The 144,128-nt window shown below is 45.6% G+C and overlaps 3 protein-coding genes and 1 long non-coding RNA gene across 9 annotated transcripts; 3 read left to right on the forward strand and 1 right to left on the reverse strand.

The window, feature by feature from the left end:
* Positions 1–25,924: 25,924 nt before the first annotated feature.
* LOC146175605 (uncharacterized) lies at positions 25,925–111,279 on the reverse strand. 2 transcript variants are annotated; one of them, XR_014701435.1, is made up of 3 exons: positions 111,213–111,279; positions 108,576–108,726; positions 25,925–26,089 (listed from the first exon to the last, which is right to left on the reverse strand). It is a non-coding gene; the product is annotated as an uncharacterized LOC146175605 (long non-coding RNA). The 2 variants fall into 2 exon arrangements; XR_014701434.1 differs by lacking the exon at positions 25,925–26,089 and adding an exon at positions 98,627–98,879.
* Positions 43,122–70,955, forward strand: LOC146175606 (uncharacterized). 3 transcript variants are annotated; one of them, XM_084582000.1, is made up of 4 exons: positions 62,813–63,128; positions 66,641–66,683; positions 69,482–69,509; positions 69,602–70,955. In XM_084582000.1, exons 1-4 carry the CDS (start codon positions 63,087–63,089, stop codon positions 69,660–69,662), a joined length of 174 nt encoding a protein of 57 aa, XP_084438126.1. In that variant the 5' UTR covers positions 62,813–63,086; the 3' UTR covers positions 69,663–70,955. The 3 variants fall into 3 exon arrangements, with proteins under 3 accessions (XP_084438125.1, XP_084438126.1, XP_084438124.1); XM_084581999.1 differs by lacking the exons at positions 62,813–63,128; positions 69,482–69,509 and adding an exon at positions 43,122–43,185; XM_084581998.1 differs by lacking the exon at positions 69,482–69,509 and having other exon boundaries at positions 62,826–63,128.
* LOC146175607 (uncharacterized) lies at positions 87,414–101,197 on the forward strand. Its single transcript, XM_084582001.1, has 3 exons — positions 87,414–87,830; positions 90,316–90,358; positions 99,875–101,197. Exons 1-3 carry the CDS (start codon positions 87,775–87,777, stop codon positions 100,520–100,522), a joined length of 747 nt encoding a protein of 248 aa, XP_084438127.1. The 5' UTR covers positions 87,414–87,774; the 3' UTR covers positions 100,523–101,197.
* LOC146175608 (uncharacterized) lies at positions 110,003–121,595 on the forward strand. Of its 3 annotated transcripts, none has more exons than XR_014701432.1 (3): positions 110,003–110,142; positions 119,532–119,574; positions 120,577–121,595. XR_014701432.1 is itself a non-coding variant. In XM_084582002.1 (3 exons), exons 1-3 carry the CDS (start codon positions 110,087–110,089, stop codon positions 120,969–120,971), a joined length of 438 nt encoding a protein of 145 aa, XP_084438128.1. In that variant the 5' UTR covers positions 110,003–110,086; the 3' UTR covers positions 120,972–121,595. The 3 variants fall into 3 exon arrangements, 1 of the variants encoding a protein (XP_084438128.1); XM_084582002.1 differs by having other exon boundaries at positions 120,633–121,595; XR_014701433.1 differs by lacking the exon at positions 110,003–110,142 and adding an exon at positions 110,220–110,705.
* The last annotated feature ends 22,533 nt before the right edge of the window (positions 121,596–144,128 follow it).

Below are 144,128 nucleotides of genomic sequence, written 5' to 3' on the forward strand. Positions count from 1 at the left end.
AGGACATAGCTTTGAGGAACTCCGTACAGTGTGGTATAATAATTAAAGTACGAGTATACATACAAGCCATACTTACATATTGAAGCAGCGAAAGACACAGAAACACAAGAAGAGAAGTATGCACGGAGGAGCGCTTGTCTCACTTACCTATAGTACTTAGACTTTAACACCTTGCAAATCAGCTTCCAATGACCTGTAGAAGGCGCAATGAACCCAACGGACGCGACGATCTCCCATGAGCACAAACCGTTGTTGCTGCAGTAAGAGAGGTAACGGGCTCAGTAAGTCGTGAGCGCGATGAGGCAGACACACAAACATTTAGCCATCTGTAGACCGAACCCAAAGAAAATTGCCCACTAAAGAAGGAATGAACTTTAGCATAGTGACCGTTTGGGCTATTTGGTGCAAATCTAGCATTTTGAAACAGCGAAAAACACAGCAACACAAGAAGAGAAGTATACGCTACAGCGCTGTCCCGTGCACTTCGCTTCTTGTGATTCTGTATGTTTCTCTGAATCAATAGGTTAGATTTGAGCGTACTAGCCCAAATAGTCACCTTGTTAAAGCCATACATTACCGACGCTATATTGCGAATGTTACGGTAACGCCATTGGTTGGCAGCTAATACTCTAATATTTATGTGGGCTGATCCGGTTACTTTAGAAGAGGTGCTGTTTTTCTCTCTTCCTGTGCCGTCTTATTTGTCAGGATTGATTGCCAACAGCACTCAAGCAGCAGGATTCAAGCACAATTAAATGATCAAGGTTAACGAGCGCTGAAAGGCCCGCTTCAAACAGACGGCATCAAAAATACGGCAGGGTGCATCCAGAAAACTGTCACTTTATAATTTGCGACAATATTGTACATAGGCCTGACGTTATTCAAGGTCACAAAATTTAGTTGACCCCCCAGATTTCACAGGGCGCTGGAGTGCCCATGAGCCGCCATGTTTATAACGCATGGCGGCTCATGCGCAGCAACGTGTACTTTTAAGGCAACTTTCCACATATCGTAATGATGCTCAAGCAAACTCTCATTTAAACAACTTCCAGTTTGTTCGATAGATTTCTTGTTGCAAGATAGTGGAATACTCTAAACCCCTCCCACTTCACACGGCACAAAACGTTCACGGTCTTTTATGCGGCAGCACTTCGGCGACACCTTCCCAGAATTTACCTTTGCGCATAGCCGACCAAGCTTTACAGGTGCTGAGAACACAACTCTGACGCCAATCCTGCTTGCAATCTTCAGGTTATGGCTAGCATTATTCACGTACGGAACAACGATGGTCGTTTTGTTCTCTCGTTGATCGGTTCCACTACTGTGACGCTTCTCTATCATACTGACGGCCAGAGAGGCCGGCAACGTTCTTTCGTAACCAGCAGCTAGAAGGCGCTAGACTTGAATATCAAAACTGTGGGTTTCAAAGTGATAGCATGAGTCCTGAATTGCATTCCGAAAGCACAGGCTGATGATACCCTTTTTACTACTTCATAATTTAGAGAGCCAGGAGGGGCTTATTATCCCTGGGCACAAAGCACCAGCAGGCATGATGCGATGAGAAACGGAGGGTGAGGTCAAGAAACCATATGCTGTCATTTTCAGGAGCCTCAAATGTCAAAACTAGAGATTGGAGGCACTTCCTAAACGCAGAAAAAAACAGTGGCAGTGGAAGCAGAACAGTCAATATGAGAATCAAGAAATAGCCGATAATCGTCAACATATCTAAACATTCTAGCGACGGCAGTTCCTGCTAGGCTGATAAGAAGCCTCCGGTTGCAAAAAGACAGAAAGATGTTGTTCAAAACTGGTGCTGCGCATGCGCCCATGCACACCTCACGTTTTGTAAATAAACGGAGCAACTCCACTCTGTGTAAGTAGACGACAGGTAAAGCACTAACAATTAAAAAAAAATAACAATGATGCCAGTTTCTTTCTGAAACCCTGTGATATCGTAGTTGTCAATGACATCCTCTACACAGGTCAGTAGTTCTTTGTGCTGGAGAAAGAATTTAAGGTCTTTAATGTCCAATGAGAAGCCATGAAAACCTCTATTATAGGTAGTTGTCAGTAAAAAAAGTGATCGGTTGCTTAGAGCTGCTAGTCTTGTAAAAATCGTCAATGGGTAAAACCTTCACTTTTGACTATAGGACCGAAGCGCCCAGGTTTTGCCAGGAACCGTTTCCTGAAACAATGATACTGAAGAGACATCCTGATTACGCGTTTTTTTTTTTCGAAAAAAAAAAAAACATGTTCAAGCTGAGCTTTCTACAGATGTCAGTACTGCGGTATAGGGCGTTCAACTCCAGATTTTCGCACAAGTTCATGGCATTCTTTTTAACCTGAGGTAGGGAAACAGGCTTCCTTGAGAAGGTTGGTTTATGGCATCCAGTAGTTTGGTATTATATTCTCCTTGTGACATAACACAGAAGCCCCCTTCTTTATCTGACGGGACTAATGACAGCGAGTTATTTTGGAGGTACATAACAGTGTCAATCCAAGCTTTCTGAATAGCGCGAGATGAGGTTGGTTTCAGCACTTTCACACCTGCTGACACGCACCTGACACCTTCGCTGCCTTGGCTGTTCTGGGCATTCCTTCTCCCGAAGGCAAGTAGTTAAGGCCAGGCACCGACTTGTTAGGTGCAAGTGCGAACTTTGCTCCCTGGCTTAGGACCTTCCTTATGCGTTCAGGTAGGTGCACGTTTCCCACTCACGTAACTACGTCCTGGGAGATGGAGGTAGCAGGTTTCTTCGAAAGGCACTCGTGTAGCCTTCGGCGAGCTACCTCCCACAACGACTCACACACGTTATCCAGGAGACGTACGTACATGGCTTATTCACCGTGAGCTCGGCTAGGGCTCATCTCCTCTGGAACCTGAACTTACAGGCACTGCTGTATAGTCGAGCTTCTCTTTGGATTTAATTTGATTTAAATTCATCCTTAAGGATGCTGCATACCCTTCTTCTGTGGCTAGCAGAAGTAAAGTGGCCACAAAAACAGAAGTAGCACATCAGGTTGAAGATACTTGTGGCGAAGATGGAGGAAAATGGACCGACAGCGTCATACGGTCACGGCTGCTGAGGTCACTAGAGTAGCAATACTAGCAGAAGTACACACATTTAGGCCCTATATTCACAATAGTGGAACTGATCAACGAGAGAACTAAACGACTGTCGTCGTTCCTTACATGCAAAGCACTATAGCCATAACCTGAAAAAGATTGCAAGCAGGTTCGGCATCAGAGTTGTGTTCTCAGCCACTGTAAAGCGTGGTAGGCTGCGAGCAAAGGTAAATTCTGGAAAGGTGCTGCACAAACATCGGGAGGCTTTTGTACCATGTGAGGTGGGAGTGGTTTACAGTATTCCACTATCTTGCGGCAAGGTATATGCCGGACAATCTGGAAGTTATTTTAATGAGAGGTTGCTTGAGCATCATAGCGATATTGAGAAAGTTGAGGGTGCAAAGAATATTTTCCCACCTTTTCAGACGCACTTGTCATCATTAAGTACAAATAAAAAGAGACGAGAGAGTTCATTGAATCATGTGTAATCCAAAAAGCAGGCGAAGATTGTGCCAGCACGCGTTCCGTTTTTCTAACTTACGTTCATCACCGAGCGTACGCAATGATTGCACAAGCTTGTCACCACATAGTCATGTCAACTGTTTTGTTTGTGCTCTTTTGAGCTCGCACCTTGCTATAAGAGCCGAGTTCGCACAATAAATTTCAGTTCCAGTAGCCCCCTGTCAGTGTACAGCCGAGCGCGATTTGAAGGTTATCACGCGAGCATCGAGCGGGAGCATGAACAGCGCCATGGCCCAGAATTCTCTGCCGAGGCGAGGGAGGTGTAAAGCCAGCTTCCCTCACTCTTTTTGCTTTTCCTTCAGCAGCCGTCACTCCCTGTTTGGACATCACTTCCTTTTTTTTTTTTCTTTTGGTTCTGCGAAGAGGCAGTGATCGTTGTGCACATGACGTATTTTTCGGTATTATCTGAAATCGGACAATTTATCGCAACAAATGGAAAGCTTAGAACAGAGAGAAAGGGTGGTGAGTTTGTCGCGGGGGTGATGGCTGTTGTATGGAACAGCGAACGAGGGAGAGAAGATTACGAAATCATGATTTTTTCTATTCCAAACCTGGCCGCCAGGTGCCTGGAGTGCTAGGCTGGTCGACGCTCGCGCGATAACCTTCAAATCGCGCTCGACTGTACTTCTATGCTTCGTCCTATTCATTTTGTGCCATGTGTCCACTCTTATGATGTACCAACTAGGGCAACAGTCGAGGGCGGAAGGCTTTCTGTCATGGGAAAAGATTAGGGGGTTTTCGATATGATCATTGCAAAGGAAATCAACCGAACTCTGATTATGCTTTATTTCACGCACCAATCTATTCTAATTCTGATTATATAATAATGCTAATGCTACTCCGACTTGATTCTGTTTTTATTCCATTTCTAATCGTATATTAGCTTGTAATTCGTTTCTTCTGTGTTATTGTAAATCCGGCCTCTGCCTCCTGTTGCTTGCAAGAGGAGGAGCTGCTTTCCCTCTCTTCACCCACCAGCTTATACCATTGACAGGTGGAGGCTTCGCACAGACGTCTATGCAGGATACTTTAACCTTTCATGGCGCAACTGCAAGATAGAATAATGTCTCCGCTGGGGTTAGATTGCTATACGGCGGTCTATGACAGTCATACTGTGGAAAGACCCTGGACTGCACAGCGGAATAATCAAAGAATGTAGACAAACATAATATTGGCACTTATTTCAAAAAACATTTACATATACCGTATTTCTCCTGAGTTCGCGGTTTGCACAACAAGCGCTGCCACTCCCACTCGATTTTTTGCTTGCTTGTGCTGTTCTTTCAGCAGCAGCGGAAATGCCTACATAGTGTTTCTAGAACACCTGCTCATGCATATGAATCCGCTGGACAGCGAAGAACTTGCAGTGTTTCTTTATTCGAGCGTTGTATGAGCAGAATACTGCCTGCATAAGGCGATAGCCAATTGTCGGTGCCGATGGTGGCAACAATTCTCTGCGACACTTACCTCATCCTTTCACTGCCTCTTTTTATGTGCCGTATCCTTTCGTAGCTTGAAGTAATCGCCAAACGTCCATAGAAAATGCCTGAATTTATTACAAGCAAACAACCTTTACAGCACACAATTTACAATACGTGGTGCACTGTCATTTAGAAGCCTACTTTCTAAGCTACTAAACCATAATCGCAAAGATATATTTAAAAAATGTCACAACGCATATGCTCACAAATAAAACATATCACTCTCGTCACCTGGAATATCTAAACTTGTCGAGAACTTATGCCGTGTTTGTTATTTTATACTCTCAAACCTTCTTCCGTCACAGTGGTTCAGTGGTAGTGGTGCTCGATTCCTGGACCCAATAACGCGGGCTCGGTCCCGGATGACGCATAGGTGAAAAGCAAAGCGTTCGTACGAAATAGATACCTGCGTATGTTAATAAGTTTAGGCAAACGACTAGTATTTCTATTCCCTATTGGCGTAACTACTGTTTCGCCATTACAACTATGTGCAGATAACTCCTATTGTAATGCCATTTTGGTTAGATATTTATTTGTATCGCTCTGGTTTATCTGCTTCATTTCTAAGCAGGACTTCCTCATACATAGGTAGCAGTCGATATGGATATTATGAAATTATGGAAATACATAAAATAGATGCGCCTTCGCCATTTAAAAAGCGAGAGGCAAGCATGTCATTGAGAAGACACCAGTAGCGCAACTACTTCAGAAACGATAACTTGAGGGAGAGGGGAAATAAACCGACATAAGAGGGCGACATAAATCGTAATGAACGATCAGGGGCGGTGACCCGAGCAAAGCATTGTAAAATGGCTGATTTGAGTGTGGCCTCTCGGTGTGGTTTTGCTCTGTCTCAGCACAGACCAGTTTAGGCGCGTATTAAAACATACCCCGTGGTTGCTATTCGCTGAGCTGGCCATTCGTTCCGCATTCAACGAACAGATTGTAAGTATGGCAATAATAAGTATTCAGATAGAAATATCAGCCTGTAAAGCATTTTCAGTGCTTATAGCAATATATCGTGATGTTCTAGCACGCACACACACACACACACACACACACACACACACACACACACACACACACACACACACACACACACACACACACACACACACACACACACACACACACACACACACACACACACACACACACACACACACACACACACACACACACACACACACACACACACACACACACACACACACACACGCACACGCACACGCGCGCGCACACACACGCGCGCACACACACGCGCGCACACACACGCGCGCGCACACACACACACACACACACACACACACACACACACACACACACACACACGCACACACACGCGCGCACACGCGCACGCACACACACACACACACACACACACACACACACACACACACACACACACACACGCACACGCACACACACACACACACACACACACACACACACGCACACACACGCGCGCACACGCGCACGCACGCACACGCACACACACGCACACACACACGCACACACGCACACGCACACACACACACACACACACACACACACACACACACACACACACACACACACACACACACACACACACACACACACACACACACACACACACACACACACACACACACACACACACACACACACACGCCAAAAAACATGCTAACCAAATTTCACAATGTAAACATTGCACGTTAAAGATCCCCAGGTGGTCGAAATTTCCGGAGTCCTTCACTACGGCGTCTCTCATAGCCTAAGTCGCTTTGGGACGTTAAACCTCACAAACCAACCAACCAACTAACAATGTAAACATGTGAACTGCCAGATCAGCACGCCCGTAAAAGCTTACCAAGCTCCGATTCCAATTACTCCAGCGCGTACAGCTTTAACGCGAAATAAAGTGTCCATTTTGCTGTTTTCCGCTGCCACACTGGAAAAGAAAGGAGAAGAATCTTCCTTGCCAGCACTGAGGGAGCGGCTAGCTCATTTAACTTCCTTATTCGCTCGGACACCTCGTATTTCATTTTCGTCTTGATGATATTAACCTTGCTCTTTCTGCTCATGCAACTATCGGGAGCTTAAGAACGAAGGAAAACGTGGGAACTGTAATGGGACCGGGTGTAATGCAACAGTTGTTCGCTTCCAGGAAGGGTCGTATTTATGCAAGCAAGCGAGAAGTGCGCCGCGACGAGTGCGCAGCGTAACGTTTTTAATCAAGTTTCTGCTCCGTCGGCAGGCAGGGGTGAATTGAAGAAGTCGGAATAATTAATGACACCGTACACTTCTCTTCTCATTGGGTAATGCGAATTAATAGTGTCTCATTACTCACGCGAAAGAAAAACTTCCCAGAATTATGCATAATTAGCTGGCCCAATGAAAACAAACTCTGGTTTTTACGTTTCTGAAAAATAAGTTGGGCACCGGCATGAAATTTCTTTCGCATCACGCGATCCAAGGGTTCGTAACATATTTAATATCCATCGAACCTCCTGTCATTTGTTTTTAGCTCTTCCTGGAAAAGCTGGTGCTTCGACAACGGAAAAAATGCCGGATCACTGAACTGTAACTAAGAGTGCGATGTAAGTTGGACGGACAGATATATGTAAAAACATTGCTACACCGTCCCACTTATTAGTAATGCAGAATCATTCGCGCCCTCCGCAGGAAGCATGCATGTCCAATGTAAAACCACAAAAAGCACGGTGTGCACAAAACTGCAACCGAATCCGAGCGGTGTCACTGTGGAACCTACGGCTGCGCTCCGCTTTTGATCGGCTTAGAGGGCAGTCTTATAGAATGTACTGGCCGCAGCGAAACCTCATTTCTAGTTTCAATGGAGAATATAGGGCACCGGTAGCAGTTGACAGAACATTCAAAGCACGCTGTTTAATTTTGTGTAACAAACTTTGTAACTTCCTGTCCTTGCAGAAGCTCTCTCAGATTGTAGACTGCAAAAGTATACTGCAGGTCACTGTGCACCAACGTTACTAGATATAGACCGTTGGAAAACTGTGCTGGCGCGCAGCACTGCGAAGTGGGCCAAAAAAATCGAAAATAAAATTGCGTTTGCTCTTTTAGCACACTTTCGTACCCATATAAAAGCCATGACATCTACTGAGGCGTCAGAAGCAAGGAGATGGCAGACGCGGCTCAAGAGTGTCGTCTGCTACCTGCCTGCTCGAAATACGTCTGCAAACGAGGTGGCGTTTCATTCGTACAAACATGTGTTTAAAAAACGCAAGCACAATTTTATTTTCTGTTGCATTGCTGAAAGAAGACGATTAGCAGTATTTTAAAATTTCTTCCTGTATACTAGCTCAATGGCCTCACATATCTACCACAGCCGGAGAGAGGGGCGCTGCGGTCTCTTTGCGATCACCTAACGCCAGATCGGTGTTATTTTTGGCCCACTTCGCACCGCGCAGTTTTCCAATTGTCTCTAAGAACGTTGCTGTGCAGATGTAAAATTTTGCTGATGCTGTACACCATGGCTTGCTTTTCGCTTCTGTTTTCTGTGCTCCACCAGTGAACTTAGAGCCTGACAGAAGAGACCACGAAGCCGAACCTAAAGAAGTTTTTAGAAAAAAGACTAAGAGCCAATAAGCCTTTTCCATTGACAACAACAAATGACCGTAACACGTGGGCGCAACCCCTCGACTCCGCTGAAGCGAAAGAAAGTTTCGACACGATTCGCGAATTACTCCGTGCGTCGCTTTTGACTCCGTAAAGGGTAAAAAGAAAGCGTGGGACTTACACTCCGTCGACTGCGCGAATTCACCTTCAGGCGCCCTAAGCATTAACACAAGAAGGAAAAAGGTTCTCATGGAAGAGCAAGCAATCGGAGTCGACACTTCATACATCACAGACGCACAGAGGAATAAAGGAAGAGGGCTTACATGGGGCCTATGAAATCTTAGCTTTGAGCTTTCACCCACGCCAGTACATGCACGAGCGTAAATGTTCCCTAACTTGTACGTGCCGAATATATTAAATGTTTTTGATATATTAGTGCAGTTATCCAAAGTTACTCTGTTGAAAGACAGTCGACAGTCGTCGGCTCGGGCTGCTCGAAAAATGCCTCCATACCATCACGTTGGAATTGAGTACAGCAGGGTCTCATTATACTTCTAAATTGAGGCAGGAGAGGAAGAGCGAAGCTAGGTTTCGAAGAAAACATGGCGTGTTGAAATATACTTCATTTCTGCATTAGGGTGTGCCTGCAAGTGAGTTTCTCCTCGGAGACCGAGCCAAATCTGTACAGAAGGCTACTGCTTCAGCCGGGGTGCATTGAGCGCACGTGGGGAAAACATTAATCGCCTCCTCCTAAGCACATGATGCAAGCTCAGCGAACCGGTTGTCGCCTATGCTAATCTTTAAAAGCTAAGCTCCAACTCGCCCCAAGATACGATCGTGGAACGTACAGAACAGATTTCCAAATTCCATGTTTTGAGAAAAGAGGTTGTTTGGTGTTCATTGCCTGTAAAAACTTTCATCCTCAACTAGACTTAACTCTACCAAATGATTTCGTTTGCATTCCCCTCTGTGTTGAAATGTTTGCTCTGCCGCTGGCTAAATGAAAGACGAAACATCTTAGTTTTCAGTGACCTTCAAATAGAATTTTTAATGTGTATGAACTGCTTGCACAAATATGGCTTCCTCAGCATCGGTGCTAATTAAGAACATAAATGTTTGAAGCAACAAAATTTCAGCTGAAATATGATATACACTCAGCGTTATTGCAGGGTGATTTCTTTATTTTTTTTTCTTAACCTCTTCCTTCATGATATAAGGAGTTATGATGTTCTAGATTCATATTAAAACCCATTCGCCGCACGAATAAAACAATGACAAGGATTTAATATGGATCTTTACCAACTGGCCCAAACATCGGTGTTATTGCACAGTATGTTCTAGATGTCGCAACACTGATCCTTTTTGCAAGTTCTGCTTGATATCTCAAATGCGTTGAAATTTCCTTGCATTAACATTTTTCTTCGTTTAAAAGCATAATCCTGACAGTGTCAATGACCACAGCCTTCAGTTATTACCATAATAGTGCCATTAATCTGGAAGCTGACGGTACAGATAGGCATTTCGTACCCTAGGTTTCATTGATTGTGCGCGTGCGCGTGTGTGTGTGCGTGCGCGTGTGCGTGCGCGTGTGCGCGCGCGTGCGTGTGTGTGCGTGTGTGTGTGCGTGTGTGTGTGTGTGTGTGTGTGTGTGTGTGTGTGTGTGTGTGTGTGTGTGTGTGTGTGTGTGTGTGTGTGTGTGTGTGTGTGTGTGTGTGTGTGTGTGTGTGTGTGTGTGTGTGTGTGTGTGTGTGTGTGTGTGTGTGTGTGTGTGTGTGTGTGTGTGTGTGTGTGTGTGTGTGTGTGTGTGTGTGTGTGTGTGTGTGTGTGTGTGTGTGTGTGTGTGTGTGTGCGTGCGTGTGTGTGTGTGTGTGTGTATGTGTGTGTGTTGTCACCTCTCTCCTTTTATTTTGAGGGCCTTTCTCGCCTTTTGTTCACAAAACCGATGCTCGTGACATAGAGACATATGCCACTAAAGGTACTCGACTAGCCTCGAAAGGAAGAACACAGGAATATCATTTGGCTCGCAATAAACCAGGATTCTCGTAATTTTCACGACACACATATTCACCCTCGCTTTTGCTGTCTTAAATTGAAGAGAATGCTTTTTTTTTTTACTTGAACATAAGCTCCTCGATTGGACATCTTCGTGACCTGTAATATCCTCTTCGCAATATTCATTGCACATCATTTACTGTCATTTTATGCGCCACAAGAACACGATGGCGATTGTTAGCACCAAGGTACCAAAACAAGAACCTCTCCACGCTCCGGAGGAGCCACAGTTCGTGTCAGTGCTCGCCATACAGAAGCAGTTCCTGCGTATCCTCTTCAACTCTGTGGTGCACGTCACTCCCGTTAGGTGCCCTTCACATGCACAGTCCAGGAGTCTGTCAGTCTTCTCATCCTCAAAAGGATGCGGACACTGTTCGGGCGCCAGCTTGAGCAGTTCTCCACGACACTGTAGAGCACCTCGTAACAGAAGTGTCCGTCATAGCCCAAGCCACCGAGCACACCGGGTCCAAGACAGTCTTCAGCAAGTCATGAGCCCTGAGGACGCAAGGAGGATATGGATGTCGAGAAAGAAGTATACGACGAGGCCGACGGGATCAACGTCATGCCGCCTCCGGGAAGGAAACCCAAGCTGGCGTTGCTGGCAGCGTTGGCGGTAGTAGCGCAAGATTTCCTCCACCAGCTGAGCGCGAGCCGCTGTCTCGGTGCTTGGCAAAACTCATCAGAGATGTGCTAATAATCGATTTACGCGTAATAGCGGCAATGAACCGAACAGAGGTCCGACGAGTGACCTGCCAGCTCTCGCCTGCAGTCCAGATGACTGTGGAAGGCCATGCCGCAGGCAAGCCAGCCGATGCAGTCCTACATGGCGTCCTTGCACGTCAGGTGACGTCATGAAGATGTCGGGAGAGCACTAACGATGCTCCCAGCGCCGCCGTTTCCGTGCACCGTGCACCGTGATGAGAAGGTTCGCGAGCAGAACCAGCATCCGGTTGTACTAAAGGCGGCCTGACTTAAAGGCCAGACACGAGGAAACACCCATCGATGGTGACTTAGGGATGAAATGAATGTAGGAATGACAGAAGAAAAAGAGAGAGAGAGGTGTCGTAGTGGAAAGCTACGGACCACCGCGCTTAAAGGCTTTCGCCTCATCGCGCTTTAGTGGTCCAAAGTGCCCCCTAGAATTTTTCTTTACATCACACTTGACGAGGGTATAATGCTGTGTTTTGGCGACTTGAATAAAGAAATATGTTTATACGGTCAACTCCTAAGTGTTTTTCTCCTGGAAAGAAATTAACAATCTCGTTGACTGGAAGTGCATGTATACACGATTCTGCTTCGCATACCCACAGATTTTTCATGATCGTTTTGAGGCAAAGCCTGTGACTGTATGAGCCATCGCTATTTCCTGCAAAAGCACTGTAGAGACTGTTCTCTGCTTTTCAAACACTCTGGAACAGGTCCAGGACTAGAAGCACAGTTGTTTGCGACCATGATCTTGAGACTCGGCTTGTGTTCTAAAAAAGTGCTTTTTCACATAAAGCCTCACAGTAGAGAAAACACTTCCGGGTGAACCACAGGCACACTGATAGACATGTATGCTTACGCGCCCACCCTTTCGCGGCTAACCGACGGACTGGACGTCAATACTGGCGGTCCATGTGGTGTTTCAATGGGAGCGTTACCCAACATAGAGGAAGCTTGCAGCGCTTTTTAACAAGAAATGGCGGCGTTGTGTTTTCAAGACATCAGTCAACGTCGATCAGCCCTGAGAACCGTTCCACCCAGACACAATCGGTATTGTTCACTTTTTTTTTTGCGCAATAATTAGCGCCTGAAGCGTCCTCCTTGAACCTACAATAAAACAAGAATTTATGCCTTACTGCCTGTCGTGACTTTACGTTTTCGACTTCTGTAGATAACATGTGCTTGGTGACATCCAACCAACGAATGTATTCGATATAGAAAGATTTACACCAGTTCCTTTCCAACTATAACTTTGCTTTTGTTCTTCAGATGCCATTTGCTGAAGACGGACCATTCCTTAAAGATGACACCTTGCGTAATCCACGCCTGTGCGAATATTCCCATTTCCTTGTTCTCGTCTTGGCAATATGCACAAACCTCGGCGTGTCACCAGTATATGTGAGCCACCTGCACCATCGAAAGTTCCTTGTTGATCCTTTCATGGACACTGCCCACGGGCTGCTAGTCAAGCTCTGAGTTTGGGCCAACCAAAGCCTAATTTATAAGCTGATATCAAGAAACGACCTCATTCCTATAATATGCTCCTCGTCACAGATACTATTAGCAACCGAGAGCTTCACTGCTTCCAAAACTTGGGCAGCTTGTTAAGTAAAGGTGTCCAATTTGAAACGAGCACTTCTGGCGCATACAAGCTATTTATACTTTTTTCTGTGGAAGGGGGAGGGGGGTTGCGGGGGGTATAGATTTAAGATAACAATGCGATGCTCTTAATCGCCAATTGTCTGCTCTAGGGATTACTACTGAATGAACAGATGTCGAATCCATATCGTGTCCTTAGCGACACATGTAAATATCACGACACTTACTAATGTTATCAGAGTCATTTATTTTAAAAAAAAAAGGTAAAAACGTCTGGATGAAAAATTGAGGAGTTCCGAAGGCAACACTAACAGGTTGAACTTAGCTTGAAGTACAAAACATATCCTTCGGTATGACGCTGTCGGCTTAATGCATTAATCCTCTGAGTTGCCTTTTCTACTAAACAGTTTGTTGATAATCGCTATCAAATGAGCACTGTCCAGTATTTTTACTTTTTCGCTTGGTTGTCTGACCACACAACACAGTTAGCTGGCTGACGTCCGTACCCCAACCTGGCTCCTGTGCCTCCCGAGATACTGGCGCGAGTAGCCTCTGACCTATCGCGCAAAAATCTAACTTCACGATCATCTGGCCTGTTCGTATTCCCAGACGTTCATGTAGTCAGTGCATCATAAGTAAGTCTCACGCGAAGTAGTGACGCTGTCGACGGCTGGGGTTAAATTTATAGCAACTACCCGCTTCACTTTCGTTCATGCTTTGTTGGTGAAGTCCTTTTTTTTCGCCAATGATCTATGGTCTTTTTCCAATAATTATCTGCGCTGTTTTTTCGCTGCATACGTTCGCATATGCCTCTTACACGTAACTTTGTTTTGCAAGTACAAGAAGAGCCCTGTTCCAGCGAGAAAAGTCTCACCGCAATAGGGCTGATAATCCCTTTTCTTTCCCCCTCATTTTTTTTTTTTTTAAGTAGCCTGCTTCACACTCTGCCTCCATCTCTTTAGCGCGACACCCATAGCAACAACTACAAAACAAAGTTCCACGAAATGCAATCAGTAGCTCAGAATTTTATTCTTAGTGCGTCTTCACATCATCCTGCGCAGCAGCCGAGCTGTCCTCAGCAGTAAATTTGTGGCACCACCTGCGTAGCTTGCGAGTACAGCCGGGCTAGCATCCACTGAAAACACCGATAAGAAGCACGCGCGGTGACGCAATCTTTCGGAACCGTCGTTCCAGAGCTCCGCGCTCTGCGGAAGCCGATGCGACCGACGGCGCGGCGAATGTTCCCCTTATTCCGGAGCATTCTCACTTCCGCTAGGAAAGCTGAGAGCGCCGCGGTGAGTAAAAGAATGAGAAGGGGAGAAAGCAGATATAGGACAGAGAACTACAGAAGCAGAGGAAGGATGCGGCGAGGGTCAGCGAGCGGAAAAGAAGAAAGTAGAATCTGGAGAGAACGTTCAGGCGAAGGGAGGATGGAGACAAATGACCGAGCTTGACAAAGGTAGGTGGGGAGTGTCCTCAATATTGCGAGAGCTTTGAAAGTGTTCAAAACAGGCCAAAAACTGCAAGAGGGAAGCCGCTTCAGCCTATATGTCAACTTTATGAGCACTAAGGCAGGACACATGGAAGAGGAACCGGCTAAAACATTGCTTTCTTATTTATATGACGGCGCGCAAGATAGAGAACAACGCATTTCTTGTTGGCCGCCTCCCCGTGTAATATAAACGGTGATATAGGGTTTAGTGTTGACTTACTTTTATTTTGCATTGTCTTCTGTTTAGGTCATACAGATAAGGCCTTTCTGTCTGTCTCTCTGTCTCTCTCTCTCACTCTGTGTGTGTTTGTCTCTTTGTCGAGCTCACATTACTGCAGTATAATGAATGTGGTTTACGGTGTCTGCAGCAGTGTGAATAATAAATTGTCATCAGAGTCGATCGAAGGTGGCTTGGCGAGTGTCGCTGAGAAGGACAACAGCGGGACTAAGCGACAAAGTGGCTGGAGCACCGCCGACAATGCCGTTAAGACGGAAGAGTGATTGTCCCCGGTTGGGAGAAAAAATACGAAGCAGAAAGCCTCTGAGCGGTCGGCAGACGTTAAAACGAGGGGGACTGAACGCTTCACTCTCGCGTCCTGTTTTCATGTCACAATTGCTGTCCTACCTTCTTCCCGTTCTTTCCGCCTCCTCTGTCACTGTTTGGGCAGAATCTCGAAAGGCCCGCGGAAGTGCGGGGATAAATTCGCGATTACGTGCTTCAAGGCGACGCCTGTTTATCTTTGGTTTTTTGAAAGCGACTTTTTCTTTTTTTTTGCTGAATTTTTTCTTAATTGATTAGATTTTTGGGAGACTTCATTTCTTGTTTTTCTCCTTTACATTAAGAAGGTAAGAAAAACTAAACAGACCATACACTAGAGCAAAAATAAAGTACATCGGGTAATGTTGCACAGTATCGGAAACGGTGTTTTCGGCCTCTTTTCCAAGCTGACCAACCATCGCCACCGAGATTTGCCGGCCATCTGTTTCGAAATGCTGCATACACTTCCTCCTTCAGCCCTATTTCAGTGATATGTCCCTCAACTGTCTCTGTGTAGAAGTTGTTTCACCACTCATGTAGTCAACGTACGACATATGCAGAGGACAGCGGTGGCAAATTATAGCATGTCAGAAACCCCCGTCTTTACGGTCAAAAGAGGCGCGGGATCCCCTTTACGGTTACCCGTCGTCCCTCTAAGATGTTTGAGAAAACATTTAAAAGTTAGGCCGGTCAACCCGTGAAGTACGTGTGTCGGTGTGCGATTGAGGAATAAGTTCAAAAAAGGTCACTTTTTTACAAACTATTAAATGTTTATAAATAGTAGTCCAAATTACACTGCATATTAATAGAGTATAATGAAAAAAAAATAAAACGCCACGTCGAGATAGAGACAAAAGGGGACTAGTTAAACAACAAATGGAAAACCCCGACAATGAACAAAACACTGCAATGAAAAGGCTATAAAGATAACAAAGCAAGTATTCTAGATATAATAAGTATGGTCAAAAGTCACAGAAAACACAGCGTAAAATATAACTAAGTCAGGTAATGGCTAACAAAAGCGAAAATAATGTTCGAATAAACAGTCTGTGGCAAAAGAAATTCTCACGTATTTCTTGTTAGTTGAGGCGTCGAAGGATGAGTTCATCGGTGGCGGCGGCCGTATAGGTGAGGAGAACGATGCGTCGATCGCGAGCACGAGGAGACACAATACGCTTTCCCGGAGCGTCCGCGAGAGCGGCCCGGAAGGCTGAATCTTCCCAGAGCACACTGGCGCGGGAGTTCTGAGGTCTGTCATTTTATACACTCGGCTTCTGCGCAGAGCCCGCGTCAAGGACGTGCGGTCGCTGCCCCTCGGCTTGTCGAATCTTGCTCAGAGGAGCAGCGGAATCCCGTGATTTTCGCGCTATTTCTGAGGTAGAAGGTCCTGCAACTTCCGCTGTATAATAGGTGAGGCAGCTTGTGACATAATAGTTCAGCAATCATTGAATCAAGTTTGACAAACCATCGGGCGCAGCCTCAGTCGCTCTTGTTACGTTCATATTGGCTCGCTTTTGCGCTTGGTGAGCTTCTCGGAAGCAGGCTAATGTGGCTTCTCTTTAGTCGATGGTCTCGGTAGTCTGTCTGGTGCAGCTTCGGTCTCTGCCTTAAGCGCGAAAGCATATATGTGTGGCGAATTTACCTACCCTTAATGAAGGAGCGGAGCGGAAGACGACGATGTTCAATGCATAGCGCGAGTGTCTTACATTTCGAACTTGCTGAAGATCATAATTAACTTTCTATCTCCTGCATCCCATTCCCCCTTTCTCAACTTATGCCTTGTGGCAAATTCTTCGAAAAAAAGACTTGCTGAAGATGGCAATGTTACGTGCCCAGCACGAAAGCGGGCTTTAGTTTTACGAAAGGCGTGATCTGCTGCGGCGGTAGTATAGTGCTCGTGTGCCTGGGAATGACGATGATGATGACGATGTTTGGTGCGCAGCGCACGAGTAGGTGGCGCCTTCTGCGGAACGAATGAGGTACAAGGTCCACGAATAATGCTAAACCCGCCCGCAAATGAATGAAGTAGAGCTAACGGTATAAAATACCACGCGGGATGCAGTATGACTGGTCATATCCTTAATTTTTAAAACTTGGCAGTCAGCACTCTAAAGCAGCACAATAACAATTTGCATACCATCATTTCCAAGGGAAAGAAATTCGTGTAATGAAATACAGTTACGCCGATAGAAGAAGGAGGGCAGGCACCAGGACGCCTCGGACTATTTTTAATTCCCGGCTGCCATCAAGCTTGCCAATGTGCCAGCATAGCGCTCAGTCTCTAACGCGCGCTCCGTGCAAACCTCTTCTTCCTCCTTCTGATTGAAGATTCCCGTGCGAATCTGCAACACACTCCGCGCCCTGAGGTGAGACGTAGATCGAAGACCACCGACAGTGCAGAACAAGATGGATCCGCAGGGGCGTGGCAGCACAGACTCGAACCACATGCTGTAGTCCACACTCTGTCCAAGTTCATTTTAGCATTCTTCTGCTATACTCCCTGTAACAGACTGCTCAGATTCATCGGCTGAATGACCGCACTGAGCAAGCCAACATTAGTCTTTTGGTTAGTGTAGGAGTCCAGTATGTATTATGCCACCACCTGGGGTAGTTTTCCTGCAGCTGTGGCATCCCTTATGATGACAGCCCGCGACTGATCAATGGCGTCGAAATGCCGTCATAGAGTTGTACATCGGTGTCAGCGCACGTTAAAGATCCCCAGGTGGTCGAAATTACTCCGCAGCCCTCCACTGCGGCTCCTCTTTCTCTCTATCCACTTTCACTCCCACCTTCCTCCCTTCCCTTACGGCGCGGTTCAGGTGTCCACAGCTGCAAGTGTGACAGATACTGCGCCTTTCCCTTCCTATGAACCCCTTATTATTATTATTATTATTATTATTATTATTATTATTATTATTATTATTATTATTATTATTATTATTATTATTATTATTATTATTATTATTATTATTATTATTATTATTATTATTGTACATCGGAAGCTGCTGGCACTCGTCTAGCATCTACTTCAGATTCGCGTCGTGGTCCACCTGGTGGTTGCAACTGTTCACCTGAACACATCTCCAGGTATCGGCTGTGACACTGCTTGCTCTGCTTCCAAGTGACATGCGCGCTGAGAGAAAGGGTTCACTCAGCTGCTTGAATGACATCGCTCGTTGGAGCCCGGCTCCTTGGCACGAAGGTGTTGTTGTGGCTTCGTATCACTTCACTGTCAACATAATCGACGTTGATCTTGTTCATCTGCATAAACTGGTGAGTTGAACGCTGGAACGCATGGTTTGGTTTGGTCTGGTTGGCGGGGTTTAACGTCCCAATAAAATTCACGCTAGAAGAGGCGCCGTAGTGGAGGACTGGGTAAATTTCTGCCACCTGGGGTTCTTTCACGTACACTGACAGCGCACAGCCACGGCCGCTCGATGGAAGCGCACTAGGTGCGGCCTGCTACGTCGCCCGAAGCCGGCGGGAGGCGCCTACTTCCAGTCGCCACCGCTGCGGCGCCACCGTTCGGGGACAGTCGCGCGCGGAGAGCTGCTCCTGGCTGCGCTTTGAGGAAGGCGTCGGCGTGAAAGCCTTTTATTTTAAGGATATAAGAGCTCCGCTGCACACAATTTGGCCACAAGAATTAGTATATACTGTCATGTCCAGTGTGACCATGTCAGCACTTAGAGCTTGCTCGGCAATGGTGTATATACTGGAATGTACCCCGAAAAACTTATAGGGACGGTGGTTCAAGGCCACGCGATTGGAGAGCTCGCATTACCGTGATGTTGCATTCGGATTCAGTTTGTCACATGAAAATGTGACCCGGCTGTGAACAATTCGATGCTGTTCAGCTGCCATGGTAGCCTAATGCATAACCACTTAATTAACTATATCGCGAATTCCGTGTCATTTTCATACCATTTACACATTCCTGCATATAACTTTTATACACAAATTGATGTCAACCTGTTCTAAGCTGCCAGCGCTATCCAATAAAAAAGATGTGCTATTATGAGCAACCTCTGCGAAAATGCGACATGCAACACCCCTTTCTATCTCATTGTGACAAATTTTACGGTGGAAATATGAAGACGTTTATCAGGTTAAATCTAGATGATAACCTGGGATCTTCGACTCAGTTGGAGACCTTAAACTTTGTACGCCAGAACGCTATCCGTCATGGCTTCCCGCATTTTCAATGACCGGACAAAGTAAGCGCGCTTAATAGAGCCGGTCTGCCTCAAGGGGCCACGTATATGCGCCGAGAGTTTTTATTACTATTTTTATTGGCTGCTCGCAAACCCATACAATTTTTCTGGTTTGTAATTTTCAATGGAAGAACGCGCATCGAGTGTTGCTGTTGTGAAACTCTTAGCTTTGATCACAAGAAAGTTCACGCGTCAGAGTGCAACTGCAGCCGAGATTCAGCGAGCAGCCGAGTACGCTTATTTAATGGCCACACAAAAAAAGGAAGTACTAATTGCATACGGAAAACCTTTCTTGAGAGAAGTTTATCCCATAGCCATAAACATCGCTCCACTGTTGACATTTCCAGCCCAGCTCGCTATCAGTGGGGGCAGCAACTTAACGATATCTTGCATAGGGCCTCAGCATGGGCACAATCATTGTTTTTATAGATTAGCTGCAGGTACTGTGTACAGTGAGAAAACAATGATGAAACCAAAAGTTTACACAGCTTGCTACTTCGCCGGACCTCTTCAGACTTCATCATCCTGTTAATGAAGGTGCTCGTAAGCTAACAAAGCTTGATTACTTCCTTTGCGGGGTACATCAAGCCTCCATTGACATTGATTTTCATTAACCTGTAACTGATCCAGTTGACTCATATTTCCTGCAACAGGCTCTTGCTCGACTCACATGTCGCCTCAAAACCATTACTAAATATCGCATAAATTAAGCAACAACCTGGTAGTGATAAACAAAACTTGGGGTTCTTAAGTCTCCTTAAGGAGCATCGTTAGAGTGCCCGCACTTTGCTACCTGCTTATTCACCGTATCCCGTAATTACTGCCTCTGTCGCATATCATTAGAATGCAGCCTTAAGCCACCGCATTATATGAAATAGCACCCTACACATAGCTATATAAAACCCCTGTTTACCGAAGCCGTACGAACGTACCCCATAGGAGTATAGTGTACCTGACTTGGGATCTAAGGGTCCTGCTTTCAATAATTCCTATTTCACCCTTACATCTTATTGACTCTGTCTGGTTTGGCAGCTTCTGCCACATTGAACATGTGTTCTCATTGCGCCAAAGGTTTCTGGCTATATCACCAATTAACGTTCCTCTTACCAGAGAGAAACGAAGAGGCGTCCGTGTGCTGTGCGATGTCAGCGCACGTTAAAGATCCCCAGGTGGTCCAAATTACTCCGTAGCCCTCCACTACGGCTCCTCTTTCTCTCTATCCACTTTTTCTCCCACCTTCCTCCCTTCCCTTACGGCGCGGTTCAGGTGTCCAGAGCTACAAGTGTGACAGATACTGCGCCTTTCCCTTCCTATGAACCAATCAATCAATCAATCAACCAGAGAGGTGTTTTCCGACTTGCCGCCCACAGAGCGGGCGCCGGATTTTCTGTGGAACATGGCTTTTCATTTTATCGCATCGGCTCAAATAGTCTCAAGAGTATAAACAAATGTTGTATGCACAGGCTCCTTTACTTGCAAGGCCACGCAGACTAGCGCGGCAAAATTTAGAACAAATTGCATGTTTATATAAAAAAAAAACCTTCGTAGCTTTTTCTTATATGTTCTCACAACATAACCTGCGAGAAAAGCTTCTGGTGCTACCTCATCGTGTTCATCTGCTTCACAACACATCGTTAAAAATCCTAGTTCACTGGCCAGCTCCCTGATAACTAAATAGGTTAAACAACGTGACGGGAACACAGGAAAAGAGGACGACACAACTAGCGCGGTTGTGCCGTCTTCTTCTACTGTGTTCCCGTCACGATGTTGGCACGGTTAACCTATAATTAATCCCCAACAAGTCCAATCTGCTGTCCCTTGTAGCAACCCGCGATACATTAGTGATGCGGGAGAGATCCCACTTAGGATCTCAATCTACTCTGTCCCTTGTAGCAAATTCAATGGCAGCTGATAGGGCATTATGCTTCAGCATCTGGACTTTTTAACCTCAGCGCCGCTTTCATTTCAGAGGAAGCGAGTGCATTTCCACTCCTCGCTGCTGTCTTTGCCTGAAGCGAGCTCAGCAGATAAAATTAGAGGGTCTCTTAGATGTCTGTTAAGCGGAGGACGGCGAAAGCCTACTGTTCTCCTATCTTTTGCCTCTCATCGTTTGCCACAGTTCGTCATTTCAAGTCGTTTGATATATTGGTCGTTTCTCAGTCATCATGAGTCTACCTGCGTAGTCATTGTAGTCCTTATTACACATAACTAAGCAGGTTACTCATTTAGAAACAGCAGTGGTCAATACATGTCGTCGTTTCATATATTGGTCATTTCGTAGTCATTAACAGTAATAATGAGTCATGCCTAGCTATTAGTCATTACCATACATCGCTAAGCACTTTCTCATTTCTAATCAGTTGCGGTCATTACATGTCGTAGTTTGATATACTGGTCATTACAAATCATTTTAGTCATTATTAACCATTATTAGTCATTAGCATTAGTCATTACCTCTATCAATGTCGATTTATAACTTTTATTGATTACCTATCACTATCAATCATTTTCATTCTTAACCTCCCTCCTTGCACGTCCGCTTTTGCGGCTGGCACACCAGTGCACAGATGCGACGCACAGATAACAGGCACAGCTTCTGCGTATAGATTTTCGCTCCAAGAGCCTAGAACGACGTTCGCCTTAGAAAACAAACGCATCCCGTCTCAACGTTAACGTGGTTGCACACGCGCACACACAAAAAAAAGTTTACCACGCAGACGCGAGGCGAACGCGCCCAGAAAGGAAGGAAACCGCGCGCTCAGAGCCGGCGACCCCGGCGGCGACGTGCCCCCGAACAGTGGCGCCCTCAGCAGAAATAGCGGGCGCAACTGTAAACTCTCCAAGGACGCGCTTGCCCATTGACAGCGGCGCGACGCAGCAGGCCGCACCGAGTGCGCTTCCATCGAGCGGCCGTGGCACAGCACGCGAGTCTCTCCATGGATTATGCGCATGCCGGTCCGAGTGCGTCAGTGTTTCTGCGCAGGCCTCACACTGAGTCTGATCATCCAGCCGATGTAGCCCGCTGAGATGCAGCACTGAAGGAAACGCGTGATAGATTCGAGGTATAGGTCGACAAGAACTAAAAGCTCGAAGTGCATTTATGGAGGACAAATGTACACGAAACTTCAGTAAATTTCTATGCATCAACAATCTTCTCGCGCCCTTGTCTATGGACCCTCGGCGGTTGGAGCTCGAAGCCTTCGCAGATCCGACGCTAAAATGTTGGTTAAACAATACAGCGAAAGCTTCCCTACTTTGAGTGCATTGGAGGAAGTGCGTGGTTCCGCGAATTTCGTTCTCAAGGCACGCCCTGTGGACGCCGTCTGGTTCCAAGACAGCTGTGCATATGCAAATCGCGGCAAAATAGGCTATAGCTGTTCGCTGGCACACGTGTTTTGTATACACAATGTGGGCGCTGTTGAGAAAACACGGAACAATAGTCCTTCAAACTTTTTTTTCCTTTAGAGTGTTGCACTCGACAAATTCAGAAGCAGATATGAATCAGAAAAATTAAAGCAAAAATACGATTCCAGTCACTGTATGCCTAAAAAGTAGACATTATCGCACTGTTACAGGCATTTTGAGTGTGTAAACTAGCCAGAAAAAGAGTCAGTTTCTAAAACGTATTCTGACTATCCTATGCTGATTATGTAAAGGTTGGTGTACCTTTTGGTCTTTCAATAGGGTATACCCACGGCCCACTCATGCTGCTGCTGCCAGAAATTGTGTTACATTTCGGTGTCTTCATTGATTCCTTGGATGGTTTGGTTGCATGGTATTGTGCTGTAGCAGCTGTACTGTAACATGAATGAAAAGAATAGCTTGGCGCCTTTGCAGAAACTATTGCAGAGAAGCGGTCCAACAGCACAAAAGAAGTTGTTAAATTACTTGGGCCTTGTCACGTGGCTTGATGTGCTTGCGAAAGAAATGAAGTGTGAGGTTACAATTTTGACGAGCTCGGATGTCGAGATACGGAAATAACTTGTTGACGCCTCTCAGTCGATGAACCACACCAATGAAACCTTTCATGATTTCAAAGAGAATGTAGAAGGCTTCCGCCGAGAGCTAGATGAAGTGAAGCATCAGAGCGCCGATGACAGAATAGAAATTGAATGGCTCAACCATGAGCTTAGAGAAATCAGGAAGGAGATCGTGGAGCTAAATCAGTATAGCAGCAGTATGAGCGGTGAAATGTGGGGGCTTCCGGTGGTTCAAGCGAAGACCAGCGGAAGATGGTCGACTCCATTGCGCTCAACCTCGGTGTTTCTGTTTCAGAGGAGAACATTGACGTGGTGCATCGCGTGCGGTCGAAGGACAAGGGTAAACCTGAAGTTATTGTGATGTTTTGTACAAAGTCTGCCCGATAGAAGTTGGTTGCTGCGGCTAGGAAGACAATTCTCAGTACGGAGGAACTTGGTTTTGAAGGAGAGGAGCCAGTGTATATAAATGAACACTTCTGTGTAGTAAAGCCTGTCAGCTCAAGGAACACAAAGGCTGGAAATTCATCTGGGTGGATAAATGGAAAATCTTGATAAAAAAAAGTTGAGAAGTCATCTGTCCTTCAAATCACCTCGAAAAACATCTATAGAAAGTGGAATAAGTAAATGACTAGTATCTTACTCTCGAAAACAAAATGACACACTACTTCTCTAATAGACCAAATAATAGCAAATGGGAAAGCATTTTCGATTATACATTGTAATAATGTTAGAAGCCTATGTAAAAAACACCATGAGTTTACTGAGTATATCTCGCGCCATAGCTGCACGCGTGACTTAATTTCTGTTAGCGAAACATGGTTTAGAGAAAACGAGATTATCTCCATTCCAGGGTATAAATTTTTCTCACTTCTACGTGATTCAAGTGCAAGGGGAGGTGGTGTAGTAATATTTGTCATATATAACATTACATTTCAGGTTTTATCTACAGCATCTGTCAGTGATCATGCAATAAAAGCACTCCTTATCTAACTTGCATTTGACCTAAACTTTGGAGTAGTGTACTGTCCTTTCCCCAGTTCGCAATTAACGTGCTTCACAGATAAGTTTGAAATATCGCTAGCCCTATTGTCCTATGGGAAAAAGAATAGAATTGTTATTGTTGAAGACTTTGTATTTAAATATTGAAATGACATGAAGCACGCAAAATGATTACGCATCCCTTTCTAATCCTTCCACTTACATGACTTTTCTGCTATATATGACAGTAATGTTGACACAGAATTCAACAATTTCATCAATGTTCTTCAGAGTGTAATAGAGAAAAGTACTGAAAGTACTGAATGTATATGTGTAAAAAAGACGTAAGAAATATTTTTCCCCGTAGATGACGAGATCTATTGTTGATGACTTAATGAAATAAGAGTTTTGGTATAAGAAATGCAAACAATAAAAGTAACGACTATTACCTAGCCCACTTTGAACGTATTAGGAATAGCGCAGTCTCCATATTGAGAAAAAAAAAAAAAAAGAAACATTACTCTTTTCTTATCCGGCAAGCAAACGGTGTTTGAGCAATAATGTGTAATGCCGTAAATGATGCTGTCAGCCTTCGCTCAAAACAGAATGTACAGCCTGATCTGATGGATCAAAATATTGTGGACATGTTTAACAACTACTTTGTAAATATCGGGCATTCCTTAGCGCAGCAGCTCACGTCCACATCAGAAACTAGCAGTTCTATAGCCCAATTATAAAAAGTTTTGTTATGAATAATTTTGACTTAAACGAAAATATAAAAGTAGTTAGTGCACTGCAAGTCAGCAAAGCCTCAGGTCGTGACCTGATTCCTGAAAAAATAATCAAATGCAAGACTGACCTATTAGTCAGCCGTCTATTACATATTTTCATGCACTCTATAAAGAGCACAATATATCCTGCGAACCTAATGGTAGCTAAAGTCGTACCAATCTATAAAGAAGCAGACCAGTCGGAATCAAGCAGTTATACGCCAATTTCAGTCCTCAGTATTATCAATAGTTTAAAAACAATATGTGTACACACAAAACAATGTATAGCAAGTACAATATAATATATGTCCTAGTCAGCATGGTCTTATACAGCATAGATAAACAGGATCCGCTGCTCTTGTCCTAAAGGAGACTATAAATAGAGCCCTCCACGATAACGAGATCGCCATAGTTGTGTACCTAGATATTAACAAGGCACTAGTTTCGGTTAACCATAGAATCCTTGTAGATAAACTCTCGATGTAGGGGTTTCGAGGGAAAATATCAGAGTTTTTAAATGGTTACCTTTCAAACCGCATACAGCATGTCGTTATGAATAACGTGATCTCTAAGGCACAGGTCGTGCTAACCGGTGTCCCAAAGTGATCAGTTCTAGAACCAGTTTTGTTCTCGTTAAATGACTTTAAGTTAATAATAAACTACTCTTAAGCGTTAATGTACGCCGATGAAACAGCTTTATTATTTATAGGGGAGATATTAAACGAGCTTCACAATAAAATAAACGAAGGATTAAAAATTATACTTAACTGGTTTGCTAACCCCAATCTCTCCATTAACATTAAGAAAAATAAATACACTGCGTTCAGCCCCAGGGAAAAAAATTTAACTACGAACATGTTTCTTTGTATTTAAATAAGGAGCCAATATAAAGAGTAAACAATTTCAGATATCTTGGGGTTTGTATCGTCGAGAAACGCAGACAGGCCGTGAGCAAGGAGAACAACCAGACGATGGTTTATTCATCAATCGCTTATACCGCACCTGGTAGAGGGTGTGATTCCTGTGCGTTGAACGCACCTTGTTGACGTCACGCGCTTTATCGACGCGTAGCTTGTGCCACGTTCGATACGATACAGTGTGTACTTCGACTCTGACATGCGCTGGAAAAATCAAGCAAAACCAGTTTGCACAAGGTTAGCGTATGGTTGCCATATTTTATTGTCAGCGCGAGAAAGTCTCGATTTATTTATCCTCCGCATGCTTTAAATTGCTTTTATACAGAGCCAATTAATATATTGCGCAGAATCATGGGGTAACACATATCCAATATATCTCAAACTGGTTATCCGTCTGCAGAAGAGAGTGGTTAAAATTATCACTAACTCAAAAATGTCTGGCTTTAGTAAACCACTCTTTAAGTCAACCTGCATTCTTCCTTTTCACTTCATGTACACTTTTAGGGTGACGCAGACAATCCACAAAATCCTGTAATTTAATGAACCACTTCCTCATAGTCTATTTGTACGACCGAAAACAGAGACAAGAGAAGCTAGTGGCAAGTACATTAATTTGCCAGTATGTGGCAATAGTTATAGGCAACGATTGATAGAGTCCAACGGAATATTGATTTAGAATGGCATTGCTAATGACATTAAAATGAGACAAATTGTTTTTGCAGTCTCTGAAAACGTTCCTGGTCAACATGTGAAGCTATGGCGTGATTTTTGTTTTGCGAAGAAACGTTTATCGTGTTCGCTTTCCTTGTTTTCTCTTTAGTGCATATTTTACTGTAATAATTTTTTTATGAAAAAAAAAAAGCAGAAACAGGCTTTAAAGCCATGGATCGAATGAAGTAGCATAAAAAAGCGCCTTGCGATTTCCTTTGCTCTGCCGTAGCAAAGTGTATCACAATGCTTAACACGTCGCTCCCACAGCGCGAACGTCTCTTGAGGTAACGAAAAAATAGCGCGGCAAGCTACATGGCGACACAGAGACTGGATGAAAAAGAAATAATTTCTTTGTTTTTTTTTTTTTTTTTTTTTTTCTGTGCGCATATAGACGAAGTGATGCGGTTCGGTTTCAAATTTGTGAACTGAAAGGACAGTGACGATGGTTTTAAAACGAAGTTGAAGGATTCCCTTTTAACTTTTTTTTTTTCATCGCGGCGGCCTTGCAGTTTTTGGTGGCTTAGTGTTTCCCACTGAAACGGCGGCTCTGATTGTTGGCACGTAAAAATTGACAAAATACAGACGTCCACTTTCTGCGACGTCCTCTGAAGTCGTCAGTGAACTGAACCATCGACAAAAGAAGCGGCACTTGTTTCTGAGATGACCACTTCACTCAAATCGAGTAAAACGAAACAGGGGCTTGAACGGTTCTTGTAGACAGCGAATGAGCTGAATTCAGATTTGCTTCTGTCTTCGCGTTGAGACCTCGGTCTCGTTGCAGTCTTGCGTCTTGTCTCTCTTTGCACGCGCTTTGTTTTTATTTCCTTCTAGCACATTCGCGCAGATGTTTGCAAACTGGCTTTTGTTTTCTTTTTTTTTTTTTTAAGCGAAAGCCTTAAAGGTCGCATGAGGCGCCGAATCTAAAGCCGGAAGCTGTTCGCAAAATGTTACCCCCGGAAGGGATTCTGGTCATGCGACCACAACAGCCAGAAACTCAATTGGTGTTAATGAGCTGTAAAGTTTATGTGTTAATAAAAACATAAAAGTAATAAACTGTAAAAAATAGAAATAAAAAGTATTAAAAATAATACATAAAAATAAAAAGTAAGTAATAAAAAGTAACAGCTAAATAAAATAAAAAAATAATAAAATAGTAAATACCACTAAATGCAAATAAAAAAAATAAAAATAGAGAGAAATAAAATTAAAACGAACTTTTTGGACTTCAGAAAATCAATGAAACGCAGAACGAGCTTATATTTCTCCTCTGTCTGCACGAGGCAGCAGAGGTGTCTCAGCTACAGAGCCAATAACAGGCCGGTGCATTTTCTTTTCCTTTTCCTACAGTCGCAACAACAACGTAACGAAACTGGCCACTGTAAGGAGATAGCGCCACACGGCGTCTGCAACTCTCAGCACGAGGGTCAACGGGAGGAGGGCAGATGCAACACGACGGCATGTGGAAGGGAGAGCGGCGGAGGAGCATCGCTGGAGGACAGATGGCCACGGAACTCCTGCTGATCACGACCCGCCTGGTCCACGAGCCAGGTGACCAGACCCGGGAGTGGCCGATTTCTTTATTGCTCCTGGACAGGAGCACATAGCCCGCTGATCGCGTCTCGCCAGGCTTACGACCCGGGTGACCATGCCTGGCAGTGGCCGCCTCCTGCTGGGCTCTTGGACTGGAGCACGTAGCCGGCACATGGGTTCGGCGTCGTGCTCGGTGTGCTGGACGGTAACCTGAGGCCTCTTGCCTAAGCCGAGCTTCCTCCAGTCACTTAGCTGCCTGCTGTCTTAACTCGAGCGCCTGCTGGCCTGGCTTTATGCGCCTTGCAGTCTGAGCCAACAGGCCGGCAATGTCCGCATCGACTTCACTCCCATGGCCCGGTGACTTCTAATAGTTTGCGTTCTTCATCTTATTTGTTAAGCTCGTTATTTAGGTTATTCGCCCAGTCTAATGTTTAAGTATAAAAGGCCGGTTTGGTAGTTTTTTTTTTGTGTGATCCCACCTAATCAGCCTTTCGATTGCTGGGTTTTAAAGAACCTCCTCACAGCCACGAAGCTCACAATACTTTCGTATTTCCGCTTGTAAGAAGGCTTAAGTCCACCCAATGTACTTTTTGATAAGACACTTGCCTTAAAAGGAACTTTCCTAGTTTTTTTAGAAAACTTTTTACGAGTGTTTGCGTCCAGATGAAGAGAAATCGTGAATCCCTTCTGTTTTATTTATTTATTTATTTATTTATTTATTTATTTATTTATTTATTTATTTATTTATTTATTTATTTATTTATTTATTTATTTATTTATTTATTTATTTATTTATTCAGAAAATTGTACAACTGTCCGATGCGTCCAAGTTTAAACAGGTCTCTCAAAAATGGCCGAGGATGTTCAAATCAAACTCGTGAAAGCGGGCCCGGCTCTTCGCCAACGGGACCTGGATATATCTTCAGCGGGACTGATGAGCATGATGTGGAAGATTGGATCACACCTTACGAATGGCCGGCTGAGCAGTGAAGAAGTGGGATGATGTGACAAAGCTCTAACGCATTTTTTTGTCATGCCGGCGTCTCTAACTGATATAGGAACAACGAAGGGGAATATTCGCGCTTGGGCTGCGTTCAAGAGACGTTTCTCAGAAGTGTCTTCTCGCCCGCCAGTTAGGAATCCCCGCGCCAAACAGTGCTTTCGCGAATGGCCGCATCCGGTAGATGAAAGCTTCACAAACTACATAGAAAAGATGTGGTAGACTTAAGCAAACGTGTGAACGTCAACATGACAGAAGCTTACAAGATCAAATACGTCCTGAAGAGTACTAAAGAGAACGCCATCCAGATGCTGTTAGTGCGGGAAATGCGCATCGTTTTCAATGTTCTTACTCTTCCAGAACTTCAAAGAACTGAGCAAGCAGAAGGTTTTGGTTCGTCTGCAGCAACCTCAGCATCAAGCTGAGGTTGAGTCGCTTTCTGAGCTGACGCCAGCAGTCAACAACTCCTCTTAGCGGCAACGAATCATAGACTGTTCGCGAAGACGGGGTGCGTCAGCTTTCACGAGGCATGTCGCCGTTTTCCTGAAGTATGTCGGCGTCGTCCCGAGACGCATCGGTGGAAACGTGACGTGGGCCGGAATCTGTCGCACGACTTCTACCGCCTGCTTATACCCTTCGGTGTCAGTGACCATACAAGCACCGACACTTCATCTTCGATCGGATCCAAACAAGTAATCCCTGGCGCTAACATGATAAGAGTCCTATTTGACACACTTGCTGATTGCCTGGTCATGATATCAGCCGTTGTCATCGCCTTCTCCCAGCGTTACAATTACTTGGCCAATTAGGCCGCAACTTTTTTTTCTCTGCCAGTTTCATATCGGATTTCCGATTCGAAATATTTTCACGTGGCCCACAAGGACGAACAAAAAAGAAATTGAAAGAAATTGTTAACAAATGATCGGCTGCTTGAACTTCACGCCAACTCCATCAACGAAAAATGCACATGGAAAGTTCACAAATATTTTTTTTTCTTATGCTGTGGCTTTCATCTGGATTGAAACGATGACACGTGGAAATGAAAGTTCTCAACGTCCTCATTCTAAGGCCCGTTGTGGTATAGTCCACCACCAGGCGGCGATGCAGACTGTCCGACTCCGTTGAACAATTCTTCATCGAAAATCGATTGCAGTTGTTCAGCAATACACTGCATTTATGAAATAATCACTAAAGGCAAAGCCCGCCGTGGTGCCGCAGTGGTTATGGCCCCCGACTGCTGGACCCAAGGACGCGGAATCGAGTCCCGGCTGCGGCGGCCGCTTTTTTTATTGACGAGAAAACACAGGCGCTCATGTGGTGTGCGATGTCAGTGCGTGTAAAAGAACTCCACGCGGCCGACATTTCTGGAGTCCTCCACAACGGAATCCCTGATAGGCGGAGTCACTTTCAGACCCCTGTAAACCAAGCTAAACACAAAGCGCGCACATGCCCACATTTTCAAAGTGTCATATATATTGTTACGAAGCGGCAAGCCGATGAAAACAGGAGAACAGAAGGCAGAGAGAAGATGCTTGATAACGATGAAATGACGTTTAATGAATTGATGCCGGGCCTAACGCGAGCGCTCCTGTCCGCGCCACTGCCCGCTTCTTTGTCCTCGCTCGTCCGTAACATGACCCTGGGCCACCGAGCGATCGTCCCGATCGTGGACGAGGACGTTTGCCGATGCTGATGATTTCATAGCATGATGATGGGCATGTCTGGATGCTTGAAGAAGGAGAGGAAGAAGGACGATTAGAACGGCTTGCCGGCACGATGATTCCCGATGAACCTTGGCCCAGGACACTCTCGAGCCACGCGTTGCCACGACTCGATGACGGAGGCCAAGGCACGCACCACATGACATAAGCAGGGGAGGATGTACTGAAGTGTAGCGGTGTCTTGGGTCGTGGGGTCTTTGGTCGGCACAGTGGGGTCACATATGGTCGTTCGGGTCTCTTCTTGTGTCTTGCGGTCATGTATGGCGTCTCGCGCCAGTCTCTCCTATGTCGTGTCTTGTGGTCGGGGCGGGGGGACGAGGCGGAGGAACGGCAAGGTCATGCTGGGTCCGGAAGGATGGGGAACAGCCATGCGATGCCTCCGAACCTTTCGCCTAAGGCGCAAGCAGTTGCAGGGCGCCGAAGCTCCAGACCAGGATTAGGGGGTGGTGTTGAAGAATCCAGTACTTCGACCAAATGTTATAAAGCGGCAAGCCGATCAAAAAAAGGAGAACAGAAGGCAGAGAGCAGATGCTTGATGACCGTGAGATGACGTTTAATGAATTGATGCCGGGCCTAGCACGAGCGCTCCTGTCCGCGCCACTACCTGCTTCTTTGTCCTCGCTCGTCCGTAACAATATTTTCAAGTTTATTTTTTTTCTACGTGGACGTACTTGTCAGCCTTTTAGATTTTTTTTGCAGAAATCGCCAGAAGAGCGATTGAAGCAAGAAGCAAGATTCGTGCTGTATGTGGGTAGGGAGGCAAAAACCACCCTCATTCTTCTGTGACACGTTGCATAGAGAAAGAAGGTGCACAAAAAAAGAGGAGGAAAGGAATCGGCCAAAACGCTCAGTTCAATGCAGCGTCCAAAGGTTGTAGCCAAGGAAGGAAAGCGTAGTTATCATCCATCGTAGAACGAAAGGGGGGGGGGGGGGGGGGGGGGGGAGAGGGAGTGGGGGATACCTGACCTTCTTCCTTGTGGTAGGATAGGCTCTTTAGGTTATCAGGCTAAATTAAGTACCTTTGTTAAGGCTGTTAAGTTACGGTAAATTAGGTTATCTTAAATGTGGTTCAGTTATTTTACTGCGCTAGCCTCCGCGGGCTCGGTACCTAGGGCGCGGAAACACTATGGGGACGAAAAGCAGTTGGGGCACGAATCAAAGGCGGTAAGAATAAACCTGATTAATTGGAGTGCGCCATAAAAAAAAAAAAGCGCAGCTCACAGCAAATATGCTTTCGGAGAAGAATAAGGCTGAGATCTCATTTTGCACGACGTAATTGGCGTATATAAGCTGTCGGAACAGCAGAGCAAGAACCATCCATCCTACCTCAATAAGTTTCTCTCCGGATAAATAGACTTTTTTCATATAGCTTTTTATCTTGATAATATTCTGCATTTAGACGTAGTTATGTATCTATAACGCAACACATGTTTGTAGTTATTTTTAATATTGAAATGCAGGCATCTCAGAAGGGCTGCAGCGTTTATAAAAGAAGTTCTGCGTAGCTTCAAAAAACGAACATTACTCAAAGTTAGCACCTCTTGCACGATAGTCCTTTTTTATTCGGCACCAAACTTCCCTTAATTATTAACGTATCCATCAACAGACAAGCCTCGCCCGGCCAACACCACACGTCGCACGCCTCAGGTTCATATTGTGCATCGTCGATCATTTCGGCCTTTTCAGTTGTTGTACGCACAAAAATAATATAAACAGCAGGCTCCGAATTCCCGATATCACTAGAGAAAGTATCTAAGCAAGTAGAGAGACAGCTTAGCCGGCTTGCCGTTAGCATGACAGAGTACACTAGCCATAAGCATAAGCCGCAACACCCTTAATTATATTCTGTAGTGCACGGCTGCACCATGCAATAAATCTCTGGCAACTTATCGAATTCAGCAGAGAGGAAACCATCCATCACGTCTTGAAATAACGAGGTCGAGCAGCACAGATCGTTTCACATTGCTTAATAAAATGTTATTTCCTTTAAAGATTGAAACGAAATGATGGAACCATAAATGAGCACAGGAAAGAAGATTTTCGAGCCAAGGAAGGGCACAGTAGCTGGGTGCAGTCACACTCAGTTCGGGCACTTTTGCATTGTGCTTCGTACCTTATGAACACTTCGATGTGTTAGGCTCCAAGAAGCATCACTAATGGGGTACCTTAAGATTTGTGCAAGGCGGCAACGCAGATTTGACGAAAGTCTCTATCACTATAGCCTCCCAGAAAATTCAAGGGGCGCCCTTAACCTTACGTACACTAAAGCGAAAGCACGTATTTGCGTCTTGTGTTGTGTTTGGTTGGCTTGTTATGTGGATTCTAGATTGCACTGTCAGCTATGACTTGGATTCGGGCTACGACTAATGTGGCTGGTCATTTTCTAGGTAATTAAGGCTTTATAGCCAAGCTATTATTACTGGATTCGGTATTTTGTCTCTTCCAGCTTGTTATGTGAATTGTGTTGGATTGGCTTTGGAGTTCTCTTGGTCACGCATCCTGTGGACAGTCGCTTTCTGTACACGCCACTCATGAGCCAAGAAAGGATTTTACCCCTAAAATCCTGAAAGTGCTTACAAGCCGTTTGTTGTCCTAGGCATCATCAGCTGAGACTCGTTTGTCTTGACGAGAGCCTAGCGGAAACAATACTTGTGGAAAAGGGAATATAGCCACAGCTATGTGCATATTTTTGCGACTAGCGCTGCATCGATATATCCGTCGAAAAGTAATCAAAGTGCTTTGCGAATCCTCCGCGTTGAAAAACAGATTTTGACGTCATGTTTCTAAATCCAGAAATACTTGCGCAGTGAGAAATAAATTTTTAATAAATGGCTATGGAATCACAGTGATAAAAACACCAATGAAAAAATTAATCTATCGTCAGAATAAAAGATCCAGGCTTATGCTTTAAATATTTTCTCTATATGGAACTATATTTTTTTTATTTAGGTAAGGTTTTCTCTGAAACACCCTTTATATCGGAACCATATTCACAAAGACTTGAACGAAACAGGAGCCTTTTAAGAAGAGGCTAGACAACGTTTGCATGCCTGTCTCACCTCACGGTACAATTTAAAATAGAGTCTATAATCTTTAAGGAAGAATGATTGTCTCAAGACTGCAAAACATGATGGTACTTGTTATCAGACAGAGTACGGCAGAACCCTTACTTTATTAAACCTGGCTAATGAGGAGCCTTGCATTTTTAACCTGATACATATGCGTGCAGCGCCCACCTATTCATATATAATGTTCCAGTGACCGCAATTATGGGATTCGCGTGGCCTGAATACAGGAATAAAGTTAAAGCCTGCATTTTCTCCTTCCTTTGTGGATTCGTCCAGAGAGTGAGAAAATGACTATGGTAATTGAGCCTCTATCATCGGCATATGTTGAGAGATAGTAGTTGAAAGAAAGAGATGCAAAATAGATTATTGAATAAAATAGGCGCGGCGATACAGTCACAGCCGCCGACATAATTGCTGAAGCGACAGTTTGCCATAAATTACTGAACACGTTTTTAAGGAAGGGAAGAAGGTGACGGGTAAAGAGGAGAGAGAGAAAAAGGGGAGCTCTAAAGAAGGGCTCCCATTATTTCCCTTCCTCTCTTTCCTTAAAATGTGGTTCAGGCGTCCACGGAGAAGTGGTACAGATACTGCGCGTTTCCTTTTCCCTGTATTGCAGTTCTATCCAAAACATATATTTGCGACTCCGCTTACCTTGCGGGTTTTAAAGCATTGCCGTAATTTGTATATGCGTGCAGTTTATTTTGATGCTGGCTGTGTGCTGTGTAACCTATGAATTTGTGACATGCTGATCGCTTACCACCTTGAATGCTCGACCGTATAGGTACGGACCAAACTTTGACGTGGCCCAGATAATCGAGAGGCATTCATTATCGGTCGTCGAATAATTGGTTCCGGCTTTTAAACCTACTACCGTATGCCCTAACTTTTCCCACTCCGATATTCCTCAGTACGAGCCCAGTTCGACGTTGCTTGCGTCGGTAAAAAATTTAGTCTCAGCGTTTTCATCAACGAGCCCTTGGACAGGCGTGACTGTAAGCGGCGCTTAAATTCCTCTAAGGCGTCCGCTTGAGGTATACTTTCCATTGAAATGGTAAGTCTGCCTATGCCAGCGGCATCAATGGTTCGGCGAGGCGCGAAACGTTCTTGGCGAGTCGTCGGTAATAGGCGCAGTTCATCAGTTCAGTTCAGTCGTTCAGTCGTGTCCGACTCTTCGTGACCCTATGGACCATGTCACGCCACGCTTTCCGGTCTCTCACTATCTTCTTAACATCACATAACTTCATCTGCAGTGCCTCGAGGATGCCATCTAACCATCGCGTTCGCTGCCTACCCCTTCTCCGGCGACCCTCAACCTTTCCCAACATCAAATCTTTCTCAAGCGACTCCTCTCTTCTCATCAGATGACCAAAGTCTGACAAATCTGCGTGAAGCTTTCTTGACGACAGGAAATGTGCGATCGTAGCTTTTTTTCTCCGGGTCTGGGCGAACGCCATCTTTGCTAATGATGTGACATAGAAGCAACAGCTCCTTCTAGTCGAAGTGAAAGTTATCTGGTTTCAAAGCCAGTGCTGATAAATTGATCGCTTCAAATACTGTTCGAATCAATTTCAGGTGGTCTTCAAACCTTCAAGAAAAAACGACGTCATCCAAGTATACCAGGCACAGCTGCCACTTCTCAAGACCGCTAGCATAATGTCCGTTACTCGTCGAAACATCGCTGGTGCGGAGCGGATCAGATGCCGTATGACGTCACGTTGAACGCGACGCATTCAGATATACAAGCAAAATATTGTTACGGACGAGGAAGAAGCGGGCAGTGGCGCTGGCGGAAGCGCTCGCGCTAGGCTTGCCGCGATTCATTAAATCATCTCACGGTCATCGAACATCATTTATCTCTTCTCTGTTCATGGTCTTCCCGCCCCGTAACAATATGACCAGAACACCCTGGTACATTACGGAAACGGACTGGAACGGCTGGAAACATTCGAGGTACATCTCGGTGTATTTTGTGCGAGAACGCAAATGATAAATCCGCGTCTCGAAGGCTGAGCATGAAAAGACCGTGCGTTACAATCACAGTGCTAAGGCCCCGTGCAGAGGTTTGTTGACAATACATGAAGCTTTCAATGCAGGGCAATAATGCAGGGTACAATACTGAGCAATATCTGCAAGTGAGCTTCCTTGCCATTTAATTAAAAACAATATTTATTTATTTCTGGAAGCACCTAACTGAATTCCGCTCAGGGCAAATAATGGGCTTTCAACTTTATTTCGACCGTACGAATATGTGAAAATGTTTCTGACAGACGTTAGGACGAGATCCAACATACTGATTTTCCGTGATCGAAATTCGGCCATCTCCCGAGACACCGGAGACGTGCTTTGTACTCAGGACTGAACATACTCGAGCATATCTTTTTTCCTGTTTCTTCACTTCATTTAGGCGTTTTATTTATTTTTTGAAAGCATATTTCTGTTATAATTTGACGCCTCCCACTGTGCTCTAAATGCGAGAATAACTTCTGGGTGCCTAATCATATATTTAGGAGGCCTTCAGATTAGTTCATCTGGTTTTCCAGTGATTCGAGGTTTCGCTTGCTTGCTTGCTTAGAGCAGGGGAATCGCAGCTTTTGGGTTTTTTTAATACTGCTCAGAAAGGTGGTGATACTTTGCATTACTTGCGGCTTTTTAAGCATTTTTAAAGGTAGCATTGCACAACGAATCATGTGTGCAGGTCATTTGTACCTTTGCTGCCTTTCGCATAATGGTTGGCTTGATTTATGGGATTAACGTCCCAAAGCCGCTCAGGTTATTAGAAACGGCGTAGTGGATGGCTTCGGAAATATCGACCACCGGGAGTTATTTGGGGTTCTTTGACTTGTACTGACATCACACAGCATACGGGCCCCTTGCTTTTCGTGCCCTTCTAAAAGGGGCAGCCGTGTCCTAGATTCGATCCCCCATCACTTTTTCTTTTCTTTTTGCAGAATTCATGGCGAAGTTGTTAAAGAAATTTGGGGTACAAATTCCAATATAAAAAGGAAAGCATTTTCTAGTGTGCCATCAGGCACAATACTACCGCCGACACAGACATCGAGCACGCGCTTGTCGAAATCATTCCGAAAAACCGACAGGAAGGGAGCACATTCGTACTGAACGTGTGCAACTCACCAAGACAACAAAAGCCATATCTTTTGAACTTTTCCACGAAACGCACAAGCTGGCCAAAGAAAATGTACGTATTATTGCAGGAGATTACACGTCATGGATAGGAGTTAGAGTTACCAGAAACAAGATATCGAGGAAAGAAAACTAGTGAAAGGTAGCTGAGTATTTTGGCTGCAGTCTAATCACAGATCCCGCACCCCCACGAGAATCGGGAATAGTGAAAGCACGGACACTTGCCCGGACCTCACGTTCGTAAGGAATAGCAGGGAGTCGCAGATGGAAAACATGATAGACGTATCCTCGACAAGAGGACACCTTTAAATTGCAGTGACCACGGTGGTCGATTCATCTCTACGTGAAGTGACCCGCGCGTTTATACAACACTGCACGGTAGAAGATGCCGAGGAAGTGGAGGGCTATAGAACTGTGCGGTCGCTAACGATACTCATGAACTCTCAATTAGCCTGTCGGAATTATGTGAATGGCAGGATAGGTAGTCACGCGCTCCGTATACTCCTCGAAGCGAGCGACAAAATTAAAAATCACGTAGAAGAAAACAACAAGAAAGCACACAAAATTATGTGGGTACCGGTGCACGTGGGGGTGACAGGGTACCAATTAAGGGGCCGGCAGGAGGGCTCGAGCATACGCTACTTTCCTAACATTCGACGAGACCACGGACCTTTCACCAGTACCCAAGAAATACTCGGCCATACTGGAAACCTATAGAGACAGAAAAATGCGATGCGACAGCTTTTGCTCTCAACAGAGCAAAAGCTGTCATTTTGGAGACAGTTAAGACAGGTTCATGCCCAAACCTGCACATTCTAAACAAAATGCACCTTACCATATACTCGGACAGATGTCCGTGCTGCGAAGAAAAACCTACACTATATCACTATAGACGTGGTCCCCAAAATTCGAAACATGATTGCTGAACAGTGGGAGACTCTGCTCTCCAGCGACCGCTGCGAAGACCAGCAAGGTCTGGTACAGCGAGCTCAACGATTGGGCAGTGGCTAGTGGAGCTCTGGACTGAGGGCAACCGACCATTTGTTAGAAGTGGACGAAGTCGACGGAGAAGACCTATGGGTATGCAACAAGGAGACACTTCTGAAGACTCCCCCAAAAACCGCCGAAACGTAAGATAGGGGTAAATAAAGTTTTCCTTCCGTCTAGAGTGTATAAGCGGGAATGCTGGTTTTTGTTCACCAGCAAGGCAAGTGCTTGCGACGTACCACCTCAATACGAAATCCTTCCGGGCAAAGGTTTTAATTTCAGCCCAATTTTTGGGAAGCTGCAGTACTATTAATGTTATAAGAGTCTGAATTAATGATGATAACACCCTGACATTGCTAACAGGAGAGTTGGAATCGCGGTCGTACCATAACTGCGACCTATCAGGATAAAACCAAAAGCAGGCTATGGCCTGAACAAAGAGGCGGAACGAAGATAAATCTTCGCATTTAAAATCTAAACACGCTATCCTATCGGGTCTTCTTTGCAGTGTCGCCTTCTCATTCGCTTCTAGTGATTTTCAGCATCACAACGAGAGTTTTCATCTCACAAAACATATTTAATGTTTCACAGCATGATACGAAAGAACCGGCCCGGACAGGTAGATGGCACCACATCCATCAATGACGCGTCCCAAAACACGCTGTTCCAAAGGTTCGTCTACTCCACTTCCGTGCATTAGATGCGCTATACTACTCGAGCGCCATCTCTTATTGCAGCGCCGTACGATCGCTGCAGTTTTTATTGAGCGCCGAATACGGGCGCTAAATTCACAGGTAAGCAAAGCTGGATATCATCCAAAATGTGCTTTGCTACTTCCCTAAATATTCCGTTCAGTTCAGTTCAGTCGTGTCCGACTCTTCGTGACTATATGGACCATATCACGCCACGCTTTCCGGTCTCTCACTATCCTCCTAACATCACATAACTTCATCTGCAGCGCCTCGAAGATGCCATCTAACAATCGCGTTCTCTGCCTACCCCTTCTCCGGTGACGCTCAACCTTTCTCAACATCAAGTCTTTCTCCAGCGACTCCTCTCTTCTCATCAGATGACCAAAGTAGCTGAGCTTTAGCTTTAAAATGTGACCTTCCAATGAGCAGTCAGGGTTTATGGTAGACAATATCGACTGATTTGATCATCTGGCCGTCCAAGGAACTCTCAAGAGTCTCCGCCAGCACCACAATTCAAAAGCGTCAATTCTTCGGCGGTAAGCCTTCTTCACAGTCCAACTCTGGGAAAGAGAGCCATGGCTAGCCTTGGCCAACTCTCGCACCCTTACATCACAACTGGAAAGACCATAGCACCAGTTCTACGGACCTTGGTTGGCAGTGTAATGTCTGTGCTTTTTACTAGGCGGTCCAGGTTAGCCATGGCTCTCTATCCCAGAAGCAGGCGTCTCCTAATTTCATGGCTGCAGTCTCCTTCTGGGATAATCTTGGAGCCCAAGAAGACAAAATCTGTCACAGCGTCCACTTCTTGTCCCTTGATGCTCCAGGACTTGATAGGGCAAGACGCCATGATTTTTGTCTTTATAATGTTCAGTTTAAGCCTAAACTTCTCACTCTCTGCTTGTACGCACAGCAGAAGTCTCTTGAGTTCCACTTCACTTCTTGTCAATAAAGTGGTATCATCCGCATATCTAAGGTTGTTGACAAGTTTCCCAGCAATCTTCACTCCAGCTGAAGACTCGTCCAGACCGGCCTTCCTCATGATGCACTCAGCATATAGGTTAAATAGGGAGGGCGACAGTATGCAGCCTTGCCTGACTCCATTCTCAATCGGAAACAAATCAGTAAGGCCATGCCTAGTTCTGACTGGGGCCTCTTGCCCTTCATACAGGTTCCTGAGGAGACAGATGAGGTGAACTGGAACTCATCTAAGCAGTGAAACGCTTTCGCATAATCAATAAAGCAGAAGTAGATGAGTTTCTGGAACTATCTTGCTTATTCCATGATCCAGCGAAGGTTGGTAATCTGGTCTCTAGTTCCTCTGCCATTGCGAAACACAGCTTGCACGTCCGGAAGCTCGCGATCGACATACTGCTGCAGCCTACCTTGGAGGATTTTCAACATCACTTTGCTAGCATGCGAAATAAGCACGATCGTGCGGTAGTTGGAACAATCTTTGGCACTGCCTTTCTTTGGAATAGTGATGTAAACTGACCACTTCCAATCCTGTGGCCACTGCAGGGTTGTCCAAATTTGCTGACATAATGTATACAGAACGTGAACAGCATCGTCATGGTTGAGGTTTTGAAGCAACTCAGCTGGAATGCCATCATTTCCGCTAGCTTTGTTCTTAGCAAGGCTGGCTAAGGCCCATTCAACTTCACTCTTCAGGATGCCCGGCTCGAGATCAGTAATCCCAACCGTCTTATGTTGGATTTGCACATTCGTGTCCTTCCTGTACAGTTTTTCTGTGTATTCCTGCCACCTCTTCTTTATCTCTGAGGCTTCAGTGAGGCCTCTGCCTCGTTTGTCCTTTATCACGCCCAGCTTAGCACAGAAGCTTCCTTTGATATCTTTGATTGTCTTATACAGAGCTCTTGTGTTGCTTAATTGGCTGTTGTCCTCAACTGCTTGGCACTGTATGTTCAGGAAGGCATTCTTATCTCTCCTTGCTATTTTCTGAAAATCCACATTGAGAAACTTGTATCTTTCTCTTTCTCCCATAACTTTTTCCACCCTCCTTTCCTCTGCTATTTGCAAAGCCTCTTCAGATAACCAGTTTGATTCCTTGCATTTCTTTTGCTTCGGAACTACCTTAGTAGCAACTTCTTGTATTATATCACGAACATCAGTCCACATCTCCTCAGGCTCTCTGTCTTCTAGATCTAATTCTTGAAATTGATTCCTAGCATATTCTGATGGAATTTGATCCAGATCATACCTCAAAGGCCTTCTAGTTTTCTGCGTTTTCCTCAATCGAAGCTTAATTTTGGCAACACGAAGCTGATGATTGGTGCCACAATCGGCCAGGCCTTGTTTTTACTGCCTGCACAGCGCTTCTCCATTTCTGCCGGCAAAGACTATAATCGATCTGATTCCTGTACAGACCGTCCGGTGAAGTCCCTGTGTACAGGCGCCTCTTGTGCTGTTGAAAATGTGTATTCGCTATGACCAGGTTGTTTTCTTGACAAAACTCTACTAGCCTCTGCCCAGTTTCACTTGGCTCACCAAGACCGAACTCCTCTGTAATTCGGAATATTTCTTCACTCCCCACCTTAGCATTCCAGTCTCCTATGAGAAAGAGGACGTCTGATGATGGAGTCGGTCTAAAAGGCATTGCAGGTCAGCATAAAATCTCTCAACGTCAGCGTCTTCAGCAGTAGGGGTTGGAGCATAGACTTGGATAACTGTTATGTTGAAAGGGTGACCTTGGATCCGAAGTGAAATCATTCGGTCGTTTTTGGGGTTGTGCTCTAGCACTGCTTTGCCCATTCTTCTATTTACTATGAGAGCGACCCCATTCCTTCTCCTGGATTCGTGCCCAAAATAAAAGACATAATGGTCGCCGGAATTAAATTCTCCCATTCCGGTCCACTCGAGCTCGCTGATACTCAAAATTTCAATGTTCAATCTGTCCATTCCTCGCTTGACGACATCCAGTTTACCTTGCGTCATAGATCTTAGATTCCATGTTGCTATGTGATATATTCCCTAAATGTTACTGAAGTAATTCTTCCTAATGACACATTTAATCGTTCACAGGCAGTCGTAAAAAGGTGCGTACACTTCACCCATATTTTTTCGTAGAAAGGCAACGCAGTTGCTTGATAGAGTGGTTGCGCGCCCCCCTCACAATATATTAAAAAGAAAATAAAAAAAAAACATGATTAAGTTGTTGCGCAAGAATTTTCGTTTATCTGATTCCTGGTGATTTCCGCGTTGAAAGCACTACGATATCACCAACGCCGACTGTTTTTGCGACGCGGCGCTTTCAATGCTGCCGAGTTAATCAGGTTATTAAATTAATACTTTCAAAGGAAGTACATAGGAGACTATTTGTTTAACATCTCTCTTTGAGCAATCTCTCAAGCCGGGCTGAGTTTTGCGCCATCGTACAAAAAAAAGCGAGTGAAGCGCTGTCCTGAGAGCTTCAAGCAATCTTACATTTGGCATTTCAGACGGTCGCCATGGTTTGTGCGATCAACGTTATGATTAAGCAAGGTTTTATGGAAAGGACCCGCGTCACTCTCCTCACGATTATGCAATCCTAATGGATAGTTTCTTTAAAAAAGGATACAAATTACAATAAAATATTACATGACTGCATCCCTGCTGCGATCCTCTGATCACCTTTAAATACGGCAGCTCTTGTTGCAATGGACATCAGAGCGTACGAATGCTTTAGCACCAGGAATTCGTTTATATATTCACCGCTTTTAGTTAGACTTGCCTCCAATATTTCATTTCAACTTTTACCGTGAACTGCTTTAAAGGGATTTTCCCTGCACCCCCATATAAAGTTTATCTTCACAAATACCACAACCACGCTACAATTTCAATGCACGCCGATTTTTAACTTTCCAAGTGAATACTTGTATCACGCATATCGAGTGATCTCAAATATTTCGCAAAACCTGTACCGGAAATAAGATTCGGAAACGTAGTCGTCAGCCATATTTTATATTACGACCATCGAATTTTAAGTTCTTGGAAGGTTCGCGTGATTATGCAGGTCATTATTTTGAAGAAATCTGGGCTGCGCCTGGCGCTTGGTTGCATTATTAAGTGCATCCAGGCATTTTGTGACCTCTATAATGATGTATTATGATTTTGTCTGTCGTTGGGCACAACAATTGAATTTCACTTCGCCTGCAGTATATTGTTATTCTTCGAGCTTAAAATAATGCTCATATCCTGCTAAGTAGTTGCAACAAAGATTTTTCATCGTTTCAGGGAAATGTTTTTTCACATTCCGAAACATCTAGCTAAATAAAGAGAACGAGATGGTGCCTATTTAACTTCCACTCTGCTTTATAAGCCCGTATGAACCCCTCGGTGTGGAAGAGAAGAGCAAGCAACGCGTTTCATTTTGACATGCACACTGCGCGCTTAGGAAAATGAAAAGGGTACCGTGCATCATGCTTTTGGGACTGCTTCCTGCCTGCATTGTGCGGTGAGTATGCAAATCCAGCTCACGGCGTCAACGGGTACATTTCAAGGCATCTAACGCGTTGTAGTTCGTCTGTGAAGACTCAGAAAAACTAAAGTATTCGCTAATCAGAGGAAACAAATATGTTTTGTATTATTGTAGGTCATATAAAGGGGATGATGTCTTAAGAAGGTTCATATTGTCACGACTCAAGCCACAGAGAGCCGTGAAGGTACACGTAGGCGAAGACCCGAGAATAGTGTCTGCTTCTAGTTCCTATAACAACGGTCATCACCAGAGCGCCTCTCGAGCCAACAACCGCTTCGTCGTCGGCGGCACCAAACATGGCAATCGCGCGGCGCTAGGCAAGTGGCATTATCCCCCCCCTCCCCCCCCCCCCCCCCCCCGTGTAAGAAAAACATCGTCCCGATGACAAGGTGAGAGGAGAAAAAAAAGTGTGAGGTGAACTGTACAGGAACTCAAGGTCTCACTTGCAGGAAGCGTCAATGTTACGAAACGGGACGTTGACACAGCGCTCAGTCACGCGAAAAGTACGGCGTTAAGCGCACCACATGCACAATTTCAGACCACTGACGCCGAACACTGACGGTCGCAGTTCCATCTGGAATAACTTCGTAATTAACGCTGTTTAAGCGGCGCAGGACTTTATAGGGTCCGAAATACCGGGGAAGAAGTTTCTCGCACAAGCCTTTGTGGCATACGGAGGTCCACGCGTTCGACGTCGGGGCTAATCGAGCGGTGCGGCGGTGGAAGCTTTGCGGCGAATCGGTGTGCGGCGGCCTCGCCCCTAAAGGTCTCCGGAGCTAGTGGCTCGAGGAACCATGGTGTCCAACGGTATACCGTGACCCAGAGGGCGAAGAGCGACGAGGCGAAGGCGAGCGCAACTCAAGACGAGGAGAATGCGGCAGACTACGCTGGCGGGTGACGTAATCGGCGATGTCCTGAGGCCGCTGACCAGGCCGTGGACAAGGGCTGTCGGGAGAAAGTCCTCTAAGGCTCACCTGGCGATAAGGGCACCGCCGGTAGAGGTGACCGGCCTCGCCACAGTGGTAGCAGAGAGGGCGGTTATCTGGAGCGCGCCACAGATCAGTCTTCCGGGGCGCTTGGCGCCGATCTGCCCAGAGGGGCAGCGGTTCCACAGCGTGCACAGCGACCTGAGGTGGCGTGTAAGGCGAAGGGTAGGAAGCAGGGCTGGGCGGCATGTGACATCAGCATATGTCATCGGCTGGGTGAGGCCCGGGGGTTCTGGTGAAATGACTGCACTTATCGGTGGCTTGAGTGCGTTCTGGACATCCTCACGGATGACGCTGGCCAGAGAAGCCGCGCCAGGAGTAAATGTCCCATGAAGTTGCTGGAGCTCCTCGCGAACCACAGTGCGAATGAGGTCGCGAAGGGAGCTCAGATCTGAGATATAATAATAATAATAATTGTAAAAATAATAATAATTAATAATATTATTATTCCATAATCTTTATTTAGATTAGGTTGTCGGGAAAGGAAGGAGAATTAAGAGGCCTACTTTTGAGTTTAGGCTAAGAAATTGTGGACGCCCAGACCTAACTAGGTCAAGATCATATTTGCATATAAAAACTGCGGATTGCAAAGCGGGTGTTGAAGAGGCTATCGCTGGCACACTCACAGCTTTCGCTCTATCACGAGGTTCAAGCCATGCTTAAACACCACAGTTTTTAATGAAAAAAACCTTTAATGGCTCATGCTCGCTGCCGCGATCGTGTCCAACTGTCCATAGCGCTTTAGTTTGATGACGTCGTCAGTGGTGTAGTATTTCGTACCTTTAAATTAATAATGACGTCATCAGTGGTACTCTATGCTGTACCTAGAAATAACGGATGACGGGGTGTATTATGGCGTGCCTTGTGATTAATTATTTCATCAGAGGTTTAATATGTCATACACTTGAAAATGATGAGTCATCAGTGGTATAGTATGCAGTACCTTGAAATAAATTTTGCTTCATCAGTGGTGTAGTATGCCGTAAATTGAAATTAACGATAGAACCCTAGCTAGTCAGGCTGTTTGGCAATACTGTTAGAGGAACTAGAGGGTATCAAATGGGATATCATATTGCTCAGCGAGGTTAGGAGGCTGAATGAGGCATATACTGGATTGAAGGACGCGCATGTACTGTGTTATCGAGGTTTTCTAGACAGACGAGAACTTGGAGTAGGTTTCCTTGTCAATAGGAAAATAGGTGGTAGTATTGATGAATGCTATAGCATGAACGAGAGGGTTGCAGGCATCGTAATTAAGCTTAATAAGTGATATAAACTGAAGGTTGTACAGGCCTATGCACCTACATGTAGTTATGATGACCAGACAGTCGAAAGCGTCTACGAAGATGTAGAATTGGCAATGGCGAAAGTAAAAACACAGTTTACTGTTCTGATGGGCGACTTCAGTGCCAAAGTGGCCAGAAAGCAAATTGGAGACCAGGCAATGGTCGACCATGGCACTGGGCTAAGGCATAGCAGGGGAGGTATTAGTTGAGTTTTCTGAGCGAAATAACTTGCAAATAAATCATGAATACTTTCTTCAGCAAACGCAAAAACCGGATGTGGACATGGAAAAGCTCTAGCAGGGAGACTAAGAATGAAATTGACTTTATACTCTGTTCTAACCTTGAAATTGTGCAGCATTTAGAGCTAAGCGGAAATGTTAGAATGTCTCGAATTAATTCGGATTTGAAGTGGGAACGGAACAGACTAGTGAGGAAGAAGTCCATCAACGAATTAGCGGTAAGGGGAATAGTAGAAGAATTCAGGCTCTCCCTGCAGAGTAGACATCCAGTGCTCACCGAGGAAGCCCAACTTAGCTTAGAATCAATGAACAACAATTTCAAACATCCTTACTGAGTGCGCAGTAAAAATAAGCGGTGGAATTGTTATAGATGATAATGATAAACTGTCCAAGGAGACGAATGGTTTGATTGAGAAACGCCAAATTGCGAAAGCCTCCTTCTCAACAGACCGGAAAGAACTGGCGGACAAAGCTAATCAATAAGTGCGAGGTGGCCGACATAAAGAAGTATAATTCAGAAAAACTTCTTGTTGTTGGACTAACTTGATGCATTGATGCATAACTTGTTGTTACTGACGAGTTACGCACACATAAAAGGCAAGCACAGGACGAGAACGAAGGAAATTTGTTCTCTTCCTGTGTTTTTCTTTTATGTGTGCGCACCTCATTAACAACAAGGAAATATAATATGGGGAAAATTAAGCAAGTTCAAAAGAATGGTCGAAATTAGGTATAGGCAAAAATCAGACCTATGCACTGAGGGACAAGGCGGGCAATGTCATCACTAATATGGACAAGATAATCAAGGTAGCCGAGGAGTCCTATACGGACATCTACAGTAGCTAAAGTAGGCAGGACAGAAATGTAATTGGCTGTAGTGAAGAGAAATGAGACGTTACGCCAGTAACGAAGCACGAGTTTAAGAAAGCCTTAAGGCTGAACCACATGGCAGCGTTTCTTCGGCGCCGCGTCGGCGTCGCGGATATCGGCGTCGCCGGAGGTGCAATTCTGGCCCTTGAAGCGAGACGACGCTGAAAGACGCAGGTATCTGGAGGGGCCAGATCTCAGCGTCGACGCCGAAAATTATTCGCAGGTGGGGACCAACGACAAGCCACGCATGGGCAGCTGCGGCACCAACCGCCACAGGCTCAACTCGTTTCCGCGGAAGCAACAGCTCCTCTTTTTGTCCGCGTGCATGCCTGCGCCTTTTGATGCCCTTGCCTCCCCCACCCTCCCCAGTAAGTTCCCGCCGTCGCTGAATAGGACGATTTTAGCTACAAACGGGGGACAATTGTTCGAACGTCCAGGATTCTCCCACGCCTTGCCTTGCAGACGCCAGTTCGTACGCCGTCATATGTTTGGTCGCCCTTTCCGGCGCGCGCCGAGCGACGACGCTCATAGACGAGACGCTGACGAGACGCCGAAGAAGCGCTGCCATGTGGTCGGGCCTTTAGAAGCTATGAAAAGGGGGAACACAGCTGGGCAGAGTCAGGTAACGAAATTTGTTGAAAGATGGAGAGGATATCGTGCTATAAAAACTGGCCACCCTGTATATGCTATGCCTGATGACATCGAAAGTACCAGATTCATGGAAAAACGCTAAAATTATCTTAATTCATAAGAAAGGAGACGCTGAGGACTTTAAAGATTACAGACAAATCAGCTTAATATCCGTTACGTACACTATATTTGGTTAGGCAATCGCTAATAGGATCACGAGAACCTTCGACTTTAATCAACCAAAGGATCAAGTAGGATTTCAGAGAGGGTACTCGACTCTCGATCACATCCACACTATCAATCAGGCAGCCCCTATACGCAGCATTCAATGACTATGAGAAAGCATTTTACTCGGTCGAAACCTTAGCTGTCATGCAGGCATGGCGAAATCGGGTGTAGGTGAGCTATATGTGAAAGCACTGGAAGATATCTATGGTTGCTATCTATGGTTGAAGGGGAAATATTCTCTTTGTTTGAGAAATAGTGTGGCGCGTGTTTGTTTTTTTTTAACATTTTATTGAAGTTCCTTCAGTCACTTGCAGAAGTGAGACATCATACACCAGCTAAATGCGCTTTCCATTTCAGGGCTATGTACGCGAACCAATACCAGGTTCTTTGTGGAGGCCCGGTAAGACGGCCAATTAATTTTCAGCTGTGCATCTCTGTGAAAAGAATGAAGTAAACTAACTTACTAACTTCAGTCTCTACACGGCAGTTGTAATAAGCCCACCGCTAGATCATAACTTTCATAACTTCAGAGGAGGAGGTGAAGCAGGATGCAGTTTAGGGCCATGTGAGCTTGTTTCCCAGATTGCCGGATTTTTAAAATATATGTTATGTGTGTATGTATAAACTGATGCTTCCTGGGCAGCTCTGTGTGATCATACTATTAGCATTAAATTGTCGATGGCGTTTGACATGCGTTGCCTTGTGTGCTCTAATAAAATCCGCTTCCTAACTAAAATTGACCGTAGGCGATTACTGAAAATGTCGGCCTCGGCTTTGCTTTTGGAAGTAGTTGAAACCATTTTTTTTTTTCCTTTGTATGAGTTACCATTTCGGGTAAACCTGAACTTTAGGAGGCAACGATTGAAAGCAAGAAGAGGAGAACAATGTTTAGTTAGGCATATGTCGCAATTCGCTGCGCTGAGATGACGCTAGCTTACGTGAAGACACAATCGAGTGGCGACGCCTAGTACTCGTTATCATAACAATTAAAGATAATGCAAATCTAATGACTTTCTTTTGGTTGGTTTCAACTCTGTTTCGGGTTGGTTATAACGGTTTCAGATGATAATAGCATTTTCAACCATAATGGTCGGATCAGTGTCTTATATGAGCATTATTTAGTGTCTCGGCGATAATTAACCAGCGTACGACGTAAACAGCCTGCTTCTTGCAGCAGCGCTTCAGTAGCAGAACTATTGTTATTTTACCAAGACAAGTTAGTGGTAAAAATGTGGCCATATAAAAATTAGAAAGCTCGTTGAAGACGACTGTCATTAAATTCGTGGTGGTTGGTAGATAGAGATGTTCTGTTACGATAATTAAAAAATAAGAGGGTCTCTTAAATGTTTCTTAAGAGGAAAATGGCCAAAGCCTACCCTCCCTGTCCTATAATTTGCTTCCATCGTTAGCCTCTTGTCGGCATTCGTTGCAGTGCTACATATAGTTATAATTGGTTTACAGGAAAGGAAAGGCGCAGTATCTGTCACTTTCTCCGGCAAGTGCGAGTTTGAACGGTACACCATCATTCCTGTCGCGTGGCGCTCCTTGGCGCGCGTTCAAGTGTGGCATTCCAGATGGCAGCGACGCATCCCGCCTTGGCCATTCAGAACGCCGCAAAAGCAGGATACACTTTGTCCACGACAGCATGAGACATTAAAGGCTTTCGCTCTCTCTTCTGTCCGCACGAGGCAGCGGAGGTGGCTCAGCTACAGAACCATTAGCAGACCCGTGCATTTTCTTTTCCTACTTCCTACAACCACAACAACAACAACAATGTGGACGTTTGGGCTTGTTTGTACTTGACAGCAAAAAAGTTTAGCCCACATCTCAATGAGGACGGGAGAACAATTGACAGGGGGAGGGAGGAGGGTGGCTGATCCTGGCCCTGATGGGGCTGAGATAGGTAGGTCACCACCGCGTGCGGCGGGGGCTAGCCTGCCGCCGAATTGGTATTGTTTGTAGGCCGTCATTGCAACCACCACCGCTTCGGTGGTGGACGACGGCTGTTGGAGCGCGCGTCTTTCTCTCCTTCTTCTTTATCTTTCTTCTCTATTTGCTCTTCTGTCCGCATGAGGAAGCGGAGGTGGCTCAGCTACAGAGCCAGTAGCAGGCCCGTGCATTTTCTTTTCCTTCTTCCTACGGCAACAACAGCAACAACAGTAATGGACACTAGAGCGCTTTTCTTGGTTTAACGTCCTTGCTCGTTTATGCTTACGCTAAGCTTATTCGGGACATAACATTATTACCAAAATATATTTTTATTTTTCATGTCTTTCAGCCGCCGAAAAATTGGAAAATCCGACGTATGAATATTTAAGGCATGCATCATCGAGAGGAAATAAAATATTCCTATATAACACACAGCCACCGGCGTACAGTGGGATGTTAGCTGAAATCTAGCTGGACAAATGCGGAGGAGGATAAGGACGGATCTTTACGAAACACCTGATGATATATTCACTATTCGAGAATAGACTGAGGTATAGCTTACAATTTGAGAGCGTTGAGACAAAAAAAGAAAATTACTAGAGACGTAGCGACTAAATAGTGAAAGGCGAAAGCCTGAGAAGTCTCATCTTGTCTAGCGTTCCTTCCATCTGCAATCCCATACTTGAACGCTCGCCAAGGAACTCCACGCGACTGCCGCTGCAAAAGTGGGACACACTTCCTCCACGACAGTATGAGCCATTAAAGGTTCTCGCCTTCAAAAAAACAGTTCAGTAAATGAGGGTTGTTATAAACGGCATTAAATAAGATAGTTATTTCGAACGAAGCACGGTATCTGTCCTTGAAAAATCTATGAATTAGTGTCGATCAGAAATCTCTTACTTAGTTCTGAACTCGACAAGTTGTGTTTATGTGGTCAATCTCTGTGTGAATGCATCCTGATTATAAGAGATACCATATTTTGTTTGTAGAATATTTTATTCAGTATCTTGAAAAAATAGAGTTTAAGATATCGGTAAGTAGTTATAAAGATATTTCTTATCACCTGACTGGTGCAATGCAAGCGGGTGGAATGTTTTTTGACTGAAGCAAGTAATTAAGGGAAAATTATAGACAGTTGGTTTGATGTCTATAATGCGTAGCGAGCAAAAAAAAGTTTAGGATTTCTTCAGGTCTTTTTCTTTTATAAACATGTGTTAGATTTCGGGCCCCTTCTCTAACAACTAAGATGTCACTTTTAATGCACGTTGAATGGGCGCTACAAAAAAAAATTAGCTGTGGTACAGCTCGTGGTTAAACTTGGAGTTACGCGAGAGCAATCTGCGTGGTTATACGCTTAGGTTTCGCCTTGAAAGTAAAGACACGGCTTTTGCACATTCTAGTTCAATTTATTTCTGCTTTATTTATGCCATAGGGGAATCCCTTCACGTATGAGCATCCCTTACCTGCCGTCGTTGACCATTGTCATTCGGGTGTAGACTTCTAGTGGTATGACATCGTCCCCACGTAGAAATTCGGGGCACACATCCGTCACAACGTTCGAGCACCTTGTCTCCTAGCAACTCGCTGTTGTCGTCAGTCTCTACCAACTACTGAGTTATCTGTCTTCTTTTCCTTGTTGCTATTGTTCTTCTTCTTCTTCTTTTATCTCCTTCTCTTCCGTCTTATTCTTTTTTTCCTTCTTTTCCTTCTTGTTATTTTCTTCCTCTTCTACTTCTTCTTCGTCTTCTTGTCCTCCTCCTCCTCCTTCCTCTTCTTCTTCTTCTTGTACTCCTTCTCCTCTTCGTCTTTTTGTAGCGAGGGCTACATTGGCCACAGACAGTCTCGCCACTTCTCCGTGCCTGTCAGTGCCTGTCCGAAGAACGCAGAAATAAGAAAAAGAAGTCGTGGAAGGTGGTAGCTGGCAGGTACGTAACATGGCCGAGCACTAACTGGACGTAGCGTATCCTGACATTACGTTTGACAACACTGCCAACTCGGGCCTCTCTTTTCATATGGGAGGGTATTTTCACAATAAGCCTGCCAAAACCCTTGCAGTAACGTTATTCCTAGGCCACGCAGGCACGTTAATACAGCTCGATTAACGTGGGGTTTTATATGTTTGCTCGAAGCTTACGCTATCGCGTCATCGGAAGGTGGAAGTGAAAAGAGAGAGAAAGAGGTGCCGTAGTGAAGGACTTTGGACCACCGCGCGGTAGAGGCTTTCGCCTCATCGCACTTTATTTATGATATAGTGGGTACTTTTCAGCATTAAAGTTGGAACCACACAGTAAACTATTATGTTCAAATACCATGTCTTTGCTTTCAATCCGAATCTAAGCGTAGCTATGCAGATAGCTCTCGCGTAACTCTAGATTTAACCACAAGCTAAACCGCCAGCTAATTTTTTTTCTTCTTTTTCTTCTTATTTCTTCGCACTTCGGACAGCAACGGCGAAATGGCGAGACCGTGGCAAATGTAGCTCTCGGTGCAAAAGGAATTGCACGATTATTGAGAGTGAAAATTAAATGCAATACACGTGGAAGTCGTCAGAATTTACTCGTCGATCGCTAGTGACTCAATTGCTCTAAGAGCAGGGAGCACAGGGGTCGTCAAGGGGTTTAAATGTACCCCATAAATTGCGATTTTAACAAACTTCACAGTTGCATACAACAAGAAAAGTTTGGTGTTGGTTTTGGTTTTGTGGGGTTTAGCGTCCCAAAGCGACTAAGGCTATGAGAGACGCCGTAGTGGAGGACTCCGGAAATTTCGACCACCTGGGGTTCTTTAACGTGCACTGACATCGCACAGTACATGGACGCCACTCCGTTTCACCTCCATCGAAAGGCAACCGCCGAGGCTGGGTTCGAACCCGGGTTCTCCGGCACAGTGGTTGGGCGTCTTACCACTGCACCAGCCCGGCGGTGCGATATTTAGTTGACTTCAATTTTACACATAATAGTTCGCCTTCTGCTTCACTGAGCCTAGATATCTGTAAGTGATTTTAAGGAATTTTTAATCTTCTGTGCCAGTGAACCCGACATGAGAAGTGTAGCATATCTCTACTAATGCTAGCATTTTCATTTTTCTATTTCCATGGGAATTAAGTGTCCGGTACACATATTAGAGTACCTTCAAGATACGCCACAAAAGCACTCGCTTACTCAACTAGTCATGCTAAGTGTTTCAAAGTGTCGAGCGCATAAGCCAATGCATCAGTAGTTACGAGCCAAATACGCCAAAGCATATAATTGTGGGCAGTAAAAAATAGTTTGGCAATGCCAAATTTCCTGTTCTAATAAATGTTTTTTTCCCGTTAAAGAATTTAGATTTTCGAGGCGACAGCCATCAAAATTCGACGCCAAGTTTGGCGGTGAATCGCAGTGTAGAAAAGCATCAAACATTCGTACCTAGAAAGAAATCTTGAAAGAACTACATTTTTCTTGCAAAAATGGCGGCTGTTTTAGCACAATTATCTATTTTCCAAGGTGCAAAATAAAGCAAGATCTCATTTCTGTTAAACCTTCTTTATCAGAATGCGGTGGTCCATGTCACATATGGTTGCCTTTGCGGAGATCTATGACAGACATATTATGTTCGAGGGACCTCACTGTTACATGGAAAGGATTATTGTAGGCTTACACTAGTTATAAAGCACAGAATATTTCTTTTAGAACTGTACATGACAATTGTACTTATTTTTATGAATTTTCAGTGCAACCCCAGTTCAAGCGAGCATTACTGTACGATTGGCTGCGTATGTTACCAAAGGGAGGACAACTCACAAATGGGAACCTGCGGGAGCTCCAGTAAACCTATCCCTCAAAGCCATCAGGATCCAGGGCATTCGCAGGCACCTAGACCGAAGCCAGGGCCGTTTCCACAACGTTCATACTCTCATCAAGCACTACCGCCATGGAAACCCGATCTTCCGAAGAGACCGGCTTCACTAGGGTCACGTCCGCTGGCTACAAGGGGAGGATCACCAGGTGCAGGTCCCCAGTTTCAGTCGCCTTCAAGATTACAATCGCCAGGGACGCGCCCGCTGCCTCAAATTCCACCCATTGCAAGTGCACCCCCCCAACGCCCAACAGCGGCATGGCAAAACTCTCAGTCACCACTGCATGCGGGGTCACGACCACATCATCCAGTACGAGGATCGCGAGAAGTAGGCTCACATTCTCTAACACCAGGCTCGCCAGTGAGACGCCCACTTCCTCCATTACCGCAACCTGCAGTTCAATCTAATTCAAGATCAGGATCGCCGGCGGGGGTTACACCGCCTGAAGGGACAGAGGAAAGACCTTATTTGAAAATTATTAAATAGGGCAGCGGGCTTGCTGCGCGAGGGTAAGCTGGTCTTGCAGCTGGTCCCAAGGCGAGTCAAGAAATTTGTGAATTAGGAGGGGGGACGGGGTAATGAGGGAAAATTGTATAGTTGCCGAGCGTTCAGACAGACAGAGAGGTTGTTGCAGTCTTCGGGGCAGTTCGGACATTTAAGCGTGCACTGATGACGGCGTAAATATGCCATAGCCGATGACAAAGCAGGTTAAGTTGAATTGTGATGAACTTTGCATGGGAGAGGAATGTATAAGGTGGAGAGTTGGGAGTGTGGCGATGGAATAGACTGTTTATTTTCTCGTATGGTGTCGCAGTGCATGCTGATTTGTGTCCGATAATCAAGACCCCCAATCCGGACGATGTGTACGGCCAGAGGATTACAAGTGCCCGATGTAAACCTTCTTGGGCGAGATTATCAGTCAGCTCGTTACCCGCTATCCCATGCAATCATAACTGGTGTCGGGAAGAATTAAGTCAGCGCGACTATCAGCTCTTCGCGAAGGTCAGAGGGAAGGCTGCTTGTTTGAATGGCTGTGATAATTACATGAGAATCTGAGTAGATGCTGTATCCATGTGTTTTAAGGGTTATCTTGAGGGAACAATGGGCCTTCAATAAGTCTATTGCCGTTTTTTTTCGTTGTATCCCATCCCAAAATTTTGTGCTGCGAGAGAAATAAAGAGTTTTCATTCATTATTTGTGCCATGCTGCTGATCTGCTACATTAGGAATTATGTATAGTGTGGATTTAGACAGGGGAAGAGGATCGAATAAAAAATACGACTATCAAGGGAATACATTGCAGATAATACATGCCTTGTCGTAGCGGAGGGTCTTGCGTAACTCGATGAAATCGTGAGCTCTGCTGTGTAGGCCCGCCCAAGACAGACAGGTCATGGCAGAGAGTTCTGACAAAATGTGATTCCCTAGAGAAGGTAATGGCAACCCACTCCAGTATTTTCTGCCAAGAAAACCCTATGGCCAGTCACAATAGCATTAATGATAGCTCGCCGGAAGATGAGCCCCCCAGGTTGGAAGGCGTCCCACATGTTACTGGGGATGAACAAAGGGTGATTTCTAGTAGCTCCAGGACGAATGAAGCGGCTGGGCTAAAGTCAAAAGGACGCTCAGCTTTTGATGTCTCGGGAAGCGACCGGACAGTCCGATGTTGCAAGGAAATATATCACATAGCAACATGGAATGTAAGATCTATGACGCAAGGCAAACTGGATGTCGTCAAGCGAGAAATGAACAGATTGAACATTGATATCTTGGGCATCAACAAGCTCAAGTGGACCGGAATGGGAGAATTCAATTCCGGTAACCATTATGTCTTTTATTGTGGGCACGAATCTAGGAGAAGGAATGTGGTCGCTCTCATAGTAAACAGAAGAATGGGCAAAGCAGTGTTAGGGTAAAACCCCCAAAACAACCGAATGAGTTTGCTTCGGATCCAAGATCACCCTTTCAACATAACAGTTATCCAAGTCTATGCACCGACCACTACTTCTCAAGAAGTTGATGTTGAAAGATTTTATGCTGACCTGCAATGCCTTTTAGACCCCACTCCATCATCAGACGTCCTTTTTCTCATAGGCGACTGGAATGCTAAGGTGGGCAGTGAAGAAATATTCGGAATTACAAGCAAGTTCGGTCTTGGTGTGTCAAATGAAGCTGGGCAGAGGCAAGTAGAGTTTTGTAAAGAAAACAACCTGGCCATAGTGAATACTATGGCCAGGTTGAAGTGCAAGGTCGCACAAAAGAGTAATAAGAAGGTACTGAAACTTCTACGGTGCTGGCTCCCAAAAATATCAATCTGCTGCTTTCATTAAATGCCTCCAGAAAGCCATTGCCTTGTTTGTGCATGCAGCAACACTCTTCACCCTCTATAAGCCTTGTGTGTTATCATGGTGAACCCACCGGTTTAATTATATAGGCTCACGAGCTCTACATAACAGCAACCTTTACCGTAAAATCTACTGTTATGAACCAGTTAATCAATCGCTCCTATTTCAAACACAATACAGCGACATGGCAAATGTCTGATACATGATTAGACAAGCTTTGCCGCATTTGCCAATAATTCAGAAATAGCTCTTAAACCCAACGCTTCCAGCTAACTAGATGCATGACAAGTTGAAGTGTGATTAGGAGGCAGAAGCGTTTCGCAGGGTTAATATCGGGGCTATCAGCGCTGTTTCAGAATTCGCACTAATTCATATACTAATATCAAAGAGCATTTTGTTGCTATTACTGTGCATGTCACTTTCACAGATATGCTCATACACTACGAGCGACGTTCTGAATATAAGAAACGATTAAATACACGTACTATTACACTAAATCGCAAACAAATCATACGACTGTTTAGTTTTAGCGTTACTGAGAAAAGAAACAAATAAATGAGAGCTAATATATATGTTTAATATATCGCAGCCACAATTCTTGAAAACGTACCGTCTAAGTAACAAATGAAGCAAAAAAAAAAAGCAAAAAAGCAAGAAAAAGCAACATTTTTCACACGCATGAGAAAAAGATATACATACGGGGTTCCAGATATCGCAACACACTGCAAAAGCAATACGATCGTTTCAAACGGGCGACGCTATTAAATTTCTTTGGGTATAGTTGAGTACCCCAGAGTGGTTTCGAAGCCTCAAGCACTGCACAGAATTCACAGTAAAGGGGAATGTCCCTAACACAATTCACACCTTAGTAATGCGTTGAAAAACTTGTATTTTAATACTACACTGAGTTACGCCGTCCACGCTAGCCGACGACGAAGGGTGGATGCTGGTGCAAGCAGTCTGTTTCTCTTCCCTGCCATATACATAGGTCTGCTGCACGGACACCCCTTGCAGGGAAAGTGGTGTGCTTTTGTCCTCACCACCAGAGCAAATCTCCATCCTCGTTTCTTCAGTTTCCTAATAACTTACTAGCACACAGCAGAGCAGTGTCAACCGTCGACGTGATTAGGCCTAAAGCCTCATATTTTCGCTGCTTCCTCGCTTGCTGTGAGGAAATGGGGACCGAAATGTCCAAACAGGTGTACCCGCAACACGCACTGTACACTCGTCCGTCCATGATAACAAGCGTGCACCGGCCATTTCAGCTGGCAAATCTTTCCGTCGTAAAAGAAGAACTAAAATCCTACGAGTACGAAAAAACACGGGTCACATCAGAAAGAGGCTGGCAAGCTACGTCGCTATGTCATGTAGTTGGTCCCTAGATGCGGCTCAATTTTCCCCGACCATTATTTTTTCGTCCCCGGAGTACAGACATGGCCTTCTGATCTATAGGTGGCAATGGTCTACATGGATTTCTCAACACAGGAGCTTCTCAGAAGGCTCCAGACCGCTATAGCATCATACCCTTAAGACGGAGCTTATGTGTCCTCTAAATTTTTCGGTTAAGTGTTCCTCCTCAGATATGTGTGCCTATTTAAGGTCTACATGGATTTCTCAACACAGGAGCTTCTCAGAAGGCTCCAGACCGCTATAGCATCATACCCTTAAGACGGAGCTTATGTGTCCTCTTAATTTTTCGGTTTAGTGTTCCTTCTCAGATATGTGTGCTTATTTAAACGCTTTCGATGACCGTTCTAGCCCACTGTTCCTGTCGCTTCCAGCGTTTTGCGTAGAGGACAGATCTGCAGTGTCAATCAAAGAAGAAGGCCAATAAAAATACGCCGAAATAAACTCCTGAAAGAGAAGCAAAGCAGTAGGTTTGGAGTAACTTCCCCGCTGCCTTACGCGCCTCTGAAGAACGGGAGGCTCTACTCCCTCGCCAAACGTAGCCGGCTAGCATGACGCTCTGTTCGTTCACGGTAATAACTCGCTCACAGTATAATTACTTGGTTGAGTGTTTCTCCAGTGTGTGCAGGGACACTGATGCGAAGCCAGATATTAGCGTTACGAACGAGTGCCATGTTCTGCAAAAGTTTCATGCGCCGGCAGTTTCATCGCTACTGTCAACGCTGAAAGCACGCAAACACAATACATATCTTCCTCTCTACAAGACCAGAGCAACAAAGCAGAGACAATTGGACGATAACGGGATAATGTGAAAAATTGTTCAAATGTATGCTTGACCAATGCGCTTTGAGAGCGTGGCTCTACTCTTCCCTTTGCAATTCCCGAGGTAATTCGCTTACGCGTTCGACCTTGAGCCGCATAAGGGGGCTTAGCTCGAGTGTTCCCCACGCCACTGTCCGCTCTTGGTGTCCCTCGCTCCACTCACTACAGAAAGCAGTACAGAAGAAAACGTGCGCTAGCCTCGTGGCAGAGACCGACAAAAACGACCGACACGTAGCTTATACCCTCCGGGACACAAATCGCTCTCGAAGGCGCAGCAGGTCACGAGGCGAAAATTACAGACACATTCTTTCCGAAATCCTGTCACCTACGCCTATGCATATCCTGCATTATACACCCCATATTGTAAATTATGCCAACAGAGGGCCAACCTAGACCACATACTGTGGGCCACGAGATAGCCCTCCGCGGGATCTGCAGCTCTCCACATGCGAGCAGTGGGAGGCCGCTATGCTCAGTTCCGACCCGCAAATCCAACTCAGGGCCATCGAGCGTGCAACCCAGGTCGCCAGAGCCCAAGGACCCCTGGCCACCTAGAGCGGTAGCCCCTGCTGCCTGACTTCTTCCTCGTCAAATAAATGCTTATCCTCTTTGAAATTTATTTATGGAGAAGAAACGTAAACGAAACTGCAGGCAACTTCTCGGCTTCAACAAACTTTGAGCCCCCTATTGTCAAGTTAGTGACATCTCGGTGGCTAGAGGTCGAAGCCTTCGCCCTTCCGACGCTAACAGGTTGGTTAAACTAGGTTAAACAAATCAGCTAAAACATCCTCACATTGGCTGCATCGAGGGATCCGTGGCTCCGTGGTTTCAGTACTCAAGGCACGCCCTGTGCACGCGGCCTAGTTCCACGGTGGGTGTGCATATGCAAATCGTAGCACACTACGCTCTAACCGTTTGCTGGCACACGTGTTCTGTATAGACAACGTGGCCGCCGCTGCGAAAGCATGGAACAATAGTCATTCAAACTTTTTTTTTTCTTTTCGTATTGTTGCATTTGAGAAATTCAGAAGCAGCCGTGAAGAAGGCGCTTGAGAAAAAAAAAAAAAAGGAACGATCCCAGTCAATGTGGGCTTGAAACGTGGACCTTCTCGCATTTTTTCAGGCACTTGCAGTCTGCAAACTAGCCGGAAAAAAATAATCAGTTCCCAAAACCTATGCTGATTATCGAAGCAATCTGCACAATCGTGGATCGAATGAGATAACATAAAAAGTGATTTGCGATTTGCTTTGCTCTGACGTAGCAAAGTGTATCACAATGCTTCACGTCGCTTCCGCATTGCGAACGTGCCTTGGGGTAAAGCAAAAACAGTCCGGTAAAGCTACCTGGCGATGTAGAGACAGGATGAAAAAAATTATTTCATTGCTTCCTCTTTGTGCGCATATAGACGAAGTGATGCTATTCGGTTTGCAATTTGGGAACTGAAAAGCCTGTGGCGGTGGTTTCAAAACAAGATTAGAGGGTTCTATTTGAATGTTTTGTTTTGTTTCTCATCACAGCGGCTCTCTGGCGTATGCACGTTTTTTGATCGCCTGGGGAAGTGTTTCCCACCGAAACGGCTGGTCTGAATGCTGGGATGTAAAAATTTGACAAAAAGAGAGACGTTAATTTTCTGCGACGTCCTCCGAAATCATCAATGAGTTGGACCATAGCCAAAAGAGGCTGCACTTGTTTCTGAGATAATCAGTTTACTCAAAACGAGTAAAAACAAACAGGGTCATGGACACTTCTTTGTGCACAGCGACGTATGGGATGAATTCAGAATCGCTCCGGGTCTCTTTCTCTTCGCAGGCTTGCATCTTGCTTTTATTTCCTTTCCTTCCAGCACCTTCACGCAGAGCTTTGCAGCAATAGCAGGCCAGATTTTAATTTTCCGGCCAGCCTCTCTGCCTTTCCTTTCAATACATCCATCCATCTATCTATCTTGCAACAGACTTCTCCTTTTTTTTTTTTTTTAAGCGACAGACTTAGGTAGTCCATGAGGCACCTAATCTAAAGTCGGAAGCTGTGAGCAAAATGGGACCTCTAGTTGTGGTCCCACTCATAGGATCACAAAAGCCACAGTATTAATTGATGGAAATGAGATGTAAAGTTAAAGAGTTAATTAAAGAATAATAAGGCACTTTAAAACTAAAAATAATAAAAAAGTAATGAATAAATATAAAGAAAGAAAAACTAAAAACTAAAAGTAAGATTTAAATAAATTGAAGAACAGTAAAATAGTAAAGAAACCTAAATAAAAATAAATAAAATAAAAATAATGAGAAATATAAATAAAGCAAACGTTTTGGATGTCCAAAAAGCAACGAAACGCAGGAGCTCATAACACAACTAGGTACAGAACTGGCCATGCTTTCGCATTTCCGCTTGTAATACTTATATGTGCATCCGCTACATTTTTGGGTAAAGTATTTGCCGAAAATGGCAATTTTCTTGTCTTGTAAGAGTATTTTTCTGCTTTGTACGAGTATTTCGCACCAAGCTGTAGGGAGGTGGTAAATGGCTTCTGTTTTATTTATTTGTTTATTTATTGACAAACATTGTGCAACTATCCGGTGCGCCGTAGTTTAAACAGTTCTCTCAAACCCGCCCGAGGACGTTCAACACCAGCTCGTGCAAGCTGACCCGGAAGTTATTTGTGCCGCTCTCTTTGTCAGCGGCTCCTGGCTACCTTCAGCGGGACTGATGAGCATGACGTAGGAGAATGGCTCACACCTTACGAACGGCCAGATGCGACTTCAAGGACCAGGATAACGATACGAAGCTCAACAATGCTATTTTGGAGCGCAGCTCTTTGACGGCCGTTTCTGCGTTACGCGGGCGCCTTGTTTTCCGTCTCCGTCGAAAAGCGGCAGTCGCGTTCGGGATTCAATGCCTCATAGTTTTCTTGTTGCGAAAGTAATGATACGCCAGCCACTTCGCCTCATCAGCGTGGTCCCACCTTCGCCGTGGGGCCAACTGCACGAATGATATTGAGCCAAGAAAAAGAAGAAACCAGAAACCGCTGGCGATAACAACTCGGTATTTGCCACCCTGGTAAAGACCAATAAAAACAGTGAGTTGCCCCCATCGAAAGCTTTCGCTCCACATCCGATTCAGCAGCGCTGAACCTCTATTTATTTTTTTTTTTTTTTTTGCAGAATTAATCCCGCAGTTGTTAAAGAAACGTACGATAGAACGGCAAAGTAAAAAAAAAAAAATAGAACATACAAATCAAAGCACATTCTAGAGTGTACGAGCGTGCACTTATGGAGTCTTCTGTTCAGCAGAAAGGCAAGTGTTTGCGAGCTACCACCTCAATAAGAAATCCTTCCCGCCATAGTTTTTAATTTGCAGTAGTGTTATAAGAGTTGGAATAAATGTCGGAAGCGCCCTGATATTGCTATGAAGAGATTTGGAATCTTGGGCGTGCCATAACTGCTGACCTCTAGGATAAGACCAAAAGCCTGCTGTGGCCTGAACAAAAATGCAGGAGGAAGCTATAGCCTCGCCTTTAAGATCTGAATGCGCTAGGCTTATCGGGTCTTCTTCGCGGTTCCGCCTTCTCACTCGCGTCTTATGATTTTGAACATCACAGATATATACTTCTCATCTCATTAACTATGTGCAATGTTCCACAGCGCTGTAAGAAAGCACCCCGGAGAAGGTAGATGGCACTGCATTCATCAACAACGCGTTCCAAAAGTTCTCTTCCGCACATACGATGCGTTCCACTACTTGCGCGCCATCTCTTAAGGTAGCGCCGTACGGTCGCGGTGTTTTTCGTTGAGCGCTGTATGTGGGCGCTAAAATCCCAGGTAAGGAAAGCCGGAGATCAGCCGAAATGTACTTCGCGACTTGCTTAAATATTACGTAAGTAATTACTTTCTTCATAAACGCATTTATTCGCTAGCAGACAGACGTAAATCAGTGTATACACTTCGCCATATTTATTCGAAAAAAAGCAACGCAGTGTTTTGGTGGAGTGGCTGCGCGCCAGCCTCACAATATAAAAAAAAAGAAAAGTTCGATTCGGTAACTGCGCAAGAATTTTCATTTGTTAGATTCCTGGTGATTTTCGCATTGAAACCACAAAGACATCGCCAACGCCGACTGTTTTTTCCGACGCGGCGCTTTCAATGCGACCGAGTTAATGATCTTAAAGCTACCGAATTAATACTCTAAAATGCTGCACATAGGAAATCAATCGTTCAACATTAGTGTTTGAGCCATCTGTCAAGCCGCGCCGAGTTGTGCGTCATTGCCCCAAAAAGTATACTAATTGGGCTGTCTTGGCAGCTTCAAGGAATCTTATATTTAACATTTTCGACGGTCGCCATGCTTTGTCCAATTGACGTAATGATCAAGCAGTGTGTTTGCGTGCATGGAAAGCATCCGCATGCATGACTTTCGTCACGATTATAGAATCACCATGGACGGCTACTTTAGAATAGCAAATAATAGCAAGTAGAAATTATAAGACTGCATTCTTTGGGAAAAGATCTTCTTATCATTTTTAAATAAAGAAGCTGTCGTTGCACGGGCGAGCGTACGAATGATTAAGAGCTAGCAAAGTGATTTATATATTCATCAGTTTTAGGCTTGCCTCCAATATTTTATGTGAATGCTTACATTGAACTGCTTTGATGAAATTTTGCGAGCGCCACCACATAAACTTTTTCTGCACAAACACCAGTACCACAATACAGTTTCTATATACGCCGCTTTTTAGCTTTGCAAGCGAATACTTGTACCTCGCATATCGAAAGACCTCAAATATTTCTGAAAACCTGTACCAGAGATAAGATTCGGAAACGTCGTCATCAGCCATATTGTATACTAACGACCATCGCATTCTGTCTTCTGGAGAAGGTGCGCGCGATTATGCTGCTCATTATTTTGAAGAAATCTCGGCTGCGCCTGACGCTTGATTTCATTATTAGGTGAATACAATAATTTGACGACCTTTATGATGATGCATTAGGATTTTGTCTGTCGTTGAGCAGAACAATTGTATTTCACTTCGCCTGCAGTATATCGCTATTCGTCAAGATTGAAACAATGCACAATATCCTGCTAAGTGTAGCTGTAATTAAAATTATTCGTCGTTTCAGAGAAATATTCAGTATATTCGCAAACATCTATCTAGAGACAGAGCTAACAAAAACGAGATGGTGCCACGCGTAATTTCCCCTCTGCTTTATAAGACCGTATCAATCCATCGGCGTGAATGACAAGAGCAAGAAACGAGTTTCAGTTTGACTTGCACACAGCGTATTTTAGAAGATGAACAGCGCACCATGCGTCATGCTTTTGGGACTACTTTCTGCCTGCATTGTTCGGTGAGTATGCGAATCCAGCTCACGGAATCAACGGGTACATTTCACAAAGCCTAACGCATTGCAGTCCTTGTGTGAAGGGTCCGAAAAGCCCAGATAATATTTTCTAGCTAGAAAAAAAAAAACATATTTCGTATTATTATACGTCATAGAAAGGGTTGATATTTTAAGATGGCTCATATAATACTTATGTAAAAGTAAATCAGTATATTTATTTGTTTTCTTGCCTACTAAGCTTTCCTCCATTCACCAAGTATTTGAGATTAGCACAGTGCCTTTATGTGTTCACGTATAAGTAGGTGCGCTGACTAAAATTTGTGATCGTGGTGTATTACTGCAGATGTATGCAATTCATGCCTAGTGTCCACTGTCAACAGCAGGTGATTTTATTTCAGCTTCTTTAACTCCTAAAATATTCTCGAAACCCATCGTCCAGTAGAACTTAGGTTTTCGAGAACACAGATCTTCTGATCGGCTTGAGAGACCCTTATTCTGAATGAAGCCACGCCATTAACGGTTGACCAAATGAAAAAAAAAATTGCAAAATTGCTGAGGATGCTTAACCTTTTTAAAACTGTGAAGGCGAACACCTACATCTAGTTGGACGTTTCATCAAAATGTTTACATCCTTTATTCACACTTCATCACTGGAAATACTCCCAGCCAGTCAGCACAGGGCATATCATCCGCAAGGAGTTTGGTTGAAGTTTGGTTGGAGTTGGGCACTGAAGGATAGATCTCGTAGGCAACATTGGTCACATGAAGAACAACACGGTAAGGTCCTTTGTATCACGGCGCGTGCTTTTTACAAAGGCCGACACGACGGGTCGGGAGCCACAGCAACACGACAGCCAGGTGCATATTGGACGTCAAGATGGTGGCTGTCGTAACGGCTTTTCTGAGCTTCCTGAGAGGCAGAAATTCGGCAGCGGGCAATTTGACGGGAGGATTCAGCTCGGATAATATGTGTCTTGGGTGTAACTGTGGATGGCATCGGGAGCAGGGAAGCCCGTGATGAAGAGAAGCACTGGATCAGTCCAAAAAGAAGATATAAAGAGGAGTATCCAGCGGTGTCGTGACGAGTGGGGTTATATGCGAAAGTTACAAAAGGTAAGTTCACATCGCAATCGCGATGATCACCTGAGACGTACACAGAGAGAATCTGCATGAGCGTGCGGTTGAAGCGTTCCGTAAGACCGTTGGTCTGGGGTTGGTAAGCTGTACTGAATTTATGGTAGACAGCACATAAATGAAGAAATTTATTTACTACTCTTTCCGGGAAACGGGGACCGCGGTTGCTAATCAGTTGTCGGGAAGCACCACGGTGCAGTATGTCGCCATTCAGCAGGCAGCAAACGAAGAGTTGTGTTGCACGCCTGCAGAAGAATTAAGAAACTCGGGTGACAATGACAGCAATCGTGCTCGTCGGTCGTCGAACTACAAAGACCCGTTCCACTCGTCAGCGCTCACTTTCAAGTCGGCAAAGAAACATCTAGAGAAGGCCACAAAGGTTACTGCAACAACCTGAAATAATGTGGGAACAGGCGTGAGTGTCTACAATAATTCTAGATACGTATCCGCGCCTCTTGCTAGATGAGGAAAACGATAATGCGGATTGGACAGCTTCGAGGGCATGCACAAACAAAACAAAAGTTTCGTGCCATTGCCTGAATCATTCTGCGAGTTACAAGCGAACTGATTGTGTGCGGCTATCGGTAGCAAGAAATAAGTATTACATAAGTTCGTGACAACACAAATATATTTGCTTTCAAGTTTGCGTCGCCGCGGAGGTACAGCCATGGTATAGCTCTGCATTCCTTTCCTCTCCTTGCCACGTGGCGCTTCGTGGGTTACTCGCAAAGATTTTGGGCTATGAAAAAAAAAAAAAAAAAAAAGATGCGAGCAGAAACAGTGAGCTGATAAGGCGCTAATATAAAAAGGTGGATGCAGGATCACGACTGTCACCGTCTAGAACTATGAAGCACGCAGAAAAAAAAAACTGCCTTAGGAACCTTAAGAAAAAAAAAACATATCCGTCGAGGGGTGCTGTATATTCCTCATGACCCCGACCTTTGTACATATAGCCCGGATTGAACATTGGGTTCTATGTGCAGAAAATAACAAAAAAGACTAAATATTGGTACGATATATATGCCACATATAACGCTGAACTTGCTGAAGAAGCAGGATTAAGAATAGGTTATTTTGTGGCAACCTGCGGTACTACAACATTAACAACAGACGAAAGGAAACTTGCTGGCAAGGGTCACTTGAACGGTAGTCGACGGTCTACACCCTGATTCCGCCGTGGAGAGCTCTGCGTATGACGCCTTTCAAAGTGGAAAGTAATATATCGGCAATTTATGATAATAGCGGATATATTAAACCCACGATTCATTATGACAGTATCTCGCAGCTGCCATCTTCCACAACCCGCTCTTGAAAAACGTCTCAAAAGCACATCGTAGCTGTCTCATTTTATAGAATCTTTCATAAAATATCTAGGATTCTAGTACGCCTACTTCTGGGAAAGAGAGCCATGGCTAGCCTTGACCACCTAGTAAAGAGCAGAGACATTACACTGCCAACCAAGATCCGTATAACTCGTGCTATGGTATTTCCAGTTGTGATGTATGGATGCGAGAGTTGGACTGTGAAAAAGGCTGACCGCCGAAGAATTGACGCGTTTGAATTGTGGTGCTGGCGAAGACTCTTAAGAGTTCCTTGGACTGCCAGAAGATCAAATCAGTCGATATTGTCGACCATAAACCCTGACCGCTCATTGGAGGGTCAAATTCTAAAGTTAAAGCTCAGCTACTTTGGTCATCTGATGAGAAGAGAGGAGTCGCTGGAGATTGGAAAGTTGGGAAAGGTTGAGGGTCACCGGAGAAGGGGTAGGCAGCGAACGCGATGGTTAGATGGCATCCTCGAGGCGCTGCAAATTAAGTTATGTGATGTTGGGAAGATAGTGAGAGACCGGAAAGCGTGGCGTGATATGGTTCATAGGGTCACAAAGGGTCGGACACAACTGAACGACTGAACTGAACTGAACTGTACTCTTAGTGATATGAAGGCAGAGGAAAGGTCGGATACATTAAAAAAAGTTGGTATAAGTAGCGCGAGTTAATAGTTTCCAGACATGAGGCCCAACGGCAAAGAATACAGTAACGTCGTAACGGTTGTTTAAATGTTCATATAGGACGAGCTGTGCCCCATCAGCTAGTTCGCCTATTGCCTGCTGGGTGATTTAAGGGATTGCAAAATGCGGTAAACACTTGTAGCTTTCAACAAGCACATGACAACTAACGCGGCCCAGGAAGCTTTTCGTCTTGCTGTGAAGTGCCCATTGTACCTCCTGAAAGAAGCTTTTTTTTTTTTTGAAGGATAGATGTTCTGCTTGCTCTTGCAAAGATGGCGAGGTGCGCGTTTTCTTTTACTTTTTATTGAATTTCTTTCCATAAGTATCTTTCAGAAGCCAGACATCTTATACCGACTTGATGCGCTTTCCATTTCAGGGCTGTGTACAAGAGCCAGGGCCAGGCTTATTGCGAAGCTCTGGTAAGATGAACAATTAATTTTCAGCTAAACATCTTTGGGAATAAAACGAAGCTAACTAATTTACTAACTTCAGCCTCTACACTGCAGTTGAAATAAGCCCCCCACTAGATCACACTCAGGAAGAGGAAGTAGTGCGCGATGGTGATTAGGATTGCGTGGGCGTATTGTTTCCCAGTTTGCCGGATATTTACAATATAGGTTATGTAAGTATAAATCATGTTTCCAAGGCAGCGCTGCATTTCACATGCGCTGCCTCCTTGATATAAATCGCTTTCTGACAAAGTTTAACAGTAGGCGATTGCAGAAAATTTCGGCCTCGGCTTTGATTTAGGAAATGGCGGCCCTGATGATCTCAGCCCTGAAACCAATTTTGTTCTTTGTATGAAATACCATTCGTATAGATCTTAACTCTAGGAGACAGAGTTTGGAAGCAAGAAAAGGAAAACAGGGTGCTTATTTAGGATATGTCGCTCTTCGCTACACTGGGAAGAAGGCGCTAGCTGACGTGAAGACACGAGGGGCGACGGCAAGTACTCGATGTCAAAGCGATCAAGGATAATGCAAATCTAACGGCTTTCTTTTGGGCTGCTTCAACTCTGTTTTTATAACGGTTCCAAATGATAATAGCACATTCAAGTAGAGAGCATATAAGATTCTTATATGAGTACAATTTAGTGTTTCGCCGATAATTAGCAGCGTACGACGCCCATAGCCTAGTTCCTGCAGCAGCGCTTCAGTAGTGGAATCAATGTTCTTTGCCGAAGACAGGTTAGTGGTAAAAATGGGGTCATAATATCTATATTAGTAAGCGCATTGAAGGTGACTATCTTTAAATTCGTAGTGGCAGATAGATAGAGATGTTCTGTTACTATAATACATAGCAAGGTGGAAGTTTGGGCTTGTTAGCGCATTACATGAAAAAATGTTAGGACACACCTAGACGAAGAAGCAGGAAGAACAGTGGACACATAAGAGCTCCTCTGTGCTCATTCTCCGTCCTCATCTATACGTGCCCTAAACGTTTTTCGTGACATAGGAGCGCTATTGCCGGCATTATTCTTTATTTCCCATGTTTCGCACCATCAGGAAAATTGCAAACTCGGACGTATGAATACATAAGGCTCATATGATTGAGAGGGGATAAAATACTATCATATAATGCAAACTCGGGCGTATGAATACATAAGGCTCATATGATTGAGAGGGGATAAAATACTATCATATAACACGCAGCTGCCGGCATACAATGAGATTTTAGGTACAATCTGGCTCCGTAAATCATCAATATGCAGTCAAATAGAAGGGGAATAAGGACAGGTTCTTATGAAGCGTCTGATGACTTATATTCAAGGAATGACTGAATTATAGCTTACAAATTGGAAGCGTTGATAAAAAAACTTGCAAACCAGTTCACTAAACGAGAGTTGTTAAGAATGGCGTTAAATTTAATAGTAGTTTTGAAAGAGACACAGTATCAAAAAGACTTGGAAAAATTATGAATATGGCGTCAACCAGAAATTTCTTAACTAGGTGTGAATTCGACGAGTTTTGTTTCAATGGTCAATAACTGTCTGAATTCCCCCTGAACATTACAGAGAATTTTTTTTTTTCAGGAAATTCCAACTTGTGTTTGTACATTGGTTCCTTCATTATCTTGCAAGAAAAGGAGTTCATGATATCGGCCGTCAGTTTCTTATTTCTTATTACCTGACTGGTGCAATGCAAGCGCTATCGATACCTGATGGAGGGTCTATGACAGAAGCAAGTGATTAATTGGCTGATGTGTTGTCTATTATGCGCAGTGAGCAAGAAAGAGTTTTGGATATCATCAGGTCTCAAAATGTTCTTTTTATCAGTATTTATTGTCAGGTTTGGGCCTCCTTCTCTTGTAAAGGAGATATAGTGTTTGTTACAATCAGTTTAAATGGGCGTCACAGAAACAGAAAATTGCATGATTCTTGAGAGTGAAAATTGAATGCAAACACGCGTTGAAGGCGTCAGAAATTACTGGCGGGTCGTTATCGACTTGCTCAAGCAGGAAAGCGTACATGAGCTCGTCACAAGGCTTAACTGTACCCAAAAAAATTACGGCTTCCAACACACTTGAGAGTTGCAATCTGCAAAGAAAGTATTTAGTTGACGAATTTTATACATACATCTCCCTCTTTCCTTAACTGAAGCTATCAATGTGTAAGAGATCGCACGAAATTTTCGATCTTCTATGCCAGCGAACACAAGAGAAATGTAACATATTTCTATTAATGCTTGTATTTTTTTCCGCTTACATGGAAATGAAATGTTCAATACGCGCAATTGGAATACCTTCAAGATACGCTACAAGAAGACTAGTTCATATCACTGGTCAATGGAAGTGTCACAAAAGTGTCTAACCCATGAGCCATTGCATCAGTAGTTTCGAGCCAAATACGTGAATATGCATAATTGGGCAGCAAATCAAGTGTTTTGCACTGCCACAGCAGGCCTTGATTTCAAACGGTTTTTTCCCGTTAACAAATTCAAAATTCGGAGGCCACGACCGTCAGAATTTGGTGTCATGTTTGGAATTGAATCCCAATATAGCGGAGCATCGGAAATTAGTACATGAACATCTTGCCAGAACTGCATTTTTCTTGCAAAAACGGCGGCTGTGTTAGCGCTTTATCCATTTTCCAATTTGTTGAAATAACACAAGGTCCCGTTACTGTTAAACCTTTTTTGCCATATTACGGTGATGCATATTATATATGGCGACCTTATTTATTAGATTTCGGATATTTGTCATACATATTATGTTCCAGATGGACCTCACTGCCACATGAAAAGGAGGTTTGTAGGTTTTCAGCAGTTGTAAACAACAAACAAAATATTTCCTTTAGAACTGCACATGACAGTTTTACCTATTTTTTGGGAATTTTCAGTGCGACCCCAACACAAATGCGAATCACTGTCGGCCTGGCTGCATCTGTGCTCCAAGAGTAGACAACCCAAAACTGGGGACCTGCGTGAGCCTCAATGCTCCCATCCCTAAAAGGCTGCGGGATCCACGACAATCGCAAACACCTACTCTAAAGCCAGGATCGCTTGCACCACGTCCACACTCTTCTATATCACTGGGGCCATGGAAACCTTCTCTGCCGCCGAGACCGGACTCACAAGGGGCGCACTCGCTGGCCGCAAGTGGAGGGTCACCAGGTGCACGTCCCCAGCATTCATCACCAGACTTTCCAACGAAAAATCCATTGCCTTCTAGATTACAACCACCAAAGTCGCGCCCAATGCCTCAAACCCCACCCATTGAAAGAGCACGCCCACTGCGCACAATACAAGGCAAAACAGAAGCACGGCCAATTATTGAGGTAACAGGACATTTGAGGGCATGGCCACAGCCTCCAGAGCGAGGATCTCAAAGGGCGCGACCATTGCCTCCAACATCAAGCTCTCCGGCTAGACGCCCGCTTTCTACGTTACCAATACCGCAAACTACACTTGAAACAAATTCAAGACCGGGAGCGCCGTCGGCTGTTACATGGCCTGAATATACAGAAAATTCTTATGCGGAAATCAATCGGGGCAGCGGGCTTGCCGCGTGAGAATACGCTGGCCTTGCAGGTGATCCAAGGCGAGCCAAGCAATCTATGAATTAGGAGGTGGGACGAGGTAATGTGTAAAAATTGTATATATAGTTGATGAGCGTTCAAACAGACAGAGAAGTTGCGCGATGATTTGGGCAGTTCGAACATTTAAGCGTGCCCTGACGACGGCATAAATTAATATGCCATAGCCGACGGTAAAAGAGGTCGAGTTGAATTTTGCGTAACTTGGCGTAGTTGAGGAATGGGTAAGGTGGAGAGTTGGGTATGCGGTGATGGAATAGTCAGTTTATTTTCTCGAAGTTTATCGCTGTTCGTGTTGGTGCCCGATAACCAAGGGCCTCCAATCCGGACGTTGTGTATGGCAAAGGGATAACAGGTGCCCGGTGTAAAGCTTCTGGGGCGAGTTAATCAGTCAGCTCGTTACCAGCTATCCCATGCAATCTTAACTGGTGTCATTAAAAATGAAGGCAGTTTGTCCACCAGATCTTCGCGAAGTCAGAAGGATTTTAATGGCTGTCACATTTGCACGAGAATCTGAATGAACGCTTAATGCACGTGTTTTAGGGGTTATCTTGTGGGAACAATGGGCTTCCAAGTAGCATATTTTCACTTTTTCCGTTGTGTTCCCTCTCAAGATTGTATACTGCGATAGAAATAATAAATTTTTATTCATTCTGTATTTGACATCCGGCTCATCTTTGCTGCTGATCTGATGCATTAGGAATTACTTTTAGTGTAGAATTGGACAGGGGGAGGCGATCAAATAAAAAATCACGACTACCAAGGTAATACATTGCAAATGGTACATCATCGCCATAATAAAGGAGTTATATTTCTGCCAATGCGGTGGTCTCTTTATGAATTGTAATAACATCCTGCTCAATGAGCCAAGAGGATTTGGTAATGTATACTGGCACATCGACGAAATAAAACAGCGCAGTTGCGTCCACAGTTGGGGTCTTTTTATGAATTTCAGCCCTAGCCTAATGCTCACCGAGCCACCAGGTGTCGGCAATGATGAGTAAGGCCTTTATTCCAAGAAAAGCGGTGTCTCTCTTCTGCGAATAAGTGTGCTTATAAAAGATGAATGAATTCGAAACGAAAGACGATGCAATGCAGGAGATGAAAAGTGCGCTGTATATCCATGGCTTACTTCATAGGGAAGCATAATTCACATATGTAGTGTGTACTGTGCTAGCACTATAAGCCTCACTTTCTCATTTCACCCACGTTTACTTGTCATATACCGTCTTCCCATCGAGCATGCCTCTTGTAGGTGACATGGCCAGGCACTGATTAGTCGGCAGTTTACGGGACATCAAAAGAACCCATGTCATGGCCACACAGGGAGCAGCTGCGAAATTGGATAAGATTTTATACATGGCAATCGCAGCCACTGGGACTCTCTTATCCAGAATCTGAGACGACATCCCAGGGCATACAGACATACTCTTAAGGCTTGATTAAAGAGGAGCTGTATATATATATAGGGTGTTCTTTCACAAACAGCGGTAGTTTTGAGACTATGTTAAAGTGTATGCGCGGCCCGAAATTGAAACAAGTGCGAACATGGACGTGCTAGAGCTGATAATTGGCATGTGACCTAACCACTTTAATTTTTTTCTCCCTCCACCTGGTTTCTACCATGATTCTTCTTAACTAGCCGGAAACAGAAAATCTGGTCTGCCAGGTTGTCTTATTGAAACGAGCCTCAAAAGAATTGCCATTAAAATCTTCTCTTGAATACGCAAGTGCTGATCATTCCCAATTTATGGGCGGTTTCGCAAAGGGGGGTTACTCTTCGCTTCAATAAATTACAAATCCTAAATTTTTGAAGTGAAAGCTTCACTACGCCACGTAGTTCAAGCCGTCGGGTATGCACGGTTTTCACCTTGATGGAGATTTAGAGGTCGAACTTATGTGTTAAGCCTGATAGTCGCCATGGGCATAGTAACGCCAAGGTCAGGTGACCTGGTGGTCGCCATGTGACTTTGGGGCATAGTTACGTAGGCAATCAAGTAGCCCGTGACCATTGTCAAGGTCAAGGTCATGCTAGGTGCCGTCATGTATGCACTGTTTTCACCTCGAGGTAGATTTGGAGGTCAAACATGTGTAAGCCTCCACCAAGTGGCCCGTGACCACCGTCAAGGTCAAAATAAAAGTCACGTGACGTGCTGTTCCCCATGTGACTCAGGGGCTTAGGCAAGTAGGCCACCAAGTGGCCCTTGACCACTGTCAAGGACAAGATCAAGCTCATGTGAAGTGCCTTAGGGCATGCACGGTTTTCACCCTTTAGGAAGATTTAGAGGTCAAACTTCTATGTTAAGGCTGTTCGTCGCCATATGACTTTGGGGCATAGTCACGTAGGCCACCAAGTTGCCCGTGACCACAGTAAAGGTAAAGGTCGAGGTCATGTGACCTGGTTATCGCCATATGACTTTGGGGCATAGTCACATAGACTACCAAGTGGCCCGGACTACTGTGAAGGTCAAGGTCACGTGAGGGGACGTCAGTGTAGTGTGAAAGAAGAGGGCGCTAGAGAGGCTATGTGTGTATGAATAGGAACCCCCGGACCCCTGCCTAGGTTCCAAAACTGCATAAGATGGAGGACGAGGAACACCCTGCTACAGTAGCGCTTCGGAAAGCGAAGACTTGTCGGAATGAGGCCCTAAGAACGCAATGAGGCCCGATGAAGAACGGCCTTTACGTTTGGAGAAACGCACAATGTGTTTAATTCAACCTAGGCAATGAGCGTAGCTATATATAAATGAAGCTCTCGCTTCCCTCAGGGTTAACTAAAGGTAAACCACCAGCTATGTTTTTCTCAACCGGGTAGTACCATCACATGCGGAAAATGGGGCGCAACGGAGTGTACCCCTACTTTTTCTCATTACCACACCAGTTTGCACGACGCATTCTCTGAGCGCAGTTAGCAGGGAAAGCGGAGAAACACCATTCAATGGAAACCGGGAACACTTGAGCTCCGCCTTTAAGGGCGTGATGAGACAGCTTTCATTTCTCTTGTTTGGGGGCTTTCGGCGAGGATCCTTGTCCGCGTACATGGACTTCAGCACTTGCCCAATTACTAAAACATTACTTTGTGCCTCTAATATCTTAGACATACTTCTTTCCACGTAGTTTTATGCGAAAGACGACCCTACATAAATATCAAGCAGATTGGCAGAAACGTGCCAACCTGGTCTTGGGGTAGCGTATACGAACATGCCTCTGGTGTAGGGGCAGGATGTCGCCCTCAAAATGCAAGGGCCCTGGGAGGCTGCGTTCAGATCTCACCCTGTCATCTAAAAGGAGAGGCTTGAGTGTCCAGCTCGTGGCATATATTTCACGCCATGTGGCGGCCTGACAGCTGACAAACCGACGATCAATCAGTGTTCGGTCTTGCAAGGCACCAACTATTACCTGCCAGAGTTAATCCAGTGATATTTCGCTCACAACACCGACGGCAACGAATTATGTCGAAAATGATTATTTTTCCAAACATGAACATTTCATGTTGTAACATTATAACAAGTAAGACCTTTTTAGGTAACAGTGCTCAATGTTTTTAACGATCACAAAGTTTTGAATAAAAATGAAATGAGAAAAATGAAGAGTACCTAACCAAGTACCACACTGCGTACATCATTAGTCGAAAGCTTTTAACCCAAGCGGTTTGCTTCTGAGCCACACTAGGTCTCTGGCTCGTAATGCATTCCAACTGCTGTCACCATCGTGAAAGTAAAGGACATTTAATGCTCTGCCATCCAGTGGCAGTACCACGAATCGGCAGGAGCCCCACTACATGGCTTGCAAGCAAACAGTTGGGACTCTTTTGACAAACTTACTTAGCAGGATATACACGCGGCACTGCTGAAGGTGGATGTCATTAATTATTCTATTTCGCTTCAGCCAGCTAACTTCCGGTATGTAAATCAGAGCGAATGGGATCTTATTGGTTCATGTTAATCCAAATAATGCAGCAGAGCACGCATACAGGGAGCAAGACTGGCTGATGAGGGCCGGTTGGCATGCGCATATGTCTGTCTGTTTTTACCTTCCATCTGTAAGCGGATTTAAAATCTTTTAACATAGCATGTTTAAGAATGTTAAAGAGCAACGCCTGCAATTTTTTTATGGTAACATATATAAACGATATTTGCAGTTGAAGATGCTTTAGTGTTCCCGCAAAGTAATTTTAGAGATAGCGCCCCGGGACTCGTAACTCGCGCTGCCGATCAGGTTAGTTCTACGACCAACACTTAAAAGTCGCACGTCCTTGCCCGATGCGTTGTGAGAGCGTCGCTCTACTCTTTTCATTCCAATTTCTAAGGTAATTTAGTTGCGCAGTTGCGCGTGTGACCTTGAACTGCAGAAGCGGCTCGCGCGAGTACTCCTGACAGCGCCACGCTCCGCGTTTGGTCTTCCTCGTCCCTATCACTACATGGGGTCACTGAGTGATCGTTCCGATAGTGGACAGGAAGGCTATCCGCTGTGATACCATGAGACCAGGCAAAGGGGTGGGGGATACTACAACTGCTTCCAGGCGCTTGGTTGCTCAGTCTCTCCATGGATTTGGTGCATGCCGGTCCGCCTGAGTCAACACTTCGGCGAGGGCGTTAGACTGAGTCTGATCATGCAGCCGTTGTAGCTCGACGGGAAGCAGCACTGAAGAAAAAGCGTTATAGACTCGAGGTAGAGGCCGACAAGAAAGAAAAGCTCGAATTTAGGCAGAAGAAACGTAAACGAAACTGCAGGCACCTTCTTTGCATCAACAAACTTCGCGGCCCATATTGTCAATTAATGGCCTCTCTGCGGCAGACATGGCAGTAATTGAATTATAGTACTGAAATTACTGTAATTTAATTACCTTTTTTGGTAATTTGTAATGTAATTAAATACGTTTTTGTTTGGTAATTTAGTAATGTAATGAATTACTTTGCGTAGTAATTTCGCAGCAAAAGTAATTAATTCCTTTCGAAATTACTTTTACTGAAGTGCGTCTGGTCTGTTCCGGTTTTTTATCTGGTCTTGTTTTTGTAATGGAAAGTGCTATAGGAAAGAGGGAAGAAATAGCTCTCTGGGACGGAATTTGGCGGAAAGACGAAAGAATGTGTGTGCTTCGCGTCTGGAGAACAAGTTTTTCTTTTTTTACTAGGTTTACTTAGTTTTTGCATGGATGGAAACTAGTAAGTAATTTTAAAATAATTGAATTACTCAGTAAAAGTAATTGTAATGTAATTTCATTCCTTTTTGAGAGAAGTGATGAGTAACGTAATTTAATTACTTTTCTGCAATTTTCAGCAAAGTAATTAGTAATGTAATTTAATTCCTTTTCAAAAGTAATTTTGCCATGTATGCTCTGCGGCTAGAGCTTGAAGCCTTCGCCGATCCGACGTTAACAGGCTGGTTTAACAAGCCAGCGAATACTTTGCTACATTAGGTACATCGGGGAAATGCGTGGTTCCGTGTTTTCAGTGCTCAAGGCATGGCCTGTGCACGCCGTCTAGTCCAGGTTGGATGTACGTATGAAAAATTAAGACATACTTCGCTATAGCTCTTCGCCGACACACATGTTCTGTATAGACAACGTGGACGCTGTTGCGAAAACACGAAAAAAAGAGCCCTTTAAGCATTTTTTTCTTTTCGGGCTGTAGCACTTGAAAAATTGACAAGTAGTCATGAGTAAGGCGCGTGACGAAAAAAAAATAATTTCAGTCACTGTGGGCTTAAAAATCGGCCATTCTTGCATTGTTTCAGACACTTGCAGTGTGCAAACTAGCCAAAAAAAAATCAATTTCAAAAACCTACGCTGATTATCGAAACAAGCCGATCGAATCAGATAACATAAAAAGTGCTTTACGATTTGCATTGCACTGCCGTGCAAAATTTATCACAATGCTTCACCCGCCATTGTTGTTTTTGTTGCTGCAGGAAGAAGGAAATGAAAATCACGGGCCTGCTACTGGCTCTGTAGCTGAGCCACCTCCACTGACTTAAAAAAAAAACTGATTTATTTATAGGAAGGGAAAGGCGTGGTAACTGCCTCACTTGTTTTATGTGGACACCGCAACCGCGCCGTAAGGGAAGGGAGGAAGAAGGGAGTGAAAGTGGAAAGAGAGAAAGAGGAGCCGTAGTGGAGGGCTACGGAGTAATTTCGACCACCTGGGGATCTTTAGCGTGCGCTGACATCGCACAGCACACGGACGCCTCTTTGTTTCGCCTCCATCGAAACGCAGCCGCCCAGGTCGGGTTCGAACCCGGGTACTCCGGCACAGTAGTCGGGCGTCTTACCACTGCACCACCCCAGCGGGGCAGCCACCTCCACTGCCTCGTGTCGACAGATGGATGGATGGGAAAACATTTATTTCATCGGCTTTAAGTGGTTTAGTTTGATTGCTGGCCGCGCCAGATGGCCGCCAGTTGCGTCCTGTGGGCGATCTCTTCGGCCCACTCAGTGACCCGAGCCTGGATGGCCGGGTCCGAGCAGCGCAGCACGGCCTCCCACTCCACCTTGAGGCCTAAATACCACTTTATAGTGTTCTATCAGCAGTCGAGGTAGCGACTTTCTTCTCGGTAGCTGCCTCTTGGCCGGGGGCTTAGGAGCTGCGTTGGCGTCCGTGACCGGAATCGGCGGTGTGTTGCCAGGCTTCGGATGGGCCCTGTCGTGGGCTTTGATGGCCAATGTCCACAATGCAGGATTGTTTTATTCCTCCTCGGTGATCTCGTCCCCCTCCACCGTGTACACCATGGTGTCGGATCGCGGTGGAACTTGATGTGGAACTCAGTCGGAACGCGGCGGCCTAGCTCACCCGCGTAGCCGATGATCACAAAAATGCCCAAAAATGGGCCACAGGACGGTACTTGTCAACTGACAGTCACTCTACGTGGTCACCACCAGCGTTCTTGAGTCGTGTAGAACCAAACTCGCGAACAGAAAAGTTCTCGTTGCAGGAGCCCATGTGAGGCACGTCCTCACATTCCAAGCGATCAGAGCGAAGAAGCCGTGTCGACAGAAGAGAAAAGAGAGAGAAGAAAGAAAAGAAAGAGGGAGAGAAAGACGCGCGCTGCAACAACGGCCGTCGTCCACCACCGAAACGGTGGCGGGTGCAATGACGGCCTACAACAGATAACAATTCTGTGGCAGGGTATCCCCCGCCGCAAGCGGCTGTGACCCACCTGTCCCAGCCCCCTCAGGGGAGGCGGCAGATAGGCCGTGCACCCCCATGTAATGTGGTCTAAAATGGTGTCGAGGCCTCAAACTTTGTGTTTGGGCCCAGATGAAATTACTCACCTGTACCCACCTATGGGGCTGAAACGTGGAGGCTACCAAGAGTTCTACTTAAGTTGAGGGCAACCCAGAGGGCTATGGAACGAAAAATGGTAGGGGCAACATTAAGAGATAGAAAGCGTGCAGAGTGGGTCAGAGAAATAACTCAAGTTACTGACATTCTAGTGGAAATTAAGAAGAAGAAATGGACATGGGCAGGACATGTAGTGCGAAGAGAGGAAACCGATGGTCGCTTAGGGTAACAAACTGGATTCCAAGAGGAGGAAAGCGTAGCAGGGGGCGGTAGAAAGTTAGGTGGGCGGATGAGGTTCGCGGGGGTCAAGTGGAGGCAGCTAGCACAGAACCGAGTTAAGTGGAGAAATATGGGAGAGGCCTTCGCCCTGCAGTGGGTATAGTCAGGCTGATGATGATGATGATGATGATGATGAAATTACTCCGTAGCCCTCCACTACGGCTCCAATTTCTTTCCACTTTCGCACCCACCTTCCTCTCTTCCCTTACGGCGCGGTTCAGGTGCCCACAGAAACAAGTGTGACAGATACTGCGCCTTTCCCTTCCTTTCAACCAATTTATTATTATTATTATTATTCTATAATTCTTACTAAATTATTTGATTAATCACTTGAAACAGCTTGTATTCCCAATGATCGGAAAGTTGGAAGGGGATTCCACTGCATAAGTCTGTAAAGCATTCTGCTGACAACTTTCGTCCTATATCACTGACTGGTATTCCTTGTAAAATCATGGAACATGTCACATACTCGCATCTTATTTCATTTTCATAATAAAAGTCCTCTTTCAACATTTCCCACCATGGATTTTGTAAGACGTTTTCATCCAAACCACAGCTAATATATACTGTACACATGACCTTCATTGAATCCTTGATCGCGGGTCTCATGCTGATTTCATATTCACTGACTTCTCTAGAGCGTTTTAAAAAGTCTCTCACGAGCTTCTGTTCCTCAAATTAAGTAACTTTAACAGAGACCCTAATGTACTTGCATGAATGCACTGCTTTCTTTCTAACAGTTTACAATATGTAACGGCAAACAACGTTGACTCACAATCTTTGCTTGTCCGTTCTGGCGTTCCTCAGGGGTCTGTCTTTGTGCTCCTCCTAGCCGTCATTTATATAAATGACTTACCGGCCAACATTTCTTCTTCAATTACTCTTTTTGTTGATTACTGTTATTTGCCTTGAAATTAGGGACGATAATGATGTATTTTGCCTTCAGTCCGGCATTACGTTTCTCGATTGGTGTAACAAATAGAATATTAAACTAAATATTGATAAGTGCAAGTATACGCACATTTCTGGCATTTGAAACCTGCCTAACACTTATCACAATGACAACGTTTCTTTTGACACTGTGTTCTTTGGTGTTTAGATTTCTTCTAACCGTTCCTGAAAAGCTCACGTTGCCTACAGCGTAAATACCACCATGTTTAGGTATAATTCACAAAATTTTCTCGCCTTCAACCAGTTCAATGAAATTATTGCTTTAGATAACTCTGGTATGGTCAAAAGTAGCATATTAATCATCTGTTTGGAGCCCCGGCATTGATTCAATTGTTTCCGATGTTGCAGGCTATGCAGAACCGCACCTGTGGTTCCATGCTTTCTAACTACCACAGAACAAGCATTGTAAATTTCATAAAATGAAGTTTATCCCTTTCACTTCTCTCCGGCCTAGGTCAGTAGCGTCATAATGACTTTTTCATAAAATTTATCACAACAGCCGTCTGAAAGACAGATTACTAGCATGACCAACTTACATATCGACACGATGTCCATGACCGATGTAACATGACCATCTTAAATTGATCACCGTCATAAAGTTGAGGTTCCATCTTGTCACACAAAATGTATTCATGATTGATTCATACCCAGAAATTGTGTCAGCTGGAATCATCTTCTAAATAATATTCTTTATATTTCAGATTATAACGCATTTTAACGCATTTCGCAAAACTATTGTTTTCATTTTAATGTTTTTCTGCTGGTAACTATGAGAATATTTGCCTTTCACTCTCTAAAAATGTGTTGTACTGTATCCCGGCTGCATTTTTAACATATTGTCCGCTTTATTTGTGGCTATTTATATACTTATATTTTTTCTCTGTCATTGCTGCATGTTTTGTACTTTTATGTATCCCCACTCCCCTCTGTAATGCTCTCTGGCCCTGAGAGTAAAATAAATAAATAAATACCACCCTGGCATTGCTATCAAGAGATTTGAAATCTCGGGTGTACCATAACTGCCGACCTACAAGGATAAGAGGATAAGACCAAAAGCTGACCATGGCCTGAACACAAAAATAGAGGGTCTCTTGGATATCTCTTAAGAGCCTACCCTTCCTCTCATATTATTTGCCTCTTAACGGTGTTCGCAGCGGCAGCTGCGTTCCTCAGCGGCTGCGTTTCGATGGAGGTGAAACGAAGAGGCGTCCGTGTGCCGTGCGATGTCAGCGCACGTTGAAGATCCCCAGGTGGTCGAAATTACTCCGTACCCTCCACTACGGCTCTTCTTTCTCTCTTTCCACTATCACTCCCATCTTCCTCCCTTCCCTTACGGCGCGGTTGCGGTCCCCAGAAAACAAGTGAGACAGTTACCGCGCCATTCCCTTCCTATAAATAAATCAGTTTTAAAAAATAAATCAGTTCGCAGCGGCACTATATATAATTAGAATTCATTTACAGAAAAGAAAAAGCTCAGTATCTTTATATCCGCAGTATCTCCGCAAGTGTGTTTGGAAGGAACAGCATCGCTCCTGCCGCTTGGCGTTCCTTGGCGCGCGCTCAAGTGTGGCATCGTAGAGGCAGGAACGCTAGAACTAATCTCGTGGAATCTCGCGCAATATGACAGATCTCGCGCACAACTCTCGCGCAAGAGATTTCATAACATGAGCATAGAAAGAAGGCTTTCGCCTTTAAAAGCGGGACGAAGCTAAAGATTCGCCTTTAAGATCTCTAGGCGTATCCTTATTGGGTCTTCTTTGCGTCGCCTTCTCATTCGCTTGTCCGGATTTTGAGCATCCCAGCGACATAGTGTTCATCTCACAAATCATTTAAAATTTTCCACAACGCGCTACGAAACTAGCCCGGACAGTTGTTCATCTTGTGAAAGAAGGCCAGGTCGAGACGCCAAAGTCGTGACGGCAAGGCAAGGTACGCCGTGTCAGCGTTTTAATCTGATGGAGAACCCAGGCGCGTGCTGGAGCCGGCGCCGCGGGACGATGACGATGGTATGTACAAAAGAAAGAAGATTATGGTATGTACAAATGAAAGAAGATGCGTGGAGGGCTCACACAATCATCCCGGGGGGTGGGAAGCGGCCAGCCTGGCCGCTCCCAACCAACCGATGCACAGCGGCGCACAAACGGCTTCAAGCGGGAGACATGAACAATTTCAGTTCCACGGTGGCGTCGATCGGCTGGGGGATCAACAGGTGTGACTTGGTAGTTGGTGTGACTTGGTGTGTAAAGCAGGACTTCGTCACCGGGACGAAAAGAGACTGCACGATGCGTAGAATCGTAGCGACTCTTGCGGTCTTCCTGGCGCTCTTCTGTGTTGAGGCGGGCAATATGTCGGCATATGGCCACACGGGATAAGAACTGGGCTGGTACTGATGAGGAGTAGTCGGGCGTAGAGAAGAAGAAAGTGTCGAGCATTGTAGTGGGAGGACGGCCAAAAACGAGGAAAAACGGATAGTAACCGGTAGTCCGCTGTACTGCTGTATTGTAGGCGAATGTGACGAATGGTAGAATAGTGTCCCAATTTCGGTGATCCGGTGTGATGTACATGGATATCATATCGGATAGAGTGCGATGAAATCGCTCAGTAAGACCGTTAGTCTGGGGATGGTAGCTTGAGGTTGTCTTACGAAGAGTGGATGACGCATGAAGAACTTCGGCAACGACTGTCGATAAGAAGGCCGTCCCGCGGTCACTTAGAAGCACCCGAGGAGCGCCATGACGCAGGACAATTGATCGCAAAAAAAAATTACCTACCTCTTCGGCAGAACCAGTCGGTACAGGGGCTGTTTCAGCGTAGCGTGTAAGGTGGTCAACGGCTGTTATAATCCAATGGTTACCCCCATCGGAGAGAGGTAGGGGACCATATACGTCGATGCTGACTACGTCGAATGGCGTGGCGGGACATGGAAGAGGCTGTAAGAGGCCAGCGGGCGAAGAAGTAGGCCGCTTGCGGCGTTGGCACAGATGGCAGGAAGCGACGTATTTAGGTACGGTAGAAGATAGGCCAGGCCAAAAGAATCGTCTTTTCACGCGGTCATATGTTTTGTCAAAACCAAGGTGACCTGCAGTAGCGTCATCGTGGAAAGCCGCCAGTATACGTGGGCGAAGCGCACGCGGCACGACAGGGAGCCAACGAGTTCCATCAGGGCAATACACGTAGCGGCGTAGTATGCCATCTTCGAGTTTGAAATTGCGAAGCTGTCGGCGAAGCCTAGCATTGGGCGGGTTCGAAGCGCCGTTAAGGCGGTCGATGATGGGCCGACAGTAGGCATCAGCTAATTGCTGCGAGCGGAGTGCGTGTTTGTGCTCAGAATCGTCAAAAGAAACTGTTGTGATATGCGTCGGGGGAGGAGATGGTCGGCTGTGGTCAGAGGTTGAAATTCGTTGCGAAGAAAAACAGCAGGCTCATTCCGTAAGTGGGCAGCGAGAAAGAGCGTCGGCGTCTTGGTGTTGGCGACCCGATTTATAAACGACGTCGAAATTATATTCTTGCAGGCGTAGAATCCAGCGGCCAAGTCGGCCTGTTAATTTTTTCAGTGAAGACAACCAGCAAAGAGCATGGTGATCGGTCGCAACTGTGAAGTGCCGACCATAGAGGTAGGGGCGAAACTTTTCAACAGCCCAGACGACGGCAAGACATTCCTGCTCGGTAATGGTGTAGTTTTTCTAAGCTGGAGTCAAGGTCCGACTGGCAAAGGCAATCACTTTCTCACGCGATGTTGCATCACGCTGCAGAAGGACAGCGCCAAGACCGTGACCACTGGCATCAGTGTGCAGGATGGTAGGAGCGCTGTCGCTGAAGTGGCCAAGGACGGGATCTGATGTTAGGGCGTGCTTTAGGTCGGTAAAAGCAGTGTTGCACTGTTCATTCCACACGAAAGAGCTGCGCGCTTTAAGTAGTTCATGAAGTGGCGCAGCAATAGTTGCAAAATGTCTTATAAATCGCCGGAAATAGGACGCCAGGCCGAGGAAACTCCGCAAATCTGTAGTCCGTTGCGGACGAGGAAAGTTCAAGACCGCGCTGATTTTATCTGGGTCTGGACGAATGCCTTGACTGCTAACCAGACGTCCCAATATTTTAATTTCCTTTTGTGCAAAGTGGCACTTCTTGGTGTTGAGCTGAAGGCCCGCTGACGAAAGGCACGTCAGGACTTCATTCAGGCGCTTGAGATGGTCGTTAAACGTTGCCGAAAAGATAACAATGTCGTCCAAGTAACATAAACAGGTTCTCCATTTTAGTCCACGAAGTACCGTATCAATCATTCTTTCAAATGTCGCTGGTGCGTTACACAGGCCAAAGGGCATAACATTAAACTCGTAAAGTCCATCGGGAGTTGCGAAAGCGGTTTTCTCTTTGTCGCCTTCATGCATTGGTATTTGCCAATAACCTGAGCGGAGATCCAAGGTCGAGAAATATTCGGCGCCTTGGAGAGAGTCAAGGGCGTCATCTATTCGCGGCATCAGGTAGCCATCTTTACGGGTAATTTTGTTTAGTGCGCGATAATCAACACAAAATCGTACCGATCCGTCTTTTTTTTTAACTAAAACTACTGGGGAAGACCATGCGCTTGTTGATGGACGAATAATATCGCGACGGAGCATGTCATTCACATTTTCTTCGATTACTTTTCGTTCCGAGAGAGAAACCCGATAAGGTCGTCGGCGTACGATCGAGTTACCTTCAGTAATGATGCGGTGGTGTGCAACACTAGTCCGTCCCAGTGGAGGGGAAGTGGCATCGAAAATGGCTTGATGGGCTTGAAGCAATTTCAGCAATTCTTTGCGTTGGTGCGGCGTGAGGTCCGGACTGATTGTCTTCGACAGCATCGGAAGAGAGACGTGCGATGAATCACGTTGCTGAGGTAGCGGGGCGGTGAGCACCATAATGGACTTAGGGTGAGCATCCACTATGCATGGCAGGAAAGTTCCTTCAGTCAGGACGATGGATTCACGGGATGTGTTCGTGGCAGCTACTATCGCTGAGCCGCTGCGGAATCGTACAAGACTTGATGGGAAGGCGATTCCACGTGCAAGATGACGATGAGATGGTGCGATAAGTACATCCCCGTCAGTGATGTGTTCCGAAACAACGGTAACAAGTTTTTCGCACTGTGGAGGCAATACAGTGTCAACTGCGGCAATGAGGGAATGACGTCCTTCAGACATGTCAGATGAAAAATCACTGTCTGTCATATGAATGACACGGTCGCCACAAGAAATTAACGCTGACGCTGTCGACAAAAAATCCCAACCAAAAATCATCTGATGCGCACACGGTGAAAGCACAGCAAACTGCACATGGTGGCGGACGCCGTCTATAACAATTCGAGCTGTACAATTTGCTGAAGGATGTAGAGGGACGTCATTTGCTCCACGAAGTTCAGGTCCATCATATGGTGTCGTTACTTTCCGCAAACGGTGGCATAAATCAGCGCGAATAACAGAAATTGCATCCCCTGTGTCAATCAAAGCTTCGACCGGTAATCCTTCAGCTAAAACGGAAATCATATTGTACGGGAGATGAGGAGGACTTTTGGTAAGTTCGCAGGTGCAGTTTCACCTCCGGAAACTGCATCGCTTAGTTTTCCGAATGACGGACAGGGACAGTTGTTGCTGGTCGAAGTGGAGAAACAGAGCGGCGGTATGGGGAAACGGACCGGCGTCGGGAAACATGGGCACCACATGGTTCAGACGAGGATACCGGTGGTGGAGAGGATCGACGAGGTGAGCTGTGAATAGATCGTCGCTGATAATATGCGGGTACGTCATTTTCGAAGGCGTCGTAACCACGCCGCTCGTTCTGAATGCGTCGACGACAGAAGCGGGAAATATGTCCTCTGATTCCACAGTAGTAGCACACTGGGCGAGAAGGGCGCCAAGGTGCGTAATAGGGCGGCGTAGGCTGCGCCGTCGTCACGGCATTGATGTGGTTGTAGGGTGGTGCTTGTCGTGGGGGGGAACCAAAAGGAGGAGGGGATGCAGCAACGTGAGCATAAGTCGGCGCTGTACGAGGTGCAGGAGGGTCAGGTGCGACAGGGTGGGTAATAGTTGCCAATTCTTCTTTAATGATGGTGCGGAGGCTGGCGTCATTAGAAGAAGAGTGATCACACCCGTGCTGGCAGAAAGGGCTCAAGGCTTGGAGCTCTTCGCGGATTATCGCTCGAATTAGGGTTCGTAGATCGAAGTCAGTAGAGGGGGGGCCAGTAGAGAAGTCTGGCTGCAATCGGGAGGACTGCAGCTGTTCGAGTCGTTGACAGGTCGTAATAATGGAATCAACACTTGATGGATTCTGGGCGAGTAGGGTGTTATAAGCCACAGAATTGATTCCTTTCATGACATGGTGCACGCGTTCAGGTTCAGGCATGGTGGGGCTAATACGCCGGCAGAGTGCAAGTATGGCCTCTATGTAAGAGGCATACGACTCATCGGGACCTTGACGACGGGAAGCGAGCTTGTTCCTCGCGATCTCAGTCCGAACTGCGGGGTCGGCGAAGTATTGGCGGAACTGCTGTTTGAAGGTGGGCCAGTTGGTGGTGTGGGGCTCGCGGTTGATAAACCAATTCCTGGCGACCTCAATCAGGTAGAAGGAAACGTTGAGGAATTTTAAAGCGTCATCCCACCGGTTGTAGGCACTGCAGCGTTCATAAGTGTCAAGCCAGTCATCCACGTCCTCGTCGCGACGACTGGCGAACAGCGGCGGGTCACGTTGTCATGTGAGCACAGTGGGCACAGTGGGAGGCGGCGGTGTAGCCGAGGTAGAGGGTCCGGTCGGGTCGGGACTGTTCTCGGTTGACATAACGATGGTGGTTGTTGCCAAACGGCGACCGGAACGTAGCTCCAGCGAAAGGCAGGGCACAAGGCAGTAAGGGGATCAAATTTCACCTCCACCACGTGTGAAAGAAGGCCAGGTCGAGACGCCAAAGTCGTGACGGCAAGGCAAGGTACGCCGTGTCAGCGTTTTAATCTGATGGAGAACCCAGGCGCGTGCTGGAGCCGGCGCCGCGGGACGATGACGATGGTATGTACAAAAGAAAGAAGAAGATTATGGTATGTACAAATGAAAGAAGATCCGTGGAGGACTCACAATCTATTTAAGTTCCTTACATACCATGCGTTACACTACTCGCGCGCCAACTCTAATGATTGCGCCGTACGATCGCGGTATTCTTTCGTTGAGTGGCGCATGCCGGCCATACCATTGCAGGTAAGCAAGGCGGGAGAGGAGCTGAAATCTGCTTTGCCACTTGTCTAAATATTACTTCAGTAATTATTTTCTTCTGAAAGACGCAATTAATCGACAGCGGACTGTCGTAAAGCAAGGCATATACGTGTCCCACTATTTAATCGAAGAAAATCAAGGCGTTTTTTTGGCTGAGTGGTCGCACGCCTGCCTCCAATCTGAAGAGCTGAGCATGATTAGGTGGTTGCTCAATACTTTTAATTTATCTGATTGCTGGCGATTTTCGCGTTAAAAAACTGACATCGCCAACCCGACTGTTTTTGAGACGTGGGGCGCATTAAGCTTTCAAAGACAGCACATAAGAAAATCTTCGTTTACCATCCATCTTTGAGTGATCTGTCAAGCTTCGCTGAGTGTAGCTGCATTGTACAGACTAGTGCGTTAATAGCGCAGTTTTGAGAGCTTCATAGAAGCCTAGATTGAACATTTCCAACGGTCACCATGCTTTGTGCAATTGACGTTATGATTACACATTGGATTCTGTGTATATGGAAAGCACCCGTATGGACCTCATCAAGATTATCGAACCGTCACGAATGGCTTTTTTTAAGTAGGAAACAAATTGCAATAAGAAATTATAAGACTGCATCCATCTGAGAAGATCCTATTATCCGCATTAAATAAGACAGCTGTTACAATGGGCGTCAGAGGGTATGAATGCGTAAGAACCAGCAAATTGTTCTATACATTCATCGTTTATTAGGCCTACCTCCAATATTTTAGTTGTGAACTTTTACCTTAAATGCTTCGATGGGATTTTACAAGTGTTAATTTTCTGAACCATTTGTCACAGTTACCTTCTTAATTCCCTTTCGAACCAGAACATCTCCTCAAGAAATATACGTTTCAAAACCATATTGGAATGACGTACACAGGCACACAGAACGCTAATACAGCTTCAAAATACCATTAGTCGGTTTGCTGTCAGCAATGAGGACGTTGCATCTCATTGTAGGCATAGAGAACTCATTTTCGCAGTCACAAAAAAAAAATCAAAATAGCGCAGCCAGTACCACATTATAAACTTTATTTGCGCAAATTCCAAGACCACATTATATTTTAGATACACGCCGCTTTCTAGCTTTGCAAGCGAATATTTGCATCTTGCATATCAAATTAATTCAATTATTTTGCAAAGCCTTTACCAGAGATAAGCTTCGGAAACGTAGTCGTCAGCCGTATTGTATATTAACGACGACCGCATTTCGGCTTCTGCGGAAGGTTCGCATGATTATGCAGCTTATTATATTTAAGAAATCTTGGCTGCGCCTGACACTTGATTATTAATTAGCTGAATACAGAAATTTTACGGCCTCGGTGATGACGCATTACGATTTTGTCTGCTGTTAGGCACAGCAATTACATTTCACTTCGCTTGCAGTATATTTTTATTCGTCAGGGTTAAAATAATGCGTAATATTCTGCTAAGAAGTAGCTACAACTAAAATTATTCGTCATTTCAGGGAAATATTTACTTAATCCGGAACCTTCTAGCTAGAGACAGAGCTAAAAGAACGATATGGTGCCTATATAATTTCACTCAGCTTTATAAGACCCCGTCGAACCTTCTAGCTAGAGACAGAGCTAAAAGAACGATATGGTGCCTATATAATTTCACTCAGCTTTATAAGACCCCGTCGATCCCTCGGTGCGAAAGACAAGAGCAAGCAACGAGTTTCATTTTGACTTGCACACTGCGCGTTTAGGAAGATGACTAGGGTTGTGTGCGTCATGCTTTTTGGACTGTTTTGTGTCTACATTGTGCGGTGAGTATGCGAATCCAGCTCACGCCGTCAACGTGTACATTTTACGAAGCTTAACGCATTGCAGTGCTTCTGTGAATACGCGAAAAAGCCAAGGTATTTGCTAGCCAGAGGAAACAAATAGGTTTCGTATTGTTATACGTCATAAAAAGGAGACGATATGTTAAGATGGTTCATATACTATTTATGTAAAAATACATATTTGAACATGTATTTGTTTTCTCGTTTTCTAAGCTTTTGTTCTGTAACTAACTACCTGCGATTGACTGTGCGCCTTTATATATGCAAGTATGAGCAGGTGCATTGAATAATGCTTGCGATCATAGTGTAATTCGGCAAATGTATGCAATTCATGTCTTCTGTTCGCTGTTAGCAGTAGGTGGTTTTATTTCAGTTCCTTTAACTGCTAAAATATTTTGCGTTTCTCGAAACCCAGCGTCCAGTAGACATTGAATTACGTTTTTAAGACCAGATATCGTCTGATCGGCTTCAGAGGCCATTATTCTGAATGAAGCCTCGCTGTTAACGATAGACCAGATGAAGCAATTCCAAAATTGCAGAGGATGCTTAAACTTCTTGAAGACCGTGAAGGCGAAAGCTTAGAGCCGGTTGGACGTCTCGGCAAAATATTCACATCTTTCATTCACACTCCATTACATCAAACGCTCCCAGCGCACTCTTCAGTCATCACCGGGCATATTCTCCACATCCACTTCTTGAAGCTGGTTACAATGAGCCGCATTTCAAGCCACTGTAATCTTTTCGCCGTAGCGAACTTTCACGGTCTTCCCCGCCCGCTACTGGAGCCTGGTGCGATGTCACCCACAGCGATGCCGAATGGAGCTGAGAGTCCACAAAGCGACGAATGCCAAGAGGATTAGCGCGCTGCGAGCATGCTGCCGCCGCTTTCATATCCGTCAACTCTGTTTACCTCTCTCTCAGCTCCCTTAAACTTCACAAGGAGAATTGTGGACTCCTTCCCAGGACGTTGCCGTAAAGTACCAGTTAGCGCGCTTAGCTAGGTCACGGAAAGATGATGGTTTCAGTTCTAGAGTGGACACAATTATTGCTTTTCTCTTATTCACGTGATCATGGGACTAAGGCCACCTTTTGCGGACACCTTTTATGCAGCCTCTTCAGACAATTTTGGGCCTCAGAATTCGTATCGCTGATATCAGATAGCAGATACCGGGGCTGGCAAACACATTTTCCTTCCTTTTGTATATATAATAAAATAACCCCTAAAACAACAACCACATCGCCTTAATAAGGGCCGTTTGTCTCTCTCACATAGCTCACTAGGTTTTTTCGAACAAGGATTCATTTTATTTTGTTCGTGAATCTCCCTCGATAAAGCGCACAATGCTTTCATATAAGGTAAAAACATCTTTTGTGAAGAGGAGACTTAGTATTACTGATTTGCGCAGGATAAAAAAAAAAAGGAAACAACTGTAGCTTGCTCATTATTAGTTGGCGATTATTTTTTTCAGAAATGCTCGTGTGACATCAGTGCAATCTTATGAACCTGACGTGTTCTCATAATACAAACACAGATTTCGAACAATAGCCGCCCTGATAGCGCAGTGCTTAGGGCGCTCGACTAGTGTGCCCAACGATGCGGGATCGGGTTCCAGCCTTGGCGGTCGTTTTTCGGTGGAGGAGCAAAGCTAGCCTCCCGTATGTTGTGCGAATTCAGTAGGCTTAGTAGACTTCAGTAGATTTCAGTAGACCCTTTATAACCCCGACTTGTGTGTGTATTTGACGCTTTGAACATTCGATCTCGAATGCAGAGAATGCCCAAAAAAGACTATTGGCACTACGCACGCATATCGTGCTGAACTCGCTGAAGAATCAGGGCAAAGATTACCTAATGTTATGGCAACCTGCGATACTGAAACATTCACAACGGTCTACGTTGATTCCGCATTGGAGAGCTCTGCGTATGGCGCCTTTCATAGTGAAAACGATAACATCAACAATTTATATATGGCAATAGCGGATATATTAAACCCAATTGTTTTATGACAGTACCGCGCCGTTACCATATTACACAATCTGCTGCTGAAACTTCTCAAACGCACATCGTAGCTGCTTGATTTTAAAGAATCCTATAAACAACATGTAGGCCTATAGTAACCTCTCATTAACACCATGTAAGGACTATTGGGCTGTGAAAAGCTTCCCCATTTTGCAAAGTTTGCTTTCCCCCTTCAGCTAGCTCGCTTATTGCCGTCTAGATGATTTAAGGGATGGCGAAATTCGGTATACATTTGTGGCGTTTAACAACCACATCAGAAGGCACGCGGCCCCGGAAGCTCTTTGTCTTGCTGTGAAATGTCCATGTACCTACTGAAAGAATGATTTTATTTTTCAAGGGCAAATTTTCTCTTTGCTGGTTGAAAGATGGCGCGGCGCACGTTTTTTTGTATTGAATTTTCTTCACTCACTTGCAGAAGTAAGACCTCATATACTGCGCTTTCCATTTCAGGGCTATGTACGCGAACCAATACCAGGTTATTTGTGGAGGCCAGGTAAGACGGCCAATTAATTTTCAGCTGTGCATCTCTGTGAAAAGAATGAAGTAAACTAACTTACTAACTTCAGCCTCTACATGGCAGTTGAAATAAGTCCACCGCTAGATCATAACTTCACAGGAGGAGGTGAAGCGGGTTGATGTGGGCTTGCCTCACGGATTGCCGAATTTTTACAATATATGTTATATGTGTATGTACAAACCGGTGTTTCCAAGGTAGCTCTGCGAAATCACCTTGCTAGTGTTAAATTGTCGTCGTTGTTTCACATGCGTTGCCTTCTGTGGTCTGATCAAATCGGCTTTCTGACAAAACATTGCCCGTAGGCGTTTGTAGAAAATGTCGGCCTCGATTTGGCTTTTGGAAGTAGTTGTCTCGATCAATTTAGCCCTGAAACCATTTTTCCCCTTTGTATGAGTTACCACTTGGGTAAACCTGAACTTCAGGAGACAATGACTTGAAGCAAGAAGAAGAAAACAGAATGTGTAGCTAGGCATATGTCGCACTTGGCTGCACTGAGATGACGCTAGCTTACGTGAAGACGCGATCGAGTGGCGGCGCCGAGAACTCGTTATCAAAACGATGAAAACTATTTCTTTTGGGCGGCTTCAGCTCTGTTTCGGTTTGGTTATAGCGGTTCCGCATGGTAATAGCACTTTCAAGTATTGGTCGGATAAGTGTCTTATATGAGCCTTATTTAGTGTCTCGGCGATAATTAGCCAGCTTACGACGTAATTAGCCTAGTTCTTGTTGCAGCGCTTTAGTAGTGGAATCAATGCTTTCCGACCGAGACAGGTTAGGGGTAAATATGGGGCCAAATACATTGTTACGAAGCGGCAAGCCGATGAAGACAGGAGACAGAACATGACCGATGACGATGGTAGATGACGTTTAATGAATGTTCGCGGGCCTAGCGCGAGCGCTCCTTCCCGCGCCACTGCCCGCTTCTTCTTCCTTGTCGTCCGTAACATGACCCGGGGCAACCGAGTGATCGTCCCGATCGTGGACGAGGAAGTTTAGCGATGTTAATGATTTTATGGCATGATGATGGGCGTGTCTGGATGCTTGAAGAAGAAGAGAAAGAAGGAAGAATAGAACGGCTTGCCGGTACGATGTCTGATGCGTGGGTGATCCGCCTCCCTTGGAGCTGTCAACCGTCCGTCACCAGAGTCCATGGGACCGATGGTTCGAGGTCACGTCGGGCAGCTTGGGCGGGGGTTGCGTGTTCGTGTCCATCGGTTCCTTCGGGTCATTCGGGTCTTTCGGGTCCTTCATCTCGGTTCTGATCGGTATGTCTGTTCTCCTTGTCTTCAGGTCCGGGCTGGGGGCTGGGCGGTAGTAGTTGTTCGGGTCTGGGCTTGAAGGGCTGGGGCGAAGCTGCTCGGCGATGTCCCTGGGCCCTCGGTGATGGTCCCGGCTTGAAGATGGCGTCGATGCTCCAAGGAGAGGATGGGGATGCCGTACGCCGCACCTCCAACCAAATGTTACGAAGCGGCAAGCCGATGAAGACAGGAGACAGAACATGACCGATGACGATGGTAGATGACGTTTAATGAATGTTCGCGGGCCTAGCGCGAGCGCTCCTGCCCGCGCCACTGCCCGCTTCTTCTTCCTTGTCGTCCGTAACAATATCTATATTAGAAAGCTCGTTGAAGGTGATTGTCATTAACTTCGTAGTATCAGATAGAGGTGTTCGGTTGGTATAACAAGGTGGAAGTTTGGGCTTGCTTGTACATGACATGAAAAAAGTTTGGCAGCCATCTCGATGAGGACTTTGGAAGAACAATGGACACACGAGTTTCTGGCCCTACGGGGCTGGGACGGTAGGTCAACGCTGCTTGTGGCGGGGGCTAGCCAGCCACCGAATTTTATCTGTTGTAGGCCGTCATTGCACCCGCCACTGCTTCGGTGGTGGACGATGCCCGTTGTTCCGGCGCGCGTCTTTTTCTCCCTCTTCTTTTTTTCTTTTCCTTTCTATTTTCTCTCTTCCATCCGCACGAGGCAGCGGAGGTGGCTCAGGTACAGAGCCAGTAGCAGTTCCGTGCATTTTCTTTTCCTTCTTCCTTCTTCCACAACAACAACAACCATTGGCAGCCGCTGTGGCTCGGGCTCGGTATACCTGGGCCTTCTCGCCCGCCAGGCCGGAGCAGCCGAGCAGGGCTGCCTCCCAGTCCTCCCTGGTGGGGTTGGGTTTGGGGCGAGGTTCGGGGTTGATTGGCATGCGCATACTATGTGAAAAATATCCGAACACTTGTCCGCACAGTGCGACATTTTCCAGTACAGGCAGGATCAAAGTGTTTTAAGACTGCCAGGCACAGCAGCGTTTGGTGTGAAGACGGAGGAGTGTGCGTTCCTCCACCTTTGGAAGGCCCTTACAAGGCTTGAAATATATTGCATGGCCGAATTGATATAGCTCAGTAATTTCTCGAAAAGTGAGGATCGGATTGGGTTCGGGATCCGTATCGAAGGGGTCTGAAGGCGTTGCCCGGAGAGTGAGCGCGCGGCGGCGTCTTCTGCCGTTTCATTACCTTTGAGGCCCATGTGAGCTGAAGCCTATACAATCGTTTGAGACGCGGGGGCCCCGAGGTAGTCACTGTTTTGAAGGATACGGTACACAAAGAGAGGTATGTACCCCTATTTGATATTTCTGCAGGCCCCTTTTCTGCATGTGTTATGTCTTGAGCGTGGAATGTTAATTAGGGCATTCAACACGACTTTTTGGTGGACGACTATGGCCGTGTACCACCCCCGATGGTGAGAGCCGGAGGCGTCCGCGTAGAAGATTATGTGTTTGTTCCCATAGTGACGAGCCAGTGCCTCCACCCACGCAAGGCGCCTGCCGCTGTGGTTGTCATGGTTGTCACGTGTCATATTTTGCCGGAAGAGGGCGCACGTGCAGGCCGTACCTCCAGATTTCAGGAATGCGTACGCGCTCTTCCGTAGGTGTTGGGTGGTGGATGTGTAGTCGGGCTAATAGGCGGCGTCGCGACGGCGTGTTTGAAAGCCTTGGCCAAGTGTGCCTCCAGGAGCTCCGCGAATGTTTACCACCCCCAGGCCCATGAGAAGCTGGTTGGATATGTTGATCGGGAGATCGAGGGCACGCTTGCACATCTTTCTGAGAATCATTTCGACGGCGTTCTCTTCAAACCTGCGCAGGTGAAGGTAAGGAGTCGAGTAGAGGACTCGACTGGTCACGAGTGCATGCGCCAGCCGCAAGGCATCTGGGCACCGTAACCCCCCGCGTTTGTTGGAAACCCGGCGGACCATCCGGCCCACCTGGTCCCCCACCTTGCGCAGTTTTGCTAGTGTTGTATCAGCCCATCGATGTTTGTGGATAAGGAGACTAAGTTCTCTAATCTCATCGTGTTCGGGTATCGGGCCGCTGACCAGGGATAGTTTCATTTTAGTGGTACACTTAGGCGACGGGCAAATGAGCACAAATTCGGATTTGAGCGGGGAGCACTGAAGGCCGCAGCGACGGGCGAAAGCGTCCACGATCTCCGCCACTTGCTGCAGGATGGCCTCAATGCCTCCAACCGATCCATGTTTGGCCCAGATGGTTATATCGTCAGCATAGAGAGCGAGCTAGGTGCCTTCGGCCTTCAGCTGAGCCGGGAGTTTCATCATGGCGAAACTGAAAAGTGACGGCGAGAGGACCGCGCCCTGTGGGGTTCCCCTCGTTCCCAGTTTATTTGGTCCGAGTTCCTCGTCTTGAATTCTGATGAAATATTGTCGATCCAAGATAAATTGCTTGATATGCTGAAGTGTGTTATGTCCACAGTTCATCTGGGAAAGATGTTTCAGGATGATTTCGTGTGTGACATTGTGGAAAGCCCCCTTCAAGTCAAGGGCGATTACTGTCTTATCACTGAAGGGATATTTGACAGCGTTGAGAATTTCGGTCGGGTTAAAGCAGAACATATTGAGCAGACCTCTGTGGGCGGAAACCGAACATGGTGTCTGCGATTGTATGTTCATTTTCCAGAAACCCAGACAGCCTGTCCCGCATATGGTCTCCATCTGCTTTCCCGGAGGAGACGCTCAATCTATGTTGGGTTCGTTCTGGTGGTGTGTCCGTATAACAGTGAACTAGCGTTTTCCGCTGCGTACTCTTCCTTTATTCCTTTATTTGGTGGAGGATTGCAGGGAGTACATAAACAGCCAAGTCTGGGTCTCCATAGTTACCGCCAAATTGATACTATCGCTATGCCATCCGACGCGACGCCTTCTACAGCGACACAACCAGCTCCCTCCATCGTCATGAAGCAGCCTCGGGATCTGGGTATCGTTTGCGGCACTGACCACGTCGACTAGAAGTCTGGCTCTGAAAGCGATGTCACATCCTGGGATATGTGCAAGGAGAATTAAGCTTAAGGAGAACCAATGCTGCTTCTGGAGGTGACGCTTCATTGACGACCCGGCCCGAAAATCCTCTGCTGACCCTCGCTCATCGCCGCATTCATCCGCCGTTCGTGTCGCCGATGGAAGCATCGCTGCCGTCGTGAGACTGTGCACTGAGCGCGTGAGTTTTTCTGTCGCAAGACCCCTGTTCTCTTCACTCTCATCGACCGCTGCCTTCACGACGTGATCCTTGGCATCGACTTTTTAATGGCCCATTCTGCCCTGATTGACTACTCAACTGGTCTTCTTCGCTTAGACCTGCCCATTTGCTTCGAAACCACCGATATCAAGCCCACCTCCGATCCGCCCAATATGTTCGTCTACTGCCCAAAACTGCTATTTATTTTCCGTCGGCCCCGTTCCCCGCAGTTCCTAACAGCACATACGTCAATTGCCCAATTACCGATGTTCTTCGTCGCAACGTCATATTTCCTCATACCGTCGTCACTGTCACTGCTAGACGCACCTATCTCCCGCCCTTAACTTCAGCCATTCGACCCAAGTTTGACGCCATGGCATCACACTCGCTGATCTGTTTCCTTCGGCAGACTCCGAAGTCGCTGCCCTAACGCCTCAGCATCTATTGGAGTGGCATATATCGGCTTCTTTCCATTTGGTCATTTTTCTGGCATGATATCCACGGATGTGTCGGAAGACCAAGCCCGAGCTCTCTCTGACCTTTTGCTGTCGTACAGTAATATATTTGATTTCGGGGACCGACCATTGGGCCAAAAATTCGTTGTGACCCATCGCATCAATAGGGGTGACGCCAGCCCCATTCACAGACGGCCTTATCGTGTCTCCCTTACTGAACGGAACGTTACACAGAAAGAAGTTGACAAAATGCTGGTGCGAAACATTATTGAGTCTTCCTGCAGTCCCTGGGCGTCCCCTGTAGTATGTCAAAAAGAACGACCAAAGTTGGAGATTTTGTGTTGACTATCGCCAACTTAATCAAGTAGCAAAGAAAGATGTTTATTCTCTTCCACGAATTGACGATGCGCTTAACTACTTGCATGGTGTCAGCTTTTTTTCTTCCATCGACATGCGTTCAGGCTACAGGCAAATTGCCGTCGACGAACGGGATCGTGAGAAAACCGCATTTGTCACCCACGACGGAATATCAATTCAAGGTGATAACATTTGGCCTCTGTAACACTCCTGCGACATTCGAGCGCATGATCGACTCGCTCCTGCGTGGCTTAAAATGGACATGTTTAAGCTACTTAGATAACGTCGTCGTTTTATCTCCCACTTTCGCAACCCACCTGGATGGACTTTCTACTGTCTTAGCCGATTTTCGCCGCGAAGGTCTTCAACTGAACGCCAAAAACTGAAGCTTCGGCCGGCGCCAAACCAAAGTCTTAGGTCATTTGGTTGATGCGAATGATGTGCAGCCCGACTCTGACAAAGTTGGAGCCGTGCGCGAGTTCCCTACCCCGCGTAGCTCAAGTGACGTGCGAAGCTTCCTTGGCCTTTGCTCCAACTTCCGCTGGTGTGTTCGGAACTACACAGACATCGCTTGTCCACTTACCTCTCTTCTGCAGAAAAATGTGCCTTTCCCATTGGATTGTGACCAAACCTACGCCTTCATAACGCTTATTTCCGCCTTCACTATTCCACATGTTCTTGCGCACTTCGATCCTTCTGCACCTACCGAACTGCGCACCGACGCTAGCGGCTATGGTATTGGTTCTATCCTTGCTCAGTACCAGCATGGGTCTTTCCGCATAACTGCTTATTCCAGCCGCCTGTTTTCGTCCTCTGAGCGCCATTATTCAATTACAGAGCGGGAAAACCTTGCACTTGTTTGGGCGCTGACCAAATTCCACCCTTACTTGTTTTGGCGGTCATTCTGCGTAGTGACAGACCATCATGATTTGTGTTGGGTGTGCTCAGTTAAGGACCCCACTGGCGGCATAGGTCGCTGGGCATTCCGAATACAAGAGTACGCATTTACTGTGGTATACAAATCCGGCAAATTGCACGATTACGATGACTGCTTGTCCCGCCATCCCGTAGATCCTCCCGATTTGTCCGACCATACTGATGGCGACGGCGTTTTGTCCATCTCGGGCTTTATCAATATCATCTCTGAACAGTATTGTGATCTTGCTCCTACAACCAATTATTGACCAGCTGATCAAAAGCCCCGATCCTTCCGCTAGCTTGTTTGTGCTCCATAATGAGACATTATACCGATGCAATATGCGTCCAGATGGCGCGGACCTTTTACTGGTTGTTCCCGCTCATCTGCGCTCTACTGTCCTCGCCCAACTTCACGACGTCCCTACAGCAGGAAACCTGGAAGTATCACGCAGGTACAACAATGTGCAGCGCCGATTTTTCTGTCCTGGTCTCTACCGCTCATTTCGTCGCTCCGTCGCCGCTTGTGAGCTGTGTCAGCGCCGTAAGACACCCTCGCTTTAACCTAGTGGACCCCTGCAACCAATCCAAGTGCCCTTTTAGCCGTTTTATCGTGTGGGCCTTGATATTCTTTGGCCTTTTCCCACGTCGACTTCTAGAAACAAACGAATTGCTGTGGCAACTGATTATTCTACCCGGTATGCTGTAACCAGGCAATCCCCACCAGCTGCGCCTTCGGCGTTGCCGACTTTCTTCTGCATGGCGTCATCTTGACTCATGGCGCTCCACGTCAACTGCTCATAGATCGTGGCCGCTGCTTCCTTTCTCAAGTGGTTCATGACCTTCTCCGCTCCTGCGCTACTCGTCACCAATTCACCACGGCCTACCATCCGCAAACGAGCGGTCTTACTGGGCGCCTCAATCGCACACTGACAGGCATGCTGTCAATGTATGTGTCCGACCCCAATCGTGACTGGGACGTATCTTTACATTTCGCAACGTTCGCCTATACTTCCTCACGCATTGACACCGCCGGATATTCTGCCTTTTATCTACGTTTTGGCCGTGACCCTTTACTTTCCTTCGACACCTTGCTACCTCTTGACAACGCTTCCTGCTCTTACGCTTCGGATGCCATCGCCCGCGCTGATGCCGCCCGCCACATTGCTCGAGACAAGCTTGGCGCGTCTCAGCGCTCTCAGAAGTGTCGTTACGACCTTCACCACCATGACGTCCCCTACCCTCCTGATTCCTTCGTACTCCTGTGGCTTCCGGCCCGCAGTGTGGGGATGTGCGAGAAATTTCTGCATCGTTACGTGGGCCCTTACCGCGTCTTACGGCAAATAACCGATGTGACCTATGAGATCGCCCCTCTACAGCCCAAGTACCCTTCTACAATGCCTCATCCAAAACTTATGCATGTCTCCCGTCTGAAACCGTATCATTCAAGTTTTCTTGTGTAGGACGCACCGGTACGGTGACTTTCCCCCGCGGGGGGTATTGTTACGGCGTGTAGTATCGAGACGACGACAACGTGCTGGTGTGGTGTAGTGAAGAAGACGGCGCTCAAGCTAAGCTGGGTTCATTTTGGTGGTTTGTGCCTCTAACAGTGAACTGCCGTTTACCTCTGTGTACTTTTCCTTAACAATATATTCACTATTCGAGAACTGACTGAGTTGCAGGTTACAAATTGCGAGAGTTGGGACCAAAACTTGAAAACCAGTTCACTAAATGTGGTAGTTAGGAATAGAGTTATGTTTGATATTGGTTTTGAACAAAGCACGGTATCAAAAGCCTTCGAAAAATTGATAAATTATCATCAATTCGAAATCTTTTAACTAGGTGTGAACTCGACAAGTTGTGTTTGTGTGGTCAATCACTTTGTGAATTCATCCTTATTATTAGAGAGAATGTTAATTGGCTCAAGTCACACCATATTGTGTCTGTACATTATTTGCTACTGTATCTTGCAAGGATAAGGAATTTATGACATCGGCCGGTGGTTGTAAAGATATTTATTATTACCTGACTAATGTGATGCAAGGTCTATCTTTCCGGATGAGGATCTATGACCTGAGCAAGTGATAATTTGAAGATTATAGACAGCTGGAGTGAAGTCCATAATGCGTAGCGAGCAAGAAAATGTTTAGGACTTCTTCATGTCTCTAATGTTCTTTTATCAAAATTTAATTTCAGATGTCGGTCCCCTTCTGTAGCAACTGAAATAACATTTTTGGTGCAGGTTGAATGGGCGCTAGAGAAAAAAAAAAGAATTGAATGATTATTGAGGGTGAAAATTGAGTGCAAGCAAGTACGCGTTGAAGCCATCAGAGTTTACAGGTCGATCGCTAGTGACTCCATTGCTCTACCAGCAGGACGCACAGGAGTCGTCACGAGGCTTAATTGTAACCAAGAAATTAAGTTTTTCAACAGACTTCACAGCTGCATGCCGCAAAGGAGGCATTTAGTCGACTTGAATGTTACACATAATAGTTCACCCTCTGCTTCACTGAAGTTAGCAATCTGTGATTGTTTAAGGAATGTTTTATCCGCTATGCCAATGAGCACATGATAAGGGTAACATATATCTATTAATGTTAAAAGTTTCCTTCCTACTTCCATGGGAATGAAGTGTTCGATATACGGGATTAGATACCTTCAAGATACGCTACACGAACACTCGCTTACACGACTAGTCACGCTAAGCCTTCCCAAAGTATCGAACCCATAAGCCAATGCATCAATAGGTACAAGCCAAATGCGCCAATGCATAATTTTGAGCATTAAAAAAGGTTTTCAATCCCAAATTTAGGGTAAATTTTAACGAATTTTTTCCTTTAATGCATTCAGATTTCCGAGGCCATAGCCATCAAAACTTGGCGCCATGTTTGGTGGTGAATCGCGGTGTATCAAAGCATCGCAAATTCTTACCTAAAAAAATCTTGAAAGAATTGCATTTTTCTTGCGAGAAAGGTGGCTGTATTGGCAGCATTATTCGTTTTGTTGCCGAAAAAACGCAATTTCTCATTACTGTTAAAACTTTTTTTTTTTTTCAAATTGCGATGATCCATGTCATATATGGTACCCTTTTTTACTATATTGCGGAGATCTATGTCAGACATGTTATGCTAAAGATGAACCTCACTGATACAATGAAAGGAGGCTTGTAGGGTTACACTAGTTATGAAGCACAGAATAATCCTTTTAGAACTGCATATAAAAGGTTTACTTATTTTTGTGATTTTCCAGTGCGACCCTAGCTCAAGCAAGCATTACTGTGAGATTGGCTGCTTCTGTTATCGAAGGACGGACAACCCACAACAGGGAACCTGCGGGAGCCCCAGTGCGCCCATCTCTCCAAGCCATCGGGATTCAAGTCAAACGCAAACACCTAATCCAAAGCCAGGACCACCTCCACGACGTGCATACTCTCATCAACCACTACCGCCATGGAAACCTGACCTTCCGCCAAGACCGGCTTCACTAGGGTCACGTCCGTTGGCTACAAGAGGAGGACCACCAGGTGCACGTCCCCAGTTTCCAGTACCAGGCGTGCCAACGGCAAATCTATCACCTCCAAGATTACAATCGCCAGGGCCGCACCCGCTGCCTCAAATGCCATCCGTTGCAAGTGCACGCCCAGCACAAGGCGCAAAAGTGCCATGGCAAACCCCACAGTCACCAATACATGCGGGGTCACTGCCAAGTTCTCCAGTACGAGGATCGCGAGAGGAAAGCCCACGTCCTCCAACACCAGTCTCACCACCGAGACGCCCACTTCCTCCGGTGCCAGTACCGCAACCTGCACTTCAATCTAATCCAAGATTAGGATCGCCGGCACGGGTTACATCACCTGAAGAGCCAGAGGAAAGACCTTATTTGGAAATTATTAAATAGGACAGCGGGCTTGCCGCGCGAGGGTAAGCTTGTCTTGGATCTGGTCCAAGGCGAGCCAAGACATTAATGAATTAGGAAGTGGGAAGGGGTAATATTGGAAAATTGTATAGTGTATGAACGTTCACACAGACAGATAGGTTGACGCAGTGTTTTCGGCAGTTCGCATAATCAGCGTGGCCTGATGACGCATAAATATGTCACAGCCGAAGATAAAGGAGGTTAGGTTGAATTGTGTTGAACTTTGCGCAAGAAAGGAATGGATAAGGTGGATACTTGGGAGTGCGGTGATGGAATAGCCTGTTTCGAGGATGTCGCAGTGCATGCTTATTTCTGTCCAATAATCAAGTGTCTCCAGTCCGGGCGATATGTATGGCAGGGGGATTGCAGGTGCCAGTTCGTTACCAACTATCCCATGCAATCATAATGGGTGTCGGGAAGAATTAAGTCAGGGCGCCCATCAGCTCTTCGCAAAGGTCAGAGGGAAGGCTGCCTGTTTTAACGGCTGTCATATATGCATGAGAATCTGAGTAGACGTTGTATGCATGTGTTTTAGGGGTTATCTTGTGGGAACAATGGGCCTCCAATCAGTATATTGCCTCTTTTTCTGTTGTGTCATTTCTCGAAGTTGTATGCTGCGAGAGAAATAAAAAAATTCCGTTCATTCTTTTTACGGCATCATGTTGATCTGTACTACTGATTTCTGCATTATGATTAATTTCTAGTGTATAAATAGACAGAATGAGAAAATGGAATTACAAAATGACTGCTACCGACGTAATACATTGCTGATGGGGCACCACCACCATAATAAAAGAGGTATATTTGTGCCAAAGCGGCGGTCTTTTTTTTATGAATTGTTTCGCTAGCCTTCTGCTTGCTGAGCCAAGTGGGGTTGACGACGAACAGTGGCGCTTCGACGAAATAAAAGAGCTCAGTTTCGTCCAAGGTTCAGTATTTTATAAATTTAAGCCTTAGGCTTATGCTCATCGAGCCAACTGGTGTGGGCCATGATGAGTAAGGCCTTTATTTTATGAGAAGGGGTGTTCTTCCTCTGCGAAATAATGTCCTTATAAAAGATCAATGGTTTTGATCCGAAAGACGATGCAAAGCAAGAGATGAAAAGTGTGCTGTATATCCATGGCTTACTTCTCAGGGAAGCATATTAACATATGCATTGTGTATTGTGCTAGCAATAAAAGCATCACTTCCGCATTTCACCCACGTTTGCTTTTCACTACAGTCTTCCTCACGAGCGTGCCTCTGACTAGTGGTAGTTGGCCGGTTGCATGGCCATACACTAATTGGACGGTTGTTTTCCTGACAGTGCAAAAACTCATGTGATGGCCACATGAGAATCACATCCACTAGAACTCTCTTGTCCAGAATCAGACACGACATCACAGGGCACACAGACACGTTCTTAAGACTTCGTTAAAGAGGAGCTGTATATGTATGTAGGGTTGTCTTTCACAAACATCGGTAGTTTACGACTCTGTGCCAAAGTGTATGCGCAATCCCAAACCGAAACAGGTGAGAAAACCGACCCACTAGAGAAGCTAACTAGAATCTGTCGTAACCAATGTAAATTGTTTCTCCCTCCGTGTGGTTTTCTATCGCGATTTTTCCTGCCCATTCAGAAACAGAAAAGCCAGTCTGTCAGGATGGTTTATGCAAACGAGCCTCACTATATAGAATTCCCATTAAAATCACCTCTTGAATACAAAGGTGCTGGGCATAGCTAACTTCTTTAGGGTGGTTTCGCAAAGAAGGGGGGGGGGGTGGGGGGGGGGGGGGGAGGGGGTTACCCTTCGCTTCATTAAACTTCAAAGCCTAAATTTTTTTCTCAACCCAGCAGTACTATGCCGAAAGCGGGGGACGCAACGCAGGATGCCCTTAGTTTTCTGTACGGTGAAATGAATTTGCGCGACGCATTCGCTGAGCATATAATTAGCAGGAAAGCAGAAAATCAACAGGCAAAAAAAAACTGAAGGGGGACTATTAAGCTCGCTTTTAAGGGCGTGACGAGAGAATCCTAACTAGCGTCCGTTTGCCGGCTCTTCACTGGGACCCTTGTCCGCGTACATGGACTTGGGCACTCACCCTATTACTAAAACAATTTGTGTCTAATATCTGAGACATACTTTTTAATGCGCAGCTTTATGTGAGAGGCGAGCATACATACTTATCAAGCAGGCTGGTACAAACGTGCCAGCCTGGTCTAGCGGTAGAGTATCCAAGCGTGCCTTTGTTGCTTAGGGACAGAGTGTCGCCCTACTAGAATGCAAGGGCCCTGTGAGGTTGGGTACTGGTCTTATCCTGCCGTCTCAAAAATGAGGCACGAGTTTCCAGCTCCTGGCATATTTGTCACGCCATGTGGCGGCGTGACGGCAGACAAGCCGACGATCAGTCAGTGTTCGGCCGTGCAAGCCACTAACTTGCTACCTGCCAAGCCAGCCATACCAGTGAATTTGAGCTCACATGCAACACCGACGGAAACAAAATAAGTCGAAATTAATTATTTTTAAAACTGAAACTTTCTTCTTTTAAAGTTATAGCAAGTAATACCTTTTGTTAGGGAAAGGTTCTCAATATTTTTATCAATCACTAAATTTTGAAGAAACATTAAACGAGAACAACAAAAGGACGAAAGCTACACTACAACAGCCACACTATGTACGTACACCCTTCCTTAAAAGCTTTCAACCCGCCGGTTTACTCCTGAGTAACGCTAGGCCTCTGGTTCGTAATACATCCTCACCGCTGTGGCCATTCCAAAAATAAGAATACCTTAAGTCCTTTCCCTTGCAATGGGTATATGAGTGCCACAAATCTGCAGGAGCCCCGCTACACGGCTTAAAAGCAAACCGTCGGGGTCTTTTGACAAGCCTACTTAGGAGGATAAAGATGGACACAAATCTTTTTTATTTCTCTTCAAATAGATAAATTCCAGTCCGTAGAGCAGGGCTGATGAGATCTGGTTGGTTAATATTAACCCAAATAATGGAACAGACCACGCATACAGAGAGCAAGGAAGGCTGATGCGGGCCGGTTGGCATGCACTTATGTTTGCCCTTTATCTCCCATTTCTAAGCGGCGTTTAAGCGTTATTAATCTGGAAGGTTTCAGAACGTTGAAGATCAACTCCGGCGTTTTTTCGAAGCAAACAGGTATAAATGATATTTACATCAGAAGTTGTCAACATCAAGGTTATAGATATGCCAAAAAGCACAGTTTTGGATCCTTTAGTTTTCTCGCAAAGTAATTTTAAATATAGCGCCCTAGGACTCGCAACTCGCCCTGCCGAACAAGTCATTTCTACGGCCAACACTATGCTTGATGACGTCACAGTTGTGAAGGAGTGTTGAGCAGACGATGGCGACAATGCAGCGGCCGTACTGGGCGCGGATTGCTCGGTGTGGGGCAGCTTGTGCTGTCGTGCACGATCTTAAGCGGTGTCCCTGGCGCGACGCAGGTATACAACGGCTCTAATCTGGAACAGCCGGGAACAGCAAAGACACCGTCGACAGCTTGCTTTGCAAATATATAGATCTTGGAATCATCATCTTGCAGTTTTACTTTACACTTAATGCATTTCTTGCAGCAATGGATGGTAGGTATAGTATTTTGTAGTTAGGTTCACGAATTATTCGGCAAAAAATAACACACTTATTTAGCAACGGTTTCCCAAAGACAAGAAGCTTCCCAGTAATTTGAGTCGAGCAAGCCAGCTTCCCCTCTGGAACTGAGAACGCGTGTGGGCTCAGAAAATTTCACGATGGAGTCGTAGGGTGCTACCGACAAAGGATGCTTCTGATGGAGGAGTTTGGCCTCACGAGTACAACGTGACATTTTAAATTGAATGCTGTGTTGAGAATCTTTCCGCACAAGACACAAGCTGAGCCGCTTGCTACAGTCCGTCGGTGACGGCACTGTGGCTCTGTGGCTTTCCCTACCCTTCAGTAACCAAACGCCGACATCGCCGCTAAATTTTAAAATGGATAGTCGTAATCAGCAGGTTTCTTGTCCGTAGCATGCAAGACTTAAATATAAATTTGAAAGCCTTTTCGTTCAGAGCGCAATCATTTTCGCAACATATCGAAGGCCCGAAAATTTCGTGTCTGCTCAAATATTTATATATCACGATTGCCATTGTTTGTTTGATCTGCGAGTGTTTGTCAAATGCGCTCCATCCCAATCTTATACTTCTTGTTATTTCCTTTTCATGGTCCGGATCTGCGGTTACTACCTGCCCTAAGTAGACATATTCGCCTACTACTTCCAGTACTTCGCTACTTAATCTAAACTGCTGTTCCTTCCCGAGGCTGTTGAATATTACCTTAGTCTTCTGCATATTGATTTTCAAGCCTACCTTTCTAGTTTTCTTGTCTAGGTCATCAATCATTATTTGCAGTTCATCCCCCGAGTTGCTTAGCAAGGCAATGTCATCAGCAAATCGCAAATTACTGAGGTATTCTCCATCTACCCTTATCCCTAACTGTTCCGATTCCAAGTCTCTGAATACTTCCTCTAAGCAAGCTGTGAATAGTACTGGGGAGATTGTGTCTCCTTGCCTAACACCTTTCTTTATGGGTATTTTGTTACTTTCTTTATGCAGAACTATGGTTGCTGTGCAGCCACTACATATATCTTCCAGCACTTTCACGTACAGCTCGTCTACTCCTTGATTTCGCAATGCCTGCATCACCACTGAGGTTGGTGGTAAATGCCTTAAATGTTCCATGTGGCAGGGGTATTGCTGCTGTTGGACCCCCCTTCTCACTCTCAGTGAAGCAGATTTTTGTGCCGGTATCGACGCAAGAAGGGGAATTTGGACTCGCAGTAATGATCCATCGCCCTCATATACGCCGGCCACTTGCGTCAGGATGTGTAAGTGAATAAATGGCTTAAGAATTCTATAGAATGCTTCACACAGCAGTAATTTAGCCGCATTCAAGATCACTCCCTCGTTCTGCCCTGATGCGTGCCGAGTACTGCTAATGTTTTCTTATCGTTTTTTTTTTTTTTGTTGTTGTTGTTGTTGCAACTGAATGACGAGTTCTGACTGTCACTGCCCGATGACATTGCGCACAACTCACCGACATCAAATATTATGTTCCACATGGTGCCGTAGGAGAAAACGATTGACATTCACACAGCTCGACAGAACAGCACCGAGTGCGTGCGGCTCGGGTGCACGCTTGTGTCATCATGTGACATCACACACGACACTGCCCCCGCCCTCCCCGCGCGCGGATGTTTCAATTTTGATGCAGTTTCAGCAAGTTTCTGCTCATTTAAAATTATTGCTTGCATGTTGTAAAAATGAAATAAAGTAATGTGATGACCAAGCCTGCAGAAATATCACTCGGCCATTAACTCAATACGGTCATAAAATCGCAGGAGCTGCCCTTCAAGCGGTGAACCTTCATCGTCATCCGGGCTGCGTCCGCGTGTCTAGAAACTCATGTTGTGCGTAATATCACGGAATAAATTAAATTTAAATAACAAAGATTTCAAGTTAGATAAAAGGTCGTCGCATATCTGAAGAGAGGAAATTTATTTTCCGATTAGTGTTATGTAACGAATCATTTGCATATTTTAGGCAGTATTCCAGTCTAGGACCTTTTTGTTGCAATCCAAGCATGCTACCGACTATGACGCGTGAGCAAGATCACTTGCGTGAGGTACAGGGCGGAGGGGGCGAGTGACGTGTGGAAATGCGCAAATCTGTAGGCTCTTTTTGATTCCGCCTCACCCAAGGCTGTGCGTTGTCCTCCACGAAAAATATTTGTGGATTGCAGTAGACCCAGGTGTCGGAAATATGACGCAGGGCAGCTTACGTCAACCTGACATCAGTCCCGATTGACGCAAAAGCCGCGTCTTACATTTGCTACGGAAATTGCGTGTACATATAATAAGACAACTAAGACGTTAGTGCTTCACCATCCTTGCTGCTATCATCGCGCATTGCGTGGCTGTTTTATTATCACACCTTCGGCATTAGGCGTTTTATTTATCCAGTCATTTCTCCTTACAACTTTTTGTGGTTATTGTTACCACTTGGTTTAGATTCTTTACATCGTTTGGTTATCTTTCTAAGCATGGCATCATTGCCAAAAGTTTGTCCACATGCGCGTTCCTTCTCGCTATTTGACAGACGATGGTGGGGTGATACAGCTAAGCACCTCGTGTGACGCCTCAATTGTTTTTTCCTACGCTGAATTCATTTTGCTTCCTCTTGACCTACATCACGACGAGGTCAGCGTTGCTCGATATTTCTTTCCTATCACATCTCAAGGTTTTTCTTTTTTTCTCCACTCAACGCTTCTGCTCTCCCCCCCCCCCCCCCCCCCACTCTCTCCCGCAACTTTCTTCCCCTTTCCTGACAACGTACGTTTCTAGTCACTCTTGAGATAAGTTAAACAGAAATTGTTACTTCAGGCTGAGCGATCCACAGAGATGGTTGCTACGCTTTCTTTCCTTTTTTGTTTCGCTCCAACTCTTGTTCTGAATAAATATCTTACACCATGATCCACAGAATCAGGGCATAAAAAAGCCTGGGTTCTTCAATGTGCGAATGCTTGACTCACATAAGCAAATGTGGGAATTAACGGATCAAATCTGCATGCACACTGTTTATACACCCGACGTTGAATAGTCTAAAATGTTGTCCAGCATCTGGAGCTCATTATCTTTACACACGTCCCAAATTTTGTACTCAAGTATTTTTGTAAGTTGTCTTAATTACTATGCGGGAGATATGGGCGAGTTTTGAGCTTGTAAATGTAGACTCGTCGTAATTTGCTGGCTCGCAGCTGCCGTGCAAGTTAAGTAACGTTCTTCTTCTTGCGAATTGTTCACGATAAAGTAAATCTAATAATAATTTCAATCCCCCTTGTACTTTCAACGGCTCTGAAACCATGGAGAAATACACTTTTCAAACTTAATTGTATTCATAAGAAGAAGAATTGATCCCCTAACTCACTTTAGAGGCCACGCTAATGGGGTATTGAATATATTATATAATCTTCAGAATTGTTAAAGTACGACCTCATCTATTTCTCGCAAGCCTTGAGGTATCATCGTCGCTGGTGACCTGAGCCCCGTTCTTCTACACGTTCGCCATTGTGTCTGCTTAGAACAGGGGCTCTAGCACAAATCCCATTGCCACCTCAACAGGGTACGCGTAGAGTATGTCTGCAGCTGAATATGGTCTCAGAAGTTTCAGAAATGCGGAGGCTGAGGGACGCTAAGCAGCCCGCCCCTACGAGTCGAGAAAGAGCGAATTAGAAAAAAATATACACACCCCAATTAGAACAACGACACTGCAGAATGGAGAGACGGAGTCGTCAAAAAGAAAATGGAAAGACGAAGAACAAAAAGAAACGCTAGAAGAAATAACGAAAAAGACAGCAAGTGGAATGGAAGTGGGAAGGGAGAAGAAAAGTGCTTTTAAAGGATGTTTCAACCCAGGCATTACTCAGTCAACCTGTTTTTCTGACATATCTTTCAGCCTCGTGTGGCACGCATAATATATTTTGACATTTACTGGCTACAATATAATTACTGGGAAAAAAATATACATATTAAGGTGCAGGAAAACAGCTTCTGTTTCAATGCCTTAAGGGGCCCCTAAAACGGCACTTTCTACCACATTTGAACGAGAACATCTTCGGCGCCTGGTTGGGTACTTGAAACAGAAGAGGAACACTTATCACCAACCTAATTATTTATTAAAACCCGACGTTTCGGGACCAACTCGGTCCCTTCCTCAGGGGCGACTAAAGTTCGAGGCCCGCAGTAGCTGGCAGCGGCCTACGCTTTCCCTTTCTCCACACGTGGCGAAGTCGCCCCTGGGGTAGGGACCGAGTTGGTCCCGAAACTTTGGGTTCTAATAAATAATTTAGTTGGTGATAAGTGTTTCTCATCTGTTTCCACCACATTCTAGAGCAAGAAATCAATAGACGTTGTCGTTGATAGTATTCGAGTCAAACTGTAAAGCTTTGCTTGGAGCCGACGGTTTAGAAATTATTTTTTAAACATTGCTACTTACGGCCACTCGCAGTCGACTAGGGCGACATGCTTTTTCCACCCAATGCTGTCGAGTGAAGTCATCAGGTCACGCTGGGTGCGCCCACACATTCGACACTCCCAAGTGACGCGGACCATCACGGCTTGTATTCTTAATTTTTTCTTCTTTCGCGCTGACGTGCATTCAGTTGAAAGGGGAGAGGAGGAGCGTCATTTCCAATCGCCAATATTTTCGGTGTTAGTGATGTTAGCTTAATATTCATTTTTTTTTCTGCGTTGAGGACATAACCGATGGTACATCTATTACTTGAGCGCGATTTCTAGTGTTGGTAATTAGATTTTCATGGGGCCTTCAAGTGTCTCGTCTGAACACTGGCGTGTGCTTTTCAACAAGCTTCTAAACCGGATACGTTAATATTTTTTTTCTTTCAAGTTCACTAGCAAACAGTCGCGTACGATACTTCTTTTCAAAACGAAGCGCTGACTTGCTTAATGTCAGCCAGTCAGTGAATATTTTTTTTATTTGCTGGAAATCACTCCTTCCTGCGGGTGGCAGAGACAAAACACATGATTGCCTGACGACGTCTCTGCCCCCGTAACCACGTTAGAAAGATATAAATGGAAGCAAGAGCAGAGAGCAGAGTTTCACAACCTTTCCGTGTTCCGAAGAATATATATTGTTTGTTAGAAAAGAAATTTCATTCAATTGCATTACAAGCAACAGGTTAACTATTCTGAGGCCAGCATTGCAACGATATAAAAAGCCAAACAGGACCTATTTTCTCCTGCGCCATGCATAATTGACTCAACAGTATACAGAAGTGCACCTTTGAATGTTTTCAATTCTATGAACATTCCTGCCACAGCTTTAAAAATCATTAAAAAAAAAGAAAAAAAAAGCATTACAAGCAATAGGTAAACTATGCTGAGGCGAGCAAAACAACGATATGAAAAGCAAACAGGAACTATTTTCTCCTGCGCCATGCATAATGAACGGAACCGTATACAGAAGTGTTCCCTTGAATATTCTCAATTGTGTGAACTTTCATGCCACAGCCCAATAAAAAAAACATTGCAATTAATGCGAACGTTCTTGCGTAAGAGCATTTCTAGAAATTTAGTGGATGCTGAAGACTGCACAACGTTTAGGGTTTGGCGCCAGACACCAAAAGTTATTTTGCAGTACATCACGAGTACCACAGATAGTATACATGGATGCTCGAATCTAAAATGGCGAGAAGCAATAAAATTTGTCTTCATTTCGCAGACCACCGAATACACATGTTCCTTTCTAGCAATAATTGTTCAACGCATTTGGCGGCTTACTTAAAACTAAATTACATATTCTTTCGAAGCAAATAAGCAATGATGAATGTGCGCAAAAATCTCCCGCGTCTCAATTGGCGGAATCGAGAATATGATAATGACATTTTCTTTAGCTTATCAGTCTAATATATAGGCCTCTGAATCGCGGAACCTTCATGCAGATATCACGCAGTCTTATTTGATCCTGGAACAGGGCAAGTTGAAGATATGATAAGTGTGGACTTATCGGTACTTTTTGTCGTTCTCTCCAATTTTCCCGCGTGGTGAGTACGGCAAATTTATGTCCGTCGTTACTGGGCATATCAGGAAACGATTATAGGATCATATATAGTTCCTCAATAGCAATACTTAAATTTTGTAACTCTGATGGTATAGGCATCCTGTTAATAACAAAATATTTACACTAATATTTTTTATGGATATACGTGGTCTTAAAAGATACCTTGATTTATAGAGCCCTACTTAACTGAAATAAAATTGTAACCATTGCTTATAATCGAAGCTATGAAGCATTCGTCATATTGTGCAAATGTATGAATGCACATGGACGTTTCGAGCTATAGTATGGATGCTGGAACTATTTGAATCATTTGGATTCTCATGAATGTGTAGGCCGAGAGTCGGAAATCAAGCTCTAATATTTTAGCGGCACTAGCATGTTTAGATAATAAATTCAAATTTATGTATGCATATTAACTCTCACTAAGGACTAAAAAGCTCAGCGCTTTGAAATTTATTCGCTATACTTCAAGCATTTTCGCCTAAAAAAAAAATGTGTGCGGCTTGCTTCAAAACCTGACATGCATTTTGCGTTCACTAATAAAATGTGAGTATGGAAATCACCTATTCTTTTAGGCACGGCAAGGCAGTTTTCTAGCCATATTCACACGGAGAAACCAGAGTTTTTAGTCTGGATAGTTGCATGGGTGTCTTACTCGGTTAAATACTCGGTTGCTGAGCCAACTTAATGCGAAGTGAATCGCCGGCCGAAAGATACAAAATGGTTACGTTTTTTAGAGTGAGAGTTAAGATAAGAAAAAGAAGGCAAAATAGTTAATTCGGAAATATTTATAATTTTTATGTTACCAATTCCTCATGAATGCCTTTTCGATGATAGTTTCTTCGCTTCCTCTTGAAATAGGCTTACTTGAGATCTCAACACGCAATCGTCACTAAATCTAACATAACTATACTAAACTAATTCTATCTTTAAAAATGTACCAAGATAGCGTCTATGCAAATACGCAAAGAGCAAATAAAATATACAGAACTTATGTCAGTACTGACAAAACATTAACAGACAGAAAACCTATATCAATACATTAATACGTACGAATCAAGGCTCATATTACTGGCAGCCCGGCCGGTGGCGATGGTCTGCACAGTCGGGTGTTCCGAGCGCAGCATAAAAGAGGCAGGGAAGAGGCAGAGGTTCTGGGCATAGGGTACAGGCAAGAGTGGGGAAGGAGGAATGGTAGTGGGATATGGTAAGGGGTGAGAGAAGAGTGTGTGCTTGCAGCCTGCGCCGTAGCGTTGCATGTTTACTGTCTATGGGGGAAGGGGGAAGGGGAGGAGCTGGCGCGAGTCTCTGTAGGTCTTGTAGGGCCGCGTCAGCTCGCTGAACAAGTGCATGCGCTCTTTCGTGAATTCCGGATAAGAGTCCACCTGAGCCCGCGGTTTTAAGAACCTATACGGCTAAAAGATTGGCAGCCTTGTTCCGGGATTCCTCCGGAAAATTCTGCGTGTTGTGCTTAAATCGCAAAGTGAAGCAAAACACAGTACAGAAAAATCGGAAACACACAACGGCACGACAATAAAGACAAGCTGCATACAAATTATTCCAGATTAGAACCATTGTCCACAAATGAAATGCCTAACAACCTGGTCGTCCGCAAAGATCATAAGCTAAAAAAATCCGCCCACGCTAAGGGCCTGACACCTGACGAAAGGCTGCCCTTGTATGTGCTACCTAACAAAATGCATGAAAATGCTATAAGGAAGTATTTTAACAATAGCATTTTCGACGACAACCACTTTTCAGAGTGGTCTCTGAAATCCTTATCAGGGGAATCGACTTGCCATAAATATATCTCCATCTGTTCATTCAAGGGAATGCCTTCTTTAACAGCACACTTATCTTATTGTAATTGGTTGCGCGCTAAGGGTGGCAGCTGCGCAAGGATTTCACTGACTCACAAAGAACAACTAGAATTATAAAAAAAAAAATGCTGGGAGATTCCCTGCCACATCAAGAAGGGAAACGCTATTGCGGTAAAGTATACTTGTCGTCGCCTTTCCTGATTGTCGTTCTCAGCTACCTGCTTATAATGCGAATCATTGACACTAGTTGCTTTGGTGTGCACATTCCTTTCTTTTTCTTTCTTATTCGCGGACGGCATTAGGATTCGATATGAACACCGCTTCGTAAGTAAATGCCATTTTCTAACTGTGTTCTCTTGATTGCGGTTAGCAAACATGCATGCCTCAATCACACGTCATAAAGTGAAAGATCAGAACGCGTTCGCCCCCTCAAAACATGTCTATACAAGGAGTCTTCGTGGCATACGTAATAAAGAAAAAACAACTTAGGGGCCTGTGTGTAGCGCGCTCGTCTCGCAAACAGGGGCTTGAGTCATGGCCTGGGCAATGGGTACGATCAATAATGCCCGCTGTAATTACTCCCATATTCTATTTAATCATTTGTTTTTCCTACTTCACAGGGTACTTCACACAATGTGGCTAAATGTAAACATTTTGCGAATTGTTCTGATTGGTTCTTAAAGTTTCTGGTATTATTCCATCACGAGCGACAAATTCTCTGGTGCCGTTGACGACGCAAGTTATTCTGCGACACGGGACTGTTATAATAATACATTGCTCTATAACCGCACATTCGTTAACGCAAACTACACTGAATAGACAGGTGTCGAGCCAATCATTCCGAATTTCACCCGTTATTAGGTGACTGCCTTTAACAGAATTTTAGGCATAGTGTTGGGCTCTCTAAATATGTCATATTTGCGGAGCCCTTCAGTGTCACCACCCTCTAAAAGAGCAGTCATTGCAATCTAACATTTGTATTTTAATAACACATCTAAGACAGGGGGGGGGGGGGGGGGGGGACTAGAGTTTTACCTTTAATGAAGCGAGTAAGGTGCCAGTGCAAAAAGAAAGACTCTAGTTGTCTGCTCTGTACGTGTTCTCAGAGCTTAGGAGCATTTCATGTGCTGTGACACATCCCATCGCACGGGCGCCTTTTGCGCTTCGCCTCCAACCGAACAAAGCTGTCGCGGCCTGGTAGAACACTGCACTCTGGCAGAGCATCCGAACACCTAACCACTGAGCCTGGCGTTCCCAGACACCTTCGCAAAATATTTTGGGTACACTGTTCTTTCTTTTTTTTTTTTTTTCACTATGTGATACGTCGGTATTGAAGTACTTACGCTGCACACAGGCTGTGATGGACGACATAGTGGAGGATACCGGACACTATGTGCCCTGAGTTGCTTTCATATAAGGAGAACTTAGACAGCATAAAAGCGTATTCGCTTCTTGCGTTCTCGCAGTAGCACGCAACAGAGACATTAAGCTGAGCGTATTTACGTTCCACTCAACTGGGAGCCGCCCGGCGGACCGCCAGTGAAACGTAGTGCGAGAAAGAGGTTTTAAACACAGCGTCTGTAACGCCCAATTGATTGTAGTATAGCGCAGTGCTGTTGTGCCCCAGCTATTGATGGAAAGCGACGTTACCCTGAAACGAACATGAATTGCACTGACTTCTATTAAGACATAAGTTATTATTATTTATGTTATTTATTATATTGTTAGGCATGCGAACAGAAGAGAACAAAGTGCAAAAAGAGGCTCTCCGGGATAGAAGTGGAAAAAGAGGAAGCTCACCATCTGTTGGTTAGCACATCAGGCTAAGGCGCAGAGCCATTCTGTAAATAAACCTTAACAGTGTGGTGGAAGGTGCTGAAAGATCCCCACGGATCATTCACTTTGCTGGCTGGTGAATTTACGCGACCCCTGCGGTCGGCTGGCCCGCACGCCTTCAGGAGTTCAACTTTACAGTGTCTTACAAAAGTGGCCGCCAACACGCTGACGCTGACTGCCTCTCGCGGCTGCCTCTCGCAACTACCCTCTGCGATGACATCTTTGACGACTATCCTGCCGCCGTTTCCGTACAATTTCCGGACCTTGCCACTTTCCAGCGAGTTGAACGGAAAGATGAAGACTTGGTATCACTTTTTGAAAAAGCTCGTGATCCGGCATCTGCGAACCCTTTCTGCATTCGCGATGGTTTGCTGTATCGAAAAAATTACTCGTCTGGCGGTGCACGCTTTCTGCTAGTCGTTCCGGCTAGCCTCTACTCCTCTGTTCTACACTCTATGCACGATGACGTTACAGCTGGGCACTTGGGGTTTGCCAGGACTCTTACGCGCATTAAGGAACGTTTCTACTGGCCAAATATGCGTCGAACGACTCAGCGTTACGTGAACTCCTGTGTGCAGTGCCAGCGGTTCAAGCTCCCCACCACTTCTCCGCCGGGCCACTTACATCCGGTGACACCACCGACCACACCATATGAGCAAGTGGGTGTTGACCTCATAGGCCCGTTTCCCCGCTCGTCCAAAGGCAATCGCTGGGTCATCGTGTGCGTTGACCATCTCACGCGTTACTGTGAAACTGCCGCCATCCCTTCCGCCACCGCCGCTGACGTCTCGTTCTTTCTTCTTCACGCTGTCGTCCTCCTTCATGGGCCTCCTCGTGTAATTATCAGTGACCGAGGCCGCCAGTTTACGGCAGATGTTGTGGAACAGCTTCTGCGCTATTGTACTTGCCAGTTGCGTCACTTTACGCCGTACCATCCTCAGACAAATGGCCTCGTCGAACGTACAAACCGGACACTGACGAACATGCTTGCGATGTATGTTGACTCGCGGCACAAGGGATGACGTGCTTCCTTTCATTACTTACGCCTATAACACCTCGAAGCATGAGACAACTTCCTATAGTCCATTTTTCCTCCTCTACGCCCGTCCGCCTCGACGTTCTCTTGACACCATTTTGCCGTTCTCGCTCGACACCGAGCCGTCTGTTTCGAGCACCCTCTGCCGCGCTGAAGAGGCTCGTCGGGTCGCCCGATTACGCACTCTAGCCTCGCAGGACCGCTCTAAGCAGCGCTACGATCGTCGGCATCAGGATGTCTCCTATCTTCCCGGCGACTTAGTGTGGCTCTGGACACCTCTCCGCAAGCGTGGTTTGTCCAAGAAGCTGTTGTCGCGCTACACAGGCCCATTTATTGTGCTCAAACGCATCAATGAGTTGAACTACGTCGTGTCTCGCCAATGTTCCCAAGGTCGCCCCTCTCGGAAAACACAGGTAGTTCATGTCGCAAGAATGAAGCGCTGCCACTCTCGCTCGGGACTCTGACTGACAGCCCAGGGGCTTCGTCTGCGAAGGGGGAAATGTTAGGCATGCGAACAGAAGAGAACAAAGTGCAAAAAGAGGCTCTCCGGGATAGAAGTGGAAGAAGAGGAAGCTCACCATCTGTTGGTTAGCACATCAGGCTAAGGCGCAGAGCCATTCTGTAAATAAACCTTAACAGTGTCGTTGCAAAGAAGAAGATCGGCAGTGGTGCGAGAGGAGCTATCGCGCTAGGCCAGACATTAAATCATCGTTCATACTGTCGCCATGTTGTGCCGTCTCTTTATTTGTCACTATGTAACAATATATTGTTGTCATAACAATCTGCACGCTCTTGTACCGCAAAAAGTGAGGTCTAAGCACACCACTAAGTTAACGTTCGCGAGAACTCGGCAAAACTGTTGCGTGTTAAAAGCATTTTCGCGAATTATTCGTTTGCAAGAATGCTTGCGCAGCCTCTTTTCTTGATGAAGTCGACGCACCAATGTTCACATTATAGTGACTGCAATCTTAGGCTCTAACGATGCTCGCTCGCTGGACGCGCTATGCTGTGGTGAGCAAACTAGCAGGCGGGAGCGCAATCCCTTTAACTCGCTGCCACCTGAGCGTTCAGCGCATGCGCAGTGACGTCCCGAATCCTCTGTCCCGCTGGCTGTAAACACACTCTAATAAATGTCTCGAATGTGACGCCCCTGCGGGCGGCAGCATGGACAAGGGGGGCCGAAGCAATCCTTCCCATGCTTATACGTAAGCCCCATGTGGGGCTCCAGCTTGCCCCTGTCGACCCTACGTGGATCTGTTACGTGCACTGAGAGGGCCGGGTCTTACCACATTTCTACATAAAGTACGCTTCGGTTCCTTGTCTGGTACGTGATGCCAGATTCAGCTTGAATGGGGGTTTCACGCTGCAATATCCTACGCTAGCCAAAACGGGACTGCCAAAACGGGACTGGCTGGGGCGTAAAGGTAACAGGCCCATATGTCCCCCATATAGGCCTCTTGAAGAGTATTTGAGGGCAAGGGCAACATAATTGCGGGCTCTAGGCAGGAATGCTTCATCAAACCCAATTAGGGTTGTTACAAACACCTGCTATAAGTCCCATATCGATCGTGCCGGGTTGGCGAGAGAGAGAGAGAGAGTCTCCGAGCTCCCCACATTACTTCCTTGTATGGTACTTGAAGGCAGATGGAACACTAATATATACTCTCTTAAGCCTAAACGGGGCTGCCTACACAAATGTGCTATGGTGCCACATCAGCAGCGGCGAGGATTGGAATTGGGATTTTCCTTGTTCTGCCCCCATCGGTCCCTTGTTGGCAACGTAAAGGTAAGAGACGAAGCCCAAATCCGGGCTTTACACGGGAAAGCAAAAACGCGAGAAACTCAAATCAGGCTGCCGGTGCACTGCCGAGAATCATATATCGACCACAGCGGATATGACCCAATTGAATACCTCCATCTTATGCATCAGTCGTTTCTCTTTTTATAGTATGTTATACGCGCTCATGACTTATTGTTATAGGGGATTTGATATATGTCTCTAAGTGTCTTTATTGAATTACTTTAAATCTCAAGTTTTAGGCTTTCGCGCGCACGTCGTTTGTGCGTCGTTATCAGACTATGACAAAGAAACATTGTACTGCTTTACCAGGCGTCCCTGAATATTCTCGACCCTGCAGGTTCACTTGTTCTCGGCCCATGCACTGCCTGTACGTGGAAGGCGAGGGCTCGTTTCACTTATGTTACATGTTAAAATAAACTGTCTTTAAACCCGCATCGCTGGGCTAATTAATATTGCCAGAACTAAGGGCAATGCATACTCAGTGTAGGCTGCCCACATTGGCCATTTTACCCCAGTTCTCACATAGAATTCCGTCCCTTTGCTTTTTACTTGGCTAACATTTAAAAATTAGTACACGATAATATTTCCCGAGGTTAAGACCACGGAATGTGCGGCAATGACTGACGGAAAAACTTTATTGAGCAGAGATAAGGAAGGGGGATGTGTAGGCGGTGTCTCTAGTCCAGGACTCCAACGGCTGCCGCTGCTATCCGCACGCCAGTCAGGAGGGCCCGTTGGGCCTCTAGTCCAGAGCTGGATAGGGCAGCCTTCCACCCCCGAATTGTTGGCACTGCATTTGGGTCATCAGGCGGATTGTGTGGGCAGGTCCACACCATGTGGTGCAGGCCTGCCTTCGCCACGCAATATTGACATTTGGGGTCGAAGAACCCGAGGTGCATTGTGTTTAAACGGACTGGTGTGTTATATGTACCTGTCTCTAGGCGTCGCCATCTAACTTCCTCCGCTTTAGAAAGCCCCTTGGCTGGGAGTGGATATTTTCTGCGAGAGAGTCGGCAGTGCTGTAACCTCTCCGCGTACGTCGCCAGAGGGCCGGGATAGGGGGGTGTGGGGAATGGAGGGATCGAGTCCCGGGGGAGGAGAGCTCGGGCAGCGGTATGGGCGTACTCGTTCCCTTCCACGCCTTGATGTCCCGGTGTCCAGACGAGGCACTTGTCTTGTTCTGGGTGCCCATAATTTTTTAATGTTCTGGCAGCTTGGAGACATATCCTCATTTGATGTAGTTGAAGTAGTCAGCCATAGAATCTGTGATTATATAGGCGCAAGTGGTATGCCTGGCGGCTGAAGCAATGGCCACCTCCTCCGCCGTTTCTATATTGTTATCGCAGACGATAAGGGCATCAACAAGTTGTTGTTGGTGAATCACAACCGCTACCGTGTACCCCGCTTCTGACTTGGCTGCATCTATGTAATAGTATTCAGTGTCTGTCCCGCACATTTCGTGGATGTACTATTTGGACCATGCCTTCCAGCGCCCTTGGTGGAACATAGGATGCATATTGCGGTGTGGGGGATTGGCTGTGAACGCCCACCCGAGCGGTGTAGCCTAGTTTTGTACGAAACTTTGCGGGCTATATAGTCAGGTTAAGGCCCATAAGAACGCTCTGAACCGTGCGGGTTCCTGCTAGTCGATTAATTTGGGTGGCGCGTTGGGCGGCAAGGAGTTCTTCGGCTGTATTGTGCATCTCATGCCCTGAAGTACTCACGTGGGCCCCCGTGGTGAACGTGGGCAAGACCTGATAGAATGCGTCCCTTTTGCACCCGCATTATTTCTATGTTAGCATTCTGGGGCTACATAAGAAAACAATCGCAGAGGATCAACTTCATTGAACGAATTTTCATAAGCGTCAACCACCGGCCGCAGCCAAAGTCGCCGGTGCCGCTTTGATCCTGGCTCGTTTCCACGCTCGTAAGCTCCTCTGTAACTAGCTAGTCTGGTTCTCGGCAGCCTGCCTGGCATGGCTGCGGTCTCTTTCTAGCGAGGCCGCATATTTCTATGGCGTATTTATCTGGGTTAAATCAGAAAGCGGCGCAGATGGAACTACATAAAGACGACAATGTTCAGTGCGCAGCGCGAGGGCTTCGTAGTTTGAACTTGATCAAGACGACGATATTGACTGCACAGCGCTAGAGTGCGTTGCAGCTTTACACGAGGCATGATCGGCTGCGGCGATAGCATAGTGCTCTTGTGCATAGGCACGACGAAGACCGGGAAGTTTGTTGCGCAGCGCAAGAAGAAACAACATACGGCGCACGAGTACGTGGCTTCATCTGCGGACGAATGACGCACTAGGTCCAGGAATAACACAAAATTCGCAAACGAATGCAGTGCAGCAAAAACCCTAAACGCCTTCGGGCTACTCACATAAAGGAACATAGGACGAATGTGAGCAGCTCAACTGTGGTCGACACGTGCCGCGTCAGTATTGTAACATGCTCATTTTAGGTATTTTTTTACCGTTATTGCCCCCCCTGCTGTAATGCCCCTGGGCGCTGCAGGTACTTGTATAAATAAATAAATAAATACAAATCTCGCATCGGTTGCTCCTTTGCTGAGATCGCTGACGCACATCGGACCTTCTGGGGGCTGCACTTCAGAGCCCACCTTATGCTACTCGCGACGGTGGTATCTGGTTCCGGTGACCGTGATTCCCTCGCCTTCTGAGAGAGCAGCTTAAATAATATCCATTGGTCCACAGCAATGGGCTGCAGCCTTTGAGTTAGCTAGCTCTCCTTGCTTTGCTTTTTTATGTATCAGGGCATGGAGAATCGAGATTTTTTTTTAACTTCTTTATGAGACTTGCTGTCGTTGTTTGCTGTACTCAGACATCTCACTCTAGTTTGTTGTGATTGTATTTCAGGGCTGTGTACGTTACACAAGGCCAGGTATTCTGCGAAGCCCTGGTAAGACGACATCCATTTTTTGGTGTTCTTTTAGTCATGCAACAGACTTTTTGATCTTGTAATGTTAGTTTTGTTATCAAGTTAAAGTACAGACCTGGTCATTTTTGCGGGGACAGTAGAGATGTTAAGCTGTAGTTCAGGTTCAGTTCCAAAGCAAAAACTGAAAAACCTTTACTGTTGATGCAGAACACAGATTGATTGTTGTTTGCTTCCATAGCCATTTATTTTATGACTGCCTTCACATTCACATAAAACTTATTCCGTCAAAAACAAACCAATAAACAAAAACAGAGCAATCGCCGAAGAAGGTTCTCTCTCTGTTTATTTCTGCCAACTTGGTCGAGCGTAGCCAGTGAGGATTTTTTGTTTTGCTGGCGTATAGATGCAAAATTAACAAAACAAATGCAATAAAAACTGCTTATTACCACTCTACCAGAACATAAGAACATAAAATTCATAAAAAATCGGTAAGGTTCTCATCCCTATAATTGGCTTTGCAGTCGTGTTAGCTTGAACGCAACGCCCGTACCGAAATCAGCCTAGGCTTTAAGGGGACACTGATGACAACATCCAGTTTAAAACTAGAACAAACTTCATGCAAATTCTTCGTCACAGATGAAACCGCTATGTTAACAAACGTAAGTTTAATATAATTTTTTTCAAGGAATTCGCCTAGACGCTGCTGCGAAATAAAGGTAAGAATGGATTCTGAAATCACCTTTCGGATGTATAATTCGTTATGACTTCACACCACGTGTCAGTAGTCGAATTCATAAGGAGTGGTTGTCGACAGTGTGTCTATATCCCATTACATATTTGAACAAAGTCTGCTTTCGTTGAAAGTCGCCTCCCTCCCTATAAAATTCGGGGATCTCTTGTTACCTGGCGAACCCTAGCTTGCGTTACCCGAGGTAATAGATAAATAGGAAGAAGGCAGTGTTTAATTTCTTTGCCATTGCTACGTTTGAATATTTCGGATTATTTTCTTTCTTAATGTGCCAGTGTGACCCCAACGGAAAAGGGGAACAGTGCCTGACTGGCTGCCTCTGCTTTCCAAGATTGGACAAACCAAACCTGGGAAAGTGTTTCAACCCCAATGCTCCTTACCCGCAAAATTTCCGGGATCCGCGGCAACCCCTGCCACCCTCTACAAATCCGTGGGACCGGCCACTGCCTTCGCTACCACCATCATCCGGGCTACGTCCATTGCCTCGAATACCAGAGCCAAATGGGGCACGACCACGACCTCACCCTCCAGGGCCAGCATCGATAGGACCATTCCCTCAAGTACCAACGTCGGCAGGAGGACGACGACGGGATCATTTATCACGGACGCCAGGAACACCAGCATCGATACGAAATCGCCCACTGCCTCCAACACCAGTATCGCCAGCTAGACGTCCACTGCCTCCAACACCAAAACCACTAGGGTAACCAGCTTGGAGCCAAGGACATAGCCTGTCTACGTAGAAGCTCATAATTTAATGAAGACTGCAAATTTTGAACGATGTGGTGATTTGTTTCGGCAGCAACAAAATCTAATAAACAAAGAAAAATATGTTTAAAACGATTGCCTGCTACGTGATCGGAGCTGTGCTTGGAACATTTTATGACCCAAGTATTGAGATCTTTATAAGCTTTCTAACCTAACATATAAGCAAACAAAGGCAGCGAAATTGAGGAGCTTCGTTAAGAGTTGAAGGAAGCCAGCAGCAAATTACAGAAAGGAAAACGTAGATGATGTTCTGTTTGGGTTGATAAACGTGAAGTAATAATTAATCGTGGTGATAATTAGTTCCGATGCGTGGAATTTCGCTTTGGTGAAGAGCTGCATATAATCTCAAGAGCAACAAATTCTTACACAGTAGGGTAAGGGTTTTCAAGTGGACCTAATTTTTTTTTATTGTTTTGCATGGATTTTAAAGCTAGGTTCAAATGTGGAATGCATCAGTTATTTTCACGATCAACTGTTATATCAAATTCACAAAAAAAAAAACTAATAAAATTTCTATTATTCTTTCCTTTGTGCGAGTGGCTATTGTAACCCTTCGTATCTTAGCCTAAAAAAGTTCGAAAAAGGTGCCCTGCCCTGATCATCCGGTCTAGCCACTTCAAACACCGCGAAACGGCTCATTTGATGACTCACTTGTGTCGATGATTTCCGAAGCTTGCGCGATGGGCTATCTTTACCAACTTCAAAATGTCTCCGCAAATCCTCTCTAACCTGCTGAAAGAAAATCAATCATCAGCCCGTTTTTTCTGGCATCTGGCATCTACATCCTTTGCCTGTTGATGCAGGCCACTGCATAACACTTCAGTGGATACCAGCTCACTATGGCATTCTGGCCGATGAAAAAGCAGTTCAAGCGGGCCGTGAAGACCAGCAATGTCAGATGCATCCAGACTTTGTACACAAAATCTGACGCGTAAAGTCTAGCGAAAACAATTGCTTCTGAAGAAAAGTATCGACTCTGGAGCTTACCAACACGTCATTACCCATTTGTTTACGAGGTCTAATGTCATCTAAGGTGACGAATTCCTCCCAGAATTCCTCGCCGTCTGAAAAATCTTAAATCGCAGACTTCGCCTGAACTTTTGATTTACAAACTAGTTGCTATATCGTCTCGGTCAAATTAACATTTTGCACTGTGACAACTGCGACGAGATTGAAGCCATAGAACATATTTTGCTTCAGTTCCCTGCGTATGCTGCGCAGCGTGCGAACTATGAACGTTGCATGAAGAAGCCCCAGTGATTCTAATCATGGACAAAATTTTTGTTTCTTAGCTGGCGCTATAGTTAACAGAGACATGTCTTGAACTTTTGTTTACACATTTAAATGGCGCTGAACATATCGACAAGCTCTAATTTCACGTTGCATATTAACCTCGGGCATTTTTCGCGCTATGAACTTTGCGAGAGCATTTGTAGACTGCGCATTTTACCATTTCGTGTCATTACTTTACTCGACGATGCATCCCATTATTCTATTGTAGCCATATGTTTTCTGCCCTCTTTATTTATTTGATTTTCCACACAGTTTTCTTCCCATCTTTCGCTCTCTAATTCGCTTTTCTATGCCGACTAACGTGCCAGCGAATACTTAACATCGGCGAAGTTCTCTTTTACTTTTATAATTTCTCTCTCCCTCTCCTTCGCAATGTTTGTCCGTATTTTTCTTTTCCTTTTTTTTCTTTTTTTTTTTGGGGGGGGGGGGGGGGCAGATTAGAGCTTTATTGGTTCCTTCCATTCCCTTTCAGGGGTAAACTTTCAAACGCAGAATTTTAATATCTCGCTTCGGAGCCGCAAAGTTTATAAGCCTTAGTTCAAGTTAATTTAGGACACAAAATAAGCCACGTTTTGCTACCATTAACAAACACACCTGCAAATTGTTTCGTTTGCGGTAGCTGGTAATTGCTTTTTTTTTTTTTTTTGCATTTGGCTATCTATAACCAGCAGAAACCAAAACTACGATGTCTTTAAGGCCGCTTTGGTCAGGAGCCATGCATTAACTGCACAAGAGCATTATATTACGGCAACCAAGCTCACACGCGTAATGTTGTTTAGTCCGAAAATACCGCAGTGCTCCTCTAGCGCGATCAGAGGTGAGAGAATTAGAAGTAAGCATAAACTAAAATATTTTAGAGCTTTTTTAATTCACCGTTTCCATAAAGATGTAGACTAGAACAACTTCAGAGTACCAAAACATATTTAAATATTGATTTCCAGGCCTTCTATCACTGTGTCATGACCGCTAATAAATGTAATACCCTGTGCAAATGTACGTATTACAGGAAAGAAGACTGAGCAAAACGTGTCATGAATTTGTGGCGATAACGAAAATATCTTGCAGTACAATGTATACTACCGCACTACAATATTCAAAAAACGAACAATTGTAATATTAATTTTGCATAGAAAATTATGTGAACAATTTGAAATGACCTCTTGCGGTGAAGCGTTGTCATTATTAGTGTAGTACAACACGTGACTGCGTCGCGAAAAACAATGAGATTTTTAGAATTTTACAGTGTTTTCTTTAAGACGTGCGTATCATGCTTCTTACCTCTTTCCAGAACACGTTTCAATAAACACAATAAGCAAAGCTCACTTTCTATATTGTCTGGGGCGAACTTTATAGCCTTGGTCACTACATCGCGCCAAAAGTTTTAACCTTGTTGGATGAAGCGGTTATAACGGCCAACCAATACGTTAGTCAGTAAAGCGTACGTTCCTGTGCTTTAACGACCCTAAGTATGAATGTTGAAATCAACGCTTTGTTACACTGAATATATTTGGTTACTGTCTGGCAGTTCAGATTTATCTCAGTCTATGATACAACCATTTTGCCGACTCCCAGTCGTTATCGCCGTCGTTACTCACGGCTTCTAGTACCGGCCTACAGAAAAATGGGTGCTTGAACTGAATGAAAAGTTCTCGATAAATTTTGTTTTCCGGCGTTATCAACTAAACCACGAAGAAATCGAACATTCTAGACGCGAAGCCTTCAAATGTGCCGAAAAAACGTCCAGAAAAGTTTATTTTTCGGGTCCTAAGACCTTAAAAATAAACTTTTCTGACCTTTTCTTGTTCACTTGGCTAAAACCAATCCAGGGGGAGTACAATTACGCATGAGCTTTTTTTCGAGTCGGGAGACTGTTTGATGCTCATTTTCTTCTTTTCACTTCGCCCTATGTTTCTCCTTCATCAAACTTCTTGACTGGGACAGATCAATATAAAAAATCTCTTTCAGTTCAGTTCAGGCGTTCAGTCGTGTCCGACTCTTCGTGACCCTATGGACCATGTCACGCCACGCTTTCCAGTCTCTCACTATCTTCTTAACATCACATAGCTTCATCTGCAATGCCTCGAGAATGCCATCTAACCATCGCGTTCGCTGCCTACCCCTTCTCCGGCGACCCTCAACCTTTCCCAACATCAAATCTTTCTCCAGCGACTCCTCTCTTCTCATCAGATGACCAAAGTAGCTGAGCTTTAACTTTAGAATTTGACCCTCCAGTGAGCAGTCAGGGTTTATGGTCGACAATATCGACTGATTTGATCTTCTGGCAGTCCAAGGAACTCTTAAGAGTCTTCGCCAGCACCACAATTCAAACGCGTCAATTTTTCGGCGGTCAGCCTTTTTCACAGTCCAACTCTCGCATCCATACATCACAACTGGAAAGACCATAGCACGGTTTATACGGATCTTGGTTGGCAGACTAATGTCTCTGCTCTTTATTAGGCGGTCAAGGCTAACCATTGCTCTCTTTCCCAGAAGCAGGCGTCTCCTAATTTCATGGCTGCAGTCTCCTTCCGAGGTAATCTTGGTGCCTGTCACCCGTTAATAATTAAGGGGGTATTATTAACGATGCGCCCTTAACGGTGCGCACACTCCCAGACACACTATGAGTGAGTGGGGGTAGCTGTTCCGGTCGCAAAGGAGATGCCCTCGACCTGCGTGGCAAGCTCAGCCGGAATTCAACTACCTTGTGGTGACAGAAGGGGGTGGTCGTTTGGTGCCCAGCGGTCGCCGGTTCAAACCAGAGAAAGGATCGGAGTCAGAAGTAACAAACAAAACACAATTTATGCACAGCAAGAGACGATACAAAGGAATACACAAGATCACTTGAAATACATAGACGAGAGGTTCACAGAATACAAACGCTAAGCATGCAATTACACAGGTATCCAATAACATAGAGGCTTTACAATAGATGAAACACGAGAGAGTACATAAACAAACACCAAATTGTTCACCGGGCACTGTTGCAGTCCGACGCCTCAAGAGTCACGATGTGGCCGCCATACGAGACGAGCGCCGCTCCCTTGAAAGTCCGTGGGCTTGCCAGCAGCGGGTGATCCCCGGGAGTCCAGTCGAAACACAGGCGAGCACGTCGCAAAACACTTGACGGACTGACTGACTGACTGACTGACTGACTGGCTGACTGACTCAACAAGCGGCGCGGTCGCTTTAAATAGGGCGCGCCGCGTCTGTTTGTTAACACGCGCCAAAGCTAGCGCGCACACACACATAGCTTCGCTGGTTGTAGCTCCCTCTTCTCCTCCCGTCGAGCCGCGCGTCGTCATTGGCTAGGTCCCATAGAGGATGCTAGAATTTTCTGGCTGATTCCAGTCCGATGAATCACCGTCCTCCCCGGGCAATGGAAAAGAGGGTGACGGCAACGCGTACAAAGCTACGCGCTCTCCCGCGCGGGGAAGGGGGCTTTGCTCTCCATGCCTTCCACGCGACGCCGTGCGGGCCTCGCGCCGTACGGGCTTGATGAAAATGGGCGCCGATTTCGTGACACTGCCCCTCCCTTAAAGAATATTGTCCCACAATATTCACAACAACCACGAACATCGCGCGCACATGCATGCGCTCACAAATATATGGGGCAAATGACCATATCACACACATTGCACAAATTTCACAAACTGTAATAACCCCATTACAAAATTTACACATCAATGCCATGAACGTCGTATTCAGATATGTGGCGCAAATAAACACAAACACAGGAGAAGGAACACAGCACACGCGCACACTACCAACTGCCATGAAATTCACAAACATAGCAACAACTGTCGTCAGATACACATAAGAATCAACAACACAGAAACACAGCTATTCAAATGTGGAGCGCACAAACCTAAGGTATGCTTTCGCCTATATTTCCAAAAACGGCTTGTGGCCCTTCCTTCGAACAGGTGAGCTCCTGTCAAACTACCTAGCGCGCCAGTTCTCTCTCTTACGAAGCACTGGTGCTTCTTTCTTACGCGTGTCCTGGCTCTTTTTCTGGTTCTAATCCGGGATTTTATCTCGCTCCTCCTTTTACTCTTGAGTTCTGCTTTCCGATCGGAAGCTTGGCCAGAACACCTTGCCTAGCGGCGCTTCGAGCAGGCCGTCTCATTCTTTCTCGGTCGGGGCTGCTCTCCATGCGCTTGCGCATCCAGTCGTTCAGCCGCTTCTTCCTTCTTTTTCTATGAGACATTTCCCTGTAGACTTCGCCTGACTTGGCAGGTTTGGATTTGTTTCTTTTCGTTTCCACTTTTATTCGCACCTTTGGCCGAGGAACGTTTGATCCAGTTTTACCCACATAATCAGAACATTGTTGTCTGAAAGGAGCGTCTTTTTGAGAACTTTGTTCTCCCTTAATCCTTTTCATTTTCTTTCTTTTCTTCACGACCTCCAGTCGTACTTTCTCAAAGCAGGACTCAGTTGCAACTGGAAACTCATCCTCCCCACTTTCAGTTACATCCCGTTGCTTAAAATTTTCCTTAAAATGTTTCTTGAATCCTTTCATTGCAGTGCAGTCTTCGCTTTCTTCCATTTCTGAATCCTCAAGGTTAGGATCTGCACTACCACCTTCATCCAAGCTTTCGTGCTCACTGCTATTTGAAAGCTCCTCATTCTGGCTGCTGGAGCTATTTTCTACAGCACCGGTGGCTGTCGACGAATCGGTTGTATCACTGTAAATCCTAATATAAGGAAAGGTAACTTCCGGAGGCTCGGTAATACCTTTCAAACGCCGAACCTCAGCCAGCTTCTTCAGAAGGATATTTCTCTCTTTTAAGTATTCTCTTTCTTTCTCAAGCCTACGCTTGTTCCATTCTCTCTCTTTTTCGGCCTGCTTCTGCAGCCATTCCTTCTCTCTTTCTGCTCGTTTCCTGAGCCATTCTTTCTCTCGTTCTTCTTCTTGTCTCTTTGCCTCTGCTTGTTTCCTCTGCCATTCTCTCTCTCTTTCTTTCTCAGCCTCTTCTCGAACCTCTCTTTCTTTTCGGTCCACCCATTCCCGCAGTTCAGCTCCTTTGAGACCTTTCTCTAGGCCCAACGCAATAATCTCCTTGAGATTCATCTTCAATCTGAACTGCCTAACGCTAACACATAGCACTCTCAATGGACCTTACACAACCGCTTCAGCGCGGTACCTCTTGCTATCGCTCTGCTGCTACACCGTTTACGACCTCTTCGTAAACTCTTCCAACTCGTTCTCCGTCCTCTGAGCTTGAGTGCACCAAACGTCCTGTCGCGGACGCCAGAATAATTGTCACCCGTTAATAATTAAGGGGGTATTATTAACGATGCGCCCTTAACGGTGCGCACACTCCCAGACACACTATGAGTGAGTGGGGGTAGCTGTTCCGGTCGCAAAGGAGATGCCCTCGACCTGCGTGGCAAGCTCAGCCGGAATTCAACTACCTTGTGGTGACAGAAGGGGGTGGTCGTTTGGTGCCCAGCGGTCGCCGGTTCAAACCAGAGAAAGGATCGGAGTCAGAAGTAACAAACAAAACACAATTTATGCACAGCAAGAGACGATACAAAGGAATACACAAGATCACTTGAAATACATAGACGAGAGGTTCACAGAATACAAACGCTAAGCATGCAATTACACAGGTATCCAATAACATAGAGGCTTTACAATAGATGAAACACGAGAGAGTACATAAACAAACACCAAATTGTTCACCGGGCACTGTTGCAGTCCGACGCCTCAAGAGTCACGATGTGGCCGCCATACGAGACGAGCGCCGCTCCCTTGAAAGTCCGTGGGCTTGCCAGCAGCGGGTGATCCCCGGGAGTCCAGTCGAAACACAGGCGAGCACGTCGCAAAACACTTGACTGACTGACTGACTGACTGACTGACTGACTGACTGGCTGACTGACTCAACAAGCGGCGCGGTCGCTTTAAATAGGGCGCGCCGCGTCTGTTTGTTAACACGCGCCAAAGCTAGCGCGCACACACACATAGCTTCGCTGGTTGTAGCTCCCTCTTCTCCTCCCGTCGAGCCGCGCGTCGTCATTGGCTAGGTCCCATAGAGGATGCTAGAATTTTCTGGCTGATTCCAGTCCGATGAATCACCGTCCTCCCCGGGCAATGGAAAAGAGGGTGACGGCAACGCGTACAAAGCTACGCGCTCTCCCGCGCGGGGAAGGGGGCTTTGCTCTCCATGCCTTCCACGCGACGCCGTGCGGGCCTCGCGCCGTACGGGCTTGATGAAAATGGGCGCCGATTTCGTGACAGCGCCCAAGAACAGAAAATCTGTCACAGCTTCCACTTCTTGTCCATTGATGCTCCAGGACTTGAAAGGGCAAGACGCCATGATCTTCGTTATTTTAATGTTCAGTTTAAGCCCAAACTTCTCACTCTCTTGTACGCGCATCAGAAGTCTCTTGAGTTCCACTTCACTTTCTGCCATTAAAGTGGTATCATCCGCATATCTAAGGTTGTTGATACGTTTTCCAGCAATCTTCACTCCAGCTGAAGACTCGTCCAGACCGGCCTTCCTCATGATGCACTCTGCATAAAGGGTAAATAGGCAGGGCGACAGTACGCAGCCTTGCCTCACTCCTTTCTCAATCGGAAACCAATCAGTAAGACCATGCCCAGTTCTGACTGTGGCCTCTTGCCCTTCATAAAGGTTCCTGAGGAGACAGATGAGGTGAATTGGAACTCCTATCTCTTGGAGAGCTTGCCACAATCTGCTGTGATCTACGCAGTCAAACGCTTTCACATAATCAATAAAGCAGAAGTAAATGGGTTTCTGGAACTTTCTTGCTTTTTCCATGATCCAGCGAACGTTGGCAATTTGGTCTCTAGTTCCTCTGCCCTTGCGAAACCCAGCTTGCACGTCCGGAAGCTCCCGATCCACATACTGCTGCAGCCTACCTTGCAGGATTTTTAACATCACCTTGCTAGCATGCGAAATAAGCGCGATCGTGCGGTAGTTGGAACAATCTTTGGCACTGCCTTTCTTTGGAATGGGGATGTAAACTGACCTCCTCCAATCCTGTGGCCACTGCAGGGTTGTCCAAATCTTTTGACATAATGTATGCAGTGTGTTAACAGCGTCGTGGTTGAGGTTTTGAAGCAACTCAGCTGGAATACCATCAATTCCGCTAGCTTTGTTCTTAGCAAGGCTGGCTAAGGCCCATTCAACTTCACTCTTCAGGATGCCCGGCTCGAGATCATTAATCACAACCATCCTATGTTGGGTTTGCACATCCGGGTCCTTCTTGTACAGTTCTTCAGTGTATTCCTGCCACCTCTTCTTTATCTCTGAGGCTTCAGTGAGGTCCTTGCCTCGTTTGTCCTTTATCACGCCCAGCTTAGCACAGAAGCTTCCTTTGATATCTTTAAATATCTTTAAAATCTCTTTAATAAATGGCTTATATTGAGTAAAGCTGTTTCTTGCAAAAAAAGGCAAAAAAAAAGGGAGACAGGGACGTGAGAGACACACAAGACACAGCACGTCCCTGTCTCCTTTTTTTTGCGCTTCAGACTTCGCCAAAAATGTGCAAAATGTACCAACTAGCCCAAGAATAGCGCTGTGTCCTGTGTTTCTCTCACGTCCTTATCTACATTTTTTTGCTTTAGGCTTCACCAAAAACCTGCTTATATTGTGGAAGGAAAATATATAGCGCAACCAAAGGGATGCCGGCCGTGTAAAAAAGAGTAACTGAGGTTGGCTACCTTTGGAATTAGAAATTTGCATCGTCTAAGCAAACCTGTGGCAGGACATCCGGCCCATTCCCCTGCTTCAGCTATATCTGCACGCGTACGCGGTGTTTGAGACATTCGAGCAGGTTTTCCTCAAGAAACAATTATTAGGGGCATGAGTGCAAACTCTCAAGCTTGCATATTCTCGGCGTTAAGGCTATAGGTCGATGGTTGCTAAGATTTGCAGGCGTTTTGCCCTGCTTTGGAAGAGGGATAACAATAGCTGATTTCCAGCTCTCTGGTACATCGCCGTCTAGCCATACCTTGTTTATGGTGTCAAGAAATGGATGAAGTGCATCAGAACTGATGTTCTTGTAAACCGCGTACGAAGTGGAGTCTGGACCTGGCGGTGTCTTTCGCTGTCTTTCGGTTGGCATCATCTATAGATGCAAGCATTTCAGGCATGGAGAATGGACTCACTATTCCCTCAGTGTCGGCTGCAGATGCCAGCTTATCGACAAGCGCTGGCATGCCCACCAAGTTTTTACGCAAGCAGTGTTTTCGCCTTTCTTTTGCGCTCTCAGTGTCGGCATATCTACACGTTCTCTGAGACAAGACGAAGGCCTCTGTTCTTTCGCCTTCTTGGTCTCGTTGGCGTGTTCATTTTATTCATCGGTCCTACAGGTTTAGGCAGGAGTGGTATTTGGGATGTTCGTTTTCTTTGAGAGAAGGTTACTATACTAAACCCTACCTATCTTGTAGTTCGGCATGGAAGAAGACCAGGAGGTGTATCTGAAGATGATGACAGCCTATGTTTGTAGTAAGGTTGAAAGTTGGGCGAGTTGAATCTGGTTCATTTTGAAGGTAGCGCGAAAAACGAGGACCAAGCGCTTGTGTTGTGTCCTTCCACTCTTGGTCCTCGTTTTTCGCGCTACCTTCAAAATGGAGCATATGTTTGCAGTATTACATATATACAGAGATGAAACTGGAAGCGAAAATGAATTTACAAACAGAACCATTGCGCTACTTTACTCACTGACCTATATCGTTAGAGCTTAAGAGGAACCGCGTCACATGACTACGCATGAAGCACCAGCTCAGTCTGGACTGCACTCTCCTAGATCCCATCCCGTTTTATACACGAAAACGACAAAGAAATATGGGCAGCCATTTTCAGCGCCCGACTTTACACATCAATTGTCCAATGAATAAATATATGGACACAGTCAAGTGGCTGACCTCGGCCTCTAACCCAGGACCGAGATAGCAATACATCATCATCATCAGCCTGACTATACCCACTACTCCTGCTTGACGCGGTGAAAGCTGGGCACCAAACAGCCATCCCCTTTTGTCACTACAGGTAGCTGACGTCCGGCTGAGCTTGCCACGCAAGTCGAGGGAATCTCCTTTGAAACCAGAACAGCTGCCCCTCTTAGGTGTCCGGGTGTATGCGAGGCAACAACCTTGTCCTAAGAAGGCCTAAGCGCCATTTCTTTCCATGTTATTGACCACAGCGCGGTAAGCTGTGCCTCTCACCGAGGATAACCTGCGGCGGAAGAGAGTCCCCCCAAAGCCGGCGACAGTGGTAAGAGGTCGGGTCGGTCTCCCTGGTACACGGTCCGTGTTTGGGAACGGAACTGTGTCCGCAATACGCAAAGAGATAAGCGGGTGGCTGCTACATGCAGAGACGCGCATCTCGAAGTAGTGCACCTGTAGCCGCAGCTCTACAACTGGGCTCATGGCTAACAGCCCTCTCAATTGCGTTTTACGCGATAGCGTATGCCGCTTGTTCACCCCAAAATTGACCATCGGCGGCAGTGTGACAGCGCAAGAAAACGAATACATTTTAATTAACATCGAATCTGAATGAATTCATTTAAAGCTCTCGAGAACCTCGGTTTATAGACTATGGTGGCCACTGAAAACAGGAATCTTTACCTCAGTGGTTATCACAAATTCCCTGTGATAACCACTGAGGTAAAGATTCCTATTTGAGGTAAAGATTCCCCTTGGCTGAAAAAAGGGAGGAACTTAGTTCACCTGACTTGCAGCAAGGTGAAAGCTATTTGGCCGCCCTGCTGCGGTCTCTGGAGCCCTTAAAGATCAATATCTCACCACAACTCTGCCCACACCCCTCCTCTTTTTCGGAGAGCTCCAACCCAAACCACTACGTGGCTCGCGGAGTTTCGCGCGGCCTTGCACAAACATCGGACCATCTTGTCCCCGGTGCTCCGCAACCTGAACGGTTCGTCTGTAGAGGCTGTTGTGGATATGTTCAATCATCTCTGGCGAACGGGCACCTTCCTCTCGCAGTGGACTCATGCCCACATAACTTTCATGCCAATCCGCACAAGCCTGTTGAGGTCGCCCAATTTCCTTCACGGCTTGCATTAAGCTCTTTGAGTATGTCACCCTTGCTCGCCTCCATGAACACATGAACGACTTCAACTCTCCATCTCCGCATGATGGTCGGATTTAGCCCCTACCTCTCCACTCAAGATATCATGCTCTAGCTCTCAGAAGACATCTTCCACCCCCACAACACGAAGTACACGCGCGTTCTGCTTATCGTTGACCTGGAAAAGGCATTCAAAAATGTACACCATTTGGCCATCTTAGACGCTCCGTTGTCGCGACACGTTGAACATGGTATCCATCAGTACATCTCAGCCTTCCTTCCGCCGCCCACAGCTGAAATCACATTTGTCTTTCTCTTCCCCCCGTCTTCACCCTCGGTAGTCGGGGTAGCTGTCAGAGATCTGTACTCTCTCCGATTCTGCTTAATATTGCTCTTATCTCCATGACAATTGTTCTGTCAGTAATCACGCCCTCTCGCACTTTTATATGCTGAATATATCAACCTGTGGACCTCCACGGGGAATGTGGGTACCGTTGAAGAGACACTGCAAGTGGGCACAGACATGGGAACTTTTCATGTTCGTCAGTTTGGTCTTGCATGCTAGCCCACCATATAGGAACATTTGGTCTTTGACCTCCCTCACGGAAGAAGAGACAACGCTCGCCAGCCAAGGACCGAGGTCACCATAGGTGCTACTCACACCCAGGAGGTGGACAAAGTTCGCATACTGGTGATTTGAGATTGCCGAGGTGGATTTGTTGAGTTTGTTGCGGGGATTAACGTCGTGCAGGTAGCAACATCAAATATGCATCTAAAGCTGCAATAGAGTGGCCAAAAGTGTCTAATATATATCTCATTTCTACACAACAGAATAAAAAAACATCCACGGTTTTGAAATTTCTTTGCGGGAATCCACTTGATAGCTCCCAGTTTTTGCATTTTTAAAATGTTTGCAAGCACGTCCCTGTAAGTATATACTTGGCTGGAATCATGCGATGAATAGTAAATGTAACAAACCTTCTCCATTATTTATTCTGCTGACGATGATAGTCCGGCACTCCTTCAGTGTGTAAAGATTGGGGGATTGTAAACTATCAAACAAGGCTCTGTGGTGGCCAGACTGGCTCAAAAAGCGATAGATGCGCTCTTTATTTTAGCTATGTAAAATATTATTTATTCAGTATTGTGAAAACGTTGAGTGCCCTATTTGAGTATCTCTCTTGATGTTCCTTCAATGGTTCCTCTAGTAATTTCAGTACAAACTGCTAGACGCGCTCTTAAAACCGTCATAGTTTAATTTGGTGCAAGGAACACGAAAGTATGCCTTGAATCGATGGAGTATTTTGCCAAACGTAATAAACTTTAAACCTTCACTTGGGCTCTTCTATATATGACCTCCTCCAATCCTGTGGCCACAACCCTGCAGTGGCCACAGGATTGGAGGAGGTCAGTTTACATCCCCATTCCAAAGAAAGGCAGTGCCAAAGATTGTTCCAACTACCGCACGATCGCGCTTATTTCGCATGCTAGCAAGGTGATGTTAAAAATCCTGCAAGGTAGGCTGCAGCAGTATGTGGATCGGGAGCTTCCGGACGTGCAAGCTGGGTTTCGCAAGGGCAGAGGAACTAGAGACCAAATTGCCAACCTTCGCTGGATCATGGAAAAAGCAAGAGAGTTCCAGAAACCCATTTACTTCTGCTTTATTGATTATGCGAAAGCGTTTGACTGCGTAGATCACAGCAGATTGTGGCAAGCTCTCCGAGAGATGGGAGTTCCAATTCACCTCATCTGTCTCCTCAGGAACCTGTATGAAGGGCAAGAGGCCACAGTCAGAACTGGGCATGGTCTTACTGATTGGTTTCCGATTGAGAAAGGGGTGAGGCAAGGCTGCATACTGTCGCCCTGCCTATTTAACCTATATGCAGAGTGCATCATGAGGAAGGCCGGTCTGGACGAGTCTTCAGCTGGAGTGAAGATTGCTGGAAAACGTATCAACAACCTTAGATATGCGGATGATACCACTTTAATGGCAGAAAGTGAAGTGGAACTCAAGAGACTTCTGATGCGTGTACAAGAAGAGAGTGAGAAGTTTGGGCTTAAACTGAACATTAAAAAGACGAAGATCATGGCGTCTTGCCCTATCAAGTCCTGGAGCATCAATGGACAAGAAGTGGAAGCTGTGACAGATTTTCTGTTCTTGGGCGCCAAGATTACCTCGGAAGGAGACTGCAGCCATGAAATTAGGAGACGCCTGCTTCTGGGAAAGAGAGCAATGGTTAGCCTTGACCGCCTAGTAAAGAGCAGAGACATTAGTCTGCCAACCAAGATCCGTATAACCCGTGCTATGGTCTTTCCAGTTGTGATGTATGGATGCGAGAGTTGGACTGTGAAAAAGGCTGACCGCCGAAGAATTGACGCGTTTGAATTGTGGTGCTGGCGAAGACTCTTAAGAGTTCCTTGGACTGCCAGAAGATCAAATCAGTCGATATTGTCGACCATAAACCCTGACTGCTCATTGGAGGGTCAAATTCTAAAGTTAAAGCTCAGCTACTTTGGTCATCTGATGAGAAGAGAGGAGTCGCTGGAGAAAGATTTGATGTTGGGAAAGGTTGAGGGTCGCCGGAGAAGGGGTAGGCAGCGAACGCGATGGTTAGATGGCATTCTCGAGGCATTGCAGATGAAGCTATGTGATGTTAAGAAGATAGTGAGAGACCGGAAAGCGTGGCGTGACATGGTCCATAGGGTCACGAAAAGTCGGACACGACTGAACGCCTGAACTGAACTGATATATGAAGGGAGAAGAATTTATTTTCCGCCTACGTTTCTTTCTGAGAGCGGCTTGATGACCTGAGAGGTCTCATCAAAACTAGGCATGTCGTCATGGCGTGAACGGCAAACGGATATCAGAACAGCAGACACATAACAAGATCACTGGGTTTCCGCTAACCACCTCATTAACAGCTGTGTGTCAATGATGAATTTGTTTTTGGTTCCTAGAACTAGACCGTTATTAATTACTAGCCTGCAAGAAAGAAGCGTTTCAACTCTGAAAACGGCTAGCGCAAGCTAAATATATTCTCTTTTTTTTTCTTTTCACACTTTACATAAAGCCCGAACTATGTCTTCATTCCGTGTGACCTTTTATAAGCGAACAGTGAGTCTCGCACATAGAGCTCCGTTAACACTGTCTGAATATGCCTCTAATAGCTCAGCAGTAAGCGCTTGTTCGTCGAGCTCTTTTCAAAGAGATGCATTTGACGTCTGCAAGAAATCTGCTTAATTAATCATGTCATGCTCTTGCATAAAGCTGTGTTATGCCTGAAGCTTGATTTCGATATGCGCTGATAGTTAAAAATGCCAGTCTAATGAGGCGAAGCTCAAGAACTTTAACTCTTATCGAAGAGCAAGTCAATCCTCCGATCACTGGCAATATATCTTTATTTGTCTATACATTAGATATTAGTAAAAGAAAACGAATTTCTTTATACAACTCATTTTGCCGTCTAGAGTTGGTGCAAAAGAGAAATTATCGGCTTTTTATCAGCAAAGGTTTCTTAGCGAATACAAATCACTCTGACAGTGCTGGAGAAGAGGCAAAAAGAAGTTTTCACTACATTCTTGGTCTTGGCGAAATGCGATTCAGCCTACTCTTCATGCTTCTGGCGCTGCTCTCGACCGTTATTGTGCGGTGAGTATGTGGGATAAATCAGTCCCAGTAACTGAACGGAGGAATTTCAAGAAGTTCGAAGCGTTGCACAGTTTCCGTTAACATTAGGAAACATGGGGACATTAGCTACCATGGGAGGTAAATGGGCCTCGTATGCATTTTCTAATTTGTTAACTTTTGGACCTTTGATATGCATCTGGGCTCAAAGGCAGTGTCCACATTTATTCACAAATATTGACGTCTATCAAAAAATACTTGCTAGTTTGGTATTTTCGGCGGAACATATCTTTCGGCGGCCAGCCACTGCTGAGATATGCAACAGAAGTTTTCCCTACTATTTTTGCTGGTTCGTGCAGTTCCGGTACACAGCAGGTGGTGGAGGCCTCAACTTAAGTCATCTGGATCTATTGCAGTATATTTTTTGAAATCGCAGTTTTATAACGCCGCCGCACTGCATACGATTTACTGTGCGAGAAAACATACCAAAATAGAGTAAATCAGGTTTCATGTTCTGCTTCTCATTCTTCTGCCGCATCTCTGTTCTTCATGTCGTGGCCTTCAACTTGACGGGAAACGTGTAATTCAGAGTGGGAGTCGAAGGACGACACACTCGATCAGAGCAACAGAAGAAACTGAACATTATAAGAAGTAACAACTACTGCAGAATGGTATGTCCAAAAGATAAATTCTGCTACAACTGTGGCCTTCATAGAACTCAAACCTGGTAAAGGTAGACCACAGGCCGTAAGAAGATGAGGCACGTCGTTGATGGTGAAGCCGTCAACAGGAGTCAGAGGTAACGCCTCGACTGAAGCGCGCATCCCCGCCGTTTTCAAAACTCTCCAGTGCTACACTGTGATGTAGGTAGTCTGCCCGCAAGACCGAAGGGCGTCCTGTATGTAGAAATCTACGAGATGTTCTGGAGTCATTGAAGCTTAAGCTCAACAGTCTTCGGTTGCTGGGTTTCTGGTCAATGAAATGAGAGCGACGGTTTTTATGTCTATCTCCGGCACTCACAGGCTTAGCCTCGGCTAACTCTATTTTGCATGTCACCATCCACAAATAAGATGTCACGAACTGTCCGTTTCATAGGTCGATTAGGCCACACAAGGTATATCTAATGCCATGACATGATAGGGATGACCAGCAAGGTCGGCATGTAAAAATCACGGACTTGATACCGGCTTAGCAGCAGACAGATAGGGAAGAACAGTACAGTAAGTACTGCTCGCTGCAGATGCCGCAGCAGTATCCCTGGGCCTATAGGGCTGATTTATTCATTACGGCGGTGGATACTTTTCTTCGATCGAGGTAAAACACTTTTGGATCTCTAGCCGCTTTAACACATCGCAGTACTTATATGCGCAAAGGATATCCAGACATGTGGGAAATCCCACCATTCCGCAGAAATTACAAACGACGATTATTAGCGCATAACTTGTCATTAAAGCTGTATGTGGGCAAAGACACAAACAGTCTAAACTTAAAGTATTTGCGTCAGTTCATTGTGAAATTGTGGACTATGGTGCTTTCGTCTTCCGTTTCTTTGCTTTCATCACTCGCAACATCTAAAACATCACAACATCTCTTATTGTCTTCTTGCTATTCATTTTCTAGGTATATGGTGCACAATGCTGATAATATATATCTACATACATATATTATCCTTCGCAAGATTGCCTTGTAACGGCAGCTTATGTCCCGTCAAGCTTTTTATTTAGCTTTTAAAACAAGAAGTCATCCAGTCTTTTCTGGACAAATAAAGTACGAGTGAATGAACATCTAACACGTGACCCCGCTGTCCTCTCTCCAGACCACAGAGGCTCTTTGGTCCAAAGAGCCGAGACAATGTTTCCGGTTTGGTTCCGGCCAAGACGCGACAGTATGAGCCATTAAAGGCTTTCGCCTCAAAACAACGAGAAAATAAATAACCGGACACGCACCAAATACTAGCCCATTTCATATCTGTTTCCTTGCCATAAAGACTAGTCTGTCGAAGGGTTCCTCAAATGCAGTCCGAATTTCTGATTAAGCAACTATTAATTTTTATTTTGTTACAACTTAGGAAATAATAGTTCAAAAAATTCTTCGGTGCAGCAGGCGCGGACAAGACGTAGAAAACACACCACAGAGCGCCCCCTAACAACTGAGTTTATTGAAACCCGCGTCAACGAATATATGCCTAGCGCGCCAACGACAAAAAAAAAAGGTAAAATACAGTGACGAGAGCACTAGGCACAAACTGATTAGCAAACACAGCAGCACGTATGACACCAGCGAACATCGTCCGCGCCAAATCTAATCATTTTGATAGAAATTTTAATTCTTTCTTGAGCAGTGTCACAGATGGATTGCTCACGCATGTATTTGTCCCGAACGAAGAATGAATGTTGCTTCAAAAATTTCTCTTTCAAGCTGGTCTTTTTTGCGGCTTAATATAACTGTACCGCTGTAAGTTATTTTAGGTCGCAAAAAAGACCAGCTTGAAAGAGAACTTTTTGAAGCAACATTCATTCTTCATTCGGGACAAACACATGCGTGAGCAATCCATCTGTGACACTGCTCAAGGAAGAATTAGAATTTCTATCAAAATGATTAGATTTGGTGCGGACGATGTTCGTTGGTGTCACACGCACCGTGTTTGCTAATCATTTTGTGCCTATAGTACTTTCTTTCCTGTATTTTACCTTTTAATCATTTTTGCATTAAGGTCGCTGCTCTCGCATTTGGTAGAAAGTGAGCTAAAAAAATATCAATGGCCTTCAATATCAAGAAAGTTGCTCATGAAGGATTTAACCTCCCATGGCGATATCTCCTATGAGGGACGTCGTACAAGGACTCTGAAATGTTTCCCTTCTAGGCCTTTTCAACGTACACCAATATTGCAGAGCTGATGAGCGCCTTAAGTTTTGTCTCTATCGAAACTGTTTCTGTGGCTGGGACCGAGCCACGCCTCAAAAAACATGAACACTCCTCAATGTTTGTTGTTTATTTCAGCACTTTGAATCTTACACATTTGATGAGAGACCAGGCGCGGACCGTCCACCGCAAAAGAAGCGAGTGGCCAGGGAGGGGTAGGTCCTCCGCCGTGACGCTGCCAGTGGCAGTGTGTGCAACTTGCTTGCAAGAGCTCCCATTGTATCCACGACCAGTGCGCAGGGATTACTAAAGCGCGTGCCGCCGCCGCTGAAGTCCGGCCGTATCTGCGGAAATAGCGATTTGAAATTTAGAGATTAAAGTTAAGCTGATATCGGCACGCTATTAGTGTTTAGAGCTAAAAATGGAAAATGCCCCAGCCTCTCCCGCAGTGGGTGCATTTCTTTTGAGTTTTGAAGCTTTATGAAAAATCGGTTAGCATATTGATACAAACTATAGTCGACGACGAAGCAGAGACAATCAGTGGCTAGTTGACGTAGACGATGAAGTGGTTGCTAGTTGGCGTAGACGACGAAGTTGGTTGCCTGGAACCGCGCTCAGACCGCTGCTCGGACCGCTCTCGAACTTCGGCAGTCTTCTAGGCTCAGGACGTTGCCTGGACGTTTGACGCTTTGGCTCAATACCCGTTACAATATTTAGAGGTGCTATCAGCAATTTTCAAGCTCTCCAGCATGTACTGTGCTCCCCGCCGACGCTCGCCGCAGACAAGTGGCTTTCTAAAGGCCGGCTAATTAATGGAAGCAGATACGTTCACGGCTGGAAGCAGCCCCCACTCCCCCCCCCCCTTCCCCCGATTGTGAATTTTGTTTCTGCGTGTATTCCTTATGTGAATAAAATATTTTCTTGTATTTGCCGCACTCTTCACTTCTGCAGAAGTATTCGTACCAAGTTTCGTGATCAGAAGTTGTTGTTTAGTTTTGTATTAAAAAAGCCTACATCGTTCATATTTTTGCATAAATTGCGAAACTATACATACACAAGATTTTAACCTACCACTATCTTCTAAATGTAAACCATTTTCAAGTTGTATTGAAGGGGGCGCTCATTGGAGAGCTTAACTTATCGATGAAGTTTTTTGTTGTTATTTACTTTGAATGTGTGAAGCGCCATGATATCTCGTTAATGCTGCTTTTTCGCTAAACAAAATGGTGGCGGTATAGATTTCACAGCCCGGACTAAACGCCAGGAACTCCACTCCTCAGAAACTTGAGATGCAAATGCTTCAGGCCACATACCGGTAAATACCTATCAAAAAGGCACATTCCATTACCTGGTAGGTGTGTGTGTGCACAATTTGGAGATGGAAAGTCTTTACGTCAGTGCATCATAAGGCCTATGCGACAATGAAACTGCTTCGATTAGCGCGCACACGGGGTATTATCAGCTTTTACATCTCACAGACGGCAAACCATGGAAGATAATCATGGGGTCGTTGTATAAACAATAAGGGGTGAATTATCAAGACTTTCCGGCTGCATCGAATGTGGGCACGGTGAGAACGGAGCCGTGATCATGACAGCAAGAAACGGAGAAGTGGGTCTGTGGCGACGCCACCGATATGCGGCGGGATGTGGAAATAAACCGCCTTGGGAAAGCAATGAGAAGGAGCGCATCCTCCCCTTTAGAGCATCCGTGGCTGAAAATGTCCCTCAATGTTCCCTGAAAAGATACGCTCGTATTTCAATATTGTGCAACATATATGTGCGCCAGTATTTATATGCAGTAAAGAGGCACTGCTGAATATCTGTTTCTTTACGGCACTTAACATTTTTCTCTTTGTTTTCCCATTTTCATAAATTACAAGTGCGACCCCAAGTATGGAGCTCTGCACTGTCGGGATGGCTGTATTTGCGGTCCAAGGAAGGACAACCGAAAATTGGGTCGATTCTTCAACCCCAATATTACAATACCTCATGGATACTGGGATCCGAGGCTAATGCCTCCACTGCTGGCAAATGTGGAACCGCAGCTGTCAAGAACACCATCTTCGGCGGCACAACATGTGCTGCACTGGAGACCTGAACTGCCTCCAAGACCAGGATCGACAGAAGCACGTCCACAGCCTCAAAAGCCAGGAGATTTGCGGGAGCAATCACTGTCCCCTCCAGTACCATCACTGCCGTCCCAGCAACGATCGCCAGGAGCTCGCCTAATAACAGGAATGTCAGTGGCACCTACACGGACTCAAATGTCGACATCGGTAGCGTTCCGACCTTTGCCCTCAATACCAGACTCTTCTGCGACACATCCGCTGCTTCGCGCACCTAGCTCTCTAGTCTCCCGGCCTTTGCCCCCACACCAGAATCATCTGCGGCACATCCAGTGCTTGACAGACAGAGGTCGCTAGCGTCCCGTCCTTTGCCTCCAATACCACAATCGTCTGCGGCAGCTACACTGCCTCGGGCACCTACATTGCTAGCGTCCCGTCCTTTGCCTCCACTACCAGATTTATCAGCGGAAACTACACTGCGCCAGCTACCTAGATCGCTAGCGCAACGTCCTTTGCCTCCAACACCAGCACCTCTATGGCTACAAAAACAGGCCCCGTGACCAAAGTAGCGACGAATCCCTGAATTGCATTGAAACTTACGGCTATATATCAAGGTCGCAAGCTCCATGCGAATATATCGCGATTTATATAAATGCCAGGCATTTAGGAGTTCGTTCATGACTCGAAGGGCTGACACAAATAAAGCATTTTTTTACACATTGTTCAGTGAGGGAAAGACAAGAAATTATTCACCAGAAAGTGATGGCTTTAAATGCGCTCATAGCTGAATTACCCGAGGATAGGTGCCGATCTTTTTTTCTGGTGATTCGCCTCTGCCGACATAATGATGAACCCCCATATCGATTCCAGTAGTGATCTGTCCGCCTTACCTCTTGTTGAACCAAGCACATGCGAATGACCAATAAAGCACACACTTCATTAAACAATAACTGCCGATGAGTTTTTATTTGTTCTGCGGGGCTCTTTTCACACATTGGAGCGTTAACCTTTCGTGCCGCTTGTTTCCAGAGCTTTCTTCTTTTCTTACTGGTATTTGGTGTATGCCGGCACTGCAACAACCAGGTGCAGGTATTGAAGTCTGTGTGACTTATAAACAGGAAAAAAAAAAAAAAAAAAAAAAAAACATTCGACAAGAAGTGGGAGGCGCACTTTCGGTGGTTCCCTTGGAGTTGCTGGTCGAAGCACAAGAAGCAACGAACAGGAGAATCTGCTGTACGAGCAGCCTCATTTCTAAAACGAACTGAAAGTAAGGTAAGCACAATAATCGCCACCATTTTGCCTTCAAAAACATACTTGGAAAAACTTTCTCTGTTCAGTTATTTACATATACTGCTGGGCCGGTTACGGATTATAAGGACATATACGGGGTGTTTTGTATTTATCTGCTCGAGTTCTGGAAAAGCTTTTTTTTTTTTTTTGCGTAACTGCCTCCTCGCATTCGAAACTATTTAAAAGAAGTATTGCTTCACTTTGTCTTGAGTCTGCACCACGGTGGTCTGCACTGAGGATGTCACGCGTTCAAAAGATGCGATAGAGTTTTGAAAGCCAATTGGCCAGGCTGGCTTCAGCTACGTTCCCTGATTCGGTCGCGACACACGTCGTCGAAGGCTTCTTACAGACGATGAAGAAACAGGCAATGGGAACAAGGGCAGAGGTTCCTCGAGAAGAGGTGAGACCGGTGACCATGCCGTATGTGCACAAGCTGGCCCTCAATCTGAAGAAGGCTGCGAGTAGGCGTGGGGTGCCGCTCGTCAGTTTGGCACCACAGATGCTTGGAAGCCTTTAACCTCGAATATAAAAAAAAAAGAAAAAAAGGAAGAGGCTGTGGTATCAAGCATGGGCGATCATTCATGTAATGTGCCGAAGGGGTTGTTTATCAAGTTCCCCTCTCATGTGGTCGTTCATACTTTGGATAAACAGACGATGGGTTAATGAGCGCATTTGGAAACACAAAAGAAACGTAGAACAAAATAAAGGGGTGATAATTTTCCGAAACGTATCAGATCATGCCGTTCACGCAGCTATAACCGTGTTTTTCAGGTGTGCGGATTCTTGCAAGCGGTCGTAATACGAAAGCCAGAGAACTGATTGAAGTATTCTACATCGAAAAACAAAAATGACAATTTGTGCATCAGGAACAAATCGCTAAATTTGTATAAAGCTTAGAAGACGTTTTTTGAGCAATGTTTATCTTATACAACATAATACATGAATGTTTTCGTTGCGAATGCGCCGGCAGTTGGTTTATCCATAAGTTTCTTTTCCCTACACAATAAATCAGTTGTGAGTGGCACTCGACCTGTCCCGTTTTCATCGCTTGTGTGTGCGTGTGCGCGTGCGTGCGTGCGCGTGTGTGTGTGTGCGTGTGCGCGTGCGTGCATGCGCGTGTGTGTGTGCGTGTGCGCGTGCGTGCGTGCGTGTGTGTGTGCGTGCGTGCGCGTGTGTGCGCGTGCGTGTGCGCGTGCGTGTGCGCGTGTGTGTGTGTGCGCGTGCGCGTGCGTGCGTGCGCGTGTGTGTGTGCGTGCGTGTGCGCGTGCGTGCGTGCGCGTGTGTGTGTGTGTGTGCGTGTGCGTGTGCGTGTGCGTGCGTGCGGGCGCGTGCGTGTGTGTGTGTGCGTGCCCGCGTGCGTGCGCGTGCGTGCGCGTGTCTGTGTCTGTGTGTGCGTGTGTGTGTGTCTGTGTGTGCGTGTGTGTGTGTCCGTGTCTGTGTGTGTGTGTGTGTGCGTGTATGTGTGTGTGTGTGTGTGTGTGTGTGTGTGCGTGTGCGTGTGTGTGCGTGTGTGCGTGTGCGCGTGCGTGCGTGCGCGTGCGTGCGCGTGTCTGTGTTTCTGTGTGCGTGTCTGTGTCTGTGTCTGTGTGTGTGCGTGTGCGTGTGCGTGTGTGTGCGTGTGCGTGTGTGTGCGTGTGTGTGCGTGCGCGTGTGTGTGTGTGTGCGTGTGCGCGTGCGTGTGTGTGTGTGCGTGTGCGCGTGCGTGCACGTGTGTGCGTGCGCGTGTCTGTGTCTGTGTGTGTGTGTGTGTGTGCGTGTGTGCGTGTGTGCGTGTGCGTGTGTGTGTGTGTGCGTGTGCGCGTGCGTGCGTGCGCGTGCGTGCGCGTGTCTGTGTCTGTGTCTGAGTGTGCGTGTGTGTGCGTG

The sequence above is a fragment of the Amblyomma maculatum genome, chromosome 10, assembly GCF_055883805.1.
Source record: "Amblyomma maculatum isolate TAMU_Amacu chromosome 10, ASM5588380v1, whole genome shotgun sequence".
Taxonomy (NCBI): Eukaryota; Metazoa; Arthropoda; class Arachnida; order Ixodida; family Ixodidae; genus Amblyomma; species Amblyomma maculatum.

Excerpts from the sequence above, each read along its gene's own strand:
- LOC146175606 (XM_084581999.1), top strand. The coding sequence starts at position 43,130 with ATGAAAAGGGTACCGTGCATCATGCTTTTGGGACTGCTTCCTGCCTGC. Across the intron at positions 43,186-66,640 it reads CTTCCTGCCTGCATTGTGCG|GGCTGTGTACAAGAGCCAGG; the intron begins GTGAGTATGCAA and ends TTTCCATTTCAG. Across the intron at positions 66,684-69,601 it reads AGGCTTATTGCGAAGCTCTG|TGCGACCCCAACACAAATGC; the intron begins GTAAGATGAACA and ends GGGAATTTTCAG.
- LOC146175607 (XM_084582001.1), top strand. The coding sequence starts at position 87,775 with ATGACTAGGGTTGTGTGCGTCATGCTTTTTGGACTGTTTTGTGTCTAC. Across the intron at positions 87,831-90,315 it reads TTTTGTGTCTACATTGTGCG|GGCTATGTACGCGAACCAAT; the intron begins GTGAGTATGCGA and ends TTTCCATTTCAG. Across the intron at positions 90,359-99,874 it reads AGGTTATTTGTGGAGGCCAG|TGCGACCCTAGCTCAAGCAA; the intron begins GTAAGACGGCCA and ends GTGATTTTCCAG.
- LOC146175608 (XM_084582002.1), top strand. The coding sequence starts at position 110,087 with ATGATAAGTGTGGACTTATCGGTACTTTTTGTCGTTCTCTCCAATTTT. Across the intron at positions 110,143-119,531 it reads CTCTCCAATTTTCCCGCGTG|GGCTGTGTACGTTACACAAG; the intron begins GTGAGTACGGCA and ends ATTGTATTTCAG. Across the intron at positions 119,575-120,632 it reads AGGTATTCTGCGAAGCCCTG|ATTGGACAAACCAAACCTGG; the intron begins GTAAGACGACAT and ends CTGCTTTCCAAG.